General features: G+C 34.3%; 1 protein-coding gene and 1 long non-coding RNA gene across 2 annotated transcripts; both read left to right on the top strand.

The window, feature by feature from the left end:
- The first annotated feature begins 9242 nt into the window (after positions 1-9242).
- On the top strand, positions 9243-21413 carry LOC136042296 (uncharacterized). Its single transcript, XR_010621242.1, has 4 exons — positions 9243-9355; positions 16240-16459; positions 17786-18045; positions 19047-21413. It is a non-coding gene; the product is annotated as an uncharacterized LOC136042296 (long non-coding RNA).
- A 6718-nt stretch (positions 21414-28131) lies between these two features.
- LOC136042298 (uncharacterized) lies at positions 28132-114853 on the top strand. The gene is made up of 14 exons (XM_065727246.1): positions 28132-28147; positions 30716-31056; positions 33919-34123; positions 44894-45196; positions 46052-46354; positions 47376-47678; positions 58474-58649; positions 61063-61206; positions 75522-75830; positions 82555-83028; positions 84882-85349; positions 96706-96785; positions 102515-102660; positions 113348-114853. The coding sequence occupies exons 1-14, from the start codon at positions 28132-28134 to the stop codon at positions 114580-114582; spliced, it is 4503 nt and encodes a 1500-aa protein (XP_065583318.1). The 3' UTR covers positions 114583-114853.
- The last annotated feature ends 29326 nt before the right edge of the window (positions 114854-144179 follow it).

The following is a 144179-nucleotide window of genomic DNA, read 5'->3' as shown; positions in this document are numbered from 1 at the left end:
CAGATTTGGTGACCTCGGGGGGAGTTGGGGGGGGGCTAAAATCTTTACAACGCTTGGAGTGGAGGGATGGGGATGAAACTTGGTGGTAAGAATAATTGTAAGTCCTAGATACGTGATTGAAATAACCGGAATGGATCCGCTTTCTTTGGGAGAGTTGGGGGGAGGAGAGTTAATCCTGAAAAATTAAAAAATAAGGTATTTTTAACTTACGAAAGAGTGACCGGATCTTAATGAAATTTGATGTTTAGAAGGGTATCGTGTCTCAGACCTATCCTTTGAAATCCCGACTGGATCTGGTGAAGGGGAAGGTGGGGGGGCGGAACCTAAAATCTTGGAAAACGCTTAGAATGGAGGGATCGGGATGAAACTTGGTGGGAAAAATAAGAACAAGTCCCTGGACACGGGATTGACATAACTGGAACGGATGTGCTCTCTTTGAGGGAGTTGGTTGGGGGGGGGGTATTCTAAAAAATAGAAAAATGAGGTATTTTTGACTTACGAAAGAGTGATCGTATCTTAAATAAAATTTCATATTTAAAAGGACCTCGAAACTCAGATCTCTTATTTTTAAATCCCGACCGGATCCAGTGTCATTAGGGGGGGGGGGGGTGGAAATCTTGGAAAACGCTTAAAGCGGAGAGATCAGGATGGAGCTTGGTGGAAAGAATAAGCACAAGTCCAAGATAGGTGACTAACATAACCGGACCGGATCCGCTCTGTTTGGTGGAGTCGGGGGGGGGGGGGGTAATTCGGAAAAATTAGAAAAAATGAGGCATTTCTAGCTTACGAACGGTTGACCAGATTTTAATGAAATTTTATATCTAGAAGGATCTTGTGCTTTAAAATTGGCTTTATAAATCTCGACTAGATCCGGTGACATTGAAGGGAGATTAAGGGGGAAACCAAAATTTTTGGAAAAGGGGAAAATCGAGGTATCTCGATTTTGACGAATGAATAATCGGATATTAATGAAACTTGATATATAGAAGAATCTTATGTCTCGGATGCTCTATTTTCAATTCGAATCGGATCCGGGGACAAACAGGGTTGGAGGAAGAAACAGAAATCTTGGAAACTGGAAATCTTGGAAAACCCTGAAATTTGATGGGAAGAATAAGCACAAGTTATAGATACGAGGGTGACATAATGGGTACGGATCCGTTCTCTTTGAGGGAGGTGGGGGTTGTTAATTTGGAAAATCAGAAAAGTTGAGGTATTTTTAACTTAAGAACGGGTGACCAGATCTTAATGAAAATTGATATTTAGAAGGAACTCATGTCTCAGAGCTCATATTTCAAATCCCGGACCAGATGTTTTGACATTAGGGGAGTTGGAGCGGGAAACCGGAAATCTTGGAAAACGCTTATAAATGTTGTAGATATATGATTGACGTAATTGAACTGTATCCGCTCTCTTTGGTGGAGTTCGGTGGTGGGGTTCAGTGCTTTGGCGAGTTTGGTGCTGCTAGGCGTGCTAGAAAGATGAAAATTGGTAGGTGTGTCAGGGAGCTGCACAAATTGACTTGATAAAGTCGTTTTCCCCGATTCGACCATCTAGGGGGCTGGAGGGAAAGGAAAAATTAGAAAAATTTATGTATTTTTTATCTTACGAGTGGTTGATTGGATCTTAATGAATTTTGATATTTAGAAGAACTTCGTGACTCAGAGCTCTTATTCTAAATCCCAACCGGCATTAAGCCTCTGAGTTTCCTTTTAAAGCAATCTATTGATTCTTAGAATTTTGCTAGAGCTCTAGGCTCTTGGCTCTTTCGACCTCGTCACAAGTGCCATACGAGCTCTTAGCTCTAGTTTTTATAGGTCAGGTTTGTTTTTTGACGGATATCCTCAAAAGACGAGTAAATATCACTTTTAATCCTATGTCGTTTACATCGAATGTTAGCTATCTAATTCAGTTCCTATGGTGATGTTGTTTATCATCTTACTTATTGTTGTACACTATTCTGTTTGAACTTTAACCTTAGGCACTATGTGTGGGGTTTGGGCATATAGTTTTTACATGCATTGGTTTTGTAGGGCTTAATCAAAATGTGCTATCTGACAATATTTGGAAAACTTCAATTTATATTTCACTTCCTCAATTCTCATTCAAACTACCTTATTTGGCTCGTAACACATTTTAATTTTTCAATTTTCTAAAATTCTTTATTTCCTCTCTTCCCAGTCATAGAATTTGTTGTAAATTGGAGCTTTAAAAATTTTTAAAAGGAGCACATTTTTCCACTTTTCTCCTCTGAAGTCAGTTTCGTGTTTGTAGAAATTTTGTCTTTTAAACCCATGCAACCAATTTTTTTTTACTGATTTAATTTAAATGAAATTCCACTTTTTTTTACTGTATTTTAATGCTAGGAGCAGTGCTAGAATTGACAGTAATCGTATATAGATTGTATAACAAGGTTTGAAGATTCCTTATTCCTGATAAGGTATACGGTTATATGGTCTTATCGTTATATGGTATCAGAGGTGCCATCGGGGGGGGGGGGGGATTCAGGGATGGGCAAATGTCCACCCCCAGATTTTTCAGGGGGGGGGGGGCCAAGCTTTCACCACAAAGGGCCCTTTCCAGCCATAATTATCAATTATGTCCAAAATAATCCATTCTGTTCAAATGATTTGAACTAACTGCACGCCTGTTAGCCAAAGAGCGTAATTTCCTGACGACCCTTTGGGTAATTATACCATTTGCTATTAATCATTGTAAACTTTGAAAGTAGGTTAGATTCATAATAGAAGTCTCAAGTTCTGTCAATGCGTCATGCCCACCCCAAGATTTGCCCCAAATGGCACCTCTGTATGGTATACCAGAAAAATACATTAAAGTGATTTGTGCTATGCACGAGAATAATACTGCTGCGGTTAAGGTAGGAAATGAGGTTAGCAACTGGTTTTGTATTAAATCAGGAGTTAAGCAGGGTTGTGTTCTATCCCCCTTTATATGGATCATTTTGATGGACTTCGTCTTAAGGAGCACATGAAAGGCAATTGGAAACCACGAAATCAAATGGGGAGGAAAAACGCTCCTGGACTTAGATTATGCTGATGATTTAAGCATATTAGATCAAAGTTTGAGCAAAATGAATGAAGTTTTAGAGGTTTTGAGAGTTCAGGGTGCTAAAATAGGCTTGAAAATTAATGTTAAGAAGACTAAGTCACTAAGGCTTGGAATAAGTGAAGAGGAAAAGGTGACATTACGTAATGAAAAGATTGATCAGGGTGGGAGCTTCAGTAACCTTGGTAGTATTATTAGAAAAGATGGTGGGAACAGTGAAGATGTTAAAAGTAGAGTAGCTAAGGCTCAGGGTGTTTTTTCACAGTTAAAAAAGTTTGGAAGAATAGAGAGATAAGTCTGCAAACCGAGATTAGAATATTGGAAGCTACAGTGATGACAGTGGTCAAATATGGTTCTGAAGCATGGGCGCTCCGAAAAGCAGATGAAAATTTACTAGATGTTTTCCAGAGAAATTGCCTACAGATTGTTCTGGGTACCCGGCTGACTGACCATATTTCAAACAGTAGGCTACACGGAAAGCAGGTCGTCCTTGTCTGGGTCGGGAGGATGTCATAAAGTTTTAAAGGAAATGGGACCTTCCTAGGAGGGTGTAAAGAGGGAGGCTATAAATAGATTAGGTTGGAGGAGGAGCGTGCGTAGCTGTGTTGGCCTCGAGCGGCTTGGTGCTGCAGTGAGTTATTAGTAGTAGTAGTAGTAGTTATTCCTGATACCTAGTGTATTTTTGTCAGATATGCCAGTTTGCTTTATCTTAAGCAAGTGTGCCTGTATAGATTTTGGAGGTGGGAATTTCAACAGGTTTGTGATACATCAATCATCAATCAATAAAACCGCTTACCATAAAAATCTTCCTCCCCACTTATTATCTTATTTTAATTTTAATAATTCTGAAGGCCACTGTCTCCGTTCATCCAACCGTTCCTTCATTGTCCCCAGGTGTATCTCTAGTTCCGCCCAGCGATCCCCAATTTATAAATCTATAATTCAATGGAATTTAATACCCTCCAGTGTCGAGCTATTCACAAGTTTTCGGACGCTATATAACAATGTACTAAAATCTTGATATTATATTTCTCTAAATGTTTATTCAGTTTGCTTTAATTACCCTTGTTTTCTCTTTTCTTTTTTTTCTCTCTTCTTCATTTTCAATTTTTTCGCTTCTAGGATCTTTATTATTATTGTTGTTTTGTGTTTTTTTCTTTTAAATAAATTGAATTTAATTGAATCATTTATTAATACTATAACACTATTACAAATGTAAAAAAAATTATATATTTGGCCCAAGAAGCTTTGCTTGTTATGGGCCATACAACACAATAATAAAGTACTAAAAGAACCATAAATTATACCCTAAATGAAGATGTGGAAGAATAAACGCTAATATACAGTAAAAAAAACTGATAGTAATTATAAAGATAGAAACAAGTAGAAACCAAGACAGCAGAGAAACAGGAAAGACAAAGTTGACATTAGAACATGAGAAAAAATAAGACAAATAAACAAGGACATTAAAAATTAAGAAGATTCCTGAAAACAATTTTAGAAAGAACAAGAGAGGGAAATATCAGTTAGGAAAGAATTCCAAAAAGGAGAAATAATAGGAAAAGAGAAAACAGAAAAACAAGGTTGTTTTGTACAAATCTATTCAATATTCAAAGTGGTCGAAAAATTAACTTTAAATAGAATCGAGTCATAATTACGTATGAGCTTTCTTGAACAAAGATGTCGTTTAAACCCGAAGAAAATGAAACACTATTTGCTGACAATTTTCGGAGGTAACAATTGATAGTAGAAAGAAGGAAATAGAATAGTATTTTTATGACTTATTCTTTTTATTTTATAATTTTTACTAAAAAATTTTTAAATTTATATAGATATCAGTCAAAAGATATATTTTGACTGTTGCAATTTTATCGATATAACTATATAGTTATAACCAACACAGAATCGGGTCATAAAATTGCCTCTAAGTTAACGTGGTATTTCCATGATGGTAAGACAGCTAATCTAATTGGTTATGGTACTGGAAACTGAAGACTGGCAGGATCAATACTAGATACTAGTATAGGAGTGCTGTTCTTGCTGTTAAAAGTAGAGATCACCATTTACTAGCGTGTAGGACTAATTTAAAGCTGAAATTTTTGGAACAGTAACTACCTTACAGGAAGATATGGCGTTGATAGACTCTAGAGCGGTACTATGAGAAAAAATCTCCTGGAAGAGTTGAATCATAAACTGCAGAGGTTACAAATCAAAAATGTAGGAGATGGACTGAAAAATCTTTGAAAATAATTTATGAAGTTGCTGTTGGTGTCTCAGGGAAAAAAAAGTTAGGAACGCAGCTATAAATATCAGTAGAAACGCTTTATGTTTAATGGAGAGAAAAAAGGTCTTGTAGAAGAACTATCTGAGCGATAGATCATATGAAAATAAGAAGAATGTAGAGATAGCGGAGAAAGTATTAAAATATAAAAAGGAGATGTGAAATGGAGATCATGGATAACATTGATGAGGAATTTGAAGATGCAAATAAACGGCATTATAGTAAAATTTTATACTGGTATGCTAATAAATAGAGATTAAGTGGTCAAATGGCACAATTATTGATAAGGAAAGAGTTGAACAGAGATGGGGAGACAATGTTGAGAATGTGCTAAACGAGAATATAGCTACTGGAAAAGATATAGAGTAAAATGAAAAAGTCTGTACACATTATATGTAAAGGACCATTTATTGGCCCAAATTCAAGATCAAGGTCATTTTATGCCTACTTTCAAAGTAAAAGGGCAAATTTAGCACAGAGGAGGCTCTCTTCTACCATTCTCAGGTGAGCTTCATAAATTTTTGCAACTGTACTTCATCAGTGATAGCAATGCTGAATTGAATGCACGTTGCAGCATTTCTCCCGGCGTTGAAAGGACTATCGTTTTCCAGTTGCAACATCTTTTCCACAATAATAATAATTAAAATTTTTTGGAATGGAGCCTACGGCTATCTCTTTAATATTAAATTGATAAATCCAGCCACTAACAAAGAAATGGATAAGAAATGCAGCGCAATGAACTGTTATGGCTACAGAATAATGATTCGTCAGGATGAAGAGAATTATATTTTAAAATACCGTCAATTGTTTCACCAATACATCGTTGATATGTATGCAAAGATTGAATCAGAACGTTTGTTATTCATCCGTCTGAATCAGACCAAGCACCACTCTCAACAATACATTTATTTTTGAGATGCAGTTGTAAATGACGGTAATACCATTAACTTTGGAAGAGTAACGATTTTACCTTCGTCATATGCTGGCAGTCCGTGTCATATGCATGAGTATGCTCAAGATGCCATTGCGTATGTTCTTCTCTATGGTCGTCCAGATTTATTTATTATAATTACATTTAATCCATCTTGGAACGAGATACAGCAACTTTTACCACCTGGACAATCACCAGTTAATAGACATGACATTACGGCCGGTGTCATCTGGCAAAAGTTGAAATCACAGATAAATTTCAAAGTAAATTTTTAAGTGTTTGGGCCAGTGCGTTGCTGGTTTGTACTCAGTGGAATGGCAAAAGCGAGGGTGGCCACACGCACATATACTAATATGGTTATTTGATAAAATTTCTTCTAATGAAATTGACGATGTCATTTCCGCTGAAATACCTGATGTAGATGTAGATAGGGGCTTACATGACATTGTGGTAAAAAAAATATGATACATGGACCTTGCGATAAACTGAATGAAAATTCACCATGCATAGACAGAGGATGGTGCACGAAGTACTATCCTTGACTTTTAGTACCTAACACAATTACCGGCAATGATGGATACCCTTTATATAGAAGAAGGTCGACCAAAGATGGCAGAAAATGAGCAATCATAAAGTCACGTAACCGTTACATCAAAGTAGATAACCAGTGGGTCATTCAACATTCACCTTTATTATCGAAAAAATACAATCCGCACATAAACGTGGAATATTTTAATTCGGTAAAGGCAATCAAATACATATGTAAATACGTTAACAAAGGCAGCGACACGGCAATTTTTGGCCTGCACTCCGAAATCAGTGATATCGATGAAGTCGTACAATATCAGGCTGGGAGATACATAAGCAATAATAAAGCTGTGCGGCGAATTCCTTCATTTCAATACATCAACGAAGTCCAGCAGTTGTTCGCTTAGCGGTACATTACAGAATGGTCAACGTGTTTATTTTTCGGAATCCAACTTGCAACAAATAGCCCTGAATCCACCTGATACAACGTTAGCTGCTTTCTTCGTGTTATGCCAAAATGATTCTTTTGCAAAAAGAACTGCTGTATTCTGAAGTGCCTATGTATTACACATGGAATGCTAATAAGAAATCATTTGAAGGTCGAAAACGGGGTGAGTCAATTGACGGTCAACCTAACATCTTCAAAAACCTCGATAGGAAGAATCTACACCATTCACCCAAATCAAGATGAATGCTTCTTTCACCGCCTGCTATTGGTTAATTTGCCCGGCCCGACGTGCTTTGAGCATTTGAGAACTGTAAACAGAAATCACCTTGAAGCATAGGCTGTATATATCAATTGATTCCTGCTTCCTGATATATCATAGCTCGCTAAACTAAAATTCCTAAGTGCATGAATCATTCTTAACAAAGTCAAGCCTTATCAAGGTATGACAAAGAATCCCAGGGGTGATCGTATCGACCCAGTTGTCCTAGAATTTTACGAGAGGGCTCATTCGAATGGAAATGAAAAGTTCTAGTGCCCTTTTTAAGTGACCAAAAAAATTGGAGGGCACCTAGGCCCCCTCCCACGCTCATTTTTTCCCAAAGTCGTCGGATCAAAACTTTGAAATAGTCATTTTATTCAGCATAGTTGAAAAACCTTATAACTACGTCTTTGGGCACGACTTACTCCCCCACAGTCCCCGTGGGAGGGGCTGCAAGTTACAAACTTTGACCAGTGTTTGCATATAGTAATGGTTATTGGGAAGTGTACACATGTTTTCAGGGGGATTTTTTGGTTGAGAGGAGGGGGTTATGTTGGGGAAACTTTCCATGGATGAGTTTGTCATAGGGGAAGAGGATTTCCATGAAGGGGGCGTAGCATTTTCTAGCATTATTTAAAAAAACAATGAAACAATAAATATGAAAAAGTTTTTTCAGCTTTAAGTAAGCCGCAGCATTAAAACTTAAAACGAACAGAAAATATTACGCATATAAGGGGTTCACCTCCTCCTAATACCTCACTCTTTACGATAAAGTATTTTTAGTGTTTTTAACTACTTATTCTACGGCCTTTGTGATTCAGGGGTCATTCTTAAGGAATTAAGACAAAATTTAAGCTTTTGTGTAAAGTGCGAGGTACGGACAAGTGGGCAAACCCTCTCATATACGTAATAAAACATACGAATATAGAAGTTTGTTACGTAAGCTAGTTCGTAAATTAAGTATATCTTATAATAATGAAATCGTTCGTAAAAATACTAAAAGTTCTAGTTGCCTTTTTAAGCACCCAAGAAATTGGAGGGCAACTGGGCCTTCTCCCCCCTCCTTTTTTCTCGAAGTTGTTCGATCAAAGCTATGGGAAAGCCATTTAGCCAAATAAATAAATATGCAAATTTCGTTTTAATTATTCATCTGCGGAGAGCCGAAATCAAATCATAGATTAACTAAAAAACGTTCAGAAATTAAATAAAAAACAAATTTTATTTGACTGAAAGTAAGGAGTGATATTAAAACTTAAGACGACCAGAAATTACTTCGTATATGAAAGGGGCTACTCCCTCTTCAACGCTTTGCTCTTGACGCTAAAGTTTGATTCTTCCTCACAGCTCTGCTTTTTTTAAAAATAAAAAAAATTAGTATATAGAGCGGGGCGTTGAAGAAGGAGCTGCCCCTTTCATATACGAAGTAATTTCTGTTCGTTTTAAGTTTTAATGTCGCTCCTTACTTTCAGTTAAAAAAAATATTTTTTTTTATATATATATATATATATATATATATATATATATATATATATATATATATATATATATATATATATATATATATATATATATATATATATATATATATATATTTAAGTGCGATATCTAAAAAAGTATTAAACGCATTGTGACAGTATTGATAATTGTAGCCACTCTTAATAACGTGATTTCTATTTTTTACTACAGATAAAACTGTTTTTGTCTTTTTTGTTTATTCTTTGTCAGACCTTGATAAGGCGTGACTTTGTTAAGAATGATTAATGCATTTAGGAATTTTAGTTTAGCGAGCTATGGTATATCAGGAAGCTGGAATTGATTAATATATATAGCCTATGCTTCAAGGTGATTCCTCTTAACTATTTTTATAATTGGTGCAGTAATATTTTCTTTTAATTTGTTCGTAGTTCTAGCGATAAATTTTTTTTCTATTAGTCTTCATTATTATTAAATACTCAAGAGGATCGAGTCTTCTTTTTGGAGGCATCCTGCTTCAAGTATAATCTCTATTTTTATAATTTCTACTCTGTGAGAGACAGACAAGACTAATTCGTACCTCTAGACTATGGATGATTACGCGTAAATTCTTAAATTAAGAAATATTTCGAGATGTTCAATGCCGTGTAATGATCTGACTTGCTTATATTTTGTGTTTTGAGAAACTGGACTTTAAATATAAAAAATAAAACTAGTTTTTTTAACTGAAAGTAAGGAGCGACATTAAAACTTAAAACGAACAGAAATTACTCAATATATTAAATGGGTTGTCTCGTCCACAATCCCTCGCTCTTTACGCTAAAGTTTGACTCTGCCACAATTCTACTTTTGAAAACAATTAAAAACTTTAGCGTAAAGAGCGAGGGATTGCGGAGGGGACGACCAATTTCATATATGGAGTAATTTCTGTTCGTTTTAAGTTTTAACATCGTTCCTTACTTTCAGTTCAAAAAAAGCTAGGTTTTTTTTATTTAATTTCTGAACGTTTTTGAATTAATGCATGTTTGATTTTGGCTCTCCGCACTAAATTATTAAAATGAAATTAGTATATTAATTCTTTTTTTTTTGGTAAAATGACTTTCTCTTAGTTTTGATCAGACAATGTTGAGAAATAAGGGTGGGGGAAGGAGGCCTAGTTGCCCTCCAATTTTTCGGTTACTTACAAAGGCAACTAGAACTTTTAATTTTTAGCGAACGTTTTTATTAATAAAAAATATACGTAACTTAAGAATTAACTCACGTAACAAACTTTTATATTTTTAATATGTATACGAGGGGGTTTGTACCCTCGTTAATACCTCGCTCTTTACATTAAATCGTAAGTTTTGTCCCAATTCTTTAAGAATGACCCCTGAATCAGAAAGGCCGTAGAATAAATAGTTGAAATTACTAAAAATACCTTAGCATAAAGAGCGAGGTATTTATCTCCTTCTAAATACCTCGCTCCTTATGCTAAAGTACTTTTAGAACCCCTCGTATGCCTAATAATCTCTGTTCGTCTTAAGTTTCAATGCTACTCCTTACTTTCAATTTTAATACTTACTTTCAATATCCCACTTTACCTTTATTAAATAAAAAAAAAAACAAGTTTTTTTAACTGAAAGTAAGGAGCGACATTAAAACTTAAAACGACCAGAAATTACTTCGTATATGAAAGAGGCTGCTTCCTCATCCACGCCTCGCTCTTTACGCTAAAGTTTGACTCTTTCTCTCAATTCTTTTCTTTAAAACAGTAAACAGTAAGTTCTTTTCTTTAAAACAGTAAGAATAAATAGTTGAAATTGCTAAAAATACTTTAGCGTAAAGAGCGAGGTATTAGGAGGAGGTGAGCCCCTCAAATGGGTAATAATTTCTGTTTGTTTTAAGTTTTAATGCTGCTCCTTACTTCCAGCTGAAAGAACTTTTTCATATTTATTTTTTCATTGTTTATTTTTTAAATAATGCTAGTAAATCCTGCGCTCTCTTCATGGAGATTTTCTTCCCCCATGAAAAACTATCGATGGAAAGTTCCCCCAGCATATCCCCCTCTTCTCAACCCCTCCCCCAACCAAAAATATCCTCCTGAAAACGCCTGTACACTTCCCAATAACCATTACTATATGTAAGCACTGGTCAAAGTTTGTAACTTGTTGCCCCTCCCACGGAGACTGTGGGGGAGTAAGTCGTCCCCAAAGACATAGTTATAAGGTTTTTCGACTACGTTGAATAAAATGGCTATCTTAGAATTTTGATCTGTTGACTTTGGTAAAACAATTAGCGTGGGAGGGGGCCTAGGTGCCCTCCAATTGTTTTTGGAACTTAAAAAGGGCACTAGAACTTTTTATTTTCGTTAGAATGAGCCCTCTTGCAACATTCTAGGACAACTGGGTCGATACGATCACCCCTGGGAAAAAAAAACAAAAAAACAAAAAACGAATAAACACGCATGCGTGATCTGCCTTCTGGCAAAAAATACAAAATTCCACATTTCTGTAGATATGAGCTTGAAACTTCTACAGTAGGGTTCTCTGATACGCTGAATCTTATGGTGTGATTTTCGTCATTCTATGACTTCTAGGGGGCGTTTCCCCCTATTTTCTAAAATAACGCAAATTTTCTCAGGCTTGTAACTTTTGATGGGTAAAACTAAACTTGATGAAACTTATATATTTAAAATCAGCATTAAAATGCGATTCTTTTGATGTATGTATTGGTATCAAAATTCCATTTTTTAGAGTTTTGGTTACTATTGAGACGGGTCGCTCCTTACTACAGTTAGTTAACACGAACTGTTTGATAATGTTGTTTTATAATGTTCCCCTGTGTGATTTATATTTAAATTTATAATATTTCTTTTATAAACATTGAAACAATATGTCCTTTGTTAAAACTGATCATCTTACTCCTTAAAATCACCTTACTTCCTCCTTACTCCTTAAAATACACGTACTAAGTTGGAACTTGAAGCTCCATCTCAATACGTAACGATTGTCTGTTATAAAAGGGTTTGTGTACTGAAATACAAAAAAGTACCACGTCGATAGTTCTACCAATAGGTTGCATCGTTCTAAAACAAGTATTTGAAGCCCAAAAAATCAGCTTTGACGGTCTACAGTTTGAGGTGCTTCAAACTTGTTGAAGACACATAGTCATAAGAAGTATTATAAACCTTCGGACAGTATATGTTTTGACGTGAAGATGTTTTGTTGCTTTCCTTCCGCTCCCTATAAAAGGGTTTCGAAGAAGGGGACTCTTGTTATTTAGGTATACTGTTTTATTACCAAAGATTGCTGGTAATTATTATTGCCGCTTACCTGCCACGTATATTATCATTATTGGTAAATTATCACCACACTACCTTTGTTATACATAATTATCATTACCAGCTGCTTACCTGCAATGTATATTATCATTAATGGTATATTACCACTATATACCATTGTCTTACATGTTTATCATTGCGAGCTACTTATCTGACAGGTATATCATTAATGGTATTAAGTGAAAGAGGCAGCTACAGAAATTGTCGGAGTAAGGGACAAAAAACCCAATAGGTGGATTTCACAGAAGACAATAGAACTCTCTTTAAGGAAGAACCAAATGACCGATAGACACTCTAATTCTTTTGAAGCACTCCGCAAAGATTATCATAAATCTGCTAAGGCAGATAAACAATCAATTTATTCTATTGCAGCCTGTGAAATGGAAAAAGCTGTTTCTCACAATGATTCACGGAAACTCTACTAGCTCCTAGGTGAATCGAACGGGAACAAAAACCAAAGATCTACCCCCACGCTACTTAGTAAGGACAACAAGCTCCTCACGAGCAAAGAAGATGGTATCGAACCATAGTGTACTCACTTCGAGAAGCTCCTTCACCCACCAGAAAATGACCACAGCCAACCCACTCCATCCCAAAACAATTCTGAGTCACCAACCGTGTATGAAGATCACAATATCGTCCCTCCAAGCCGAGAAGAAATTATCTATGCCATAAAACTATTGAAAAATAATAAAAGTCCTGGCTTCGGCAAATTACCGGCTGAATTTCTCAAGGCCCTTCCAGACGTTCCTACCGATAAGATACACAACTTACTTACAGATGTCTAAGTTAATGAATACATTTCTGAAGATTTGAGGATCTCTGTAATAATTCTTTTATTTAAAAAAGGGGATCGAACCGATTCTACAAATTATAGAGGAATTTCCCTGATACCGATTTCTGCAAAAGTTTTTACAATAATAGTATTAAATAGGCTCAGAAATATGAGGAATGGTTGGAGGAGGCCAAATCAAGCAGGATTCAGACCTGGTACGGGATGCTGTGATCACGGTTTTAGCCTGAGACAGATCCTGGAACACCACCTTATAAACCAGCAGGAAACAATACAAGTTTTATCGACATTGTAACGGCATTTGACTCTTTGAAGAGTAACTCTTTCTGGGATATGATGAGGGATGATAGAGTACCGGAAAAAATTGTCCGTTTAATTAAGGCTTATTACGAGGGAACGAGGGCATTTGTAAGAGCAGACGATTAATATCTAATGGACTACCAAATGACAAAGGAGTGCGACAGGGTTGTGCCCTATCACCATTTTATTTAAATTTGTCTTCGACCAGATCCTGAAGATCCTTGACAAATATATAGGTGTGGCAATCAGTCCCACACTATCACTGACAGACCTTGATTACACCGATGATGTAGATATCTTGGCTAAGTCTGTAACCGAAACACAGCTCATGATAGATGACATTGCTGCTAGATCCCTTGCTAGCGGACTAAAGATAAGCCAATCGAAAACAAAGTCAATGCGCACCTCTGGCTAGATGAAACTTCCGATCACGTTAAATGGCGTCCCAATCGAGGAGGTCCAGAATGTCAAATATCTAGGCTCCCTAATAAATCCAAAGGGCAAAGCTCTAAAGGAAATACAAATCCCTATCTCTGCCGCCTAGGTAGTGTTCATTCAGTTTTGGAAGTGTCACTGGCTACGAAATAAAATCTCCCTTCGAACAAAGCATCGGATATATAAGCATTGGTCCTCTCTCCACTTCTTTATGGTTGCGAAATGTGGCCCCTCAGAACTGGAGAAGCTAATGACCTTAACGTCTTCCACCATACTGAAACTTTTTCAGTATGAAAACTTTTTCTCTTTTTTTTTTGTGTTTGTGCTGTTGCATTGGTGATTTCTCTTTTCATGATAATTATCATTGTAAACTGCCTACCTGCCATGTATGTTTTTCCTGTTTAAACGAGCAATAATTGTAAATTCATGTGTGTAGGCTAATGTTACTCAAAGAGCAGCATATCTTTTTTTTCTTTGTGGAAAAATATGCAATCCAGGATTTTCTGACAAAAAAAAAACGGTCTATATAGGTTAAGAGTCTGAGAAAATTCGTTAAAAGCCTTAATTCTTAAAAAATAAATCACAGTGACGTTATATATATGGAACACATTTCAAGAAAATAAATCGCATACCCCCTCCAACGCTGTGATCGTATCGCTTTTAGTATCAATGACGCATGCTACATCAAAAAAGGAACATAGCTAAACATAAAATACCAAGTGTAATGAAGTCTTTTTCCAAAACTTGTTTTAAGTAGTTCCATAGTAGTTCCATTGCTTAGAAGACAAAAAAAAAAAAAAAAAAATTAGACCATCTAATCTGACAAAACCAATCCGAGCAGCTAACTTAATGGGTATTGAAAAATATCTGAAGCAATGGTAAAAGAAAATGCAGAATAAAGAAACTTGTGGTTATAATACTTGGTACAATGAAAATTTAATGATCAAAATTACGCGCTGCTGCGAGAATTACAATTGACAGTGCTAGTCTGAACGTGTCAAAAATAAAAGTGACAAGTTCCACAAAGGAACATAGCTAAGCAAAAAATATAAAGTGTAATTATTCTATTTACAAAAGGCGTTTTGAGCAGTTTCATCATGCCCAGTAGTCAAATGACCAACTTAGACCATCATATTTGACAATATCAATCCGAGCAGCTAAGGTGAAAGCTATCAAAAAAATATCTGGAACAATGATAAACAAAATTAAGAAAAAATAAGTAAAAAAAAGAAGAACAACAGGAATGTCCGGTCCAAAGATAAATCACAGCCAGAGCTAAAACAATTCAAAAACAAAAGTGAAGAACAAACAAAAAGTATGAGGTTACAAGACATGCGAAAACAAGAATTAGAACAAGAAGAATTGTTTTTGGCAACTATCCCCGTGCCAGAAAAATGGTCTAAATGGTTATAAGGAACTTAAAGAAGAGAGTGCAGCTAGAAAACAAGTGACAACGAGTGTCAATATTTACAAACCTGCCGCTTAGCCGTGCTAGTTCCCGGTGGCATAGCCACTAAGCTCCTGGTACTATATACTATCTCCTGAAACGAGCCATTATTGTTATGTATTTTATGTATTTTTTCTCGAAAACAGCTCCATATTTTTTTGGGAAAATTGGCATCCAGGGATTTGATGGCCTAAGAAAACGATTTATATAAGAATGTTTACAGGAACTTAAACTTCCAGTATCCGTCGCTCGATAAGAACTCGAATTTTGAATCTGAAATTGCATTAGTCCTTTCGAAATTTCTGTGACATTTGTGTCCATAAGAAAATGGTTGGATTAAAAAAAAATGATTAATAATAAACGCTGAGCACACATCGCACTTATCTGAGGTAGCATTACTGTGCTGCCTATGATCCTTCGAATGGTTTTTTTCGAGACCTTATAAAAGTGATTTTTGCAATTATAAGTGTCTTAAAATGACTTTCTATGTTATGTTGGGAAGAGTGTGAATCTTAATAAAAATACCTCCCTTCTATATAATGATCTATATAGTTTAAGTCTAGTTTTGTATAGACCAGAAAAGTTTATATTTCTTGCATCTTCTATTGATTATATTCCTTCCTAAAAAAAATACAGCTTTCCTTTGCATTTTAATATATCCAGATTATTTATTGAATATATAAACCAACTATTAAATAATTAAATATGATGAATCATGTTCAGTCATAATTAAACAAATTATAAAAAGAAGGCTGATTTAACCTTTATGGGATCCATTTTCAATGGTCACCTGGTTTTGCAATTTAGTTCTGAACAGCAATTTGTCAAAACTACAGCATAAAACTAAAATATAATTTTCCTTTCCTGCAGATTAAAATCTTCCATGAGAATTGTTTTGACTAGTATTGAATTGGATTTTCACGAGTGCGAGTCAAAAAGACCATTTTGAATTTTAGGTTAGTAAATGCTGTATGTATATGGACAAGATTTTGGCTTAGTATAGTTAGCACTATGACAAGAGGATCTTCAAGAGGAGGGAGACCCAACCGAAATAAGAAAAAACCAGCAGAGAGTAAGCCATATCACGAACAACTAGAAAAAACATTAAAATCAACAGAATCTACTCTATCTGAGAAAACGAAGGGCGCACAAAAACCAGGAGCTAGCAAAATACAGGTATTTAATTACAAAAAATTGATTATTATATGCCGATATATGCCGACATCTTAGAGGTTGAATCAATCTAATAACCCATTTTAATGTTTCCAAATGTTCTAAAAAGTTGACAATACTGTTTAGATAATACTTCAGACTTTTGTCCTCGGAGATTCTCTGTATCTTTAAATAGAAAATCCGCATAAGAAAGACCTAGGAAACTAAAATTGGTATGAAATCATAATTTTGAGGTTAAAAATAATTAAAAATGACACAATTATCGTTTTGCCTATCTAATTGCAACGTTTTTTTTAAACACATTTAATATTATTTATATTTTACTAAAAGAATACCATTTGGAATATCAATTTCAACAAAACAAGCCTTGGTATTGATTTATATTGATAATATCAATTACAATTTTCTTATAATTTTTACAACAATAAAAAAAATAACACAGAATTAGAAAAAGAAGAAACAAAATGAAAAGAAAACACTTCAAGACAGTTTAGTCACGCAACTTAAACCTACCTACAAAACACAATTTATTTACAAAACAACCGAATTTAACAAAATAAACAAAGGATTTTTTCCTTTTTAAGGTTTTTATTGTATTTTTCTGTCAAAAGGTATTCGTACAAGACCTTAAATGGGTTATTGCTATTCTGATATTGATCAAAACCCATAGGAACCATATGAAATTTACGACGACACAACCAAAGTTTTAAAAGGTAATGACTGTCAAATTAATTAGTTGTTAACAGTGACCAGCCATTTATTTTGTATCAAGGATTTATTTAGGCTCTAGAGCACAGGAAAGCAGATTTTGTGTCCACATGTTTTTATTTTCTATTCGTCGAGACCTAACTCTATTCGGAACATAGCCAAAAACTCCCTAAAGTAATTTGAGAACAGAAGGAGACACAAGGCGTTTAACCAATTTATCCAAACAATCAATATTGTTTCAAATGTTCAGTTTAAATGAATGTAATAATAGTCTTAATTTTACTAAACAAAGTTCAGGAATGATTTTGACTAATGCAAACCCTTTTTATTCTTTTTTTGCTTAACTTGATGAAAGAAATAGATAAACATCTGTCAAATTTGGGATTGAACAATGTCCACTATCCACTACCTACCATTACATTAAGCCCACATTGTTATTCAGAGTTAAGTCTTGACACAGGCATTCCTCTTTTTCACAGATGAGGTGAGAGATATCATCCATAAAATTTTTGATATTTTTGTTTCAAGTCCACTTTTATAGTTTCACACTCGATGCTAGATATCTTACTTGTATGTAACTACGTTTAACTATGTAATTATGTTAACATCTGGCCTTTTCAGCTTGTTGATCCCAGTAATAAATCAGCAGACGCTTGTTTATCAGATCTGTACGACGCAGACTATGATGGTGACAAAGAAATTGAAAAGCAATTGAAGGATTTTCGAGCAATTGACCAATTCTTTGTCGAGCAATATTTGATAAAAAAAAACTGTTGAAGGTGATGTGCCTGGAGATAAAAGGAATGAAACTAATGCTTGGGATGCTGAGAACAGAAGGTCTCAAAGCAGAAGTGGAGGACCACCCAGATGTAGAGGGAGAGGTGTGTAATGACGATATTACATACCTTTGTTTAAGATGAGGTGGGAAATCAGTTCAGAAATAGCCTTGATTTAACCATATCCAATAGTTATTCCATTAAACTGGTAAATTTATTAAGAATAATTTACGCAATTGTATCATCCTTTTGGTGTGTTTTAGTAATTTTATATTTATTGTGTAACTTCCCCTTTTTTATTTAATATCTTGCTTGTTTTTAAACCTGTTCATTTTTTGTTTTCCTCTGTCGCTTTTGTGAAACTCTTTTTTACTTCCATTACTCATTTTCATTTCAGAGCACCCTTCCCCCCAAAGACATTACATAGGAATTTGGATATGGGCATTATATTCACCATAGTAGCCGCTATGAATTTGGTTGTAAGTTACGCGGTTTACCTCTGGTCACATCATATAGCAATTGTTATTGCGAATTATTCAGAATTTTTAGGGGGAGGGGGGAGGATTTTAGGCAGGGGGATTTTGCACTGGGAAAATTTTTCACACGAGGAAAGTTTCTGGGAAGAATGTTTTAGATAAAATTTTGCACAAGGGAGGAAAGAGATTTTTAGGTATGACTAGAAAAACCCGTCAGAAATTCAATAGAAAAATTACCTTTTTCAGTCATTAAATGGAGCAACATAAAAATTCAAATGATTGGAAATTATTCTATGTGTGAGGGGGGCCATCTCGTCCTCAAAACTCGCTCTTTACGATAAAATATCACCTTTTGTGGCAACATTCTAATAAAGACTAGTCAAACTTTAAGAACTTTAGACTGCATTGTAAAAAGTGAGGGTTGAAAACTGGTAGCATACAAAATCATTTCTGTTCACTTTATGTTTTAATGTTGCTCCTTTTTTGTAGTTGATTGTTTTTAATATTAGCAAGAACGACCCAAGTACCGTTATTAAATATAAATTCTTAATCGAGAAAATACTGCGTGTTGTTTGTTGAATTTTCCCTATCCTGCTAGTGTTGATGACTAATTAGTTTTAATATTTAAAGGTCGCGGAAGATTTGTTTCTTCAAATGGGTCAGAAAGAGTTAGAGATGGAAGAGGTCAAGGTATGGTTGGTGCTCGTAATGTTGGCTATCGGGGAAACATACCCACAGAAGTCACTGTTTTTGGCTCACCCATGGAAGCCCAGAGTGGAACACTTCAAGAAAAGTCAGATGAAGAAGTTAAAGTTGGCAAGTTCTGTTCCTCAAACGTATATACTACGATATATCAGTGGATTTAAAATCTTCGACTTTATGAAAAAATTCAATTTTTAGGATGCAAATGATCCCGCAATGTTCTGAAATTATTTCCATTGGAGTTAAAACATTCCGAAACTCTTTGGGTAAATAAATCTCGTAGAAAAAGGGTAATACGGAACTCGAAAATAGCGAAACCACGCTGTTAGATAAACACATAAAATTGATAATTTCGTAAATCAAAAAGAGTGTGTTTAGTCATATCTGGCTACGGGCTACATAAGTTTTCAAACAGTTCCTCGTAACGAACTGTAATTAAGGAGTGATGCGGCTCAATAGTAACCAAAACTTAAAGGAACAGAGTCTTGATAATAATAAATACATCAAAAGAGTCAAATTTTGATGCTTATTCAAAATATATAAAATTCATGAAGTTTAATTTTACCCTCAATAGTTATGAGCCTGAGAAAGTTTGCTTTGAAAAAGGGGGAAAACACCCTTAAGAAATCAAGTGATCTTAAGGCAAATCATACCAAAAGTTTCAAAATTTTGCAGAACCCTACTGTAAAGGTTTCAAGCTCCTATATACAATGAGGTAGAATTTTGATTTTTTTTTTCCAGAAGCATGATCACGGACTCGTGTGTATTTTTTTTTCAGGGGTAATCACATCGAGCCAGTGATCCTAGAAAATCGGATGAGGGCTCATTGGATCGGGAAATTAAATTTTAAGGTATTTTTAACTTACGAAGGAGTGACCAGATCTTTATGAAATTTCATATTTAGAAGGACCTTGTAACTCAGATCTCTTATTTTAAATCCTGACCGGATCCAGTGTCATTGGGAGGACTGGAAATCTTGGAAAACGCTTAGAGTTGAGAGATCAGGATGAAACTTGGTGGGCAGAATAAGCCCAAGTCCTAGATACATGATTTCCTTAACAAGGAAAAAAAAATCACAATCGGCTTTAGGCCCCGCTTGTAGTCATTAATAGTATACTACTATTTACAATAGGAGGAAATGTTCTGGGTAGAATGTTCTTGAAGAGATTGTACACAATGAGGGAGGAGATTTCCAGGTTTGATTTGGAAACCGTTTAGAAAATAGCTAAAGTGTTTTTTTTTCAGCTGAACGCTACTAGCAGCACTAAAACTTAAAACGAACAAAACTTGTTGCATATATGGTGGGTGCTACCACATCTCAAGCCCCATTATTTATGGTAAAGTTTTATTTTTAGTCACAATGCATTGAGACAGACAAGTCAAAAATAAGGGGCGTTTAATTTAAATAAAAAGTAGTTTTAAAGAGCTTTAAAACTGTAGCGTAAGAAGAGAGGGTTGTAAACAGGGTACTCTCCGTTGTATACAAAATAACTTGTTTTGACATTAAGTTTCACTTTCAGTCGAAAAAATGTATTTTGTTGAATTTTAGAAGGAACTAATCAAACAGCGTTATAGAATTTATACTTTAATCAACAGAATATTTTACGATGTTTAGAGATGTTTCAATATCGTGCTGCTGTTGGTGATGAATTTTTTATTTTTTAATTGATGGGTCGCGGAAGATTTTTATTAACAAATGGTTCAGAGAAGGGCAGAAGAGTAAGAGGTAGTGGTTGTGCTCGTAATAGTCACTTTGAACGTCGGATAAATATACCCAAAGACGCCACTGTGTTCAAAACGCCAAATGAAACTTGTGGTAGTTTACCTCAAAAAAATTCGAAAGAAGAATTTAAAGTTGGTGAGTTTTGTGACTCAAATGTATAAAATAGGATTCAACAGTGAATATGAAATTTAGACTTACAAGAAAGTTCAATTTCTGGGATACAGACAATCCCACCAATTTTAGAAGCTGGCTGTTTCTTGTGTGTGAGAAGCATTGAACTAATAAAAAGCATAATAAGCTTTTGAGTCACAACATTTTTTTACAAGTTCCAATTTCTAAGCATCTACGCTGGAGTGGTGATGGGGGTGGAAACAGCAGGTCTTCTTCAAAAATGGTTTTGATAGCAGATAAAAAAAACAGCGTTAAAGCTTAGATATCCAGAATTCATGACCTTAAAAGTGCTTCCTGTTATAACTTTTGAATGATGTGGAGAAAGGAATTGAACAGCTTTTTTCTTATTAAATTATTTTGTTCTTAAAGTTTGAATATAAAAATATATATTTATATATTTATATTTATAGAATATAAATAAAACACGATAGTAGTTTCAGTCAATTAATATTTTACTGTTATGTTTAGGTAACTCCATTATATTGAAGAAGTAGGTTCACCCTAGGTAGTAGAAGGGTTGAGGTGTATCCTCGTCAATTTTCAGGAGGTTTCTTTCTTTCCTTGAACATGGTACCTATATAGGCCTTTTTAGGGACGGAGGTAGTACTCGTTTAGCTATACTGGCAACTCTTCAGGGGGTCACTCCCTCCATGACGTACCTAACAATTGTTTTAAGGACCGCTATGTCTCATTTTCATTGTATCTATATGGTATACTGCGACATAGTATGGGCAATTCTTGACAGCATTTCCTCCGAGTAAAATTTTATAGGGCAAATCTTCTAGAATCAAAAACTTTTTTTCACCCCGTGTCGGGTGGATCCAAGGGAGGCCGCGGAGGGCCTTAGGCCCTCTAATATTTTTCTGACACCCTCATTCGCATTCCGTTCTTTTTTCTTTTTTACTCTTTTTTTAAGTATACTTGTCAATTTGATCAATTATTAGTAGGTGATTTACCCATTTAACAACAAAAAGCAAAAATCTTCTATGAATGTAAAGAGCAAAGTTAAAACTTAAAACGAACAAAAATTATTTATCTTCAGCCGGTTCAGTATTAATCTGCAAAATTGGCATAAAAACCTTTGATTACTGCAAAGGTTTTTCAACAGACAAAGAACTTTCCCCTATTTCACGGAAACCTGTTGAAAATAAAGTGGTATCTTCAAGACGTTTCATAAATGTGGTAACACAGTTATAGCTATTTGTCTATTCACAATGACATATTGAACTGTAGCCTTGTAGCTAAAAGTTCAAAATGGATAAAAAATGAAAAATCTGGACACGAGCATAGAGTGCATAAGAGACGAAAACTGACTGCTGAGCGTGCAAGGGGATTGAAGGCTTTTTCCGGATATTTTTGTGAAATATCCGAAAATACCCTGAAATCGAAAGGTAAGTTTTGAATAATAATAAACCTCCTCCACCCTCAAAAATCCTTAATTTTAGTTTTGTGACTAATTAAATAGTGAATGGCCCAATAGGGCTCTCGTATAAATCAATCTATCTATCGATATATATTAACTATATAGCTAATGTGGTTGAAATTAGATGAATGAAAGAATTTAAAGCAATTTAGGCAAGGAACAGATACATGGGGTTGTAGGGAGCGACCCTTCTCCTAAGACACTTCTGGCACGCTTTTAAAATTAACTTTTTAATTTGGTGCCCACCTCGAATCACATTAGCGTTCTTGGTTCAGCAGCCCCCTTACCCAAGATTTTGCTTTTGATCTGTTAAAGATTCAAACATGAAACTGCTCGCAAGATCAGTTTCATGTTATAAAATTATAAGATAAACCTCGTTTTCATGAAAAATTAATCATATAATTTAACTTGCTTGCTAGATATTCATCTTCAGGATTTGTTTTATTTTTTATTTTTTTGGAAGATTTGTTTTATTCTCTTTCTTGTGAGCCCGTCAATTGAGGGTATGGTGTCTGGACTTCAATTATGGGGATATGACAAGGCAATTTACAACATTGATTTATGTTAAGGAGTAATTTTTTTGGACTGCCCCTGTCAACTCCCCACTCAAAAAAATTCTTAATTTTAGTTTTGCGACTAATTAAATGGCGAATGGCCCAATAGGGCTTTCGTGTGATAAATCTGTCTATCTTTTTATTTTAACCATGTAGCTAATTTGGTTGAAATTAGGTGAAGAAAAGAGTTAAAAGTAATTTAGGCCAGGAACAGATCCATGGGATCGGGGGTGACCCTTCCCTCAAGATATTTATGGCACCAGTATTCTGTACTTTTTTTCTTTTTTTATAATAAACTTTTTAGTTTGCTGCACAACATTAGTCACATTGGCGCCTTTGGTCCATTGGCCCCCATACCCAAGAATTTGCTCTTGATCTGCTTGAGATTCAGACATGAAACTGCTCGCAGGATCAGTTTACGAATCATTTCGTCATAAAATTACAAGATAAACCTCATTTTCAGGAAAAACTATACCTACGTTACCCGGGCAACATGAAGTGTTGCGGCAACCTTTGTCCGGCTTCGCCGGCTAAAGTATTGCGAGAGCAACACTTTGGTTTTGTTTCTTCGCTATCGATCAGTAATCACATGATCAAAGGCTATTCCTCAGCGGTGATAGAACAACAACAAAATAGTATCGAAAGAAGGGACTAAATTGACTTTGCAGCCAGTTGAAATTTATCCGTTTCAATCGTAGACATCATGACCGATGAAAAAACGGGACAATATCTTATATAATCTAGTTGATATTATAAAGCTATCCCTAACTTTTCAGGTTCAAAATACCATAGATGACATTCTGTTAATTATTACGAAACTACCTCATTGTTTTACATTCTCGTTTGTGCTTGTTTCTTCACTATCGGTTAAATGATGAAGTTGTCAGGCTATCGAAGTTACTAAAACGGCATGTTCTAACAAGAACGCAATCAGTTATCACATGACCAAAGGCTTTTCCTCAGCGTTGAAAAAAACAACAACTACAAAATAATATCGAAAAAAGGGACTAAATTGACTTTGCAGCCAGTTGAGCTTTATCTTCATCAATCATAGACATCGTGACGGATGAAAACTTGGAACAATATCTTATATAATCTAGTTGGTATTATAAAGCTATCCGTAACTTTTGAGGATTAAAATACCATAGGAGACACTAATTATTACGAAGCTACCTTATTGTTATACGTTATCGTTTGTACCCGTTGCGTAAACACTTAATTCTGTCAGATTTAAAGAGATCGAACACAATATTCACCAATTCGCACAAATTTCTAGCTCAAAGTGAACAGATTCTTACTTACAAGTTCCTCTTCCGTGATAGACATCAAGCTCACCGGAAACAAATAAATGGGTACACCAACTAGCAAAAGCTGCAAACCCCTCATCGCTGAAGATGATTGTAGCCCAACAGCTGATTATTACTTATAATTCCCCTAAATGTCTTACCATTGGAACCAAATTGGTTTAACCATCAAATACACCGGAAACAAATAATAGGTACACCAACTAGCAAAAGTGACAAACCCATCATTGCCGAAGATGATTATGAGCTAACTGCCGTTTCTCGCCCAAAGTAAACCGATTCTTACTTATAAGTCCCTCTCCCGTGATAGGCATCAAATTCCCCGGAAACAAATAAATGGGTACACCAACTAGCATAGTTGCAAACCACTCATCGCTGAAGTTGACTGTAGCTTAACAGCAGATTATTACTTACAAGTCCCCTACATGTCTTACCGCTGGAACCAAATTGGTTTTACCATCAAATACACTGGAAACAAATAATAGATACATCAAATAGCAAAAGTTGCTAACCCCTCATTGCATATGGTGATTATTACCTAACAGCCAACTGTTGCTTACAAGTCCTCTATATGTCTCACAATTTGTATCGGCCTAGATTTTGTTTCAGTGTGTACCTTACTACTGAAGTTGGCAACCCCTTGAAACTTTCAAACTGAGAGCAAACTTTCAAACTTTACCTCATGAAGGAATTTTTGTACCAAGAAACGGATGTCATATACTTTCATCAGCTCATCAAGAGCTATTGATTGCCGTCAAAAAAAATTCTATCTGTCTTAGTTCAAAAGTTGATTATTTTTTTTTGCCGTAGGCCAACTTTCTAACGTCACCACTTAGAAAGGAGCAAAGGATAAGCTCCAAATTTCTTTAGTAATGAGAGAACTTTTGAAGTTTATTAGGCACATCTGATACCATTTCTCTACCGCAATCCCAAGTCCGAAAAACCGAATGATAAGCTCAGCTGAAATCACGAACAGAAATGGATAGAAACAATAGATGGTAGCACTTTCAGACCCGTGGGAAAATGCCACATTTTTGCTTCTGTAAATCTTTCTATTTATTATTCAAAGAAGATATATTGGCTGTGGGGCCGGGTAACTGCCGCATATATTTAACACTTATAGATTTTAGTCCATCTTCAATTTGAAAGCGGTGCCTGCCTGCTTGCCTGCTAGAACGGAGCTCTCCACTCGAAAGCAGAAACATGCTTTGATGAAACGATGGCTTAGCTGCACAACTTCAGATACTCCTCTCTGACATAGGCTATATAAATCCAATTCACTTTGCACACCATAGGCTCTGGCTCGTGGACAAGCAAAAACCATCCTTTTTGGCCCCAGGCAAGAGTTCTGCGGAGTTTTCCAAAATGTAATGCCATATTCATCAATCTGGCCTGAGGTCCACACTTTCCGTAAAAACCGAAAAATAACGGGACAAAACCAAAGTGTTGCTCTCGCAACACAATTATTCATATAATTAAACTTGAGTGCTAGATCTTCATCTTCAGATTGTGTTTTCTTTTATTGGCAGGCTTTTTTATTCTCTTTCTTAAGAACCCATTGATTTAGGATACGGTTTCTGGAAGTCATTGATAGGGGCATGATAAGAATGGATCACGGGAGGGAAGACACATTATAAAGGGGGTTTCGGGAAATGTTTTGGACATTTGAGTTTGCCGAGTAGGATTTGGGAGAGCTAATTCACATGCCCTATCTCATTGAGCTGCCTGACCGTAGTAAGATGCAGGGTAAAATACTATCTTCCTAGAACGAGTTCCGAGTGGAATATTGTCTATGTTATTCAAACAAAATGTGGAAGTCAGAAACTACCCAGACTGATAAGGTTGACGTAGGCTCTCTGATTCACAAATATCAATTATCTCAAACTCTATCGTCCCTGCAAGACAACTTGGAAAACTATTGAATTTTTTTATTGTCCTTGTCTCCCGCCCTTTCGTCACTGACTACCCCAATATTACCCCTATATTTTGTTTATTATTACCCCGAAATTATGGGGAATAAATAGATAATGACCATATCAACGTCTATCCTATCGTATATTATTTCCTCTATCGTAGCTACAGTTTCTTTGACAGAAACATATTTCCTGGGACCCATCTGTAAAACAGAAATGATCGCCTGCTACAAAGCATGTGGAAAATTTTAGGTATGCGAAACACCAAAATTTTCGGGTTGGGAACGCTTTTGGTTAACTGATACTGCATCCTTATTTTTATAGATATTTTAGTGCAATTGTTTCATAGATTCGAAGAGTGGTGATAATAGAACAACAAAATGCAAAAACAAGAGGTTTCAACCACTTGCCTTCCATGATATTCCATTAGAAACAGATAGCTTTCAAAAACTTTTTTTCCATATTTCAAAAAATCCAGAGAACCAAACTAAACCGAAGTCAAGTCCGAAAAAATTTGAAAATTTCTCTGATACTTATGACAATTTAAGGGACGCTTAGAATTTGCCCTAGTTGCTACCGTCTTAGTCATAAAAGTTTAAAGTAAGGCGTTCTCAGATGGGAACGCTGGACGCTACTGGGTTAAGTTAGAAACTATTAAAACATGTGTTTAAACAGTATTTTGACCGTGTATCGGCAAAAACCCCTAAATTGAGATAAGGCAGAACATCCAAGACCATCCATTTCATAAGTGAACAATATCATCATAAGAAAACGGTGTATCTCTACTTAGGGTCTATTCTGAGAATGTTTTTCACCGCTTAAAGGGAAATTAAAAAAAAAAGGACCTAACTGGTTCCATCGAGAGGAATCCTCAGAATTTATCATTTAGGACTTAATTGAGCGCAGGAGTTCAATATACTGATCAAACAGAATTAGTTAAGCCTTATGAATTCGCTTAGAAAAAATATAACTCAAAAAAGTAATTTTGCCTAGAAACTGTTGATTTACTGTCGACTAGTATTGAGAAAAATATCAATTATTTAATAACTCTAAAGAAAAAAAATAGTCCGGTCAACTCATTCAGAAAGTCTCAATGAAACCATAGTCATTTATTCATCAAAGAATCTGCTCGCGTCTGTTGTTAATACGCATTTTACTGCTATAAGAAAATATTGTTGGCTTTCAAAGAGGTTTTTTTGTCATTTTACATCAGGACCAACCAGATTCACACAAATGAACTGGTCTGACGAAAGTGTTATCTACACCCCTATCATTACGTTCGAATCATATTGGCACCCTTGGTCCAGTGCCCCCCCCCCAAGATTTTTCTTTAGATCCGCCCTGCCCGTGTCTTGTAAACTTACGCTCCATTCAAGCACATATGATATCTAACCTTTTATGCCATTAATATGAGATATATTTACCCTTTTTTTCGCGAACATAAAAATGTTTCTGACCTAATAAATCATTAATAGGAAAGGCGTATATCCCATTGTTTTTGCGAGCTAAGACTTTATGCAAATTGATTTGCCAGGAAGAACTTTATTTACATAAATCATGACCTTGTATTGGAACATATGCTAATTCTTTTGGCATTATATTTGGAGCATAGCTATTTCCTCACGCCCTTATGATAGACTAGAGCAGGATTCTGAACACATTTCATTGGAGCAAAAGAGATATCCGGACATTCCCCCTTCAATTAAATGTGTGATCAAAATTTGGTGAACATTATGATATTGTAAACCGATTGATAAGTAGCAGTCGGAGATATCATCGTAGTTATTATGTCTACAGATAGGGGCAATCATATTACTTGTAATGGGTACAGATAGAAACGACTATTAGAGTGTATTATGGATACAGATAGGAGTGATCATAGTACCTATAATAGCTAAGGATAGGAATGACCTTTGGAACGTATTATGGGTACAGATAGAGGTAACCATAGCACCTATAATGGTTACAGATAGGGGTGACCATAGTGCCTGTAGCAGCTACAGATAGGGGTGATGATATTACCTGTAATTGCTACAGACACTTTGACCAGTAGTATCTGCAGTGGCTACAGATAAGGATGGCTATAGTACCCATAAAGGTAAATAAGAGAGAACATCGGGACATATTACGGATGCAGATGGGCCAACCGTAGTACCTGTAATGGCTTCTATAAGATCAAAATATCCAAGTTCATTTTTAATGCAAAGGAGAAAAAATACTTTGTAGAGTGACTTGCGATTTTTAAGTTTATCCGGGGGTTAGCAGTTATAGTTCTTCAGTTTGACGTTTGCCCTATCAGTAACAGCCTAGGTAATGGAAATTAAGATATAAATTTACAAAACGGTTTAAAGTCGTATTTGGTTTCACTTTCGAATTATATTCTTAAGAAAAAAAAAGTTATGAGTAAGAATTGACCAGATAAAAAATAACAAAACATGGAGCAAAGGAAAATACATTACTTTGTGCTTCATTCAACAACAAGTGATGTCAATAAAGTAGTCTATCTACTGTGACTATCTGTGAGAAAAAAGAAAAAAATATTGGTGACTTATAATTACTGCAAGGAACCACAGGAAGGGACATTCTATCTCATATACAGAATCCTTTTTGGTCCTTTTTAAGTTTTAATTACCTTCCTTAATATTCTTTAAAAAAACTTTTTTATGGCGCTTGGTATTCACCAAGTGACATGTAGCGATCGCAAATTCTGTCGGTCTGTCTGTCTGTCCCAGTTTTGCTAGTTTAGGCACTTCCAGATAAGCTAAGACGATAAAACTGTGGAGACGTCTCAGGGACCAGACCAGATTAAATTAGAAATAGTCGTTTCCCTGATTCGACCATATAGGGTGGGGGGACAGACGGTTAATTTGGGAAAATAAGAAAAAATGATGTATTTTTAACTTACGAACAGGGGTGATTGGATCCTAATGGAATTTGATATTTAGAAGGATATCGTATCTCAGAGCTCTTATTTTAAATCCCGACCGGATCCGGTGACATTGGGGGGAGTTGGAGGGGAAATAAGCACATTGGGGGAGAGTGAGAATAAGCACAAGTTTTTGATACGTGATTGACATAATTGGAATGGATCCACTCTTTTGGGGGAGCTGGGGGGTATTTCCAGTGCTTTTGAGAGTTCGGTGCTTCTGGATGTGCTAGGACGATGAAAATTGGTAAGCGTGTCAATCTGCACAAATTGAATTGATAACAATTGTTTCCATGATTTGACCGGATCCAGGATGCTGTGTTATTGGGGGGAGCTGGGGAGGACCGGAAATATTGGAAAATGCTTAGAGCGGAGAGATCAGGATGAAACTTGGTCACAAGTCCTAGATACGTGATTGACATAACCAGACTGAATCTGCTCTCTTTTGGGGAGTTGGAGGGGTGTTATTTTTAACTTAAGAATTGGTGACCGGATTTTAATGAAATTTGATTTTATAGAAGGAACTTATGTCTCAGAACTCCTATTGTAAATCCCGTCAAGATCTGGTGAAATTTGGGGGGGGGGGGGTAGTTGGAGGAGGAAACCGGAAATCATGAAGAACGCTTAAAGAGGAGAGATCAGGATGAAACTTAGTGGGTAGAATAAGCAAACATCGTTGATACGTGATTGACATAACCAGACTGGATCTGCTCTCTTTGGGGGAGTTAGCGGTGGGGTCCGTGCTTTAGCAAGTTTGGTGCTTTTGGACGTGCTAGGACGATGAAAATTGGTTGGGGTGTCAGGGACCTGCAAAAATTTACTTGATAAAGTCGTTTTCCCCGATTTGCCCGTCTGGGGGGATGAAGGAAGAGGAAAAATTGGAAAAATGAGGTATTTTTAACTTACGAATGGGTGATCGGATCTCATTGAATTTTGATATTAAGAAGGACCTCCTGTCTCTGAGCTCTTATTTTAAATCCCGATTGGCATTAAGCCTCTGATTTTCCTTTTATATCAATCTATTGATTCTTAGAATTTTGCTAGAGCTCATGCCATATGAGCTCTTGGCTCTTGGCTTTTCCGGCCTCGTCACAAATGCCATATGAGCTCTTAGCTCTTGTTCTTTCATGAAATTTATGATCATTTTCAACTTACGCTTCAGAATTTCCAAGATTTAATGAGGCTACCACCGATACATACCAACAACTGTGTAATATCAAATGGTAATTATAAATAGTTGTAAATTTATTGGTAGGGATTTACATTGGTAATGTAAAAAATCACCTGAGAATCGGAACACTCCACTGGCATTTAATTTATTTCATGAAGTAGAGAGGGTCTACCTTACAACACAGGGGGGAAACCAAATCCTTTATTTTTGCCAGTAAGTATTAAGTTTGTTTTAGGCAGCGCAAAATAGGCAACAATTCAGAATAATTTGGAGAATAAGAATAACCAGCTTTCCAGAGTTCCCACAGAAAGTGGGAAAAGAAATCTTCTTCATCTCTGAAAGATATGACTTCAGAACACTCTGTGGTAATGATGAATAGCATTGTCATTTAATTTTTAACTTAATATTCAAGAAGCATCATTAATTCAATTATTTACTTACTGCTTAACTCTCTTTTCAGCTGACAAAGAAGTTTCGAATGCTGTCAAGCCTCTTGATGCCAAGGACACCTATCCTTCAACTACTGCTATTATAGATGCCAAAGGAGCCCGTGAAGTTGCAAATGCTGTTAATATCCTTAAGGAAGAAAAGAATGTTCAACCGATAGGACAAGAATTTGTGAAAGAACTGAAGACGGACGAAGGAAGTTTTGTTAACTATCATTGCAAGTTATGTGATTGTCGGATCACTGATCCTACTGCCAAGGATCAGCATATTAAAGGGCGTCGCCATCGCTTGGCTTACAACAAAAAGGTGAACACACCTCCTATCTATGCTGCGTTTTGAATTAAAAACACAGTAAGTGTGGAATGAAGGAATATGAGTGTCTATGAAATATTTTTGGGGTTGTAGTTTCAAATACCTTCCTTTTCTCTTATTTTGGTACGCTCGTAAGGATAATGTGACAATTGAAACATAATTACAAGTTAATTCTATTGATAACAAAATACGATTTGAATAAAAATAACAGTTATTCTGTATTCCTGATCCAAATTATTTTCTTGTTGGTAGTAGTGGTGGTGGTGGTTGTAGTATTAGTGGTAGCATGCCAATATTGCCTTTTGTATCATCTTCCTTAACATTTCCTAAAAGTTCCAAATTAATATACTCAGTCATTCCTGAATGACTGAATGACAACCTTGTGACAATCCATACACAAATGGCATGTTTCTATTGAGTTCAACACTCTCCTCAACATTTTCAGAATAGATCACCTGATTTTCCTTCATCCTTTTGGAAAATTAATTTTAAATATGTATACCTTTCGTAATTACAAGTGCTATAGGTAAATAATGAAAAAAGAACCTAACGTGTAGCCCTTGTCCTGAGGACTGCAGGGAGGTGGATATCCCCAATGACATCATTGCTGTTCTTTCCAATAATGCTTAAAAAATTGCTATGCTAAAATTTTGATCGTATGTGTTTTGGGAGATGAAACACATGGGAGGGGGGCTGGTTGCCCTCCATCCTTTTTTGACTCTTCTAAAGGGCACTAGAGCTTCTGATTTCCAATAAAATGACCCCCTTTTCATCCAGAAAACTCTTCCATAAGAAACAGTTATTTCTCAGGGCATAAGTTACGTCACTTGCTCCTAGGCCTTAAGGGGTTTTGTTCCCACTGAATGCATTTTTATTTGACATTTGGACAACTGTGAACAAAAAGACTGTCTCACCATTTCGATCGAATACAGTTCAGGAAAAGATCAGGTATCAAAGTATCAGGGGGGGGGGGGTGCTGTCTTCCATCCTATTTGATTCTTGAAATAGAGCTAGAACTTTATATTTCCGATTAAATCACACTCCTTCGAAATTCTTATAGCCAGTTCTTCCATCAGAACTTTTTATGCCCCAGAACACAATCCTTGGTTCTATACTCGGGGGAGCTGTGTCAACACCAAAGGCCTTGTTTTGTGATCTTCGGACTATTCTTTGAATAAATGACTAGCTCAAAATTTGTATTGGTTGGATCTGGAGAAAAAAGACATGAGCAGGGGGGGGGGGCGATCTGATCGCTTTGACTATTAAAAACAGCACTAAAGCTTCTGATTTCTTTTCAAATGAGCCCCTTCCAAAGTTTGTACTACCACCCTTTTCATAAAACCTTATATGCCTTCGGGGCATGACTTACAACCCTTGCTCTGAGAGCTGTATGGGGTTGATCATCCTTGAAGACCTAATTACTGGATTTTTCATCTATGCCTAAAAAATGGCTACCTTAAAATGTTGTTTGGATGTGTTTTGGGAAATGAGGCGTGGAGTGAGGGCTGGTTGTCCTCAAATCACTTTCGACCAGTAAAAAGGATAATAAAACTTTCCATTTCCGAGCTAATGAGTTCCTTTTGAAGCTTTTGCGACAACTTTTTCTATACTAGGTGCCCTGGTCTGATTAAAAAAAAAATAATAATAATAAATAAATATTGTGCCCTTATGGGTCTTTACTTTGGCAGTGCAATTGCAAACTTTATGATAGAGACTACAAAGTTTGTGTAAAGGCTTAAAAATTAGGAAACACTTTTGTTGTTGTCTATTTAAAGCCCCTAAAATTTAGATCAGCACGCTCTTAGGGACTGCGAACTCCACTTAAGTATTTTTACCATTAGTTTAAAGTCCCAAGGAAGAAAAAGTGAAGATTCTGAGAAAGCTAGCTGTAATTAAAATGAAAAAAAAAATTATGGAAAATAAGATGCCAATTAGACAAAAAAAATGGTCACTAACCGCGAAACCACTGGCTGTGCGTTGAGCTCCAACGCTAAGGATTTTCATTGTAATCCCCATACCTTTTCTTGGGGGAATGAAACTCTAAGGATTGCCAAAATTCTTACTTAGAAGGTCCCATAAAAATATGAAGTTAAGATGCATTAAGATAGATTAAGAAAATACTAATCATAGTACAAAAAAAACGATGTTTGGAGAAACAATAGTTACCTAATGAAAGCATTTTCCCAGGATCAAACTGTTTGTGTTTTAAACTAGAAGAGTTGGCAAGATGACGTAGAAAGTATTTAGAAGGTTGGTTTTTTGTCATTTTTGAAAGACCGCTTGAAACATGACACACTTATAAACCTTAAAAGATTGACGCTAATTGAGTTTGACAGACTTTAATTAGGTTTTATTAATTAAAATGCCCCTTGGAATTTTTTTTTATGAGATAATGGGCATTAGAGAGAAAAATGGCACGAATCTGCTATTATCCGATATACTGTGATGCAATATCCTCCCAAACAAAACTGGATAAAAATATGTACTATATAATGAGGAAGTGGGTATTGTCAATGAGTTTGTCCAGAAATGCTGTGTAGCGGCCCTTAGAAACAGCAAAAACAGACCCATATAAATATTAGAGAAATTAGTGCCATGAACGCGCCTAACATCAGGTTTGGAATTACAAAAATCCTAAAAAGTGACCCTTGATTATATACTTTTAGAGGATATATAAAAAATCCTTTTATCTCACATAACCAAAACGCTTTTGAAAATGTAATTATTGATTTTGGAGTTGCCATTTTTTCAACAAAACAATATATTATGAATTTTTCTTTGTTAATTGTACTAATAGCTAAATGTCACCGAAGCTAAGGCTGACTTCTATATATTTGTTGCTGTTTTTTTCTTTAGGTTTCTTCAGAGCATTTGGATGGACAGAAGCACAAGAACAACGAGGCATTAGCGAAAACTGACCGAATTGCTATTGCTGTACCAAAAAAAGCTGCACTTCTTCGCTGTGAGCTCTGCGATATTGCATGCTCTGGATCAAATGCATATGCTGCCCACATTGGAGGTGCTAAACATCAAAAAGCTGTTAAACATCATACAAGACTTGGTAAACCCATACCATCTAATGAGCTTTATTCATTTTTTTTTATCTTTTTACAATCCTCAAAACAAATAGGCCTACCTGTCAAATAGATCTTACTGAGATTAGATGGTCCAAGACATTTAGAATGACTTAAGCAAAGAAAAAAATTGAGTAACAAATCAAATCACTCAGGCAATCTGTATCATAGGCAGTGCATTAACGCTGCCTAAATAAAGAGCGATGTGGATACAATGGGTTAGTTATTTTTTTCTGACCATTATATTTCTAATAGAAAGAGTAACGGTCCAAAACAAGAGAATTTGATTTGAAATTGAAGGTTGTAGTGCCCTTTTTGAGAGTCAAAAGTGGCTGGAGGGCAATAAGCACCCACACCACACCCATCATTTTTCCAGACACAATCAATCAAAATCTTGAGATAAATATTTGTTCAGTAGTTGAATGTTCTAGTAAATATGTCTTTGGGGGTGACAGCCCCTCAAAAACATCCAGGATAAGAATCACAAGCTATAATAGTTGCCCAGTAATAACATATAAGATTGTTATGATAGAAGTGGTCGTATAAACTTTAGAGAGAGCTTATTTAGTTGGAAATTACAGTTTCTAGTGCACGTTTAAAGATTCAAAAGTGATTGGAGGGAAACTATCCCCCCTCCTTATACCCTCTTTTGCTTAAATGCATCCTATATAATTCTTTATTTAACTATTTTTTCAAAATTGTCCAAAGATCTTATAAAAATACCTTCAGAGTTGAAACAATTCTGCAGAGCCAGGTGGCAAGGGTTGTTAGTTATGCCCTGGGGGATACAAGGTTTTATTGATTGGATGATCGTATAACATTTAAAAGAGACTAATTTAATAGTAAATCTGAAATTTCTGGTTCCTTTTTAAGAGCCAAAAGTGATAGAAGGCAACTAGCCCCCACCCACGTGCACCCCTTTTTGTCAAATGGTATCTGATCAACACGGTGTAATAGCAAATTTGTTCAGAATATTCCAATGGTATACAAAAATGCCTCCATGGTTGACAAAACTCACCAGAGCCTTGGGGTAAGGGTTGTAAGTTATACCCTGAAGCTATTCAAGGTTGTTTTCTTTTTAATGGGTGGCCGTATAAACTTCGGCTGGGGCTCTTTTGATTGGAAGTTAGAAGTTATAGTGCCCTTTCAAAAAGTCAAAAGTGATTTCAGGGCAACATATCCCCTAGATCCATCAATCCCCCCCCCAAAAAAAAAATATCCAATCAAAATGTTGATACGTTTATTTTCTTCAGCATTGTTGAAAAATGTAGTTATTATGCCTTTGGGGATATCACCCCCCTCAAAACCCTCAAGGTAAAGGCTATAAGTTATGTAATTCATTCATTGTTTGAATACAATACATATTATTGAGAAACATAAAAATGTTACAATACAATAATGCCTCCAGGGTTGACAAAACTCACCAGAGCCCCGGGGCAAGGGTTGTAAGTTGTGCTCTGAAGGCGTTTAAGATTTTTGTGAAATAAGTGGCTGCATAAACTTCGATTGGGGGTCTTTTGATTGGAAATTGGAAGTTAGAGCGCCTTTTTGAAAAGTTAAAAGTGATTAGAGGGCAACAGATCCCCTACACCCATCATTTCCCAAAACAATTATCCAATCAAAATGATAATATATTTATTTTCTTCAGCGTTGTTTAAGGGTCCAGTAATTATGCCTTTGGGGATGTCACGCCCCCTCAAAACCCTCAGGTCCAAGACTGTAAGTTACGCAATTCATCCATTGTTCACAAATTAATATACATTATTGATATGGAAGCGACAATACAACGATGCCTCCAGGGCTGAGAAAAATCACCAAAGCCCTGGGGTAAGGGTAAATAAGTTATTCTCTGAAGGCATGTAAGAATTTTGTGAAATGAATGGTCTTACAAACTTTGGCAGGGGGTCTTTTGATTGTAAATTGTAAATTATAGCACCCTTCTGAAAAATTAAAAGTGATTGGAGGGCAAAAAATCCCATACACCCATCATTTTCCAAAACAAATATCCAATCAAAATGTTGATACATTAATTTTCTTCAGAATTGTTGAAAGGTCCAGCAGTTATACCTTTGGGGATGTCAGCCCCTTCAAAATCGTCAGATCAAAGGCTGTAAATTAAGCAATTGATCCATTGTTTATATATAATACATACTCCTGTGAAATGTTTGACCCTCACTTTCAAAAAAGGCAAAATATATTTAGGTGAACCTGTCAGAGAATGGTGAGGGGAATGTTGAACTAAGTCAAACCACGTCACATATCTACGAGTTGTCAAAAGGGTGTAAGTCAGACATGACCGGGTCAATTATAACTTTCAGGAAACAATAAGGGAGTAGATCAATTAATCAAAAAGGTAATATTCACAAGCTACTACTACAACTCTAACTACTATTGCAACTTCTTCTACCACTACTGCTACTACTACTACCACTAAAACTACTGTTTCTGTAGCGAGTACTACTAAAACACGTTACGTATATGTGAGTTGTCAAGAGAGTGTAAGTCAGACATGGCTGAGTATACTAATTTAAAACTTTCAGGAAATAATAAAAGAGTAGATCAATTGATCAAAAAGGTAATATTTACAAGCTATTACTACTGCTCAAACTACTATCGCAATTTCTTTTACCACTACTGCTGCTGCTACTACTACCACTAAAACTACTACTTGTGTAGCGGGTACTACTAACGCTGATGATATTGGAATGAAGATCTGAGGAATCGTTAGGGAGAAATTGTGCCAAATTAAAACGAACTCTGTGCATACTGACTTTCAATTTCAATCATACAGACTTCTGATTCAGCTGTTTCTGCAAAATGTTTGGAGCGATTTACAGTAACAAGATCAAACTTCTGGGGGATCATGAGTGGGATGTTCAGCTGATCGAAAGGCAATATGTACCAGTAACCACTATCACTAATAATGCTGCTTCTACTGTTGCTTCTAATGCTAATCCGACCCTATTAGTCCTACTACTGCTCCTACTATTACCACTACTACTATGATACTAGTACTATTAAGGCTACGCGTAGGGAGGTGATAACTTATCAGAATATTGAGAAGGAACTTGAACTAAATAAAAACACGCTATGTACTTGCAGATTGTCGAAAGAGAGTATCTAAAGAATTGATCTGGGTAACAAATTGTAGCTTAAAGGGTAGAGCAATTAACAAAATCGTAATATTTTCATACTACTAATAACCCTACTACCACAGTTACTACTACCTACTACTACTACTACTGCTACTGCTACTACTAAACTACTCCAACTACTAATTCAACTGTCACATCATATAAGGCTAAGAGCGCTAAGATTTAAAGGGCGTCAAAAAGGGTCAAAAGGGCATATGAGCAATATTTTTGGAACAGCAAACCGTATAAAGGCAAAACTTCTAAAGTAAAACCGTATTAAGGTATCATGAGGGGTTCATTCAACGGACCAGAAACATGTACATGCTACTACTGTTATTGATGGGACTGATATTTATGTTACTACAACTCCTAATACAGCACTATTGCTACTACTACTTCTCCTAAAAATACCAATCCTGCCATGAACCTAGCTGTATTAAGGCTACGTCTGTGAAGGTAAAAAATTAGAGAAAATATTGAGGGGAAATTTCAACTAAATCAAAATACACATGTGCATGCAGATTATTAAAAAAGAGTTTTTTAAAGAATGGATTTTGGTGCTAATTTTGAACTTAGAGAGAAGGCTCAAAAGGAAAGATAAATTGTCTTAAAAGACATTACGTGCACGCTACTACAAACACAACTACTATTACAACGTTTACTACTGCTACTATATCTATTTCTTTTGTAATTACTTGTACGACAAATAATAAGGTGATAATTTTCAGAAGTAAATGAGTATTCAAGCTATCAATAAAACATATCAGCAATTTTATTGCAACAGCTAATTGCATTAAGTTGAAACTTCCAGGACTTGCTGCTTGGTACGTTTAACTGAACAAAAGGCAATATATCAGTAATACAGCTGCTGCTAGTACTAGTGCTATTACTGTTAAAACAAATACTAATGACACTAACACTAATACTAGTACTGTGATTTCTCTTAAAACTATGCCTTAGAAAAACTTAATTACAACCCGCTGTTTGTTGGCAGATTGTCGAAAGGGCATACCAGCAATGTGTTAGGAACAGTTTAGTGTGTGAAATTGAAAGTTATAGGGCTTCTTGTGGGGGATGTTGGACTGCATCTCATTGGTAGCATCTTATTTTAATGCTTCTAGTACTACTACAACTACTACTTTTATCTGATTTTTGAAACATTTTTTAACAAAATGGCTATCTCGAAATTCTTATCGGATGGGTCTGGGAAAAAAGGGTGTGTTTGTTTGTTGGGAGGGGGGCTAGTTGCCTTAAAATGTTAAATGGTAAACTAGAACTTTCATTTCCTAATCATTTCAGCCCCCTCTAAAGCTTATACGATCATCCTTTCCACAAAAACAATAAATATTCCCAGGAGAGAAAGTATAACGCCTGCCCCAGGCCCTGGGTGGCTGTTTCGACCAAGGAGTTTTTGTTGTTTGATTTTTGAAATATTTTTAACAAAATGGCTATCTCAATATATTTTGTCAGAGGAATTTTGAGAAAAAAGAGCATGGAGGCTAGTTGTCCTGCCATCACACCTTACTCTCTAAAGGGGGACTAGAACGTCCGATTTCCAATCGAATGAGCCACCTTCAAACTTTATACGACACGCTCTTCCAAATGAAATAACTCTGGGAAAAAATAAATAATAAATGAATAAATAATGAAACATTAGAGCCTAATGGCCTTTACTATAGGCATCTTTACTATATAGTGTTTCCTTTGGTTGACGTGGGGCTACTCTTAAAAGTGGTGAAACTATATTTCCTATAGAACTCCTTTGGGCCAAATTTGTATTAACAAAAATAAATTTCCATGAAAGGTCTAGTCCTGGGTGGGATTCTGCATCCAATCCATAGGCAATTTGCGTTGGATTACTTTGTTCAACCTTTAAAATTTGATTTGTGAATCCTAGCAATTCCCGCAAGCGATTTGACAAATCAATAGACTGGGTACTCGCAAGTTAAGTAATTGTTACTTAATTATGATTTTTGCTGTTATTGAAACGAATATTTGAAAGAATTTTTCCCAACTCCTTAAACTCTAACAAACGTCCCTCCATTGTGCTGTAGTAGGCTACATAGTATTATTAATTAAAAATTAAACTCCATTTTTCCAAGGGGTTCTGTGGGATGAAAAAGGAGTGTTCCAGCATAATACAAGTCATTCCAATTTGTCATTTTCTATCTAGAATATCAAAGGAATTTGTAAAATGTATTTCAACAAGTCCGCATGTCCTGTTTGACACGTCCAACTGAATAGGAGGTGTCATTCTAGTGAAAAAACAACAGATGCTATTTTGATTAATATATACAGGATCATCAACATCCGAACTTACGTGGTAATAAAAGGAATTTTTATCACCTGACGTGACTTATTTGCTATATTCAAGGCTAATGGCTATTGTCATAACCAAAAAGCTTCACGTGATAGTGACGCTTTCCTTAATTATACATGTTTTTATAATCCTTTCAACAAGATACTTTTCCGGGCCCTTACTAGCTGAAGCTCCTACCAATGAAGCGACCCAGGAATGGATTCCCCCTTAATGTATTCAATTTCATATTAAAAGGGTCTAGTTTGCTGAAAATTACGAATCCCAAATAATTTACGAGAATAATTAAATTACCCTTTTTCAAATACTGCTTTAGTTCTATGAATGCAAACAAAACACCAAATTGAAAGTCGGTTTCAAGAACTGCCTCAAGTTCAACTTGGGACAGTTTGTCCTTTTGCATAAAGTCTATATTTCTGGAGTGTTATGCAGATCCAATGAGGGGAATTGTTCTAAGTTTGAACTAAAAACTCAAGCACAGGTATAAGCGAAAGGTATTAAATTGCGTACGATATTATTCTATTTTTAGTCTTAAAGTGTGAATAGCCTTTTCAGCAATGCTACGCTTCATGTGGAAATAGCTGTGATAATGAACGATCTTTATTGTTTCCAACACTTACTTTACTACAGGCTCTAAAATTTCGTTGCCGCTGTCTTTCTGTACTTCCTGAAAAGGTAAATATTAAAAGGGTTCATTCAAATGCTTTCCTTGACCTTAAAGGACTTCACTAGCTTTTTTAATTTAAAGGGAAACAATTTAAAAAATGTTTAAATATATCAATTACTATTAATAAGTGTTTGTAACATATATCAAATTTTACAAATTGTTTTTCTAGCACTAGAGTATCAGCTTGAGGTTTCTCCCTAGGGTTGGATATGTTGGGGGAACTTTTCTTGGAGGAATATCTCATGGGGGAAGAAAATTTTCATGAAGGGAGCGCAGAATTTCCTAGCATTATTTAAAAAAAAAACGATGAAAAAATAAATTTGAGAAAGTTTTTTCAACTGAAAGTATGGAGAAGCATTAAAACTTAAAACGAACAGAAATTATTACACATATGATGGGCTAACCTCCTCCTAATACGCCGCTCTTTACGGTAAAGCATTTTTATTAATTTCAACTATTTATCCTACGACTTTTGTGATTCATGGGTCATTCTTAAGAAATTGGGACAAAATTGAAGCTTTAGTGTAAAGAGCGAGATACTGACGAAGGGGTGAACCCCCTCATATACGTAATAAAAACATGAGAATACAGAAGTTTGTTACGTAAGCTAATTTGTAAGTTACTTATATCTTTTACAAATAAAAACATTCGTAAAAAATTAAAAGTTCTAGTTGCCTTTTTAAGTAACTAAAAAATCAGAGGGCAACTAAGACTCCTCCCCCACTTTTTTTTCTCTCAAAATCATTTGAGCAAAACTATGAGAAAGCCATTTAGCCAAAGAAAAATTATATGCAAATTTCGTTTTAATTATTCATCTGAAGAGAGCCAAAATCAAAGCATACATTGATTCAAAAACGTTCAGAAATTGAATAAAAAAAAACAATTTTTTTTACGGAATGTGTGGAGCGGTATTAAAACTTAAAACGAACAGAAATTACTTCGTATATGAAAAGGGCTGCTTCCTCATCAATGCCCCGCTCTTTACGCTAAAGTTTTTTACTGTTTTAAAAAGTAGAGTTAAGAGAAAGAGTCAAACTTTAGCGTAAAGAGTGGGGCGTTGATGAGGAAGCAGCCCATTTCATATACGAATTAGTTTCTGTTCGTTTTAAGCTGTAATACCGCTGCTTACTTTCCGTTAAAAATTTTTTTTTTTTTTATTTAATTACATAAAGGTACTACTTCTGGGTCATTATCCTGTTTTTGATCGTAATGAATGTGTCCAATTTATACAACATCTTCCTGTCCTTTCTATTAATAAAATAGAACAAATGTTTTGGATGAGAAAAGTCCTCTCCCCTGAAGGGAGGGAAGGGGAACCGGAGCACTTATAGGAGGAAGATTCGGCCATGCCATGGCTATTTTCTTATGAATAAATAAGTCTTTTGTGAAAGAATGTGATTTTAAAATAGTGACTATTGTAAAAAAAACAAACTATTTTATTTAGTATCATAAGTAGTGTATACAATTTTAACATAGTGTTGCCAAAAAAAAAATTATAGCGCTATTTTAATTGTATTGTTCTTCTCCACAAGGAAAAATATTTATTGAACCGTCAGATATATTTTAGAGTTACATTTTGAATTTCAGTTGAGAAATATGTATCAATTTAAATTCTATTTAGATAATTTCTTTGTAAAATATGGATATCTGGCAATACAGCACTTCTAACAAAAATAGTTTAAAATCGTAATAAAACGTTTTAGGAAAACCCACAAAAAATATACTATTGTTATAGCATATGGCAGGAGTCATTTGATAAGATAAAGGCTATCACACCAGACATGAAACTCATGCATGGACTGGATATGTCTGATGCAATTGAACCAAACTGTGGACCATGGTATCCAGTGATGCTACAATGGTTCATTCTGCACTCTCATTGTGAGAAAAGTTTTGTAATTCTCGTCTTTCAAAACCCGTTTCATCAGAGCAAATGTATTGAGTAACTTGCTTTTGTTTGCAACTCCCTTACATTTACTGGGTTTCAAACGATTGAAGTCTCCTCATAACCCAGTGCTCAAATATTTCTAATATCTGTATACATTTAGAGTACAAATAAAAATCTCTAGGATTAAATTCGACTGGATCTCCTTCAGAGCACATGGGAAGATTTGCGTGTAGTATCAAGTATTTTTGACACTAAATTACTATTTTACTCCTATAAGAAATAAAAAGCTTACATCATGACACTGAAGGAATGAAAACAGACAGTTATTTAACTTCCTAGGTAATTCAAAATCTGCTCTAGGGAAAGCCGTACTCAAGCATGTCCAATGGAAACATGCTTTCACCAATAGAACGCTTGGAGGAAAATTTCATTAAATATTTTAATGATGAAAATATTACCGATGATAAAAAACTGTTTAAGTTTCAAAATGCTCTTCGACAAGTGGACAGACATAATTCCTACTGCTTGAGACTGGTCAATGTAAGCGTCATTGACAAATGTAAAGCACCTCGAAATTTTCAAACTTCACCATCCCTAACAACAATATCAAAACAAGAAAATTTGATGTTGTCCAAGGTTTTGGGGATCTATTACTTCAATCAAACATTTAGCAGTGCAAAAGGCTTTTTAGCTATTTCATGGAAGACATAGGCGTTCAAATTGACGGTAAAAGCAATCATGCTATAGTTCAAGACGGCACTTACAATTTTGGTTGATTTAATATCAAATTTGTATAGTTGGATATAAATAGAAAAGCCTTGATATTAACTCACCACAATCACTATCAATCAATAGCAAGCAAAAGGGTAGTGGGAACTTCAGTGCGTATTAGCGTTCAGAACGTTGAAGTTTTGAAACGTGCTTATGATACTATTGCTGTACCGTAAATTTTATGTTTCCCTGGCATACTTACTTAAGTCATGGGACTTCAACAGGGATTGCGGGAAAGTATCTGCAGAATAAACCAAGTTTGACTCTACATCAAAATAAAAGCGTTCGTGGTAGTCATTATAAAATAAAAAGCTTTTTTCCCATAGCAAACAATGGAAGCAGATCTTTTTATTCTAGAATACAAGAATTTATATGACATAAAAGTTAAAACTCGTGATTTTCCAATCATTACCGAAGCATTGACAGAACCATTCAACCCCATTTAATATCCCTTTGCCACAACATCAGACAAATAATTTGCCAGTATGAATCCTTTAAATTATGTCATCAATAAAAAACTTCCTGTACGTAAGAATAGTGCCTTCCAATTTAACTATTCAAAAGAATAGAGTAAGTTTAACATAAACTCACCCATTGAGAATGAGAAAATTCATCTCAATGATAATCTGAGAAATAGTCTTGGTTTCAAACAAAATATAGTTGGTGGTAGAAGTGAAGGTGTAAGCAGTGGAACGGATTGGGTATTTTTCCAACAGTTTACACCCGGCTTCACCTTCTACAGTTGCAAATGTATTAAAACTTCATTTGTCAAGACCTTGAACAAAAGTGTTCAACACTTCTTACGTGTTCCTGAACAAAATTTCAATCAGAATGACATTAATGGCTGCAACATAAATCATGTCTAATATATACCCGTAGATAATTCATATTTTGAACTCTATCAGTTAACATTAAGAAAAGAAATATCTGATCCATTTGTAATAATGAATGAATTGGCTGTGACTATATGTCTTTTCAACCCATTTGGGATGGCTAATAGAAAAATTATATTTGTTTATCCTGATATTGACTGCTATGTTTCTGCTCTTAAGCCAAGTTCTGGCTGCCACAGATATCGCATCTTCTATACCGCACCACTAGGGCTCTGGCAAATTTTATAAGGAAAGTGTTTTGTAGCTTCTCAGATCTAGTGCACCATCCATTCATGAGCATTTAAAAACTCAACAAATTGGTAAAGGTTTAAAAAGGATCACCTGATGGATCATCCTATGAAAATTGAGTATTTCACAATTTGTTTAGACAAAATAATTGTCTACATAAATGAAACCATTATGAGCACAACAATCAAGAAAACAATCAAGGAAAGTTTTGATTTTATCTGATTTCATTTTTATTTACTTAAATCTATTTGTTCTATAATCAACAAATTTATAGGAAATTTTCTAAATGGTTGTGCTAAAGATTAGTCACAATTGTAGTTACATTTCCATTTTTAGTTTCATATAATTTTTGAAAAACTAAGGTTTTCTGCTTTTTACTAAAGTACTTTTTTCATGCTTTTCAACTAAAGTATTCTGAATCAGCAACGATCAACAGCAAGGATTTAATATGAACATAAAATGAAAATAAAATGATATAGTTTGATAAGTGAAAATAAAAAAAATACTCATGTAAATTAGGTCATCCCCTCTTGAGGGGATGACCTAATTTACATGTTCTAAGTAACGTCTATTACTTAGAAAAACATTTATTTAAGCCCTGGGAACTTTGAATGAAATATTTCATTGAATGCTAAATTTTCTTCGTTCTGTCTAAAAAAAAATTCCGAAAAAAGACTTTTTGAATACTTTGTTAAAATTATTTTATCTCTTGAGGAGCAATAGTGTAAAATTTAAATTTTCTATTGCCTGGTAAAGCATTTGCATCGGTAAGAGTCATGTTGTAATGGGATCAGAGCGTCCCAATTGATTCAGATCAGTTAAATGAAAGAAAAGGCTACAATGTGTTTTTCGTTTGCAGGTGCAACAAAAAAAGCAGCGAAGCATGATGTGGCATCCCAAGTTCTTCAAGCTTTTTATCCTAATGTTACAGCTACTGAAGATTCAAGTTCATCCAAGCAAGAGCCTGGAACTAATCAGGCTTTAGCTGACGAAATCTCAACAGTCCGTCCAGTCGTACCTCAACTACCAAAAGACTATGCATCCCCTGCTGATCGTCTCTATAGGCTTGACTCCACATTGGTATTCAAAGATGAAAAAAAGGATACACTTTATGGATTCAACTGTTCAGTCACAAAAGATGGAAAAACTTTCACTGGCAGAGGTTACTTTTTGAAATATAAAAAAAAAATACAATTTATTTACTCTACCCTAAATTCCATGTATTTGTCCGTGTCTGGCACAAATTCTATTCTAAGAAAGAATTCTAACTAAAAACATGGTTTCCAAACTTTGGCTGAGCATATGTTATTACACTGCAGCTGCAGCTTCAAATTTAATCTGAATCTTTCGAAGCCGTGGAGTGTCACATGTTTTTAGTTCAATTTTGACTGGTTTTGCTTTCCCTCCACTTTCTTGAATGTTGCTAACAAAACTCTGTAATTACATTTAAAGGGATGTCTAATTGAATATCCAATTCCAATTTTTCCCAATTGTTTAAGGTACGTAAGGTTTGTTTAAGTTTCCAACAATCGTTTTTTCCAACCAGCTCCAACAATCGGATTTCTTTTCCACCATTCTTATCACTTTGAAGACTGATATCAAGTTGTTTTTGTTTTTTCTTCATTATGTGGCTTTAAGAAGAAAATTTTGATTTCAGAAGTTCAAAATTTCCAGACTCACAATAGAGCTTATGAAAATAAGGTAATATATAGTCATGTTTATTACAAACACCACATTTTGAAAGCAGTCTATACAGTGTGAAATAAAAAAATAATAAAAATAAAAATCATACTTATTATGATTTTAAATATGTTTGTGACTACTACTACTACTACTAACTCACCGCAGCACCAAGCTACCGGAGGCAAACACAGATACACTCCTTCCCCATCTAAGTCTATTCACAGCCTTCTTTAAACCATTCCAGAAAGTTCCCATTTCCTTGAAATCTTTCTTTTGGTCTTTTGTCAAATCGGTTAAATAAAAGAAAAAGCTACAATGTGTTTTTCGTTTGCAGGTGTAACAAAAAAAGCAGCGAAGCATGATGTGGCATCCCAAGTTCTTCAAGCTTTTTATCCTAATGTTACAGCTACTGAAGATTCAAGTTCATCCAAGCAAGAGCCTGGAATTAATCAGGCTTTAGCTGACGAAATCTCAGCAGTCAGTCCAGTCGTACCTCAACTACCAAAAGACTCTGCATCCCCTGCTGATCGTCTCTATAGGCTTGACTCCACATTGGTATTCAAAGATGAAAAAAGGGATACACTGCATGGATTCAACATTTCAGTCACAAAAGATGGAAAAACTTTCACTGGCAGAGGTTACTTTTTGAAATATAAAAAAATACAATTTATTTACTCTACCCTAAATTCCATGTATTTGTCCGTGTCTGGCACAAATTCTATTCTAAGAAAGAATTCTAACTAAAAACATGGTTTCCAAACTTTGGCTGAGCATATGTTATTACACTGCAGCTGTAGCTTCAAACTTAATCGGAATGTTTTTCATTCAACTTTGACTGATTCTCCCCTCTCCCTACCTTTTAAAGATCAGTTGCTAACAAAACTCTATAATTACATTTAGAGGGATGTATCATTGAATACCCAACTCTAATTTTTCCCTGTTGTTTAAGGTACGTAAGGTTCGTTTAAGGTTTCACTTAACCAGCTCCAACAATCGAATGTCCTTTGGTTATCCGTGTCACTTTAAAGATTGATGTTAATTTTTTTTTTCTTCATTTTGTGGCTTTTACAAGAAAATTTTATTTCAGTAGTCCAACATTTTCACACTCACAATAGAGGGTTCATCAAAATAAAGAATATATTTAGTCATGTTTATTACAAATACTGCATTTTAAACACAATCCATACAGTGTAAAATATAAAAATAATTAAAACATAAAAACAAACTTATTATGATTTGAAGTGTCTTTTGTGACTACTACTACTACTAACATCTCAATGCATCGCCAAGCTACTACAGGCAAATGCAGAAACACACACTCCTCCCCATCCAAATTTCTTCAAAGCCTCCTTCTTTAAACCATCCAGGGAGTTCCCATGTCCTTTAAATCTTTTTTTTTACTTTCGTCATGTCGGCTAAATGAAAGAAAAGGCTTATTATGATTTTAAATGTGTTTGTGACTACTACTACTACTACTAACTCACCGCAGCACCAAGCTACCAGAGGCAAACACAGATACACTCCTTCCCCATCTAAGTCTATTCACAGCCTTCTTTAAACCATTCCAGAAAGTTCCCATTTCCTTGAAATCTTTCTTTTGGTCTTTTGTCAAATCGGTTAAATAAAAGAAAAAGCTACAATGTGTTTTTCGTTTGCAGGTGTAACAAAAAAAGCAGCGAAGCATGATGTGGCATCCCAAGTTCTTCAAGCTTTTTATCCTAATGTTACAGCTACTGAAGATTCAAGTTCATCCAAGCAAGAGCCTGGAACTACTCAGACCTTTGCTGACCAAATCTCAACGATTGACCCAGTTGTACCTGAACTAACAACAGACTCTTCCTCCCCTGCTGATCGTCTCTATAGGCTTGACTCCACATTGGTATTCAAAGATGAAAAATGGGATACACTTCATGGATTCAACATTTCAGTCACAAAAGATGGAAAAACTTTCACTGGCAGAGGTTACTTTTTGAAATATAGAAAATAATACAATTTATTTACTCTACCCTAAATTCCATGTATTTGTCCGTGTCTGGCACAAATTCTATTCTATTCTATTCCAACTGAATAGGAGGTGTCATTCTAGTGAAAAAACAACAGATGGTATTTTGATTAATATATACAGGATCATCAACATCCGAACTTAAGTGGTAATAAAAGGAATTTTTATCACCTGACGTGACTTATTTGCTATATTCAAGGCTAATGGCTATTGTTATAACCAAGAAGCTTCACGTGATAGTGACGCTTTCCTTAATTATACATGTTTTTATAATCCTTTCAACAAGATACTTTTCGGGCCCTTACTAGCTGAAGCTCCTACCAATGAAGCGACCCAGGACTGGATTCCCCCTTAATGTATTCAATTTCATATTAAAAGGGTCTAGTTGGCTGAAAATTACGAATCCCGAATAATTTACGAGAATAATTAAATTACCCTTTTTTAAATACTGCTTTAGTTCTATGAATGCAAACAAAACACCAAATTGAAAGTCGGTTTCAAGAACTGCCTCAAGTTCAACTTGGGGCAGTTTGTCCTTTTGAAAAATTCTATATTTCTGGAGTGTTATGCAGATCCAATGAGGGGAATTGTTCTAAGTTTGAACTAAAAACTCAAGCACAGGTATAAGCGAAAGGTATTAAATTGTGTACGATATTATTCTATTTTTAGTCTTAAAGTGTGAATAGCCTTTTCAGCAATGCTACGCTTCATGTGGAAATAGCTGTGATAATGAACGATCTTTATTGTTTCCAACACTTCCTTTACTACAGGCTCTAAAATTTCGTTGATGCTGTCTGTCTGTACTTCCTGAAAAGGTAAATATTAAAAGGGTTCATCCAAATGCTTTCCTTGACCTTAAAGGACTTCACTAGCTTTTTTAATTTAAAGGGAAACAATTTAAAAAATGTTTAAATATATCAATTACTATTAATAAGTGTTTGTAACATATATCAAATTTTACAAATTGTTTTTCTAGCACTAGAGTATCAGCTTGAGGTTTCTCCCTAGGGTAGTTTGAAATAGTGTTTCTGATAGGCTGAGGACATTTTCTACGAATTTTGGGCAATGAGTAACTTTCCTCTTTTTCTGAAACGTTCTTTTGGTCTTTTTAATGAAACGCCATTCTTCTTTGCAAGAATTAAATAAAAAGAAAGTTTTTTTTAACTGAAAGTAAGAAGTGACATTAAAACTTAAAACGAACAGAAATTACTTCGTATATGAAAGGGGCTGCTTCCTTATCAACGTCCTGCTCTTTACGCTAAAGTTTGGCTCTATCTCTCAACTGTACTTTTTAAAACAGTAAAAAAATTTAGCGTAAAGAGCAGGACGTTGATAATGAAACAGCCCCTTTCATATACGAAGTAATTTCTGTTTGTTTTTAGTTTTAATGTCGCTTCTTACTTTCAGCTAAAAAAACTTGTTTTTTTTTTAATTTAATTTATGAACGTTTTTGAATCAATGCATGTTTTGATTGTGGCTCTCCGCAGAGGAATAATTAAAACCAAATTTGCAGTATTTTTTTTTGTGGCTAAATGGTTTTCTCATAGTTTTGATCGAATGGTTTTGAGAAAAAAAGGAGTGGGGGAGGAAGCCTAGTTGCCCTCCGATTTTTTAACTTAAAAAGGAAACTATAACTTTTTTTTTGCGATTGTTTTTGTTAGTAAAAGATATACGTAACTTATAAATTAGGTTACGTATCGAACTTTTGTATTCTCATGTTTTTATTACAAATATGAGGGTGTTCACCCCCTCGTCAGTACCTCACTCTTTACACTAAAGCTTAAATTTTGTCCCAATTCATTAAGAATGACCCCTGAATCACAAAAGCCGTTGAATAAATAGTTGAAATTACTATAAATACTTTAGCGTAAAGAGCGAAGTATTAGGAGGAGGTGAGTCCCTCATATGGGTAATAATTTCTGTCCGTTTTAAGTTTTAATGCTGCTCCTTACTTCCAGTTGAAAAACTTTTTCATATTTATTTTTTCATTGTTTTTTTTTTAAATAATGCTAGAAAGTCCTGCGCTCCCTTCATGGAAAATTTCTTCCCCATGACAAATTCCTCGATGGAAAGTTCCCCGAACGTATCCCCCAACATATTTCCCTCTTCTCAACCCCTCCCCCCAAAACAAAAAATCCCCCTGAAAAATCCCTGTGTACACTTCCCAATAACCATTACTATAGGTAAGCACTGGTCAAAGTTTGTAACTTGTAGCCCCTCCCACGGGGACTGTGGGGGAGTAAGTGGTCCCCAAAGACATAGTTATAAGCTTTATCGACTACGCTGAATAAAATAGCTATCTCAGAATTTTGATCCGTTGACTTTGGGAAAATAATTAGCGTTGGAGGGGGCCTAGGTGCCCTCCAATTTTTTGGTCACTTAAAAAGGGCACTAGAACTTTTCATTTACGTTAGAATGAGCCCTCTCGCAACATTCTAGGGCCACTGGATCGATACGATCACCCCTGAGGAAAAAAACAACAAAAACAACAAACAAAAAAATAAACACGCATCCGTGATCTGCCTTCTGGCAAAAAATACAAAATTCCACATTTTGTAGATAGGAGCTTGAAACTTCTACAATAGGGTTCTCTGATACGCTGAATCTGATGGTGTGATTTTCGTTAAGATTCTATGACTTTTAGTGGGCGCTTCTCCATATTTTCTAAAATAAGGTAAATTTTCTCAGGCTCGTAAATTTTGATGGGTCAGACTTGATGAAACTTTTATATTTAAAATCAGCATGAAAATTCGATTCTTTTGATGTAGCTATTGGTATCAAAATTCTATTTTTTTTTTTTTAGTTTTGGTTACTATTGAGCCTGATCGCTCCTTACTACAGTTCGTTACCACGAACTGTTTGATACTAGGGATTGTTAATACCCTCAGAGTACCAAGATTTTAGTAAATTTGTTTTAATTTGTTGTGAGCCATGTTGCTATAAGTATATATAAATATATACATATATATATACATATACATATACATATAATATATTTATAATATATATATATATATATATATATATATATATATATATATATATATATATATATATATTATATATATATATATATATATATATATATATATATATATATATATACATATATATATACATATATATATATACATATATATATACATATATATATATATATATATATATATATATATATATATATATATATATATATATATATATATATATATATATATATATATATATATATATATATATATCAAACTCAAAGCTAGTTTATTCTAAATGAGGCAATTTATAGCGAATTGGTTCACAGTATAAACTGTTTTCCTGCTTGATGCTAAATTGCTTAAAAACTGATTCAATCTACATAAAAACTCCTTGAATTTCTATGACAGAATGTTTAGGATTATAAACCACGTCCTCTATTCGTATAATAGTTAAAGAGAGATTTTATAGTGGACTTTGAAAACTTTTTGCTCGAGGGAGAAATTATGGTTTAATCGTTAAGTTTACTTCTAAGAAGCTGGCTAACAGTTTTCTCTTTTAATTTTATTTGCTCTTTTAAATTACGTAATTTTAAGATTGCGTCTTGGAAAATAATTGATTTTTGATCATCTGGAATTTAAGAATCTTGAACAAATAAACTCAAGTAATTTTCAAATCTCTGCTTTGGGAAAAGAGGTCAAAAGAGGTCTTTTGAAGAGTCAAAAGTAATAAATTTATTAGCTTGTGATATACTACGAGAAACCGACGATATTTCCTATTAAACTTGCCATAATTGGCAATAATGTTGCAAATAATCCCCTGCTACTTTGAATAATCTTTGTGCGTTTCTCTTTCTGGAATTGCATTTTACCCAAAAGTAATATCCCCTCAATCTATTTAACAGTGCCCATATTCCACCATTCCTACAAAGCCCACATCCCAACATTCCAACGGTGCCCATATCCCACCATTCCGACGGCAAGCACCACGTGCTAACGTTCTGTAGCGGTATAGTTCTCCTGTAGGTTACGTAATAGGCTTTGTTTATTTATGTAAATCTATGTAGGTGGTTGTTACATAATAGGGATTTGTTTACTTATGCAAATGATTTCTTGGGTTGTTACGTATAAGGTTTTGATAGAGTGCGCTAGTCAAGATGCAAACGTTCTATCACAGTTTCTTTGATTGATTAGAAACCCACAAGGGCCAGGAGAAAACCTTCAGGGCCTACTAGCGGAGAACTTTCGAGACGCTGGACACTACCGAACAATTCCGACGGCCCCTAACAGCCAATTCAACCGGGCCCTAGTAACCTTTGCCACTGGAGAGGGGGTCCTAGCAGTCAATTCAAATGGGAGCCCTAGCAACCAAATCCAACGGGAACCCTAGCAACCAATTCGAACGGGGCTCTAGTAGTCAATTTTAACAGTGGTCCTAGCAACCAATCTCAACGGGTGCCCACTATTCAAGTGAAGGAGATACGTAATAGGGAATGTTTACTCATGTTGAGGGTGACGCGATCTTACGTGACTGAGTAGATTTATTGGGAATGACATAATTTTGCATGAGCTGTTTCTTCAGGGCCTTATGGGGAATACCCGCTTGTAACTGAGTGTGGCACAAACGTGTGTGTTGGATAGCAGCACACACGTCGATTTCACGTAAAGGCAGTGCATACGTGGGTGTTACTTAATGACGGCGCACACTTTGGATGGTACGTAATGGTGCTGTACACATTGGATGTTACGTAATGAATGCACACCTTGGATGTTACATAATACTTTAAGAGATTTTCTTCAGGATTTTTTTTAAGCCATTTTTTTAGATTTCATTTTTTTCAAGATCTTTTCCCCAGGGAACCTTTATAATCCAAAGATTTTTATCTGCATTAGGATTCGAAAGAGAGTTTCCTCAACCAAATGGAGCACTAAACAACAGGACCAAGACAGGCTTTATGAGATTATATTCGGGGAATACTTGCTCATGGGAATGTTTTGAAAAAATCAAGGGATTGCGTGTTTCCTATGTCTGCAATAATTGAAATGCCAGGGAGAAAATCTATTATTAGAAATTAACTACATTCGATATGTAACCGCTAGTTACAGTTTTATTAATTTTCTAACCTGACCTGGACAGCTTAAATTAGCTATAGAGTCAGTGTGATGTTGCATAGTATGGGCTTTACATATTTCATTGTCCAAATGATTACGTATTAAAGATTCATCCAGCAAGAAGAAATCTGAAAGACACAAACATTTCATTTTACAATTAGGTTTTATTAATAAGAAAATATTATAAAGTCATGATATCAACGGAAAAACAAAATGTGAAAAACTAATTCCAGGTTAAGGTGGGTTGTTATTAAAGGTAAGTTTATGCCATATTAATATATATTTCTGAGAGGTTTTAATGAAAATGTCTCATTTTTTTAGCCCAGGCAATGCGTATTCACCCTACCGTGACAATATGTGGTGGGCCCAATTTTTGCAAGTAATACCAGGAAAAGAGGGGGAGGAGGGTTGCTATTAAAGGTAAATTTAAGTCATAGTATGCGAAATTTCTGAGAGGTCGTAATGGAAATATAATAAATTGCTTTATTAAGTGCACCTACCTGTTACATTGAATTGATTTAAATCTTCGTATTTGAAAAATCACATTTAGAATATGTAATAAGTATTATGGATTATGCAACAGAACCTTCATTACTTACAAAAGTAGTAATAATAGAAATATCAACTTCACAATACGTTTTCTAGCTAGTAAATGAAAAACACAAACAAAGAAAGAAGAGAAATTATTTTGAATTCGGTTATTTCTGAGAGGTTTTAATGAACATGCCATGTTTCTTTGAGCCAAGACTATGCATATTCACGCTACCGTGACAGTAGCCTATATGGCTATTGGGGGAGAGGTGTTATTACATGTAAACACAAGTCATATTAAGAGATATTTCTTAGAGGTATAAAAATACCTTGTTTCAATTGTGTTATTAAGTGCACCTGCTTGTTACATTGTGTTAATTTAAATCTTGGTATTGACAAAACACATTTCGTATGAGCCGTAAGTATTACGCTGTAGTCAGCAGAAGCCTCATTACTTACTCTACTGTAATAAGAAAAATGTCAACTGCACAACACGTTTTGTTGCTAATAAATGAATACGCAAAAGAAGAAAAAAGAGACTCTATTTTGCGTTCAGTTAATTCTGAGAGGTTCTTATGAAAATGCTTCTTTTCTTTCAGTCAAAACTGTACATTCCTAATAGCGCAAGTTTGAATAATGTTCTTCTTCACATTTTGCATAATCCTGTTAAAGATAAATTTAATCCACGTTAACGGATATTATAAATAGCTTTTAACGAAAATGCCCCATTTCTTCGAATGAGTGTTAGATGTTATTCCCCCTCCGTCAAAAAATATCATTTTAAAACCTTCTAGCTTAATTTAAAGCTGTAAGACATGCTAGTTCAAGGTATTTCACGCCATTTTGGCAAACAATGAATGACATACAGCACCTTCTGGCACCCTAATTATTATAGATGCATTTTTTCAGATATTTTAATGATGAAAATGTGCTTTAAATGCAATGGTTCGTGTTTTAGCAATCCAACCCCAGTCATGACAACTCCATGGCGATTGACGCCACCTTGGAAGACTACGGATGGCAGACAACACCCTCTGGTGCACATTATCACACCTATGGGTTACTCAAACATTTTCTTACAAAAATATCTGTTTACACAAGAATTGGTCATTTAAACTTAATGAAATACCCCTAATAGTATTTCTTCTGATGACTTTTGGCAATTGAGCCTGGCGGGGCACAGCGTACCAGCCCGATGACACCCTCTGGACCAAATTATCACAATTAAGGGTTTGACAACCTTTTCGGCATAAAAATAAATTTATAAACTAAAAATGTTATAATTATAACCTTAATTTAATTTATAAACCTTTTCACTGTTAGATTGGGATGTTTCATGGCCATTCCCGGTCTGTGACAACCAATAGACGACCTACGGTACTCTCTGGGAAGCATTATTAAACCATTGGTATTTTTCGGGCATTTTCATGAAAGAACATCCGTTGACACTGGAATTGATCGTTTAAGCTTAATGAAAAATCCCTAATAGGATTTCTTCTTATGACTCCTGGTAATTGAGGCCAGTCCGGGAAAATATGCCAGCCTGTTGATACCCTCTGGCGCACACTATCACACTTGAGGGCTCTTCCATCTCTTTCCCCACTAAAATAACTTTCTAAACTAAAAAATGACCATTTTTTATTTGAACAGCGGAAAATTTCCATTTTATTGCTAGATTAGGATTATCTGTGATAATTCCAATAATTTGAAACTCAATGGCTTACACACAGCACCCTCTTGCAAGATTTATTACAAATATAGCATTTTAGGTTACTTCCTGCAAAAATATCCTTTTAGACTAGAATCGATCGATTAAACTTAATGAAAACTCCCAATAGTGTTTCTTCTGATGACTCCTGACGATTCTCAGCCTGTGACACTCAATGGATGACACACGGCACCTTCTGCAAATATTATCACACGTTATGTTTGACATCAAAATATAATCTGTGACATCTGAAGAAAAACATGTCTTTTATGTCTTTTATGATATTGATTCAAAAGATCTGTTTTTTATGATTGTACTCTACATGCCAATTTTTCAATAAAAATATTTTATTTTATAACTTTCTTATTTTTCAATTATTTTTATGGTCCGCTAACAACTCCAACGTTTTGAATACAATGTTTATTCAAAAAGTCAGAGAGGCAAGAAAAGGAATTTTCATAGACATAGGTACTGCTACTGTGTTCATAGAGTCTGAGAGCCTGAGAAGGGTTAGCAGAGTCTTTTTTTACACAGGTAAGAGAAAGATGAGCTGAAATTTTTAGAGGATGTGAATTTTAGAGAATATTTAGAGATATTTTTTAGAGAATGATATAAGATTGCTCAAAACATAGGAAAACAGTCCTTACAGAATTTTTAGAGATGTTTTCTTGGATAATTGTTAGAGATGTTTTCTTACAAAATGATATAAACTAGTTAAAAAAATAAGAAAATCTTCCTTCTTAGAGAATTTTTTGAAATGTTTTCTTAGAGAATGATATAAACGCGTTCAAAACGTAGAAAAACAGTCCTTAGAGAATTTTTAGAGATGTTTTCTTAGAGAATGTTATAAACGTATGTAAAACATAGGAAAACAGCCCTTCATACAGAATTTGCAAAGATGTTTTCTTAAAGAATGATATAAACTAGTTCAAAACATAAACTATATCAAACAGATGGAAAATGTTTCTTCTTAGAGAATTTTTAAAAATGTTTTCTTTGAGAATGATAAAACTAGTTCAGAATATTGGAAAATAGTCAATCTTGGAGTATTTTTAGACATGTTTTCCTAGAGAATGATATAAACTTATTCAAAATATAGAAAACTAGTTGTTCTTAGAGCATTTTGTTAAAAACATAGGAATATAGTCCTTCTTACAGAATTGTTAGAGATGTTTTTTTAAATGATATAAATTGTTCGACACATAGGAAAATAGTCCTTCTCAGAGACTTAGTTTTCATAGAGAATGATATAAACTTTTTCCAAAATAGAAAAATTTTCTTACTTAGATAATCTTTAGAGATGTCATCCTAGAGAATGATATAAACTTGTTCAAAACATAGAAAATATTCCTTCTTAGAATTTTTTTTAGAATATGCCACTGTTGAAATTGGTTACTAGGGTCCCGGTAAAAATTGGTTGCTAGGGCCACACCTTTCTTTAATTCACGCTTCTTATTACTTATAATGAATCCTATATCTTTTTTTATCTGTTTTGTTTTTCCATTTGTTGAGATTGAACTACTTGTTTCTGTGGTATTATGACTGCAGAATGTTTGTTTTATTAATAAGACTTTGTATTTCATTCTATAGATTTCTTGTTTCAGGTTGAATCTTCAGTACGTAATCACTTATACAATTGAATGTCTAAAGCCAATGATAAGTAACATCTCACTGATTCAATACCTAATTTAACCTGTATGAGTCAGGTTAGAAAACTAATAACACTGTAACAAGCAGTTGCACAGTAAATGTAACCAATTTCCATTAATTGATTTTCTCTTCCGCAAATCAATTATTGGAGACATATTGAACTCTTAATCCATAGTTTCATCGAAAGTTTGCCATTCGAAAGTATTCCTCACCAAATAATATCAGAAAGGCTTCCTTGTTCCACCTGTCTAGCACTCCATTCCGTTGAGGGTAAGTTTCTTTCGATCTCTGAAGGGGACAAACATCTTTAGATTATAAAGGTTCACTGAGAAAAAAGGAATGAAAAACGAACTGAAATTAAATAAAATCTAGAACAAAAAAAGACTTGAAAGAAAAAACGTATTGAAAAAAGATCTTACGTACATCTTACGTACATTACGTAAATCCCATGTTTGCACCGTCATTGCTTAACATCCCACGTTTGCACCGGCATTACGTATCATCCCGTGTTTACACTGTTATTACATGGCATCCCATGTTTGCACCACCATTACGTAAGATCCCAAGTGTGTGCTGCCATTACGTAACTCCCCAAGTGTGCACCACTATTACGTAATACCCACGTAACATCGAAATGTTTCCATTAGAATGTATTCTCCACCACAAGGATTTCTTGGTCCTTCTGTATAGTGCTTCAGTCCATTGAGGGTAAATTTCTTTCGGTCCCCAAAGGGTACAAAAACTTTTTGATTATTAAGGTTCCCTGAGAAAAAAGAAAAGAAAAACACATTGAAAGAAAATGAAATGAATTTGGTAATAGGTAAATACATTGAAAATGTTTATATTCCTTATGCATACCTTCAACATTAGATACTATACATACTTTTAGCAACTTTACCAACATACCAACAAAATTTAACTACATATCAACATTACATTACATTATATTACAATACATACCTTCAGCATTATCTATTTTGACAGTAAAACTTATAAAAACTGGACTTTCTAATAAAGTAACTAAACCAGAATATGTCCAATAAAGAAAAAGGAATACAAATTTATAATTTACCCTTGAAAATTAAATTGAAAATGGAGGATATACAAAGAGATGAAAAGCCGTGCTAGTTCATAAAACAAGATTGGGGAGGGGTCATTACGATTGCTGAATACGGTCGTCTTTAGCCTTTAAAAGCAAAACTATTGTTATTCTTGAAAATTGTGGTCTTTAGTCCATTGGCAAGAGGAAACAACTTTTTGAAAAATCAAATAGCTCAAAAAATTATGCTCAAACCGAATCAAAATTGTTCTATGATTGCTGGAAACTTGTATCCGTGAGTCTTTGGACTAAGGCACAATTCTAATTGAAAACATAGAAAAACAGTTGAATCCCTCTAAAAGTGTTATCTTAAGAAAAACTCTAACCATAAGCTCAACCATAAGTTAAATAACAATGAACATAAATTGAAATTAATTGCATAGTAATTAAAATATCAAAGCCTCAAGATATTTTTCCATTATTTTATTCAGATATTACACCACTATCTCTTTAGTTCTGCTTTTGCTTCGAGCATTTTCTCTACTGAAGAAACAAAAAGTATTCTACATAGTTTTGATAAGGGCAGATTTTTTATTACTTAATTTTAATTCTGTTTAATTGATTGGATTTTTACTGTATTCCATTAAATGTTGGAGTAGTTAATTTATAAATCCCCATATCCTCTTCTCGATTGGCACCCTTTTGCCTTTAAGTTTTCCATATATAAATTTTTGTTCTATTCTAGAGGATGAACGACAGTTGCGACCGACTACCTCATCATTCAAATTAGAAAAAGACTGTGTTGCGGTATCACTGTTTGAAGCTGCATTGAAAAATAATTTTTTTGTGAAGAAATACCCCACCATCAAAGGAATGAACAAGAACATATTTTTCTTAAGTCATGATGTATTTGAAAAAGAGGTACGAACTGTATGAAGTGTCCTAAGAAAAGATTGTGTAAGAATGGAAATATAGTCCAAAACTCCCAAATTTATAATTTTATTGACACTTTTTTCCCCATAAGGAGAAAAAATACTAAATTTGCTCGCCATCTAGGTAAAATTATAAGCATTATTTGACGAACCAAACATCCCTTCTTCAAGAATAATGTTATGACTCAAACCTTTTTGCCTCCTCTTCTTGACACGTTTCGGTGTGCCTTGCTTCTTGTTCGTCCACAGATAGATACCAAATCAGCTTAATGTTTGGCAGTCTTTAATCTTTTATTCATAAAATAACCCCTAACCATGTTAAAACTCTTCTTCGGTAAAAATAAAAATCGAAAACTTTTCTCTTTCAAAAAAAGTAAAGACCTATATCAAATGGAAGACCGGAAAAATTTTAAGGTATTTTAAGAGGGAATTAAGGTAGTACTTCATATTTAAAACAAGCACAAATAATTGTCGATGAACAAGTGAATTTCAAAACGAACAGAAAGTGCAACTAATTGTCCAGTCAAACTAAAACTTACGATAATTTTAAAAATTAATAAGTTGAAACTTTCACGGAATGCTGGAAGGACTTTAGAACATAATCAAAAGACATTACTTAAATTTTGGCAGTCAAAAAGGCGTATCCCCTTTCTATCCCCCTTTGTATCGGTCATTTTGATGGACTTTGTCTGGACCTAGATTGTGCTGATGTTTTAAGCATCCTAGATCAAAGTGTAAGACTATTGAATATTGGAAGGTACAATATTGGATTTCTAATATTAGAATATTGGAAGCTGTAGTGATGATAGTGGTCAAATATGGCTCTGAAACATGGACGCTCCGAAAAGCGGATGAAGATTTACTGAATGTTTTCCAGAGAAATTGCCTACGGATTGTTCTGGTTATACGGCTGACTGACCATATTTCAAATAGAAGGCTATACAAAAAATATGGTTCCATCCCGCTCTCCTGGGCTATAATGAAACAAAGCCTGAGATGCCTTGGGCCTTTTTCGACCCAATGTTTTTCCTTTTTCGGCCAACCGTCTAGGGCTAAATAGAAAGCAGGTCGTCCTTGTTTGTGGTGGCAGGATGCCATAAAGAAAGATTTAAAGGAAATTGGAGCTTCCTGGGTGGGCGCAAAGAGATAGGCTATGAATAGATTGGAATGGAGAAGTGTTTGTATCTGTGTTGGCCTCAGGCGGCTTGGTGCTGGGGTGGGTCATTAGTACTAGTAGTAGTAAAACACATCATTTGCATCTAGGTTGTCAAACCAGTATATTTGCAACATATGTTGAATATTTAACGGTAATAATTTGAAACTTCAAGCAAATGTTTTACTAAATCACAACACTCATTTTTGATCGAAGTATATTAGAGGGCTTTTCGACATTATATTCTGAATGGCTTAAGCTGAAGCTTTGGGGGACTTTTTAACTAAGTTCAAGGACACTATGTGTAGGCACCCTATCAAAGTGCTTATAAGTAATATCTCAGTAATAGCAACGATCATAAAGTCGGATCTTTAATACTATTCAAATTTACATAATATTACTTCTTCTACTACTATTGCTAATACTGAGGGTATTAGTTAACTTTTCAGGGAATGGTGAGGGCTCTGTTAAAATGAATCAAAAAATACTATTTACATTTAGGTTATAAAAAGTTTGTATTTGCAATACCTCAGCAACAGCCTAAGATTCAATAGTATTTTCTAAGGACCAGAACATAATATGTACTTTATTGAAAATAAAATACATTTAAAATGTTTTCTTTTTTTAATTCTTCGAGATCCAACAACGTTAAAACTTTCAAAAATGGATATCATTATGCATTTGAAACTATCAATCCACACATGTTCGTTTTTTCAATAATCTTGGTTATGATGGTGATCTACCCAAAAATTATTTTTCAAAATTATGCAAAATATAAACACACAAAAAAAAGGATTGTTTTCAGTAAAATACAAATTATGTTCTGGTCTTTAGAAGATACGAGAAATTTAGCCTACTTCATTATGTTTCAGCTTGTTTTGAGTTTGACTCAGTTATTATTGTGATTTCTGTTTATTTTCTAGTTCACTTGTTTATTGATGGTGATGTGTGGTAGTTAAACACTTGAAAATTATTATGACATTATTTTGCTTATCTTTGGTTTAACATAGCTCTATATTTTTCTCTGAAAAACTTTATCGGTGAAAAAAGCTTTTTTTAATTGATAGTAAAATAGATTGAAATTTTGGAATCCATTTATTGTTCCTGAAAAGAAACTTAAAAATTATGCATTAAATTAAATAAAAGAAACGTTGTAAACTGACTTACCACAGAAACAGGTAAAAAATTAATATTATATTATAAATGTAATATCATAAAAAATAATAATAATGTCAATATTTAACTTTAGGACGAGGAGCAGAAGTCTATGTTCAATCACCACGAAGCCGAGATAGCTTTGAACTTAGCAAAGTATCTTACAAAGCAGTACTATTCACAGAATCAAATCACCGTTTTAGCTACGTGCTACAGGCAACAACTTTATTTGCGGAAGGTAATATATTTAAAACCGTGCTTTCTCTTACCCCCACGCTCTACCTTCTCTAAAACTTTCATTTTGTTTTTATTTAAATATAATTTTTTTTCAGACACTAATTGCATTTAGTACACTTAAATGATGCTTCCTCTTAGGTCCAAGTCTCACACATTTATCCAAATTCCTGTTCACTCCTTGACCTGCTTTCGTAAGTTTTTTTTTCTGTATTAACTTTATTTCGAATAAGAACAATATATTTCAAATTTAACTAAAATTTATAAATACTAATTGTCACTCATCACAGGAAACAGATAGTATTTTGTGTAAGTTCTTGTCATTTTTTACAACTTTCCTATTGTATTTTCAGATAAGACCAAGCTAGTGAATGCTTGCGATATATCTGTGCAAGCACGTATCCTTGGGCTCTTTAAGGGAAACTATTGTTATGTATATCCGCAGTAATATAGCTAATCCGGACACCAAATTCAAAAGAGAGCTACACATACCCCCAAAACTCAAACCATTTATTTTTGTATCCAAAGTTCAAGCCTAAATAGTCTAACATAAGAAACTCAATTTGTAAAATAAGAAATTCACTAAACTCTAATAAGGTACCTTTAACTAGTTACCACCCCACAATATGCTTCAATGTGCAGATCAACTTTAATTCTTGCTCATCCAACCAAACGCGGTTTTTTTAGAGTTTCTTAGACATCAATACTATAATTTGATAGCTCTGGGACTTCTGCTTTCGAGAAACTCAATTCTTTTTTACATCCTGAAATTAGAAAAACTGAACAATTACGGGTTCTTCTAGCTCTTGACCTTCAACATTCAGGTATCTCCTCTTTTGTCGTGAGATTGCACTTCAAGCTCTCTTCATTTTACAATTCAATAATTGAGACTTTATTTGTTGCGTTCTCGTCTGATATTTCAGCTTCGCGTTTTCAGGCTTTAAATTCTCTAAATTTAATAAACAAAATCTATTAAAGTTCAAGAAAGTTGAACGTGTTCCTAATACTTTAAGACTTTTAGATCGTACAATTCCACCAGTCAAAGGAAAAATCTGTCAATAAAAGCATCTTGTTTCACAAGGTGCGAAAATTTTCCTGATAATAGATCATTAGAATTCAAGAGGGATTCAAAGAAAGTGGAGAAATCATTAAAATATGAACTAAGGAGGTGTGAAGTGGAAATCATGGATAAATTTGCCAAGGATCAGGAGGATGCATCTAGATGGCATATTAGTAAAATATTGGACTGGTATGCTAATAATTGTAGAAAGAGTGGTCAACCTTGTCTTGCCTAACTTAAAAATAGGATCAGGGCTACAGTTAGTGATAATGAGAATTTTAAAGAGATGCGCAGAACATTTTGAGAATATCCCAAATCGGGATAGATCTCTAAGAAAAAATACTGAGCAAAATGAGGAAGTATTTAACTCCTTGGATGTGAAGTAAGATATATTTCATGAGGAAGAATTAATGACTAGAACAGTTAAAAAATAATAGGGCCCCAAGTTCCGATTCAAAATAAGCTACTGAAGATTATGATTATTATTTTGGAAAAGGGGGAAGCACCCAACAGAAAACCCTAGTTAAACCCCTATATAAGAAAGGTGATAAGAGTGAGTGTGGTAATCATAGTAGGATTAGCCTGGTCTGTGTAGGTAGCAAATTTTTTAGTATGATGTTACTTTTCAAACTTGGAGATGCTGTAGACAAAGTTTTAAGAAAAGAACAGTGTGGTCCTAGGAAGGGTAGAGGATGATGTGTCGACTAAATTTTAACTCTTAGTATAATAATTGGGAAGTGCCTGAATCATCAAACACCTTTAGCCTTCAGTTTTATTGATTATAATCAGGCGTTTAATTCTGTTGATAGAACAAAGTTGGTTAAGGTCTTGTATTTATATGTCATACCAGGTAAGTGCATGAAAGTGATTAGTGTTACGTATAAGATAAACACTACTGCAGTTAAGGTAGGAATTGAGGTTGATAGCTGGTTTTATATTAAATCAATAAACAAGTCGGTTTGTGCTCTATACCCATTTATATGGATCGTTTTGATGGACTTTGTCCTAAGGAGCGCAGTAAAGACTATGGGAGAACACAACCTTTCCTGAACTTGGATTAATCTATGATTTAGGCACCCTATGTGAACATATGCATAAAAAGAATAAAGTTTTAGAGGTTTTGCAAGTTAAAGGTACGATAATAGGTTTGAGAATTAATTTTCGGAAAACTATGTCACTAAGGCTAGGAATAAGTGAAGATGAAAAGGTGACGTTGGGTACCGAAAAGATCTATCAATTGGACAGTTTTACTTACCTGGGTAGCATTATTACTTAAGACGGTGGAAGCAGTAAAGATTCTAAAAGTAAAATAGCTAAGGCTCAGAGTGGTTTTCACAGTAAAAAAAAAAGTTTCGAAGAATGAGAAGATATGTCTGCAAACCAAGATTAGAAAATTCAAAGTTACAGTGATGACAGAGGTCAAAAAAGGTTCTGAAGCATAGGTGTTATTTTTCTATATGTTTTCCAGAGAAATTGCCCACAGATTGTTCTGGGACCTGAACGTACAGATTGTTCTGAACGTATTTCGAACAGTGGGTTGTACGAAAAGTTTGGTTCAATCCCTCTTTTTATGGCTATCATGAGAGAAATGTTGAGATGGCTAAGACACGCTTGGTGGATGGAAGAAGAATGCGTGTCAGAGATTGTTCTTTTCGGCCAACCATCTAGGAGTAAAAGGAAAGCAGGTCGTTTGCTGTTGGCAGGGGAGAATTTCATAAAGTATGATTTATTGAAAATGGTAGCTTTCTGGGAGGTTGTAAAAAGGGATGCTTTGTATATATTAGAATGAAGGAGGAGCGTGCGTAGCTATACTAGCCTCATGCGGCTTGCAGTTTTGTTGAGTTATTAGAAGTAGTGGTTTTAGTAGTTCTTTCCTAACTCAACATTTTCAGACCCTATATTCTGCAATGTAATACTTCAACTGTTTCCCAATACTCATGATTGTATATCCTCAATACTCAAACTGTTTCCCAATTTTTGCATTTTTTAGACTTTAAAATTCTATGAGGACGCGACAAAGTTTCCATCTTTCAAGAAACCTATCAAATTTCACAACTTCACGTTTCTACGGATTTTAATTCCACTGTATGACAGTTAAAGGCATTAAAATTTTAAACAGTCTCGGTAAAATTTGCAAATTTAGTCCTCAAATTTTAAATCACTTCAATTTGAATAGTCAAAGCCTTCACATTTCAGATTAAAATTCTTACACCCTAGCAATTTCACATATATGACAGTCTGCTGATGTTTGCGGTACCTCTCTTTGACAAGTAACTTGGGGTTTAACTTAAACAGAGTTTAGAAAGTTCATGATTTATAAATGCTTTTAACAACGGCATAAATCTCATTTTGTACTCAAACTTTTGTATATTTCGTAGTAATTGTTGATATTTATTGAAAGTTGATTACATTTGAACGTTTATCAGTTACTTCACATTGTGAAAGATATTTGCATTTAATTCTGTTAGTTGATATTTTATTTTGATTACGGATTTTTTTTTTCTTATTTCTGAGCTACTTCATATGGAAGGGGTAATAATATAACCTTCAAAAGCGGCTCATTCGATCTTAAACGAACAGTTTTAGTGCTTTTTCAAGTGTAAATGTATATTACAGAGATTTGAGGTATCCAGCCCCCATCCCCAGCCCTTTCCTTCCTCCTCATTCCCCAAATAGATGTAATCAGGATTTCGGGAGACCTATTTTATTGAATATAAGCCAAAAAGGCTAAAGGCATTAAGGTAGAACTTCGAGAAAAGTAGAGAGAGATGCTGAGAACAATCACAATACACTATTTGCATTATGAGTGTTTACAGGATATTCGAGTTTGAGTTCATTTATTCACTAAATATCCGTGGATAACTTTCATGGTATATTGAGGGAGATGTTGAAAATCGATTGAAGAACTAGTGGTCTTAATTTTCCGCCCTTTTTAGATGTACCCTCTCGTCATCATTGGTCAAAATTCGGCAAATGGTGATTTTGTTTCAAAATAGTCAAAAGATCTAGTATCTATGCCTTCGTAAATTCGCTACCCCAGATAACAAGATCAAATAACAAAGACTCTACAGTTGCGAACATCTCCCAGGGCCTGGGGCTATATGTTGTACGTTGTACCTTAGTTTATAAGGGTTTTATGAAGCTGGAAATAAATAAGTCATTGTCTGAGTCAAAACTGTACCTGAAACCACACTAAAGAGGGTTGAGACTGATATTTGCACTTCTAAACCTGATGGTTAACGTGAAGCAATTAAGACTTTGCAGATAAATGTGTGGATGACAAGTCTCGAAGATGCATAAATTTTGAAGATGTGGAGATCTTCTCTTGGAAAATATGATTGTGTGCTGAGTTTGGGTCTTTATCACTCTTGTGTTCATTCATGAACAATAAAGCATGTTCTCCAGCAGTAACTATCTCGTTGTTTGTGCTTGCCTTCAGAAAAACTTGAGATCTTCTTCAAGACGCCTTGTTTTCCTTTTAAATTTCTATATTCTTTCCTTTCCCAACACCGTTTATATAGGTTTTGGTATCGCAGGCTAAGTAGTGACCGGCAGAAAAGTATGGATTTCTATTCCCAAGCAAGTTTAATTGTGTGTATATCTTACGCAACACTAAAGCGCCTTGTTTTGCTTCTGGAGAATAATATATTTTGTTTGAATCACAATTTGCTTGAAATAGTAAAATAAAGAGTAAGTCAGTATCATCACCAACTACTACCGTAGGAAGAACATTAAACTCCTAAACAGTATTTTAACGATATTCAAATCTGCTTCGCCTTTCCTTGAACAGTCTCGGTCCTCCTTTGTCATAATCTTTGACTCAGCATGAAGATGAACCTCACTTTATTGATTTTATTAGATATAAATTTCTCGTTGTAATTTAAAGATCGCAGTAAATAGCACCCCTCTACTATTAAATTTCAAATACCTACTTTATGTTTAGTCATTTATTGTAGGTCCTCCCTCATATCAATAGCTGTAGATTGTCAGTATCGACTTTTGATAAATACCAAGTACTTGTCGAGTGTCATTAAAATATACTTCCAATCTTCCACTGAAGTCTATGAAAAAGAGCTTCATCATCCAAAACGCTAAGGTAGTATCCTAGTAGTTCGTTTTTATTTGAGCACAGGTTATTACATCTGTATAGGATTCAAATAAATGTTTTGCAAGGTCCGACTTGCTTGGTCTCCAAATGTGCCCATCTTTGTCAAAGAGTAGTGAAGGAAACAGCACATAATCAGTTTGGACGCAGTCTCTTTCTGGTATAATTGAATGTTTTTGCAAAAAACAACAAGCTCTAGAAGATTAGGCTGGCATCCATGTGCTTGATGTTTGGTGAGCCAGCTCTCTTGGCTGTTGTGAGGGTTACTTATGATTTCTGTCTGAAAACATGATCTTTTACGTGACACAATCCTTAGTAATCCTTAGCAGAATATAACATAACCAAAAGAAGTCATCTAAAATTCTTTAATTCTGCCACCACCACTAAGCCCTCAAGATGTTTTAAATGCCTTAGTAAATTCCAGTTCTATAGCATGTCTGCTGACAACCTACTGTCTACTGCCTTTTTGAGTGCTCTATAGTTTGCAGACTATGGAACTGCAGAATTATGCCAACCATATCACGGTACTACATCTAAAGCTTGACTTATCTGTTTCCATTGAGTGCTCTGTTTCCATCGACTGCTCTGTTTCCATCGATCTTGACTGATACGTTTCCATTAAATGGAAATAAGTAATATTGGCTAGTGTAATTTCAAAAGTTAATAACTAATTACTGAGCTCAATTGATACTGAAAGAATATCAAGCCGGTGACAAATGTAAAATTTATTTGAGAGAATTCTCATGTTTATTTCCGTTTCTTTTTCATCACCGACAACTCTATAAAAGTTATTTCCTCCACCAAATTTTCATGATTTTTTTTGCCGCCTTTTCCCTCGTACCACGAGGGAAAGGTTGAAAAGCATGGCAACAAGACCTATTACTAACTTTGGCACTCAGAGAAAAGATATTATTTTTAATTCGTACGATTTCTATTTTTTAACGCTGACATAGGTGTCAGTTTTTGGTAGGTTCCAAGTACTTTCTTTCCCCTTTTCATTATCTAAGATTAAGAACACCCTAGAAAGAACCCTTTTATCACTCAAATAGGATTTGTCATTGCAATTTAGAGATACCCCCCCCCATTTTAAACACTAAATTAAAAATACCAAAAATACCCCTGTTATACTAGTGAAGGACCGCTTTCACATTCATTTCTGTAATTACGACCCCATAGGACATCTTTTCTATGCGTCATCGCATTGTGAACTCTTAGCCTTTTGCCTTTCCTTTCACATTTCAACTGTCAATTTGACCCATTCTGTCTAGGAGTAGCTATGCCCATTTTGGAAATGTAGATAACCGCGTTCTTTTTTTCAAATGGTATAAAAGTTTATTTTGTTACAATTCATTCGAGGTCAACCAATTTTTGTCGTATATTTATTTTACTACAGGACATTGTCCCAGATTTGATGAAAAGTGATTTATGTGTAAAAGAAAGACTTTTCTTCCCAAATTAGTTATCTATACACCTGAGAAGGTTCAAATTATTCTTGGAGAGATAACAGGGACTCTCACCATAATTCTGAACGAGATTTTTAATTATGTACGAAATTTGTATATAATGTAAGTATTACAGAGTCCTTGTATTTCATCTTAAACCAGTCACTGGAAGGACTTATTAAACCGGTGGAGCGTAAGGGTAATTTTGAGAGTTCTGCAGGTAAGACTTTTTGCTCCTATTATCCGGACTTTGCAATTTCAACAGCTTGATTCAGAAGATTGGAGCCCTCTTGGGGTATTTCAGTGCTTGTGAGTTCTCCATGATTCACAAAACCGTTTGTTGTTGTGAAAGTCGGCTAGACCAGTATATTTTCTGCTTCCACGCCGACTGATTATTGTGACCTGGTTTCTGACGAGAGATTTAGTAGGGCCTGTAGTGAAAGTTATTCATGACCCCTCTGACAAATAGCAGAGTATCATAATAGCCATTGATTTTAAATGCAACGTCGCTTAAATTTCTAACGCTCGGTCCTTCCTGCATCTACCTGCTCTACCTTAGTATCAAGCCACTGAAAATTACAAAATGTTATCTACATAAGCAACTCGGATTTCATCAGCTGTCTAGACTTTCTCTTTCATTATCATGGAACCAGACAATTAAGTTTGAGCCATGTGGTTACTGTTAAATGTACTTCTGTCCATTTGCCACTTACCTTTACATTCTAAATGGAACCCATCTTTATTATTAGTATTGTCAAAACAAAAAGGCGTTACAAATCTGATTGGGACAAAATTGACATCGCTGTTTATATTTGCACGATAGACGATATTCTTACTAAAATAAAAGAGCTGTTTCAGCTACTTCAAACAAACAGGGATTTTCATCAAAGTGAAAAACGATTCTTTCTGAAACTGCTTAGAGATTACCCATCCCTTGCACAGTGTGAGCCACCTCTACTTTGTATCTCTTTAGAATTACCTAGATAGTTCCTTGAACACCGATTTGGTAACTGCCAGTCATTTATCTAAAGTATAAAGCTATAAAAACTATAATATAAGTATAAAGCTATAAAGTATAAAACTTAATGTAACTAACAAATTTCTAATAAAGAGAAAGGGGACCCTATCCCTCGACGCCTAAACTTCTGAAGTAGTGTACAGAATATTCTACTACAGATTTTTCGCCACCTGTACCTCTTTTAAACAAAATTATTCGGCTCAATTAAATGAATATGTTTGTGTAGATTCTCGTGACCTGAAATAGGTGTTCGACAGGTGAACCAAAAAAAGGGTACCAAATTTTTACTTTTAGAGGTTATCTTCTTTCACTGGATAATTATCCGAATGAAACAAAGTAAAGCTTATGGTATGATAGAAGAGAGCTTTCACATTTCAAATTATGAGTATGAAAACACTGGTCTTATATTTGACCCTGAAATAAATGAGGTTAGTGTAGTATGACCTAAACTGTAGTACAACCGAACTGACCTACCAATGGGTACTAGCTTAAAACACGCCAGATCTTTTCTGTTTGAATCTTTGATTCAAACAGGACTATAAAGGAGGTACGAACTTCCTGTTTTGAGTAAAACTAGATATAAGCTGTCAATTCTAGGAGGGATATAAAATGTGTTTGCTGTAAACCAAATATTAACATTTGCCCCCTTTTGGGAGCAGTTCAGTCGAACTGGCAAAAGAGTTATCCCTCAACTTTATTTCGGTTCTACAAAGTTACCGTTAGATATCGTTAGATATATCTCTTTATTGGAATATTTTAGAAAACTTTTTCCCCAAATCAAGTTTAAAAAAAATTTAAGAGGTCCATTAATAAAAAATAAGCAGACCTAAAGTTAAATAAATCTTCCAAACGTTAAACTACTGCAAATCACTATAAATAAATAAATGAAACTCAAAAGGAAGTAAGGCTCCATGCCTTCTCAAAACCAGAACATTATTTTTGCTTTGCTGAAAAATTAATGGGCTCATAAGAATTTCAATTTGTTATTTTAATACATAAAAAATTGTTAAAAACCTTAAGGAATAAGTATCCATATATTTAAATTGAACTGAGAATCCGCAGCCATTTTTTTGCTTTTTTAGTAAGGTGGAAATTATGTTCTGGTCTTGAGAAGGCTTGCGGGGTTATCACCCCTACTGATGTTAATTTTTGCTCTTTTTGATTTTAACTTGACTATTTATTGCAATTCCTGTTCATTTTGAGAATTTATTTATAGATTGTGATTTGTGGTAATTTTAAGACTGGAAGAATATTTGACTTTATTTCTGCTCATTTTTAGCTTAATGGAGCTCTTTACTTTTATTGAAAAGCATACTTAGCCAATTGCATAACTATGGGGTTGATATGCCCAACATTCCTAAGGACATTGTTGCTGGACCGTTCGATTATGCTGAACAAAATGGCAGTTTCGGGATTTTTTACTAAATGTCGTTGAAAAATGAATGGGCTTGAGAGAAGTTCTGCTTATTCTTCGACCTCTTTTTACTCTTAGTGGCTCTGGAGCTTTTAGTTTTGAATGTAATTAGCTCCTTTACATGTTTCAATGATATTTTTAGTAGATTATAGAGTAGTTCTACCTATGATATTGCATATATAACCTTTTGAAAACGTGCATGCATAGACTTTTTACCTAAACTTCCCCAAAATTTTCACCTTAATAAAAATGAGCCACATCCGATCCGGAGTTTATACGACCATCAGTTCCATTAGAAATTTGTATGTCCAGGGTATAGCTTAAAACCCTTAACCCTGGGCTCTTGAGGGTTGTGTCCACCCTGAAACCATTACTGTGTGCTCTATAGATTATTGTGAAAAAATGGCTATCTTACAATTTTGATCAGATTTGTTTGAGGAAAAAAAAGTGACAGGGAAGGAGCCAGTTGCCCTCTATCAATTATGCCTCTTACAAAAACACCAGAACTATACATTTCTAATAAAATGAGCTTCCTCTAAAGTTCACACAACCATCTCTTTCATAAAACGCTTATATGCCCCTGGGGTATAACTTGTATTTTTAACTATTATGGTACGATAAAATAGAATATATTAGTAACCAAATTATGGAAGCCACAACGGAGATTTATAGAAATTAAGTCCCCTAGAATGGATTATATTCAATGGTTTCTAACCTAACTCAAACAAAATACAAACTAGAATATTTCACTAAAATACACCCACATTGTAGTGTATATACCCTCTTTCACGCTAAGCTGAAATAAACTACATAAAGAAACTGATTCTTTCAGACCAAGAACCTAAGTATGGTGGCCATAACAGATAACTACCTTGTTATATGATCTTGTGACAGCTTTTGATCAAATAGCTATCTCAAAATTTCCAACAGATGTATTTCAGGAAAATGGACCGTAAGGGGGTGGGGCTAGTTTCCCTCTGATCATCTTGACACTCAAAATGGGGAATATATTTTCTGATATCTTATCCAATGAGCCTTCTCCGAAGTTCACGCCCTCGCCCTTTCGGTTTAAACCTTTTTTTGCCCCGAGCATAAGTTACAGCCTTTGCCTTGAGGCTTTTGGAGGGTTTTCATCTTCAAATACACAATTGTTGGACCTTTTAACTACACTGAGCAAAATGCCTACCTCAAAATTTTTCTGGATGTGCTGGGGGATGATGGACGTTGGGGATCGATACCCCTCGATCCCTTTGACTCTTAAAAAGGGTACAAAAACTTCTTATTACCAATCCAATAAGCCTCCCCCGAAGCCTATACGACCACCCTTCTAGAAATACCTTATATGCCCCCAGGGCTTAACTCGCAACCACTGCTGTGATGGCTTTGGAGGGGGGGGGCGTATCCTAAAAGACATATTTTCAGGACCTTTTAACTATGCTGAACCAAATGGTTGGATCCAAACTTAAATTGGATGTGTTTGAGAAAATGATGGGTGGTGGAGGTGGGGGGGGGTTCCCATCGATCACTACGATTCTTAAAAAGGATGCTTGAATTTCTGATTGCCAGTCTAATAAGCCCTCTCCGTAGCATATACAACCCCATTTTCTATAAAGACCATATGTGCACCCAAGGCATATCTTACCACCCTTACCCTTTCGGCTCTCTGGGGGAGAGGTTTTGGTCATCCTCAAAGACATAATATCAAGACCTTTCAACTATGCTGAAAAAAATGATTATTTGAAAATTTTGAATGGATGTGTTTATGGTAACGATGGCCTAGGAAGGGGGGCTACCCTCCAAGAACTTTTGACTCTTAAAAAACGCGTTAAAACTTTTAATTACCAATCCAATGAGATTCTTCCGAAGCTTATATGACCGCCATTTTTATAAAAACCTTATATATCTTCAGGCCACAACTTAAAACCCTTGCCCTGAGGGTTGTGGGGGTGTCATCGTCAGAGACATAATTTGTGGACCTTTGAACTACGTTGAACAAGATGATTATCTCAAAATTTTGACTAGATGTGTTTGGTGAAATGATAAGAATTGAAGGATGGTCGGTTGCCCTCCAACTACTTTGGAATTATTAAAAAGAATACTAGCCCCCTCGATTTCAAATTAAATGGTGACTTTTGAAGTTTAACGACAACTTCTCTATACGAAAAGTCCAGGTCTAAAAAATAAAAAACAAGAAAATAGATAGATAAAACATTGTGCCCTCTTCGCTCTTTACTTAAGTAGTGCTATTGTGCTGCCTTTGAAAACAACTGAAGGCTCATGACTAGTTTTGGGGTAAACCATGCCCTTTGTTGTTATTGAAGGACTTTGTTTTGGCTAAAGATTACTCTAGAACATGAAAATTATTTAATGCATGATTAATTCTTTTCATATTGGCATGTTTTAGCCGAGTGGATTGGTGTGCTGGATTTAGGATTCTTTGTCCGAGAGAGCGAGGGTTCAAATCCTAGTATACCCAATTATTGTGTTTGAGACGGGGTCAGTGGTGTGACTCTGTAAGCTCAACCAGAGTCAATCCAGCTCTATTTGGGTACCTGGAGAAATCTGGGGAAGGCAAACATGAAGGGATTTCAAAAGCACGGGATGGCTGGCCCTCATCCCCTCCTTGCACTTTCTGGCTGAAGGGCCTTGAGACAGAGATCAGCACCACCAGTTTGGACCTTATGGGTCTAGTACGACATCCTTTAATTTTACCATTTGTAAATTGGCATGTTACCATAGCAATAAATTGGCAATATATTGCCAGATTTGTCAACATATTGCTTCCCCCACCGTGAATTAGCCTGATAGAACCTCAAAAGATTGACCCCAGCGTGAATTAGTATGAGAGGTTGACTCTAGTTCAGCATTGTGGAGGATATGGATAAGAGGAAAAATTTTCAATTAGTCAACCCGTAGTCAACCTGCGTGTGTTCCCCAGGGAGAACATCCAACAGGTGCGACTCTAGTTCGGCATTGTGGAGGGACATGCATGCATGGAGAGGTGTAACATAAATGGGAGACAGTAACAACGGCAATCAAAGGGGTAAAATTAACCTTGACTGGGCTACCCACTTAATTGGACAATCTGTCTTGGCTTTTTTCTACAATTGGCCATGACTTCGACTTTTCCCACAATTTTTTTCTTAATTTTTCCATTTTTGCGCTATTGAAACTTTATATAAGCAAAAAGTCTTGGAACATAAGCCATACGCCGTCTTAGATTTCCAGTAAGCTCTTGCGTACTCCAGAACAGCATTAGCTTTCTTTTTTTCTGCATACACGGTAGCTGAAGAAAATTACAGTTCTGTGAGACTGGTGAACTCTCATCATAAATGATGCAACATAAAAAACTCAAAGTGTCAATTGCTTTTTTCGTCTAAACTGAAATAAAGCACCAGCAAACTTTTGGCTATTTCAAAAATTGTGTCCGTTTTAGTGCCATATATTTTTGCAGCTCTACGTCTGGATATGTATTTAATATTTTGTTTTGACTTGTATTTTAAACGATAGAACGTTTTTAAACAACCACGTAATGTCGTTCAGCGATTTTCGACTAACGTTTTCACCAATTTAATTTGAACCATAGTGCTGCCAAGACAGTATGAAGAATTAACCAGGCATTTGGCAACGCCAGTGTTAATGAACACACTGTTTGACACTGATTTGTAAAACTTGTTTCTAGAGATTTTAATCTGGAAGATTCACCCCGAAGTGGTCAAGCTAGAGTAATTGCAGACAAAGATTTGAGGATTTTGGTTGAGAATTATTTATCACAAACAATGCGTGGGATGACTGGAATACAGCTCCAATTTTGTTTTTGATGGCTTTAAGTATCTTAAAAATGTCAAAAAGCTTCAGAAGTAGTGGCCCTATAAGAATTGTCAAAAGAAACAGGAAAACCGCTAAAGAACCAGGAAAACCGCTCCTCCGTCAATGTAAACCCACCAGTCCTTCTTAAAAATAAAAAAATCAATCGATATAACTTTCCTAACTGAAGCTTTAAGAAGTAGTTCTACATTTATCATCTTTTAGTATGGACAATCTTTCGGACACCACCAAAGAACATTACTGGCTCCAAAAATGGGAGGCTCAATACACAGTTTTGATGAATGAATCTTTTGGCTATCTCAAAATATTTTACCTAGAGCAACTTAATCCTCATTATGATGATATTTTACCGAAAAAGTGGCAGGAAATGCCACTTCGCTTTGGCAATATCTCTGACTGTTTAAGAAGGGCACTATAATTCTGTATTTTCTTTCAGTTGAGCCTAAACTTGATTTTCCAAAACAGCTGGTGCATGATCATTCCTGCGAGAAAAAGCATTTATTTGTGATCTGAATCCTCAATAAAATACTAATGTCTGTGGTTTACATAGATAGAACATTAAAATTTCCACAACAGGAGTTTTAATAGGTTAAATTTTACAATAAGAGTCTTGTCAATATTACTGGTAAGAAGCATGCAAATTTTCACTGGCTCGCAGCTGTCGTTGGGTAACTTCCAACTTGATAAATATTTGATTTTTGGAAGTTTCATCTAAAATTTGATTGTATGTATGTTCGTATCATAAATAAAACTTTAGTTCCTCTTTTGCTACACTTTGTGCTCAGAAGCAATTGGATTAGTATATCTAGTTCTGTATTTAATAGAATTACATTGTTCAATAAAAGAATAACTCTTCATTGGTTTAATGACTATGTAATGATATTATCAACAATTCTATTGTCTAATGCTTTTTTTAAATTGTCAAATTATTTGTAATAACTATCTTTTTTTATTTATGGTTGTCTTCCGTTTAGAAGCGAAAAGAATCCTTCAAAACCTAGAAAGAAATTAAGATAATATTGCTTGGCAATCACCAAGGAGATGAGAATGGTATGATTATTCGTTGCCTGGTTAGGTCAAACAAAGACTCGAATAAAGGTTTCTTATCGACAGTAACCGGTGTATATGTCCCCTTTTATCGATCTGTTAAAATTTATGAATTATAATCATAAAATGAAATATATAAAATTATCAACAAACAATGATATCAATATTATTACTTTGTAAAAAAAATACGTATCTGCTACCCTAGTTTTCAATTCTTTTGTATTTTTTGCTGCGATAGAAGAGCAAGAACTTGTAGATCATTGAAATAGCCTGCACTCTTTCGTCTTTACTTCAATACGCCTTAGCTCTTGATTTGTTACATTTTTATTTTGTACTCTTCATTTTTTTTGTACAGTCTAACTATTGTTTTATATATATTATTTTTAATATCTATGTTTTTTATAGCTGCAAAAGAAATCTTTTGAAAACTTGAGCAAAATAAGAATATCAGTGGTTGGCAATTATCTGGGGGAGAAGGACGACATCATTATTCTGTCCCTGGTTGGGTCAAATAAAGACTCCAATTTAGATTTTTTATCAACAGTAAACAGTTATGTAAAGAGCGTATGTTCTGGCCTATCTCATGCCAAACATGGACTGTATATGATTGGTAATATAGAGTGCTTGAAGTCACAATCCGAGCTATGGAATAGAATTTACACCACTTTAAATGACATGAAAAAAATTGGGAATCAACTGGACCTGGTTTGTCAGGTAATTGGATTCACTTTGTAGAACCTCAAAATCGAAAAAAATTCATATTTTCTTCCTCTTGTATAACAAAAGTGTTCGAAGACAAGGAGATTGAGGTAATGAGTTTTAGTTATTTACAAGGTCAGAGATGATGAAGTGTTTAATATGTATACTTTAGATTGCGTTTGAGCATTCCAACACTGTCTATCTGACAAGCCGAATTACTTATCCCTTGCATTTCACGAGATGTGAATGACGTCAGAGGCTAGTAGGATTAATACTTAAAACGGTCTGAATAAATTGTAGGATAGTTGCCACCTGCTAACCCTGGAAAATGCAGGATAACAAAGAGTAATTTTGTGCTCGCAGGATACGAGCACAAAATTCAATCTTTTCAAAAATTAACTTAAAAAAACATGTTTTTTTAACGGAAAGTAAGGAGCGGCATTAAAACTTAAAACGAACAGAAATTACTTCGTATATGAAAGGGGCTGCTTTCTCATGAACGCCCTGCTCTTTACGCTAAAGTTTCAGTCTTTCTCTTAACTCTGCTTATTAAAACAGGAAAACACTTTTCGATACAATCACTGGGTCGATACATTCACCCTTGGAAAAAAAAAAGTAAATTAAAATAAACACACATCCGTGATCTGCCTTCTGGCAAACAATTCTATGACTTTTAATGGTTGTTTCTCCCTATTTTCTAAAATGAGGCAAATTTTCTCAGGCTCGTAACTTTTGATGGGTAAGAATAAACTTGATAAAACTTATATATGTAAAATCAGCATTAAAATGCGATTCTTTTGATGTAGCTATAGGTATAAAAATTCCATTTTTTTGTTTTGGTTACTATTGAGCCGGGTCGCTCCTTACTACAGTTCGTTACCACGAACTGTTTGATATAAAAATTATGTGAATTTTTACGCAGAGAAAAACAAAAAAAGAGTAATTTTGGAGTTTTGCATATCTTCAGGGGATTTTAAGTAAGCAGTGCTTACAGTTGAGTATTGGTGATTAGTGTTGCTATTCACTTAGGTGCCAAGAGGATTTCAGTTGACAGGTTGCCACATAAGTGTTTGTTGTAATCTTTTACGGACTACGTCCAGGAAAGTTAATATTAAGCGGAAAAGTCAGATATGAATGCTTGAACGCATTTTTCATCCAATTTTCTTTATGCGCACTTAAAGCCAGTTTAACAAGATTTGTGCCCATTCGTATCCCACCATACTAGTCAGAAGCTTTCTTTTCAAGCCATTTTTTCTTGATATTCACATTTGTACAAACACCACACAAATCCTAACAGTCAAAAGCCTTTTATACCACTATGCAAATGAAAAGGCTGATTAGATTGTTTTCAAACATTTTTCTTTATATTCGTATTTGTGCATACCCCACACCAAATCACAGTAGTAATATCTCTTTAAATTACCATACTCTTCAGAAACTTTCTTTTTTCTATTTTTAAACCATATTTTTGTTTTATTGATTCCTAAGCCGTAGATTATTGAAACCCCATATTATTTTCTTATCATCATAAATTAGAAAACCTTAGATAATTTTACCACAAATTTCGATTTTTTGCTTGCAAATTTAGATTATCGAGATATTCATACAATCTTATACATTCTCATTTTCACTGTTTTTGCAACTAAGAACTTTTTAAAACATTTATTTTTAACTGTTTTACTTTTCGCATCGCCAAATTTCAAAGAAATATCTTTTAGTCACTTCCAGATTTGGTATTTGCAAATACCCCACATGCAAATCTTTTGAAAGCTCAATAGCGAAATTAAACCTTCTGAGCTTATTAAAGGAAAACTCTAGAAAGGAATAACAGGTCTAAAAGAAAGGAAGTCTTCTTATTGGTCACTATTCTGCTCCTTTTCCACTCCGTCAAATACAAACGAGGGAATATTTGAAAATTTATAGTTTATATCTAGGAGTGCACATTCACAACACTAAGATTAGGTAAGGCATATAAGGTATCTGGGATGTCCCACAAACTTACAAGGAATGATAAATCCTAAAAAGCCAGTTTGCCAATTGAATTTACAAATGGATGGCTAGGTTTTTACGCAAGCACAAGATGCCACACCCAAAATAATTGAAAAGTTGCTAGAATTATCAAAAGCAGATGGCATTATCATTGCATTTGACTCCATACTAATTCAAACCAGAAAAAATTCAAACTTTAGTAAAAGAAGATAGCTCTGAATTAACTAATAATTGAAAAATATTTATTCAGCTTTTTCGTAAATCGAATAATTAGAGAAAAGTGGACCTAGTGAAGGCAAAAGGGTTTAAACCAAGTGAAAGCAAATTTTTGGCTAAAATATTTTTATCGACTCTTATTTTTCCCGACATATGATATTTCATAGAAATATAATTTCTCGAATTTCATATTTATCCTGACACAGAATAACTCATACAGTTGAAAACCCATATATATGTGAGATATGCGGTAAGTGGTTCTTTTTTAATATTAAATAAAAAAAACTAATTTTTTTTAGCTGAAAGTAAGGAGCGACATTAAAACTTAAAACGAACAGAAATTACTCCGTATATGAAATGGGTTGTCCCCTCCGCAATCCCTCGCTCTTTACGCTAAAGCTTTTAATTGTTTTAAAAAGTAGAATTGTGGCAAAGAGTCAAACTTCAGCGTAAAGAGCGAGGGATTGCGGAGGGGACAACCCATTTCATATACGGAGTAATTTCTGTTCGTTTTAAGTTTTAATGTCGCTCCTTACTTTCAGCTAAAAAAATTAGTTTTTTTTATTTAATTTCTGAACGTTTTTGAATTAATGCATGTTTGGTTTTGGCTCTCCGCACATAAATTATTAAAATGAAACTTGTATATTAATTCTTTTTTTGGCTAAATGGCTTTCTCTTAGTTTTGATCAGACGATTTTGAGAAACAAGGGGTGGAGAAGGAGGCCTAGTTGCCCTCCAATTTTTCGGTCACTTAAAATGGCAACTAGAACTTTTAATTTTTAATGAACGTTTTTATTAGTAAGAAATACACGTAGCTTAAGAATTAACTTACATAACAAACTTTCATAACCTTATATTTTTATTATGTATACGAGGGGGTTTTTACCCTCGTTAATACCTCGCTCTTTACACTAAATCGTAAGTTTTGTCCCAATTCTTTAAGAATGACCCCTGAATCAGAAAGGCCGTAGAATAAATAGTTGAAATTACTAAAAATACTTTAGCATAAAGAGCAAGGTATTTATCTCCTCCTAAATACCTCGCTCTTTATACTAAAGTATTTTTAGAACCCCTCATATGCGTAATTATCTCTGTTCGTTTTAGGTTTCAATGCTACTTCTTCCTTTCATTTGAAAAAACGTTTTCATGTTTATTTTTCATTGTTTTCTTATAGTAGTGCTAGAGAACCCTGCGCCCTTTTCATTGAATTTTTCTTCCCTCATGACAGATTCCTCCAAGGAAAGATCCTCCAACATAGCCCCCTCTCCTCAGCCCCACCCCCAAACAAAATAAAATCCCCCTGAAAACGTCTGTACACTTCCCAATAACCATTACTATATGTAAACACTGGTCAAAGTTTGTAACTTGCAGCCCCTCCCCCAGGGATTGTGGGGGAGTAAGTCATCCCCAAAGACATAGTTATTATGGTTTTCGACTATGCTGAACAAAATGGCTATCTCAAAATTTTGATCCGTTGACTTTGGGAAAAAAATGAGCGTGGGAGGGGGCCTAGATGCCCTCCAATTTTTTTGGTCACTTAAAAAGGGCACTAGAACTTTTCATTTCCGTTAGAATGAGCCCTCTTGCGACATTCTAGGACCACTTGGTCGATACGATGACCCCTGGGGAAAAGAAAAAAAAAAAAACAAAAAAAAAAAACAAACAAATAAACACGCACCCGTGATTTGTCTTCTGGCAAAAAATACAAAATTCCACATTTTTGTAGATAGGAGCTTGAAACTTCTATAGTAGGGTTCTCTGATACGCTGAATCTGATGGTGTCATTTTCGTTAAGATCCTACGACTTTTAGGGGGTGTTTCTCCCTATTTTCTTAAATAAGGCAAATTTTCTCAGGCTCGTAACTTTTGATGGGTAAGATTAAACTTGATTAAACTTATATATTTAAAATCAGCATTAAAATGCGATTCTTTTGATGTAGCTATTGATATCAAAATTCAATTTTTTAGAGTTTTGGTTACTATTGAGCCGGGTCGCTCCTTACTACAGTTCGTTACCACGAACTGTTTGATAAATCTGTACAAATGCTACAAGTATGTTGAGAACCACTTGAAGAATCATTTTCACTTTATAGCTAATTAAAAGAAGTGTTCGGCACGTCCTTTGGTTGACGCGATGATCGTGCATTGACGTGAATGTGCAGATTTTTTTTTTTTTTTTTTTACATGAGGATAAAAATATGTATACAATTACAATTTGTGGCTGAATGATGCGATTTTCTTTTATTATATAATTTATAAATTATTTAAATTCAAATTATATAACTGTATAGTATGCAGTATATAAATTTGGTTGTCTTCAAGATAGAGGTACCAAGAAATGTTGTATCAATCGGTGTATCCTACCTTTTATAAGTAAATTAAATAAAAAAAACTAATTTTTTTAGCTGAAAGTAAGGAGCGACATTAAAACTTAAAACGAACAGAAATTACTCCGTATATGAAATGGGTTGTCCCCTCCGCAATCCCTCGCTCTTTACGCTAAAGCTTTTAATTGTTTTAAAAAGTAGAATTGTGGCAAAGAGTCAAACTTCAGCGTAAAGAGCGAAGGATTGCGGAGGGGACAACCCATTTCATATACGGAGTAATTTCTGTTCGTTTTAAGTTTTAATGTCGCTCCTTACTTTCAGCTAAAAAAATTAGTTTTTTTTATTTAATTTCTGAACGTTTTTGAATTAATGCATGTTTGGTTTTGGCTCTCCGCACATAAATTATTAAAATGAAACTTGTATATTAATTCTTTTTTTGGCTAAATGGCTTTCTCTTAGTTTTGATCAGACGATTTTGAGAAACAAGGGGTGGAGAAGGAGGCCTAGTTGCCCTCCAATTTTTCGGTCACTTAAAATGGCAACTAGAACTTTTAATTTTTAATGAACGTTTTTATTAGTAAGAAATACACGTAGCTTAAGAATTAACTTACATAACAAACTTTCATAACCTTATATTTTTATTATGTATACGAGGGGGTTTTTACCCTCGTTAATACCTCGCTCTTTACACTAAATCGTAAGTTTTGTCCCAATTCTTTAAGAATGACCCCTGAATCAGAAAGGCCGTAGAATAAATAGTTGAAATTACTAAAAATACTTTAGCATAAAGAGCAAGGTATTTATCTCCTCCTAAATACCTCGCTCTTTATACTAAAGTATTTTTAGAACCCCTCATATGCGTAATTATCTCTGTTCGTCTTAGGTTTCAATGCTACTTCTTCCTTTCATTTGAAAAAACGTTTTCATGTTTATTTTTCATTGTTTTCTTATAGTAGTGCTAGAGAACCCTGCGCCCTTTTCATTGAATTTTTCTTCCCTCATGACAGATTCCTCCAAGGAAAGATCCTCCAACATAGCCCCCTCTCCTCAGCCCCACCCCCAAACAAAATAAAATCCCCCTGAAAACGTCTGTACACTTCCCAATAACCATTACTATATGTAAACACTGGTCAAAGTTTGTAACTTGCAGCCCCTCCCCCAGGGATTGTGGGGGAGTAAGTCATCCCCAAAGACATAGTTATTATGGTTTTCGACTATGCTGAACAAAATGGCTATCTCAAAATTTTGATCCGTTGACTTTGGGAAAAAAATGAGCGTGGGAGGGGGCCTAGATGCCCTCCAATTTTTTTGGTCACTTAAAAAGGGCACTAGAACTTTTCATTTCCGTTAGAATGAGCCCTCTTGCGACATTCTAGGACCACATGGTCGATACGATGACCCCTGGGGAAAAGAAAAAAAAAAAAAAAAAAAAAAAAACAAACAAATAAACACGCACCCGTGATTTGTCTTCTGGCAAAAAATACAAAATTCCACATTTTTGTAGATAGGAGCTTGAAACTTCTATAGTAGGGTTTTCTGATACGCTGAATCTGATGGTGTCATTTTCGTTAAGATCCTACGACTTTTAGGGGGTGTTTCTCCCTATTTTCTTAAATAAGGCAAATTTTCTCAGGCTCGTAACTTTTGATGGGTAAGATTAAACTTGATTAAACTTATATATTTAAAATCAGCATTAAAATGCGATTCTTTTGATGTAGCTATTGATATCAAAATTCAATTTTTTAGAGTTTTGGTTACTATTGAGCCGGGTCGCTCCTTACTACAGTTCGTTACCACGAACTGTTTGATATTTTTCATTTGTCAAACCATTTACTGGTTCATTTAGGAGAAAAAACCATAATTTCGATTATGTGATTCATCTTTCACTCCTAGTTGCCACTTATCTTAACATTTGAGAGTTCACTAGCATAGCATAATATATACTACACAATTATCCTCGAAAATTTAAATTATCCAACCAATTGAGACTTAATACGAAAGAAAATCCTTTTACCTACAAAATACCTGCGACAAAATTTTTTTCAACCTTTACAAGTCTTTAGGGCTTAACTCTAAAAAATTTATTAAAACCAAAATATATAAAAAGGAAAATACATTTTCATTAGCATCTTAAATTTCATAAATATTAAGATTCCGTAGAATTTCCTATAAAACAGTCGGTTACTGTTCCTTAAATATTTTTGCAGGTTCATGATACAGTAACTCAAGTAAGAAATGCCAGTGATTTTGCTGCTGTTACTGATGGAGGTTGTATGCAAAAATGTTACGCAATTTTGAACTGTGGTCATTTATGCCAAAGAATCTGTCATTTTGACGACCGAGATCACCTTCAATATCAATGCAACAAAACTTGTGACCGATATATCTGCTCTGAAAAGCATCGATGTCCTAGGAAATGTTTCGAAGAATGTGAAAAATGCACAATTAAAATTGAGAAAACTTTACCCTGTGGCCACACAGCCACGCTACCCTGCTTTGTTGATAGTTTAGACTACAAGTGCTATGTTATGGTTGAAGAAGTTTTGCCAGATTGTGGTCATCTTATACAACTTCATTGCCAATACAGAAAACTGTGTGCCAATTTTTCTACCTTTTGCAGTAAACAATGCAATATTTTATTACCCTGTGGTCACCAATGTACCAGAAAATGCCACGTAAATGTATGTATTTCATTCTGTAAATTCATTGTGATGACCTTTCAATTCTTATTGAACATAACAATGACTTGGCTTAAGGGATGCAAAATTAATTTTGACCAACAAAAAGGAAAGAATTGATGTAATAACCGGAAAAAATAATACTACTTGTTTTTAAATTGTCTTAAACTACAAAAGAAACTTCCTAAAGCCTTAGCTATTATGATTGTTCCATCTAAACTAATCTTAGTGCAAATATTACGATTGTAAGACCAACACTTTTGACGGTAGTCAGGCATGAATCTGGACCATGGATGGTTTAAATTATCTGTTAATAGCTGAAGATGAAGATATGATGCTTTTCCGATAAACTGATGAATATATTACGAACTTAGTTTATTGACCATAAATACAAATCAAACAGACTTGATGAATATTTTACTTAATTTAACTACAGCCTAAATGTAACTTTAAGAAACATCATAGTTATTTCCACTATGTGGGGCCCCACTGATAGAAAGCTTAACGTTGTTAAGAAACATTTTATGAATAACGGATTATAGGTTTTTAAGAAAATCATGTTCTTAAGCTATTCATAAGGGAGTAAACATGAAATAGTACATAAGATTATTGAATAACGGATTATGGGTTTTTAAGAAAATCATGTTCTTAAGCTATTCATAAGGGAGTAAACATGAAATAGTACATAAGATTAAAGGTCATGGAAAAGATTAAATACGGTAAAAAAAATAAGTTATATCTGCAAAAGGCGAAAAGTTTGCAGTATTCAAACACTGAATAACCTTGTGGTTATTCAAAAACTGGTCCCTGTCTTAAATCGAAGTTGTTTAATTATTTAAGAATTTTTACCGTTTGATATTTTATAAACATTTCGTATAATGTTTGAATTTGAAGGTTTTTCGTTACTACATTCCCGAACATATTAAGCTATTATTTCCGAACACAGTATTTTCTCAGTTACATTCTTGAACATATTAAGCTCTTATTCAAAATTTAAACTATAATAACGCTGTGTAGTTTCTATTTATCTTTCAAGCTATTATTTTCTATTGTTATTTTGATGGATCCGAGAAATTCTATATATTGCTGACAGTTAAAACTTTCAACTGCAGTTGGTTTTGCCTTGAAGCAAATGATTTCATTCTTTCTATATTTTTCGATTACAAAATTTTTAATTCACTGTGTATTTTATATATTCTTTTATATCGTCAGTTTACATTTTTAGTACTATCCCAAGTATAATTTGAGAAAAATTATAGTCCTTTGAACGCATAAGAATTTGTTTCAATGCCGATGAAGCCTTAGTTCCTGAACATTGTCTTTACTAATGCTTCCTATTTATTTTTTTATTTGGCATATTGGGTTAATTCATCTTCTTAGATATTTGCTTCGTTTCAGAAGTTTTGTCTTTTATATTATTTTAATTTTTGGGTTGGATAATACATAGATCAAGACTTAAAGGCCTGACCCCTGATACTTTATGATTTTGATGATTTTATCACAATTAATCGTCATTTTGATATTTTTAGAGTTTTTTCTTCTTTTTATTACTGTTTGACGAAATTACCCATCTGACTCGGCCCCCCCCCCCCCCGTGGTCCACAAAGATAATCTCTTCACAAAATAATTCAAGATTACTAAATGGCTATGATTTCCAGGTAAGAGATATCTGGGTTCTTCGAGGGATATAATACGGGTTCCTACATTTTGCATTTTTCAAAACAGAATTTTTTCTCTATAGAAAAATTGTTTCTCTAGGTATTCCTGGAAACAAGGGTGAATAGAATAATTTAACATTTCTATTTCCGTTGGATATTTCTTGTTTCTTTTTTAATTTTTTTTATTTAAATTCTTAGGACGATCCTGAACATAAGAAATACGTCTGCAAAAAGAAATGTGAAAAGAAAAACAAAGGATGCAAAGGAGATCATCAATGTCGCCGATTATGCTCTGAAGATTGTATGAAGTGTGAGGTCGCCATCAAAGCTGCATTACCTTGCGGACATGAGACTAGAATAGAATGTGGGGCAGATATTCAAAAGCACATCTGTACTGTTGAAGTTAAGCAGGTTTTCCCAAAATGCCAGCATACCATCACTACCTCTTGTTTTGCTCAAAGAGATTCCAAGATCCACTTCGTCACGGCTATATTACCCTGTGGGCATGAGGCTAGACTAGAATGTGGGGCAGATATTCAAAAGTACATATGCACCGTTGAGTGTAAGCAGGTTTTACCAGAATGTCAGCATACCATCACTAAGCCATGTTATAGAGTTCAAGAATATGTTGACTTGAGTAAATCCTTCGATGATTCTAAAAATCAGGTAATATTTCTTAAAGAGAAAAATAAAGAGCTAAGCAAAAATAAACATTCAGGTTAAATATCACTTTGAACAGAACGATCTGTTTTCTAATTTTTGGAGGATATTGTAATGTCTTATCAAATTAGTGTGGAAAACATGGTCACTTATTTATGCCGTAGCCTATTCCTGAATTTCCGATATATGCTATTGAAAATATTTTTGAAATTTAATACAAACACAATAAATAGATCGATAAAATAAGGAAAACTAAAAGTAAAACAATCAAATCTTGATTAATTATTGAAAATTTCCCCTTATCACTAAAGTATATTTTACTAATACTTTAACCCCCTCATACCCTTTCATTATAACTTCTACTAGCCTAACTGACATTCGTAATTTCACTGTCCTTTCAACAAATTTCTAACACCGTATGTACACCGCGTATAAAAACAGTCTGTTGTCCACATTTATTTTATATTATTAATCAGGATCTCTAAGCAAAAAATTAGTCTACCATTCCAGCCAAGATTCTGAAAAGAACTAATTCGTGATAACCAACTCCAAGTAAAGAGCGACAAACCTCAGTACTAACCAAAACGTTAAAATGGAATTTTGATATTAACATATACATATATATATATATATATATATATATATATACATATATATATATATGCCCTAGAAGTCCTCGTGTTTAGGTCTGATTTCTCCCTATTTTTCTCCTTAGAAAAAAGGATATTTTGCCCTAGATTTCCACAGAATTTACATGGGATCTTTTTACTTCAGATAATGATAACATATAACATCTTTTACACTAACGAGAATACATACAAAAGTTCAAACTGAGATCTTTTTACTTCAGATAATGATAACATCTTTCCGCTACATAAAAAAGTTCAAACAAGTGTCATCTCCAGCACTTCATCGCACGTAGCGTTTGCCTTCGTCTTGAAGCCTTCGGTATACAGCTTTCGGTATACTGACAGTTGATGAAGTTTTATCTTCGTTTTTCAACCAGTAATTGACTCGGATCAGTGAGACTAGGGTGACATTTTCGAGACTATTTCTCATGTCTGTTTTGATCAATTTCAGGAGGCTAAACAAACGTTCAGCTGGAACGTTGCTAAAAGGTAACGAGAATATCAGCGAAATGCACTTCTGTAGTTCCGGGTACTTGATTTCGCCACTGCGAGTCTTCAGACCAACTATTTTCTTCCAGTATTGTTCAACTGACAGGTCTTCAACTTGGGCATCTCCCAAATGAAGCTCAGTGACATCAGTCATTGCCTGTGACCTCCATTCTACGTCCGTTTTCTGGAGGGAACACTTTTCTTTTAGAACAGGAAATCTTTTCTTTTAGAACAGGAAATATTCACAAATAGTGGCCTTAGAGATCTTGGGTTCAAATTTCTTGCATTCCTTGGTTCAACTAAAGCCAAAATGTCATAAATTTCGTCTTCAAACTTGAACCAGTCTTTGATCTGCTTGATCAGGACTATATAGTAGTTTTTACACGACTGGTAAAAGAGATCAATGTTATCACTTGGCTCTTGAGCATCCTCGAGTTCTTGCATGGAATCGGTTGCAGCTATTCCCACATATGTCTGGTTTAAAGGCAGGTACTCACTTGAAAGGTAAGGATCCAGTTCAGTAAACGAACCAACACTGCGAATATAGTCCAGTTTCATGAAGTTAGACACAGCATCATTCATAAGTTTGCTGACACTAAGCTTCAGGGAGTGAAGAAGTGGGAGTTTGGATTGAAAAACTGTATTGAATTCGTTGGAGAGGCCAAGAGAGTAGTCCATGAATTCAAGGTATGCCTTTGTCAACTTGCTTTGTAATGTCGACAAGATAAGGTCATTTGTTGCAGTTGGGTCTTCAAACGTTGTTTCTACGAAATACTGAATAAGAGCAACCCGTTGCTCAATAAGCCTCTTCACACAGGCTTGAAGGGATAACCAACGGGTATGTCCCGGAGCAAGAATTTGGTGTGCTTCGCATCGGAAGAACTCCCGAAATTCGGTGAACTTCTCTCGCCTGGAAGCGCGTCTGGAAAAGTGGGCATAGATATTTCGCGCCAAGTCTTCGAGTGTCTTGGGAAGTGACAAGCATGCATATGACGAGCATAAGTGAATAAGATGACATGAGCATTTCACATTCAAGATGTGTGGCACCATGGCTTTCATAAGGGTTGAAGCAGTTCTGTTGGCTCCAAACATGACGTTAGTTGTATCTGCACAAAATCCAACAATATTTTGCCAGGGAATCGAGTTTTCTTCAATGACTTGCTTGTTGCGGTTACTCAGGCCCTCAGCCGATCCATCACTACACTTAACCATATCCAATACTTCAACATGAAGTTTTAGATCTTTCTCGCTAAAAAATACAACCATGATAGCTAGATGTTTATCAATAGTACGATCAGCAGTTTCGTCAATTATCACAGAGAAAAAAGTGGTTTTGAGCAACTTGACTAACTGGATCTGTAGCACCAACGAAAAATTCTGTCGCAAAATATTTGTAGCTTTCTGTTTACCCAATGTGACCCCTGCCAGGACCTGGTCTTTGGGAAATAATTTTCTGAGGAGAGGAATCAAGCTGTCTGCAAGACGTAATGGCAGATTATGTTCTGCCAAAAATATGCAGATGCGCTGTTCAATTTCTTTGGAATGACTGCCTACAGTCAGAAGTTTTTCACTGCTGCCAGACTTCGTCTCGATTTCACTGCTTGCTTTTATATGCTGCTTGGTCAGGGCATGCTTCGTCAACTCTGATTTCCCACAATACACATATTTCAAACAGAACTTACAGTATGGTACATAAGTCTTTTTCTTTGACTTGTTTGACACTCTTTTCTCTATCCAATTTTTACACATTGGTAACTGAAGCCACTTGTCAACAAACTTTTGCTCGTATGTTTTCTTTTGGGAATTCTGCCCTGAACCCTGCTTTTTTTGGAGGAGTCACCAGGAGGTGAACTTCAGGAACATCATCATCTTCGTCATCCAGTCGTCTTTCGGGACTAGATACAATTTGAAGATTATCTTCCTCTGAGTCAGTACACTGGCTTTCAGACGAACTTTACATGTCAATGATCTCTAGAAAAAGAGCTTTATTAGTGATCAAAACTATTCTATTTCTATAATTACTTGTACAAGGGTACACAATAACTAGATCATGCCAAACTATGCTCATGGGCATTAAGGTGCATATCCTCAATTAACTTAAATTACCTCATGTATAATTTAAGGTTGCAGTATGGAGCACGGATGGACCGAAAATTTGCAATGGTGGCATTGCACTAGTTTGCAAAAATCAAAACGAAGTATGCCTAGTTTGATAAATGATAATTAATTATTTATTATGTTGTTTGCTGGTTGGTTTAGAAAATGGTTAACCTTTACTACTGCACGCCAGCAAAAACGTAGGTTTTTCCATTAGTGCAGTAGATGTAAATAGTAAAGAGTTAAACTGTCTTTATTAATAAAGTAACTTTCAAAGTAAAGTATCTTCAGATTTGGAACATCACTTTAAATGGAAAAAGAAATTTGTGACCCACTTCCTCACTAGAAGAGCTTTGCTGTGATGTCTTCTAACCTAGGAGGGACCAACCCAAGCAAAAACAACACAAAATAAGTTTCTCTGTAAACCTAGCTTAACAAAATACTTTACTTTGCTACTTTCACATTCCTACAGTCCAAGGCAAAACAGTAGATTTTACATGATTCCAAATGGCAAGTGGCAGGCAAGTGGACATGAACAAAAGACTAGGCTAAATATTATTGTGTGAATCATCAGATTAAAAATAAGGGTACTCACAGCTAGTTTTAACAGAATGCAGGGTCCTTTATAGACAGTATGGATGGCAACTTTTCTGCAAAAAAGCCACAGTTTGCACCAACACCAGGATCTGTCCCTAAATTTTGACACAGAAGCCACAGTCTGCACATGTTGTACAGGAGGGTGACCTTAGGTCAGTGTCTTTCAGGACCGTACCTGGTAGAAATAAGTCTTTCAACTTCCGTAAATGTCTTGTATACTTTCTTCTATGATCAGATTGTAGCTGGAGCCTTGTTTTTTAGCTAAGCAATGGAGAGTGCCATTTTGTGTCAGGATGAAACATCAACGCCTGCCAATTATCAAGTCAAAAACTGTTCTTTCATGGTTTAAATCTTATTTTCTTACTTCATAATTAAATTTAAGCCCTTCTGACCTGTTTAAAATTGATGTAGTCACAAAATCAATTAAAATATTCATTTTTTAAGTAGCAGAATTGCTTTTTCTTTTTTACTCCTAAAGAGGTCAGATATGCTTTAACTGGACTGTACAATCATAGAAGGGAATGTATAAAACTGAAAAAAAATTTTAGAATTGAAAAATTATAGTTTCTGACCTTTCACCCATCGACCTAAGGTCACCTCCATGGGCAGCTGGTGCTGCCCAGGCTCCCGGCTAAGGCAGCTGGTACTTTATTTGGATAGTCCCCTGTGGACTTGCAGATAGATGACCACGGGAAAAAGAGGTCACCAGCAGATTGAAAGAATCCCTAATGCTAAGTGCATAGGTCGCATGCTTCTATTCTACAATTGCTGCCTAACCAATACTCTTGATGTTGGGCAGTTTACACCCAATCAAAGGCATTGCTTAAAAATAAACTAAATACTAGGCTACCTAAACTAAATTACTAAATACCTAATGAATGAAAATCCAAGGGATAAAAGTCGTCCCTTCCTAATGAATGTCATTCCACGCTTTAGCTTTTTTTTGAAATTTCGCGTTGATCTTTGCAATATAATCCAGTGTTGCGACATAAGTATTTTCAAGAAGACTGAGCATAATCTGCAATCTATAAGAATTTGTCAGCCTTCGTTTGAAAAATTCGAATTTTCCCTGAAGATCCCTAAAAACCCTAACTTTACCCCAGATTTCCCTAAATCCCTAGATTCAAAATAAGTGTCCCTAAAAGAAGTGATTTTCCCCTAAAATAGGGTAATCTCCCTAGAAGTGGAAGCCCTGATATGTATATATATATATATATATATATATATATATATATATATATATATATATATATATATATATATATATATATATATATATATATATATATATATATATATATATATATATATATATATATATATATATATATATATATATATGTATATATATATATATATATATATATATATATATATATATATATATATATATATATATATATATATATATCAAAAGAATTGGCTTATTATAATGATTAATCACAAATCTTTTTCCGCAAAATAAGTCTTTCAAAGAAAAGTAAAGTACTCCGTTGAACCAAAAATTGAGCAAAATTAGAACGAAATTATATACGAAGCATAAAAATACCACAAATCAGCATCAATAAATAAATGAAACCAAAAACCAACAGAAATTATAATAAATAACTGAGCCACGCTCAAAATTAGCAGAAATTAACATGAGTAGAGCTCACAACCCCTGTGCCTTCTCAAGGCCAGAACATAATTTGTACTTAACTGAAAAAAATAATTTACATGTTTTTACTTTTATAGCTTCAAAAATTATGAATATTTTTATTGGAATAAATGTGAGCATATCTATATTAAACTGACCATGTATATTCATTTTGTTTTGGTAAAGTGCAAATTATGTTCTGGCCTTGAAAAGGCATTGGGGTTATGAGGCCTACTCATTTTATTTCTGCTCAATTGAATTTGACTCGGCTATTTGAAATAATTTATGTTTGTTTTGGGTTTCATTTATTTATTGATGCTGATTTATGGTAGTTTTACGCTTGTTAGATTTTTTTATTCTATTTTGGTTATTTTGGTTTAATGGAATTCTTTATTTTTCTTTGATAAACTTATTTTGTTGAATTTTTTTAGATTAATTTCTGTTCATTCTATTTTTACATAGTCTGTTTCAGGGGAAAAATTATTTAGATCTTTTCGGTTTTTTCTTTAAGAATTTATAGTTTGGTCTGCTATTTGTTTGCTAGAGAACCTTTTTCACCAATTTTAACAACATACATCCTTTTGAAAATCTTGCAACAAATAATAGTGTTTAATTAAGTTGTATACCTTCTCTAGTGAACCTGAAAAATAAACTTGTACCATTCCCAAAAAAAATCTATCTATGCTCTTGGGCAACCTGGATACAATTACGCACTTTAGTTTTAGTTAAATTTTATGAGAAGAACTAGTAATAAAAGTAGCCTCAAAGTTTCGAACTTAATACCCTCAGTTTTTGTTGAGTCCTGATATGTCTTATTGGCAACCAGCATAAACACAGTGCATTTTAATATAAACTTAAAGCAAAATATAGTTTTTAAGCATAATGGGCCAATTTTGTAACTGTGTGTGTGTGTGGGGGGGGGGGGCGACCTACGCCATAGCCTTAGAGAAATGGTTACTAGACTGTTCTGTAATACTGAGCTAAATGGCTGTCATAAAATTTTGATTGGAAGTGTTTGGAAAATCTGACTTCCAAATTATAAGGAAGGCTGATTGTCATTTAATAATTTTTGAATCTTAAATGGGGCACTAGAAATTATAATTTCCAATCAAACTAACTCTTGTAAAATGTGAGTGATATTTCTAGATAAGACAGAGAAGCACTGCCTATTATATTGCTTATTTAACCTATTAATACCTGGATGCATATTTTTTATTTTTTTTTTTTTTAGTTAAAACTCCTACTAAACGTTCCCTAACGGTTTCAACTTAATAGCATTAGTTTCATTACAGTATTTGTAGAAGTAGTACTAAAAGTATACACATAATGTCTACCGGCTAATTCAAAATCCACCACAACTTACCCTGAAAGTTCTAATTGAATAATTTAAGCCATTAATATGTTATTGCTTTGTCATCCTTTTGACTTTCTACATAATCACATTTCGTTTTGATTTAAATTGACATCCGCCGAAATATTCCTTTAAAGCTTTACCTTAATATCCTTAGCTTTTGTAGTAGCAATAGTTGTAGTAACAGTAGTAACATTAGATGCAGTATGCACATAGCACCTTTTCGTGTGTTGAACATCCCTTTCAACATACAGTGAAAGTTTCAGCTTAATACCCTCAATCGTTCCTGAAGCATTGTTGATACGTCCTCTTGACAACCTATGTAGGCATAGTGTGTCTCTATTTAGCTTAATACAGCTTCAGCATTACCAAAAATTTTAGCCCTAATACCTTTAACTTTAGAAGCAGTAGCAGTAGTAGCACTAGTAGTTATAGTTGTAGCAATAGTAGTAGTAGCATTAGAAATAAAAGTAATAGGCTCAGTTTTATTACCAGTAGTATTCCAAAAAGCTTCATATGCACCCTGGAAATAACTTACAGTCCTTTCTCTAGGGCTCTAGGGGGTTCTGTCAACCATGGAGGCATTGTTATGCATTCTTTGGACTATTTTGAACAAATGAGCTATTTCACAGTTTTAATCAGATATTATGGTGAAAATAGGGGTGGTTGAAGGGGGCTAGCTTTCTCGATCACATTTGCCTCTTAAAAATTTAATTTTATTTGTGTTGGGTTTCATTTATTCTTTAATAGTAATTCCTGGTCGTTTCGATTTTGAATTATTATAGTGTTTTGTTTCTTGTAGTTTTAAGCTTAATATGGCCTTTACTTTACTTTGAAAAACTTTTCTTCGGTTTTGTTTTAATTAACTACAATAAACACCAGAAAGTTTGGGCACCTTTTGAAGGTGCACCATTGGGCACCTTTGCTGAAATTATCTACCTTTTTCGAAGAAAAATCCTGCTAGACAATTTGATCCCTGCTGAAAATTTCCCTCTGACAATTCCCTCATGAAATTCTCTCCATATGTAAATTTGGGTGTCCAGAGATAAATAAAGACAATTGAAAAGAATTTTGTGCATGAATTCAGAATAGTCTTCACAGAGCCTTTCCTCCCCACTGGAAATTCTCCCCTAGGAAATTCCTCTCCCATCAGTGAATTCCATTGCAAAAAATGTCCGTATGCTGCCCAATAATAAATATCATCAGTAAACAATGGAAAAATTGCAAAGCTTACAGCCCTTTCTCTTTTGGTTCAGGGTGGTCATGTTATATGCAGAGTTGTAGTTGTTGGACCTTTCAATTATGATGAACCTAATGGCAATCTCAAAATTTCACAAGGATGTGTTTTGGGAAAAAGGCACCACGGGAAGGGGGCTTGCTGCCCTCCATTCTGTTTGTTACTTAATAGTGCAATTAAAATTAAATTGTTTCTTCAAATGAGCTATCTCTCGGTGTTCTAGGACCCTTGGCTCAATACGATCATCCTTGGGGAAAACAAAAAGACAACAAACAGCATGCACTCTTCATCTTGGTTGGACAAAAACTGCACAATTCTAATTTTTTATAAGTGATAACTTCAAATCTTCACAGCATGAATGTTGTGTAGTTAGGGAGGGGGCAGATACCACAAAGGATGCATTTTAACACATAACAATCCTAACTGTCACTGGACCCCCAGATAAATACAGAATTAGTTCTAACGAAGAGGGAAGGATGCAGGAATTAATGCCTCTTGGTTTCCAAAAATATATCTGGTCTACGTTGTTATTATGAAAGTAAAGAGTAACTTTAAGCCCAAAAATGAGCAGAGTTCATTTTGAATAGGTGGGGAAATTTTGCATCCTCATCCATGTTCCTCTCGCGGTCGTAGAAACTTCAAAGAATGGTCATTCAAGCAAAAACTATCTTTTCTAGTCCTGGTTTTTAAAGTCGAAAGTGATTGGAGACCAGCCAGCCCCTTTCATAGAACAGTGTTAATATCTACCCTTTGAGGTATATCCTTTGTATTTCCTCTATGGCTGCTCATTTTTGTGCGTTTGCTAGTTTTAATAGTCAAAAGAAACTGGAGGGCAAGCAGTTCTCATCCCTTGTCACTTCTTGCTAACCTACCCCAAAAGATATTCGACCAAATTTTGAGACTACCATTTTGCTAATCAAAGTTCAAAGGTCCATTAGCTATACATTTGCTTATGATATAACCCCCTATAGCGCCTGAGGTAAGGGCTGTAAGTGTAACAATTTGTAAATTATTGCATATGGGTAAGTTATTTGGCAGGGGTGGGCATTTTTCATCCTGGTATTCCTAAAAGGCTGTGGACATTAAGACTTTGCTTTCAGGGAATACCAAGTTAAACCAAAACCTACTAAGTGAATACAAGCTATCACAAGGACGTTTCTAAGGAATGGCTTAGGGTAATAAGTTAAAAATTTTAGGAAATCATGAACTAACCTAAAGGCTCTAGGTTAATACTTCTGCTAAAAAAAATTATTACTATCATTTCTACTACACCAATTGCTACTAATGCTGCTACTACTAGTACTACTACTATTGATACTACAATTGCTACCATCTTGATACTATTTCCAATGCTAAGAATTAAATTGAAACTTATAGAGTATGTTATGGGGGACACCAAAAGACATTTTGAGCACACTACTACTATTACCTCTTCTTCGGCTACTGCTACTAAGACTATTACTGATACTGCTGCTGCTATAAATACTTGGGCCAAGGGTATTGAAGCAAAACTTCAGGCATATTAATGGATGCACAATTAAATAATTAACACAATATGTGCACGCAACGATTTTATTTTCACGCATGAATATTTCAAAACTAAGTGATTTCACACTATAGGACGCTATGAAACCAGAGGCTGAAGCGGAAAAAAAAAACTGAAATTAGGTTAACCTTCGAATGAGATAACATCTATATTTAAGAGTATTTATCGGATTCAAAATTGACGAACAATAATTCTTAATTCAAAAGTGAATATAATGAATAAAACCATCTTAACGGATGACATGAGAGCAATCATCAACTACGTGAAGGAAATTATCGCTCCTGTGAAAACCTTAGCAAATCCTGAAATATTGCAAATACATCGTTTTCACAACCTAGATAGACATAGTGTCTTTTGATTAACTTAATATCCTGTCGACCTGTCTTTAAAGTTTCAAGAAGATCCCTAGAAGTTCGGATATGTCCTTTTGACAATCTTAGACGCAAATTGGGTCGTCAAATTTATTTGAGCGTTCCAACCAATATATTATGGAATTTCCAACGAAATACCTTTGTTCTTTCCCAGAACGTTGGATAAAAGTCATTTTCACAACCTGGATGCTATAATGTTTTATGAATTATTTTAGAAAATTCAGCTTATCTATTTTCTTGATCAGAAATAGATCTTGCTTATAGTTTATTCCATGAATAGATATTTTCTTATTTAAATATATACTTCTCAAATAAGGGAGTGTAATAAAATCATCTCATCAATTAGAGAGATGTGTATTTAATTCCATAAGCGTTTGATATTTGTATCAAAATGTATTTAGCTATTAGTTTTTTCACCAAAATTCTCAAATAGTGCTGTAATTGCTTTAAAATTCCAATTAATAGCCAAGAAAACGTTCGAGAATGGGGAGCAGTACAGAGGACATGGTGTATATATTAAGGTGGAGGGATCAAAAGAGTAGGAAAATAGTAATTAAATGAGCATAATAATTCCGTAGGATCAACTGAGGAGGAGGAATAATTCTTCCATGAATCTTATGATAATATATCTAGGTTTTTTGTTTGACAGTAGGGAGATCCAATCTGGAATTGGCTAGAAAAAGTTTAAACTAACACATCCGGCTTGTAATATGTCTATTTTAACAATTATTCTCAAAAACTAAGTTTATTGTCTTACGAAGATTAATTATGTTATCACAACACTAAAAGTGATAGGTACTGTATGGTGGGAGTTTGTAGATGAGTTTTACAGTTTAGTTTAACTTGAGACTGATCTGATGGGTTCTGAATGTTGAGTGGGGAATCTTTTACATAAAAACTTTAGTCTGGAAGGGTCCTGGCCTCTGAGATACCTAGTACGTATACTAAAATAGCTCAGTTTCAATGTTTCGAATCATTTGAACATTCATTCAGATTGTTTGTTAGCATGGTCCCATCCTTTTTATGTAGGTTCATGTCGTAACACTGGCCTCTAGATGGCGATGTTACAGTCTTTTTACTTATGAAGCGTGCACTAAAACCTTAGATTCCTGTTCAACTTTAAATAGGTTTCCAGACGTTAGGACTGAAGGATAAGCTATTTATCTCTCTCTACGCTGGATCCCCAGCATGAGCAATAAGTAAAGAAATTCAGGTGCTACTATTGTACTACCGTTTCAATCAGTATCTCTACTGTCTTTTTGATATAATTCAATATTTTCCGAAACAATATCAACAATAAACTCCTAAATAATTTAAAATTAAAGAGACATAAGTAAACCTTCAAAACATCTATTTATAAATTAAGGAAAGGGTTTATTCGTAGCACTAAGATCGTTTTCCTATCCTAGACTATGCCTGAATCCTCCTGGTTATCCCGGCTATGGTCCAGATCCTCAGCAAAGCAAACTAAGGACACGTCAAGTGTGAGGTATAAGCAATGTCTTTTTATTCGTTTTTAGTTTACAGGTATTTGCGTAGTACTTTTTCTGAAATTCCAATTCAACAATAGTTTCACCTGAGAGTTAAAAAGATGAAATAGTATAAGAAAAAATAATTATGAAATTAATATTCTATGTATCACTGGTGATTAAAAAAATGCATAAATTAATGAACGCAGCTAAAGTCTTATTCCCAAGAAATTACTAACTGAAAAATAATTTAAAATAAAATAGAAATAACATCGGTTAAACATATTTTCAAATAGAACAAATAGTACTACCATCTACCTTGATATTACTGGATAGCATATTGTATCTTTAAATTACACTTTGTGTGTTTGCTTACGCATTGAATACAAATACTAGAGGCAACAAAACTGCTTTAAAATGTTTCAAAGATTAACTTAAATCACTGGCACCGCTTTCAGTACAGAGAAACCTGACAGAACAAAAATCAAACAAGCTAAACGTGTAAAATATGTAATTAAAAATATCTTTAATCCATAGGGTAGCCGTCTGTCTTTTTTGTGGGGGTTTCGGGGATTTTATTTTCTTTCTTTAATTCCTTTGGGTTTCTTAAAGTCCGAGCCTCTTAAAAATTGTATTTTTTCATTTTTTTATATTTTTTTTCTCTTGTGTTGAGTCTCTGAAAGGTGTAAATGTATTATGTTGAATTTTGTAAACGTATTTATTTGCTATTTGTTTCTCCCCTGTTTTTATTTGCCAAAGAGCCTTACGGGGGAGTCTATGTTGACGTGTTTTGATGTGAAATTATTGATTGACTGATTTAATCAACAAATTGGTTGATCAATGATTGATTGATTGCTACAAATAGACTGATTGAATAACCACAGGTAGACTGATTGGTAAAAATAATTTGAAATTATCCCCTTGCAACTTATGGATTTTATAGGTCCTAACCTTTGATCTGAGTTAAGGAGGATCAACAATTGATTTTTGTTAGAAATTGGTAGTATCTCCTCTATTCGTTTAAGCGGGGCCCTATCCCATCATTCTGAGTGGTGCCCTGTCCCTTTCGCTTAAGTAATGCAATATCCCGTGCTATTGGAGCTGCTAGTCCCTCACATCAAGCCAAAAACTTCTATAAGATTTAAAGTTTTTCTGGAAACAACATATTCTCGGTGAAACCATTCAATCTGTACCAGCACACCCATAGAATTATCTCAATTTCCGGCTGATAAGAAAAATTTTTGGAGCATTATTATCTGAGTTTCATTTGTCTAGTATGTTGTTCCATAATAGAAGTGAGTTTGAAGTGACATGATGTCTAATTAACAAAGTTGTGATATGGATATTAATGTACAATTGGATGAGATTTTTTCTCTAAAGATTGGAGCCGATTGTCGATTATTCAAAACTTGATTGTAACTACAGCCAGGTATCAAGCAGGGTAACAGCAAGGTATCATTATTCCATTACCAGGCTTGCGCATGACCACGGCCCCCACCAGGGCACTGAGTCCCCCTCCAGGGCCACACGTCCACTTCCAACGCCCCAATGACCCTCCCTCCAACTTTTTGCTTCCTCAACCATTTTGTCAATGTCTTAAAATCGTATTAAAGTAAATACAGAAATATATTCTAAGACAATTAGTGTATTGTTTCTGGGAAGCTAACCAATTGATGTTAAGTGTCGAAATATCGTAAAAGTTGATTGCGCAATCGATTTTCTCAATCGGAGTTGGACTTTTGGTAAATGCTACCGGTAGTTTGTTTCCAGACAATTTTTTTTGACATCATTCCAAGAATAATCAAACAAGTTTCCAAGAATTTCAAGTATGATGCATTAAATGATACTGCTTAATCATTCGTGTTGTCGTTGAAACAATACAACGAATACAAGCGGGCTCATTCATGATTTCCGAGAGTTTTTTTGCATGTTTCCAAGAATTTTGAGAATGATCTTATCTGGCATTCCGTAATCATTCATATTCTCGAAAAAAACAAAAAATGAATAACAGCGAGTCCAATCCTGATTTCTGAGAATTCCCTGGCATGTATCCGAAAATTTCAAGAAGGATACGTTATCTGGTTTTGTGTAATCATTCATGTTGTAGGTGAAGCAATACAACAAGTTCTGCGACAGGCCTCATATCTGGTTTTTTTAGATAACAACTGAGCCAACAACATTTTTAGCTCTATGAATCGAGCGCGAGACCTATTATTTCCTATGGTAAAAGAATGATAGGTTACTCGACTGAGCTAACATGTCATTGATGGGGTTAATTTATTAGAAATACATTCTAGGAAATGAATGTATTGTTTCTGGGAGGCTGGCACACTGGTGTTAAGCATAACTACATCTTAAAAACTCCTTTCCACAATCGATTTATTATTTGGATATTTCCAGGCACCTTTTGCGGCATCATTCCATGGATATGCATAACAAAGAGATTTAAGGTACTTTCTGGACAGACGTATTCTTTTGATGATTAATGACACTTATTTCGATTCTCAAAATTGCAATGACTACAACCGGACGGATACTATTTTTCTAATATAATGTTCCTTATCACTAATTATTGAGCTTGGATATTGATTATTGATTATCAATTATTGATAATTGATCAATGGTCATTGATTTTCAACTATCGATTATTGATTATTTATTACAGTATTACTAATGATCAATAATTGATTATCGATTATGTAGTTGATTTTTTATTTATTTTTATTATTTTTCGGAATTTAAATTTTTTTGGGACAATTTCATCGCAATGGATTTTTCTTTGCACTTAGATTTGTCTTGGAACATATAATTTTTTTGGACTTTGGGCTTATTTTTGGGCCTAGAATTTTTTTTTAACTTTAATGTTGAACCATGAAATGCACCTTTTAGAACCTAGAATTTTCTTGGACTTAGAATTTTATGAAACTAGATTTTTTTGGAACTTTTGATTTTTTTGAGTCTTCAAATTCTTTAAACTTAGATGATGTTACATGCTAGAAAGAAGCATGAATTATGGAATACACCCTGAGTACCCAAAAATTAATAGAAAAAAGCATTTAAGCATAGAACAGACTCAGCTACTTGGTTAGTTCAAAGTCTTAATTGGTGACTGAGCATCAAAAAATAATAAAACAAAAAACGCTTTTGCATAGAAGAAACTCAGCTACTTGGTAAGTTTCAATCTTCTAATTAGTGACTGAGCATCAAATATTAATGAAAAAGCACTCTTACGTACAACAAACTCAACTACTTAGTAAATTCCACGCCTTTTAACTGGTGACTGAAAATCAAAAATTAATCAAAAACACTTTTGCATAGAACAAACTAAGGTACTTGGTAAATTCCAAGTCCTTTAGTTTGTAACAGAGTATCAAAAATTAAAAAAAAAGTACTTCGGCATAGAAAAAACTTAACTACTTAGTAAATTCCTAGTCAATTTAACAGTGACTGAGCATCAAAGTTAATAAAAAAAGACCTTTGCATAGAATAAACACAGCTACTTAGTAAATTCCATACTTATAATTGGTGACTGAGTATCAAAAAACAATAAAAAGCCCTTTTGCATAAAATAAACTCGCTACTTGGTAAATCCAAGTCATTTAATTGGTGACTGAGCATTAAAAATTAATAAAAAAGCCCTTTTGCATACACCAAAATCAGCCAATTGGTAAATTCCAAGTCTTTTAATTAGTTACTGAGTATCAAAAAATAATAATATAAACACTTTTAAATAGAACAAGCTCTGCTACTTGTTAAATTCCAAGTGATTTAATGGGTGACTGAGTATCAAAAATAATATAAAAAGCACTTTTGCATGGAAAAAACTAGAATTTAAAGTCCGACTTAAGATGATATTACAGACTAGAAAGGAGCTTCAATCGAGGAATGTACCCTGAGAATAAAAATTCAACAGAAAAAGCACTTATTTCATAGAACAAATTCAAATTGTTTTAATTGTTGAGGGAATCGAAAATTCATAAAAAATCAATTTTTCGTAGAACAAATTCAACCCCTTGGTAAATTCCAAATCTTTTAATTGATAACTGAGTATCAAAAATTAAAAACAGCACAATTGCATATAATAAACTCAGCTACTTGGTAAATCCAAGTATAAATATTGGTGACTGATTATCATGAATTAATAGAAAAGCCCTTTTGCGTAGCACAAACTCAACTACTTGGTACATTCTAAGTATTTCAATTGATCATCGACTATCAAAAAGTAACAAACAAACATTTTTGCATAGAACAAACTGGACTACTTGGTAAATCCCATTTCTTTTAATTGGTGACTGAGTATCAAACATTAATAAAATAGTACTTTTGCTTAGAACAAACTGAGCTAATCGGTAAATTCCAACTCTTTTAAATGGTGTCTGAGTATCAAAAATTTTAAAAAAGCCCTTTCACTTAAAAAAAAGTCAGCTTCTTAGTATTTTCATAGGTGACTGAGTATCATAAATTAATAAAAAAAAAGTACATTTGCATAGGAAAAAATCGGTTACTTGGTAAATTCCAACTCTTTTATTTGGTGACTGACTATCGAACACTAATAAAAAAGCACTTTTGCTTAGAACAAACTTAGCTAGTTTGTAAATTCCAACTCTTTTAATTTGTGTCTGAGTATAAAAATTGATAAAAAATTAGCACATTTACTTAGAACAAACTCAGCTGCTTGGTAAGTTCCAAGTCTTTTAGTTGGTGTCTGAGTATCGAAAACTAATAAAAAAAAACTTTTTCATAGAACAATATCAGCTACTTGGTAAATTCCAAGTCTTTTTGCTCGCAAGGAGGCTTCAGGATCTCTGAGTCTGTTTAGTATGGTTAAGGACACGTGGAGGGAGGAAGTTTATTTTATGTTGGGGTTGAAAGGGCAAGAAATAAAAAGGATTCTGAACTTAAGGGGAGGTTTGATTAATATTGGGGAAAGAGAGATGGAATATAAGGGGTCATGGTGCTAGCCCTGTCTCTTATCCAATATGTGGGGAAGATTCTTCTCTCTGTGAGTAAGTGATTATTTAATTTTTTTGCTCTTCTCTGAGTAAGTGACTCGTTTATTTTCCCCCTTTTTTACAGGCCAAAGAACCTTTGGGGGAATAGTAAAAAATGTAATATTGTATGTGTGTTTCGTGATGAATAAATCTTATCTTATGATGAGTATATTTTTAATATTTGGGGATTTGTAAGTTAGTAACTTACAAATCCCCAAATACAAACTAATACAAACTACAAACTAATACAAATACAAACTAAGTTTACTAAGTTAGGTCTAATATAAGCAACCCCTGGAAAGGGCACATATCAAGCTTATCAGATACCCTGGTAAGCAATTTAAAGTGTTTTCCTCTTGACAGTGTTTGCCGACAGAACAAAGTTTGAGAATTTAGAGTTTTCTGCTTGCTGTTCTGCGAACTCTTAAGTAAGTAAGTAAATATTGCAATCTCCAGATTTTGGGTGTTAAGTAATTGGCTTTCCAGAATTCGTTACAGATGAATAAATTAAAGCATGGTTAATCATTTGCCAAAATTAAACCGATTACACTTAATCATGGAAGTATGGTAAAGTGTCTTCTTCTTTTGTCTTTGACCGTATGACAATGCATGAACAACTTTCATAAGCGATTCCAAATTGTCGAGCTTAATTTATTTTTAATATTTTTTTTTACTATTTTATTTAAATTAATGAAAAGTCGTTTTCAGATTTGTACCTTCTCCTTTATCGGCTAATAATCTTTCATTTTATTTTGAAGTGCCAAGCTAATTTGCGTAGAACCATGTAGGAAGAAAGTTAAGTGTGGCCATTACTGCCCAAATTTGTGTGGTGACCCTTGCATAATGCCATCTGACTGCCTTATATGCTACAAAATCAAAGAAGAAAAGGATAAATCAGAAAAAGGTAATGTAGCAATATTTGATTTTTCTTATTTAGTTGTTTCACTTCGAAAAATTACAATAATATTTCCAGAATTTTAATCTAAATAAAAATAAAATTGGAAAACGATTTTCCTGTGAAACTAAGTTTAAAAGTAAAGTTGTTCTTATCAGAAAAGTATTACACTTTTGATGTTTTTTATACCGAAAACATAAAAAGGGAAGGAGACAAAAGTCTTCGCCAATAACTCCCCTTCATGGCGGGTGACCTTCGGTAACCTTGCAAAACAGTCAGATTACCTAACGTACCGAATTTAGGATTTAAAACAAATTGTTTTTATTGTAGAAGGTATGGTGTTGTCGGAAATTTCTAGAGACCTGCCTTGTTTAAGGTGCGATAATTGAGGTGTTTCTGCCATAGGTGGACCAACATTGTGACATGTTTGCAGTGTCAGCAGTAGTAAAACAGAAAAAAAGAAGGAAATTTCTTTATTAAAATGTTTTTGCAAAAGCTGAAAAAGTTTTAATCCGTAATTATGAAGATGTGTCATCTAAGTCAGTGTGTCTCCAAAGAAAATCATCAAAAACGTACTTAAAATTTTGTGCTGTATTATTTTATTTATTTCTATTGTTTAGCTGATGCAGGTGATTTTTCTTTCATTTTTAAGGTTTGCTAAGCGGTATTTCCCTTGCAGCCCTTGGTAGACTCGACCTATATTTTTGTGGTTTGTTTATTGATTTTTTTTCATGATCACAAAAAGTTTTCATGCCGTGCTTTTCCAAAATCTGGTTTCACACTATCGTTCAAGTGATTGTTATATATATATTTTTTTCTTGATTTCTTTTTCTAGCTTTCTGTTCTTCTTGGCCTCTGCCTCTCTCTCCTTCTTTTATTGCTCTCTCTCTTTTTTACTTTCAGTCTATTTACTCCATCGTTTCTTTTTGTCAATTAGACAAAGGTATGTTGAGATAGATGTAGGTAGCTAGATCGACCTAGCTAAGTAAACTTAGTTAAGTAGGTAAAATTGTGAATATCTGAGCTTTACTTTTTCTTGCTTCAGTTAATTTATTCTTTCAACTCTTCTTCACTCTTTTCTTTTTTTACTCTTTTAATTTTTTGTTCGATGAATTTTGAATATTTCCATTTTTGGTTCCGTAGGTACTCTGTTTTATTATTTGTTCAAGTTTGTTCGTGATTTTTTAAATTGTGCTTGCCATTTTTTTTTTTTTTTTTATATTGCTCGTGGGTTTGGGATCTTTCAGGTTTTCTAAGAAATTATAAATTGTATATATTTAAGATGGAAAAATGTTCTTGTTCTGTTTTTACTTGAAGTTTCTTCAAGTAAATTTGTGTTTCTCAGAACCTTGTTTTCGTAATTTTGTCTTTATTAAGTTTTTTCTGTCGTGTCTCTGACTTTTTAAAAGTTCTTTTCACGTGTTTTTTTTTAAGGTTTAGTTTGTGTCTTTGGAGCTTGTTCGAGTCTTCTCTCGTTTTTCTGGTGTATATGCTGAATTTTTCGCTGCTGAGTTTGCTTTATTGAAATGTGTGGGTTACATTTCAAAATTTTCTGGGGGATTTTCTTTGAGAAGCGCAGGCTTCATACCTTTTTAAAATAATTTAAAATTTATACCTTTTTTAAAATACTTTTTTAACATACTTTAAAAATACCTTCTTAAAATACTTTGTAAAAGTTCTTTTCATGTGTTTTTTTTTCTGAAGGTTTAGTTTGTGTCTTTGGAGCTTGTTTGAGTCTCACTCAATTCAAATTTCACGATTTTCTGGGGATTTTCTTTGAGAAGTGCAGGCTTCATGCTATGTGGTTTTCTTTTTCTCTTGCTAAGTTTCCTGTACTGATCTGAGAGGCTTTATTAATGCTTGAAAACCCTTCACAATTATTCTCGGTCAACCGGCTCAAATGCTTTTCTAAAGCCAATGAATAGTAGATACAGCTAGTTCTACTAATTTGATTACCCAATAAGCATTCGCAATAAGAAAATCAAATCAGAGCATGATCAAACGTTTTTAAAACCATTTTGCCCTTCTTGCATATACTTATATAGTGGATGTCGTAACCGGTACAATATAGTTGAAGCCAATAGGTTGCATGGCACTGGCTTAAGAGTTACACCTTTTCAGCTAATGCAAAGTATAGTATTTCCATTCTGGAAAGTTTTTCCAATATTCTCTTGGTCTATTCACGTGGAGCCATCCATACTCTATATCTGGTTTATATATAGATATCCGGATATTCTATATCTGGTATTGGTCATATTCTATATCTTAGGGAAAAGGCTGATTACACAGACACATAATTTCATACTGAATACTTAAGCATTTCTGCAGTGATTTCATCTATACATCTAGAGTTCTTCTATATTTTAGCTATTTTGCTACACATATGGTCTCGGTAGTGTCCGACGAGTACTTATATATATTAAGCCGCAAATAGAGAATATAAGGTACATTTTCTTGGTCAATAGATCTCGACCTATTTGACAGCCATAGGCAGCGCAATAGCGCTGCCTAAGTAAAGAGCGATGTGGGCACATTGTATTGTTTATTTATTTTTTTGCTTTGTTTTATACCAGGACACTTGATATCAAAGGAGTTGTCATGTGAACTTCAAAAAGGGCTCATTTAATCGGAAATAGGAAGGGCTTGTTTCTTTGTTAGTAGTCAAAAGTGATTGAAGGGCAACTAACCCCCCTCCCAAGCCCACCATTACCCCAAACACATCCAATAAAAAATTTTTTATAGCCAATTTGTTCAACGTAGTCGAAAGGTCTGCAAAATTATGTATTTGAGGATGACAGCCCCCCTGCAGCCCTCAGGAGAAGGGTTGTAAGTTATGCCCTGGGGGCATGTAAGGTTTATATAGAAAGGGTGATCGTATAAACTTTGGAGCGAGCTTATTGGATTGATGATCAGAAGTTTTAGTGCATTTTATTAGATTCAGAGAGATGGCAGGGAGGATATCCTTCCTCACACCTCGTATTTTCCTGAAATGCGGCTGATAGAAATTTTGAGATGGCCATTTTTGGTCGTAGAAGCTTCGAAAAAGGCTCATTCGATTGGAAATCGGAAGGGTTAGTGCCCTTTTTACTATTTGAAAATGATTGAAGGGCAACTAACCCCCATACCCATTATTATCCTAAACACATCCAATCAAAGTTTTGAGATAGCCATTTTGCTCAACGTAAATGAAAGGTCTGGAAATTATGTTTTTGAGGATGATAACCCCTCCACCTCCCCCAGAGCCTTCAAGGCAAGGGTTGTACGCTATTCCCTGGGGGCAAATAAGGTAAATATAGAAAGGGCGATCATATGCACTTCGAGGGAGGGGGGTGGGAGGGCTCATTGGACTGGTAATTAGAAATTATAGTGTCCATTTTAAAACTCAGGGTGATTGGGAGGTGGATACCCCTCCCCCCTCCACGCCTCTTTTTTTCGCGAAATGAGTCCGATAGAAATTTTGGGATGGCCATTTGTTGTGGTAGAAACTTCGGAAACAGCTCCTTTGATTAGAAATTGAACGGGCTAGTGCCCTTCTTAATAATCAAAAATGATTGGAGGGCAACTATCCCCTCCTCCCACATCCACCATTACCCCAAACATATCCAATCCAAATTTTAAGCTAGGCATTTTGTTCAACGTAATTGAAAGGTCCAGAAATTATGACTTTGAGAATGACAATCCACCCTCCCCCCCCCCAGAGTCCTTAGGGCGAAGGTTTTAAGTTATGCCCTGGGGGCATATAAGGTTTATATAGAAAGGATAATCGTATACACTTCAGAAAATACTACATATAAATAATACTACTACTGTGACTACTATTAAAACTACGCCTAAGGGCAGGAAGGTGACATTTTCAAGAAATTTAGAGGGGAAGACTAATTGAATGAGAGCACACTCTCTGTATGAAGGTTGTCAGAAGGATGTAACAGCAATATCTTAGAAACAGTTTGGTGCGTGAAGTTGAAACTAACAGGGCTTGTTGTGAGGGATATCGAACATCCTAATGCTGCTGCTTCTACTCATACTACTCCGGATGTTGCTAGCTGCTACTGCTACTAAATCTTAGGCTACTAAAATTGGTACTACAGCTACTATTCATACTATTGCTATTAAAACTAAGGCTATGAAGGTGAAAAATGTAGGATATATAGAATTTGTATGGAACTAAATCGAAACGCACTATGCTCACTTAGGCTGTCAAGCAGACTTATCAAAAATGCTTCAGAAGTGATTCATGGTATTTATTAAGCTGCAACTTTCAGCATGTGTTGAAGGAGTTATCAAGGAAACCAAAGGTGCTATGTGCATACTGCTACTAATGCTGCATCAACTATTGTTACTGCACAAACTAAGGGTTGCAATGTGAAGCTTTTAAGGAATATTTGGGCGGATTTTGAACTAAATAAAAATAAACTATGAGCATGTGGACTTTCAAAAAGGCGACAAAGCAATATCTGAAGAACAACTTTTATTAGTAATATAGACCTTTAAGGGTAAGCTGTGGTGGATTTTGAACTAGCCAGAAGGCACTCTATATACACTTTTATTACTACCACCGCTGTCAATGTAACTAATGACGATTAAGGTATTAATATGAAACTTTTAGGGAATGCTTAGGAGTTTCAATTAAAAGAAAACACTGTATGCATGCAGGTTTTCAGAACGGCATATAAGCAATATCATAGGCAGCACCACTTTATAATAGCTAGAAATATCATTGAAACTTTTAAAGGGACTAATTCAATTCAATATTAAAAGTTCTGGTGCCAGTTTTAAGAGTAAAAGGAAATTGGAGGATAAACAGCTCTTCTCTCAAGCCCATTCATTTTTCAAACGCATCCAGTCAAAATTTTGAGGCAGCCATTTTGTTCACCATAGTAGAACGGTCCAGCAACTCTGTTTTTAGGTATATAAGGCATGTCAACCCTCCTCCCACAATTATGCAATTAGCCCATTATACTTTAAAACTAAAAGTTGCTTGAAATAAATTTAAAGGCATTGTATTTATGGTTGCCAATAAGAAACCTCAGCAATATATTGACAACGACTGAGGGTGTTAAGTTGAAACATTTGGGGATATCATTATTACTACTTCTGCTCTTACTACTTAAAAAAATTAAAAGAGTGTAAGTGTATCCAGATTGTCAAATATCTTAGACAGAATCTTTTGAGGATGATTTTAAGTTTTATTTCTTAGGTCAACTTCAGAAGCTATTAAATTTATTTAAAAAATACTGTTTGTGTCAGGATTAAAAATTGTTGTACAAGTTTCTCCAACATATAATGGCAACCTATACTGTGGATTCTTATAGAAAAAAGGTGAAAAGATATAAAATATTATTTTTTACATGAAAAAGGCAAGCTCAATAAAAAACGAACAGAAATTAATTAAAAGAACATTTTCCGAAAAACAAGTTTTTCAAAGAAAAGTAAAGATCTTCATCAAGTTAAGAATGAAAAAAAATAAAGTCAAATAATCTTCGAATCATAAAACTACCACACATCACTATCAATAAATAAATGAATTTCAAAACGAACAGAAATTACAATAAATAGCCGAAACAAACTAAAACGAGCAAAAATTAACATGATTAGGGCTGATAACCCCAATACCTTCTCAAGACCAGAATACAATTTGCGCTATACAGAAAACAAAGTACGATTGAAATATTTTCACTTCCCTTACTTTCATAAATAAAAAATTCATAAAAAATAAATTTAAAAAAAACAATTGGCTTGACGGTTAGTTAAAATTTTCAGAAAACCAAGCTAAATGTGAAATTTGAAATTTGGGGAGAAATATATATTGAAGTTAATAAAAGGTAGTCATTCAAATATTATTAGAGCACTGAAAAAGGTATAGGGGTATTCTAAAATTTTTAAAAATGAGGACAGAGATAGGTTAAGAAGTATATACAAATTTCAGAAAATATGGTAAAATCCAAGTTTAGGAGCACCGTTTGAAAAATTGGCTTGACATCAATAAAAAGGAAGTTTTTTTTCAATATTAGTTAAGGACGTCAGAAGGTACAGAGTCTAACGTAATTTTCAAAGAATAAGGAAAACGTTAAAGCTATGAATGTAATTTGGGGGAAAATAGGGTTAATATTAATAGATAGGAAGTGTTTTGATTATTATTGAGGGACAAAGGAAGGTATGGGTTTGTATCTAAATTTCAGAAAATGTGAAAAAGATCAGAGTTAGGAGACTAATTTATGTAAATTAGGGTTGAAATTCATAACGACATAAAATCATAAAGACATAAAATTTACAAAAAAAAAATACAAAACAAAAGGTTTTAAACATTATTGAGGGACGGTGGAAGCCATAGGGAACCACTTCAAACTTCAATGTATATGTTCTTAAATTTAGGGAATTAATTACAAAAGAATAAAAATATTTTAATTTGTGGGCATGGGGCTTTCTAGGGCGGGGCCATCAAAATTGATGCTAAAATCAGGATATTCATTTTATATTTGTATGAAACTTGCATCCATTTGCACTATTGAACTCAAATGTAATGTGAAATATAGGCGAAAAATGCTATATAGACGAAACGCCTGCCATAGGGCCAAAAAATTATATATATATAAAACCTTTTCTGAATCTCTTCAAACTTCAAACAATATAAAGTAGGCTTAGAGGAATAATTTGAAAAGAAATAAAAAATGATTACAGTTGGTGATTATTGGGTTTCTCGAAGGTGGACTGGTTTATCGATTCGGTTCATCTTGTATTTTAGAACTCTAAATAGCAACCTTTGTTTATTCATTACGCAGACTGTAAAACCTAGTTCATATAAAGTAAAGTTTGGTGATAAAATGACAGAAGTACTAGCACCAATTATTGAACAGTTGGTGGTAAACAAACTGAAGGTAAGAAGCGCCACAACTCAATAGTAACCGAATCTCTAAAAAATGGAATTCTAATATAAATAGATAAACCAAAGAATTTGGCTTCTTATTCCACATATATAAGACTCATTAGGTTTAGTGTTAACCGTCAAAAGCTACGAGCCTGAGAAAATGTATCTGATTTCCAAAAAAGGGAGGGAACACCCACTAAAAGCCAAGAAATCTTATTGAAAATCACACCATCACGTTCAGCGTATCCGAGAACTCTATTGTAGAAGTTCAAAACTCCCTTCTGCAAAAATGTGGAATTTCACGGATGATCACAAAAGATCACGAATGGGTATTTTTTTTCCAGGGGTGATTGCATCAAACCAATAGTCCTAGAGTACTGACAAAGAACTCATTCAAACGGAAATTATAAGTTCTAGTGTCCTTTTTAAGTGACCAAAGAGAATGGAGGGTAACTAGCCCTTCTCCCATCCCCCTTTTTCCTCAAAGTTATCTGATCCAAATTTTCAAAATTTTAAGATAGCCATTTTGTTTAGCATATTTGGAAAGCCTAGTAGCTATGCCTTTGCGGATAGCATAATCCTCCACAGCCCATGAGGAAAGGTCTGTAAGTAATGAAATTTACCCATTTTTATGTAAAGTATTTTTTTATTGAGAAGTATACAGACATTTTTTTTCAAAGGGAGGGGATATTTCTGCTTTGGAAATTTTCCATGGTAAGAATAATCAGTAGGGTGGGAATTTATTTGGAGGTAGGGGGTGAAATTTTCAGGGAAAATTTTACACTGGTTGAATGTGCCAGGAATGTCTGTGCGAAATTTTTTTTATTCGTCTTACATTCTCTTTGCCGACTCGAATTCACATGCGGGAATATTAAAGATAAATGTCCGGAGAAAATTCTTACCGAGTTTTAACTGTCTTTCCGTAGGTGGTTGAAGATTTTCCCCTGGAGAAATTCTTCTTGTGGTAGAATTTCCACAGAATAAATTTTCTAGAGGAAATTTTCTGCAGAAGCAACCTCTTGCTAGGGACTGGATATCGGGGAGGGGGGTTTAAATGTGAGAAAATTTGTCCTCAAAGGAGGGATCCGATATAAAATCTTTAATTATGTGCTTCCACCTTCATTGGAAATTTGTTTTACATTTGGACAAGATTAAAGACTTTGGATGAACTTTGTCAATGAACTCTTTCTGAGAATAATCTAGTGAAAAATCTAGAAGTTCATTATTTTGTGAATGACCCGAAAGGTTATTTAATTTGTTGTGCATAAATATGCTAGTTTGAATTTTATTATTCTAAAATCAAACAGTTTATGGTAATAAACTATAAGTAAGAAGTGACCCAGCTCAATAGTAACTGAAACTCTAAAAAGCGGAATTTTGATACAAATAAATACACTAGAAGAATTGGATTTCTATGCTGATTGAAAATATTTAACTTTCATCAAATTTAGTCCTACCCATCCAAAATTACGAGCCTGAGAAAATTTCCCTTATTTTCGAAACAAAAGAGGAAATATCCCCTAAAAGTCACAGAATCTTGATGAAAATCATACTCCCAGATTCAGTGTATCAGAGAATCCCACTGTAGAGGTTTCAAGCTCCATCTGCACAAAAGGGGAATTTTGTATTTTTTGCCAGAAGAAAGATCAAAGATGCGTGTTTATTTGTTTTTATTTCCCAGGGGTGATCGTATCGACTCAGTGGTCCTAGAATGTCACAAGAGTGCTCGTTCGAACGTAAATTAAAGGTTCTATTAACCTTTTAATAGAGGAGGAATAATAGGAGGGGGCAACTAGGCCCCCTCCTATGCTCATTTTTTCCCAAAGTCACTGGATCAAAATTTTGAGATAGCCATTTTGTTCAGCATAGTCGAAAAAATCTAATAAACATGTTTTTGAAGAGGACTTAATCGCCCATATTATCCGGGGGGAGGGCCGGAAGTTAGGAATTTGCCCATTGTTTACATATAGTATTGATTATTGGGAAGTATAGATAAAATTTCAAGGGAAATTTTCGAGTGAGGGGTCGGGGAGAGGGTTAGCTGGGAAGATCTTTCCATGGAGGAATTTTTCATGGAGGAAGATAATTTCCATGAGGGGGGCGCTGGATTTCAAAGTATTATTAAAAAAAACTATCAGAAATTAAATTTAAAAAAACAAGTTTTTTCAACTGAAAGTAAGGAGCAACATTAAAACTAAAAACCAACAGAAATTATTACGTGTACGAGAGGGTTCGCCCCCTCGTTAATATCTTGCTCTGTTCACTAAAGTATTTTTAGTAATTTTAAAAGAGCTATTTATTATAATCAAACGGCTTTTGGGATTCAGGGGGCATTCTTAAAGCATTGGAACGAAATTCGAACTTTAGCGTAAAGAGCGAGGTATTGACGAGGGGGCAAACCCTTTCATATTACGTATATGAGGAAGTTTCTTCCCCTCGTCAGTACCCCGCTCTTTGCATTAAAGTTAAAATTTTGTTAAATAATGACCGATATAAACAATAATTTGTTTGTATTATTTTTCTGCCAATCTTTGCATTTAATATAATATTAAGCACCTTCTTAACCATGAATTATATGTGATAATAAACCAAAGATATTGTATATTTTCGGCTTGTGGTTGTTATTAAATAATAATAATAAAAAAAAAACAAAAAAAACACATTTTTCCCAATTGAAGTAAGGAACAATATTAAAATTTAAAACGGACAGAAATTACTGCGTATAGGAGGAGATTGCCCCCTTTGAAATACCTCACTCTTTACGCTAATGTTTTACTTTTTGTTCCAAAACGAAAGTAAAACAGTTCAAAATAGGGATGATACCTTTTTATTGACAGTGAATAGATATAAAATTATTTAACTGGATATTTCGAACACATATACAGTGTTCATCATCAGCAGTAAAACTTCTTGATGACAAAACTTGATGTACAAAAATAGGATTCTATAAGGAATCTCGCTGTATTACACCTTTTTCTTTCCGGTCCCTGAAAAGAAAACTTATGTTTCCACTGTTTAAGCTAAAATCTATAGCTGCCTTTTTCTCTTTTCACTTTTTTAAATTTGAATCTATTTCTGAATAGGGGTTGAGTTTTTTTTTTTAACAGTAGAAACAGACAGAATAGAAATTTTATTGCAAATTATGATTTATCTGAAGCTCCACTCGTTGTGTCCTTAAGAGTAGAAACACATATAATTCCATAAAAAATTTGCCAAGTTTCAATTAATATTTAAATAATAGTTAAATATATAAGATAATTATAATTAAATGAATAATATTTAAGTAATAATATTCAAATACTGTAACGTAACAATATTGCAAAACAATCAAGCATTAAAATGTTTATACTTTGTAAGCACTCACAGTTCTCTACTTTTTGGTCATGATAATGTGTTAGTATGAATATCAAGTTTGAGTAAAAATTAGCTTGTAAAGCTTAGATATTTTTATTGTCTTAGTTGAGATCCTAGCTATTCCTTTGGTATTGAAAAATAGTCCTCTAGCAATCATGCAAAATGCTAGTTAAATATTTACTGAATTTATCATACTAATAAGTCCTTAGGAAAATAAAGACAGGGTATATAAATACTAGACATCTCATTTTGTGTATTTTGTTCTTGAAGAGTAATATAATGTGTTTTTTTGTTAAATAAAAATTTATTTGAATTGGTTAGCTTGTCATTTTACTGGTAATTTCAAAAAACGGCACAAAGCTGTAAAAATGCATTGCAATTCCAGGAATTGTTAGTCGCAAACTTTGGACATAAATAAACATAAGAAAAAGCAACTGAACAAATAAATACGTTTATATATGCATGTTTTCTTTTCAGAAACACGAAAACGTCAGTTAGAAACGTACCAAGAAATTGCCCAGCAAAAGGCACTTGAGTATAGAAATGAGACAACAAGGTTTAAAGTATCCGGTTTGGATCCCTCGTCCTCCGTCTTTGTAGATGTTAGAGACAAAGTTCTTAAGTACATCCAACCTGCTCATAGCTGGTACCCGGAGGTTACATCAGTCCAAGAGGTTTTTAACGCGAATTTACTCGAAGCTTTTTACTTATGTCAAACCAATTTATTTGAACCTTCAACTTCACGTGAGAAGTTTCACGGTACAAACACCGAAGCTTGTGAGAATATTATTACTAATGGCTTCCGACTACCGCGCAATGATGGCCAACAAAGAATGTTTGGCTGTGGTATTTACTTTGCCACTGATTCCAGCAAGAGTGCGCAACAAATCTATACAAAAGGGTCGAATATACTTATATTATGCGACGTTCTACTTGGAAAAGAAATGAAGGTTTCCACTCCTCAATATACAATGACTTATAATACTATTAGAAGCTTAGGTTATGACTCATTGTTCGCTCCTCGTGACACAAAAAGTGCTGGTGGAGTTTTATTTGATGAATTCGTCATCTACGACCCACGTCAAGCATATCCTAGATATATTATCAATTTCAAAGCTACTCAAATGGGAGTCCCTGTTGGAAGTATACTATCAGCCAAGTTTCAGAAACATGAAATTTACCCAAGTAGATACTTTAATCCATCAAATGAGCTGGACTATCACTTTCGTGTAGCTGAGGCACAGTTTCGACGTTTGTGTCAAAATAGAGATGTGATAAAAGTAACTTATGTGAGAAACCCAGCATTAGAATCACAATTTTTGGAAACTTCAAAACAGTTTGCTGCGAAATATGGAGCTGGTGCAAAACAAGCCAATCCAATATTGGCATTTCATGGTACTCCAATTGAAAAAAATATTGAGTCAATCCTCAAGAATAATTTTCAACGCTCTTACATAAAGCGAACAGCTTATGGCCATGGACATTATTTTTCAGAATTCCCTGAAACAGCTTTAGAATATGCTGGTAGTGTGAAAGCTCTGATACTCTGTAAAATATTAGCAGGGAGATCACAGGATGTTACTGGCAACACCCTTCTAACGAATGGATACGACTCACTCCGTGTTAAAAAGGATGCCTTTGGAAGAGGAACAATGATTATTATTGACAACGAAAAGCAGATATTACCTCAATATGTAGTTCACATAAATTAAATGCTGTGATAAGAAAAATGTGTGCAAAAAACACGAAACGAAAAGTAATTTAAAGCAGAATAAAAATGGATTAATCACCTGGAACTGCTGTTTTGTTTTTTTGAGATGACACATTAACTTATATATTTTTAATCTAATTTTGGTAGTTATTTTGGAAGTGTTTAGGTCAAAATTCCATCAATTTTAAATGATATCCTTATCTTTGGTTTTGTCGTACTATTTCCATTGTCCTGTCTGCAACTAAACATACTAATAAAATATATTATACTAATACTCGTCTCATTATAATTTTATAGAACTATCGTCTAAATACTTTTTTGTCGACTGTCATAGATTGCAATTTGAAAGTCACAAGAGGACTGAAAACCTTACATTCTAGTTTAATTATAAAATCTGTGCCGTTTTCTTCTTTGCTTTTTGTTTCTCAAAATTAAAAAAGAAGGAAAAACTGGTTTAAATCAACAGATCCTAATTTAACCTTGCCTTTTTAACCAAGGTACGTTTATATAGTTTAAGCTAGTTTCTAATCAGAGTCGATTTCTGCTTTAACAATCTGATTCCTGTGATTCGAGGGAACAGAATGTTTTCAAATGGTTAATCTTGTTTACTTCTGTTTTTGAAAGGACGGCAAAATTCTGTTTAAGTCACGTCATGCTCTCCGGTTAAAGCAATGATAAATGTGCTATAACTATTTCTTTTTTTCGATAGGTTCCCAAAGATTTTTTCGACAAATTTCCTAAAAGACTAGTGAATATCACTTTCAATCATATATCGTTTACCTCAGACATAAGCTATCTCTTCCAGTGGCTAAGGTGATGTTGCATGATCATCTAAGCCTCATAGATATGAACAGTTCGGTCATAGCTTGAACTTTACTCAAAATGTTTTTGATATTTTCGTCGACTGGAACAAAGAAGTGACGAACATCGCACTATTTTCTTCTTTAGTTTGACTGATTTGATGTGGAATTTGAGCATAGAGTCTTTACGTATATTATTTATGCATCACTAACTGATCTGGCGCTATCTGAAAATATTTCGGAAACATCAATTTTATATATCACTTCTTCAAGCGCAGCTCCTATCAATTTGTTCAATCGTTCTTCAATTAATTTATATGGCTCCTTACATATTATAACATATCGATTTTCCAGAATTCACATTTTCCTCTATTCCCAGTCACATAGCGTGATATAAATTGGAGCTTTTAAGTTCATTTTTCTTCTATATCTTTAAATCCCTTGAAAGCCTTCATACAGGCCTAGATATCATTGCTTCAAGCGCAGCCACTCGTATCAACTTGGTCAATCCCTATTTGGCTCCAAACACAGGTTAGCCTGTTTGGCTCCAAACACATTTTAATATTTACCTTTTTCGAGAATTCAGGATTTCCTCTTTTTCCCAGCAACAAAACCTGTTCTAAGTTTTACCTTCTGAGTTCAATTTTCTTATATATTTCGGAAGCCCTTGAAAGTTTCAAAGGAAATTACATTTTCAAATAACTGATTTTTAGTCGGTGCCATAAAATTAAATAAATATTTCTGATTTTTTCTTTCACATCCTGCCTTTTCAACCCAAGAAGCTGATCTGGTTCACTAATTAAACGTATCTGAAATGCAACTGCTTTCTTATTGTATTTGATGTTACGGAAAATGCTATAAAAGTCAACAAACATAAAAAAATTTCTATTCTATGGTTTAAAGGATTCATTTTGAATAAAGCATCTTAGTCGAGAAAGTCAGCTTCTCTTATTCTAGGCAAGTGTGGTGGCATTGATTTTCTTCAAGGGCGAGGAGGGGGTTGGTGGGGATTTTAAAACATTTGAAAAATTCTATTTTCCCAATCTATAAATTTTCTAATATAAGAAATGTTAAAAGTCACCTGATAGTCATATGAGGATTTATCTGTGGACCTACCTGTTTTTTGGCAAGAAAAAGAATTAGCACCTTTAAAAATGCTTTCATAATACTTGACTACCCAATTTTTTATTTTGTGAGTATATTGGAACATTGATAATATATTTGAATAAGATGGCCTCTTTAGTCTCTGGTCATTCAAAGCTTGATTTATATGACATGGGCGCTGGCAGGGGAATGCCGTTCCTGGAAATTTGGGACTATAAAGTAATTATAAGGAAACCAAAAGAAAGAGAGCAGAAGAGGCAAAAACCCTGGGAAAAATGTGTGTTGTCCCATTGTTGGTAGCCTGCCAATAGATTTTGACTCTTAATAAGGAAAATATAGGTTCTAATTTGTGACTTAGTGACCGCTTTCCAATTTACCACAAACAATTTTCTATATGATTTGGTTGAAGCAAAAAAATAAATAAACAAAATATCAAATTCTTCAGAGTAATGAAAGGTAAATAAATAACAATCCTTGGTAATAACAAAAATATATTAGCCTAACAGTTGCTATCATTAAACCAAAGAATCAGCTTTTTATAGCGATTCTAAATATGTATTTGTTTATTAGTAATTATTGCAGTTAATAATACACAAGAAAGTTCGTACAATTATTGAAAACAACCTGGGTAATTTTGGTAAAGATATGCCGTCGACTTTTTCTTGCATTGCAAGAGTACCCATGAGCTGATTATAAGAAGCCACTATAATCAGAAATGTTTCCCCTGAACGGAATGCTGTGAATTTGTGTATTTTCCCTCTGAGTGTATAAATTTTCTATCTTTTTATGGCCCTTGATATTAACCAAGTGACATATAGCAATCGCAAATTCTGTTGGTCTGTTAGTCTGTCGGTCTGTCGGTCGGTCCCGGTTTTGCTACTTTAGGCACTTCCAGGTAAGCTAGGACGATGAAATTTTGCAAGCGTATTAAATTAGAAATAGTCGTTTTCCCGATTTGACCATCTGGAGGGGGGAGAGTGGGGGCATGTTAATTCGGAAAAAAATAGAAAAAATGAAGTATTTTTAACTTATGAGCGGGTGATGGGATCTTAATGAAATTTGATGTTTGGAATGATATTGTGTCTCAGAGCTCTTATTATAAACTCTGACCGGATCTGATCACACTGGGGGGAGTTGGAGGGGGGAAACCTAAAATCTTGGAAACACTTAGAGTGGAGGGATCGGGATGAAACTTGATGGGAAAAATAAGCACAAGTCCCAGATACATGATTGACAAAATTGGAATAGATCTGCTCCCTTTGGGGTAGTTGGGGGAGGGGTAATTCTGAAAAAATAAGAAAAAATGAGGTATTTTTAACTTGCGAACGGGTGATCGGATCTCAATGAAATTTATTGTTTAGAAGGATATCGTGTCTTAGAGCTCTCATTTTAAATCCCGACCGGATCTGGTGACATTGGGGGGGGGGGAGTTGGGATGGGGAAACCTAAAAATTGGAAAAAACTCAGAGTGGAGGGATCGGGATGAGGCTTAGTGGGAAAAATAAACACAAGTCCTAGATACATGACTGACATTAACGAAAGGGATCCGATCTCTTTGGGGTAGTTGGAGGGGTATTTCTGAAAAATTAGAAAAAATGAGGTATTTTTAACTTATGAACGGGTGATCGGATCTCAATGAAATTTGATATTTAGAAGGATATCGTGTCTCAGAGCTCTTATTTTGAACCCGACCGAATCTGGTGACATTTAAGGGGGGGGGGGGGGTTCGGGAGGGGGAAACCTAAAACTTGGAAAACACTTAGAGTGGAGGGATCGGGATGAAACTTGGTTGGGAAAATAAGCACAAGTCCTAGATACATGATTGACATAACCGGAACGGATCTGCTCTCTTTGGGGTAGTTGGGGGAGGGGCTAATTCTGAAAAATTAGAAAATATGAGGTATTTTTAACTTACGAACGGGTGATCGGATCTCAATGAAATTTGATATTTAGAAGGCTATTATGTCTTAAAGCTCTTATTTTAAATCCTGACCGGATCTGGTTACATTGGGGGAGGTTTGGGGTGGGGGAACCTAAAATCATGGAAAACGCTTAAATTAGAGGGATCGGGATGAAACTTGGTGGGAAAAATAAGCAGAAGTTTTACATACGTGATTTACATAATTGGAACGGATCCGCTCTATTGGGGGGAGGGGGTTAATCCTGAAAAATAAGAAAAAATTACGTATTTTTAACTTACGAAGGAGTGATCGGATCTTCATGAAACTTCATATTTAGAATGACCTCGTAACTCAGATCTCTTATTCTAAGTCTCAACCTGATCAAGCGTAATTGAGGGGGGGCAGTTGGGGGGACCAGAAATCTTAGAAAATACTTAAAGCGGTGAGATCAGGATGAAACTGGATGGGAAGAATAGATACCTATCTAAGATACGTGACTGACATAACCGGACCGGATCTGCTCTCTTTGGTGGAATTTTTTTTTTGGGGGGGGGGGTAATTTTGAAAATTGAGGTATTTGTTACTTACGAAAGGGTGACCAGATCTTAATGAAATTTGATATTTAGAAGGATCATGTGCTTTAAAGTTCTAATTTTAAATTCCGACCAGATCCTGTGACATTGGGGAGTTGGAGGGGAAACCCGAATTCTTGGAAAACGTGAAAATTGGGTTATTTTTATCTTACGAATAGATGATCGGATCTTAATGAAATTTGATTTTTAGAAGGAATTCATGTCTCAGAGCTCTTATTTCAAATCCCGACCAGATCTTTTGCCATGGGGGGGGGAGTTGGAGGGGGAAATCCTGGAAAAACACTTGGATTGGAGGAATCGGGATGAAGCTTGGTGGATAGAATAAACAAATGTCCTTGATACGTGATTGACAGAATCGTACTGGGTTTGCTCTCTTTGGGGGAGTTGGGGTGAGGGGTTCAGTGATTTGGTGAGTTTGGTGCTTCTGGACGTGCTATGACGATTAAAATTGTTAGGCGTGTCAGGGAGCTGCACAATTTGACTTGATAAAGTCGTTTTCCCAGATTCGACCATCTGGGGGGCTAAAGGGAGAGGAAAAATTAGAAAAAATTAGGTATTTATAACTTACGAGCTGGTGATAAATCTTAATGAATTTTGATATTTAGAAGGACATCGTGACTCAGAGCTCTTATTTTAAATCCTGACCGGAATTAAGCCTCTTATTTTCCTTTTTAAATCAATCTATTGATTCATAGAATTTTGTTAGAAGTCATACCATATGATCTCTTGGCTCTTAGCTCTTCTCGCCTCGTCACAAGTGCCATATGAGCTCTTAGCTCTTGTTTTCTGGAGTGACTGTATACATCTAGTTGTCACTTTGAAAAAGATGTAATTTTTTATAGTTATGAAGTATAAAATTGTCAATATTCTGATTTTTGGTATTCAAAATTAAATTATATTGAATAAAATTTTTTTAATGTGTTTCAGGAGTAGTTTTTAAAGAATTCGGACAAAATTTAGACTTTAACGTAAAGAGTATGGTGTTGAGGATAGGGCCCTCATATTTGTAGTGATTTCTGTCCGCTTAAGTTTTAATGTTACTCCTTACTTTCAGTTGTAATGAAAAAAAAATTGATTTAATTTCTAATCGTTTTTTAAATATCGTCGGGATATCTGGCTCAACCTCCGTGAAAAATTCCCCTCTTCCACAGAAATACTCTCTGGACAATTCGATCCTGGTGAAAATTTATCTCGGAAAATTACCCTTTACATATCCAAGCGTAAAATTGAATCAGTAAAGGGAAACCCGAGTTACTCATCCAAGAGGAGTTTATCAAATACCTTGCGACTGTGGAAATTGCTATTTTGGCAGGACTCATTAGAATCTAGAAAAACGGCTACACCAGCATAAAGAAGACATAGACAAGGCATTAATCTCAAATAGTTCTAATAACTCCTTTGATTCTGTTTTAAGTTGGCTGTTTTAAGGGATTTAGTCTTCCCTTTCAAACGGTACTTTTTGAAAAATCTTCACTCATTAGCAATGATTTAGGAATAAACCAGGTGGTTTAGGATTCAATCGAAATTAGTCTATTTGTGTCATCTTTGTGCTCAAATTTAATTTTAAAAATGATCTAACAAAATATTTTAATAAACCAATTTATAATAGTATAGAACCAGTTACAAAAAGTCCTTTGAGAAAGGCTGCCAAAAAAGCAAGATTAGCTTTGAAAACTTTCATTTAATCATTTTGTTCTGTTTTGTTTGAATGAATTATGTATTGATGGTTTTATGGACCATCCTTCTTTTACTTGTACTACTAAACGTAAAAAACGATCGAGAGGACATAGGAAAAATAATAGAAAAAATGAATTAGATGTACATATGCTTTCTATAGATCTATGCCAGCTACTTGAATCTAGGGGTATGATTTCTGTAATAAAATGTCTAAATAATTTATCCAAGAGGAATTTAATCAAACTTTTCTGGATTGGTAAGAATAATACCGCTCTTGATTATAATTTTAAAGTAATATGTGATACAATTTGCATTCTAACTAAAACGAAATTTATTTCAAAAGAGAAAAAGTTCGATAAGATTAGTAATAAGGATAACAGATTATATTTACCTATTAATTTTACTTGTAAGCAGATTGAAGATATTAATTTACCAGAAATTTTAAATCAGCGGCATGTGAAACAGGCCCTTCCTAGTAATTTGAATTATAATGATAGTCCAGTTTTAACTTATAAATTTTCAAAAACTATTGGGCAAATTATTTTTAATTATAATTTAATACTAAAAAGATTAGATAGTGATATAAATTGAAAACCGGTTTGTAATTGTAAGCAACTTTGCCCATTTGTAAATCCTACTTACAAACATGTTATAACAGGGGACTTGTCAATAATAAAGCAAGATGATCTTCAAATTATAATGAATAAAGGGGCTAATTTCCGTCTTTCTCATCATCTGAAACCATCGAGTGTTCTTGATGGCTTGGAAAATGATTTTGATTTATTTATTGATAAGTAGTGTAAGAAAGAGAATAAAAATAAAGAGAGTTTTCAAAGTTGGAAGAATTTAATTATTAGTAGAATAAGAAATAAAATATATTCTAACTTAAAAAATAGTAACACTATATCATTATTTTATAATGCAAAGATTAAACAAGCAATTGCTAATCTAAAGAATGAATTTGTATTTGTGCCAGTGGATAAAGCTAATAATAATTTTGCCATAATTTGTCAGAAGTTGTATTGTGATATCTTAAAAAGGGAGTTATGCACAACTAATGTTTACGAAAAGGTAAATATAGAGGATGAGAATTTAATTAAAAAGACTGAAGAAAAATTTAAAAAAAAATTAATATTAAATTAAATGACAATAATAAAAAGTTCCCTTTCCTATATTGGACTGTAAAATATCATAAGAATCCCCCTAAACCACGGTTTATTGTTGGAGCAGCAAAATGTCCAATCCGCATTGCTGCTACTGACCTCTCTTTAATTTTAAAGGAAATTGTAAATAAACTTAAAACCTATTGTTCTGGTATTAAAAAATTTTCGAATTTTAATCCATATTGGAGTGTTAATAATTCACTGCAGGTGATAGATTCTTTAACAATGGTTTCTGCTAAAAGAATTGAGTCTTTCGATTTTGCGACAATGTATACTAATTTATCACTTAATGTAGTGTTTGATAATTTAAAAACTGTTATCAAGAAATCTTTCCTCTTATCTAGTAAAAGGTTCTTAAAAATAGACACTTATAATAAAAAAGCTATATGGACAAATTGCTTTAATACTACAGTTAACTTGAGATGTTACTGCTTGGATATGATTTTTGAGTTATTAGAATTTGTTTTATACAATACTTATATAAGATTTGGTGGTGATTTGTACAAGCAAATTTCGGGAATTCCCATGGGGGGGAATGCAAGCCCATTTATAGCTGACTTGTTTTTAAGTCAACTAGAATATAAATATATGATGGATAAGAATAATCCAATTCATTTAAAACATGTTTTGTCAAATAATGTAAGATATTTAGATGATAGTTTGGTCTTAAATTGTAAGGATTTCATTGATATTTCTAAAAATATATATCCATTAGAGCTTATTCTTGAACCTAGTCATGGCGCTGGTCATGAAGATCATTTCTTAGATTTAAATATTAATATTTGTGATAATAATAAATTAAGTTTTAAAATGTATAATAAAACGGATGATTTTGATTTTGAAGTTATTAGTTTCCCATTGCCTGAAAGTAATATACACTCAAGTATCACATATTCAGCGTTTTTCTCACAGTTACTTCGTTATGCAAGGATTTCTAGTAATTATATTGATTTTAAAAATAGATGTAAAATCTTAAGCCAAAAATTGGTATCAAGAGGTTTTTCTGCAAATAAATTAACTTGGCAATTTAAAAAATTTTGTTTTCATTATAACGAACTTTTAAATAAATATCAAAAGAATTATCTAGAAATACTTAAAGAAATTTTCAACTAATTCCGTAGGTTCGAGAAATGTTGTTGCAGCGCCATTTATTTTGAATTGTGTTTCTAATTGAGCGGATTTTTTTTTAAATTAGCCACATGGTAAAGATGAATTCTATAACTGTTTAGTTCATTCAGGTTTTTTGCAATGTGTTAATATTTGTGATTTGGTAAAATTTATTATATTTAGTTTACCTATTGTTGCTAAAAAGAGGGATATATTAACAGGATAAGCTTGTTTTGGTGTTACTTGGTTGTTTTATTCTGTGGTAGCCACAACACTTGGCTGGGTAGAAAATTTAAAGTGGCGAAACCTTATATAAGCCAGTGTATTCTCCTGATGAGCCCTTGTGTTGGGTTGTTGCCTCTGAATTATTTGTCTTTATTATTTTTTCTATTGTTGGGTAAATGACGACTTATACTTATTGACGACATGACTGCCTGTCCATGGATTATTCTTTATGGAAGATTGTGTATGGCTATGCTATTTGACTTATGTGATTGTATGGATGAGTAGGGTTAAAGCCTCATTCCAGTGCTGGTCTATATTAATCACTAATTTAGGAAAACAGTCTTCCTTTTCTCCTTCTGTCTCTTTTTTTTTTTTTTTTTTTTTTTTTTTTTTTTTTTTTTTTTTGTGTTTGTGCTGTTGCATTGGTGATTTCTCTTTTCATGATATATATATATATATATATATATATATATATATATATATATATATATATATATATATATATATATATATATATATATATTTTCTGGTGTTGTGCTGAGACGGTCCGTATTAGACATAGGGCCGAAATATCCACTGAATTGAATTCAATTGTCTTGGGAAAAAAATTCTATTGTTTCTACTTTGTGTTAGTTTGCTAAGTAGTTTGTCCATTAAAATGTTCTTATTTAGGAATCTACCCTATCCCTCCCTAAACAACAACTCATCCCTCCCCTCATTATAGCTGATACGCAATTACACATCACTAAACGTAGCCGAATTTCATTACAAATAAAGCGAATCAACTTAGTTGAATCCTGTACTGCCACTGTGTGACACTACTTCTTTTGCAACTGGGAAGCCTAAAATACAGGTATTGGTACTAATAAATCAATTAGCTTCTTAAAACTTTAAATTGATTTTAAATTCATCTTTTTTAGGGTAAATTCCTAGTTTTGTGCCCTAAAATGGCAGAAAACAAGACTTTCCCCTGACCTAATCTTTATGGTCACTTGAAAAAGAGCTTTAAATTTACGTTTGAATGAGCTCCCTCCCAATTATCTTAGACCTTAAGTTTGATACAATTTACCCCTGGGTAAAAAGCAAAACAAATGAACACGCAACGACGATGTTTCTTCTGAAAAATAATGTTAAACACCACATTTTGAAGATTGGAGCTTGAAACCTCTACGGTAGGCTTCTCTGATATAATATATCTAATAAATGGATTTTTCAATAAGATTGCTTGCTTTTGGGGGGCGTTTGCCCTTTTTACAAAAATCAGGCAAATTTTCTCAATTTTTTTATTCTGGGTGGGCAATAATAAACTGAAAGAACTTTATATATTTAGAATTGGCACAAAAAAAAACATTAATGCCAGATTCGCTGCAGGCATGATGATTTTTGAGTAGCTCTACTCTTTCTGTGAATTAAATATATAAAAAACTAGTTTTTTAACTGAAAGTAAGGAGCGACATTAAAACTTAAAGCGAACGGAAATTACTCCGTATATAGGTAGGTAGGTAGGTAGGTAAGTATGTTTAATTTTTATTCACAATACAAACTTAAATAAAAATGACAACACTAATAAATTATTGCAGAAAAAAGAAAGTCCTAAGGGCTTGTGCTGGAAATTCATATTATTTATTTATATCATATAAATAAATATCTAAACATCACATGATTATCCACCTAACCTATCTTATATATAAAAACAACAACACATACACATGAACAAAATCCTATAAAATAATCCTATTAAATATTATTCACCGGTTTCAGCCCCCACCCCAAGAAACTGCGAAAATTGACATCAAAAACCTCCCGCCCTTCAAAATCTATTAGTTAAATAAAACGTTTTCAAATTATTTTTAAACCCATATAAAGTGAGAGACTCCCTGATGACAGCAGGCAGACTATTCCAAACAGAAGGCCCCAGATTATTAACCACAATATGATCTGACTGTTTTTCTTTTTTCATGGCTTAAAAGTTGTGTATCATAATTATGGTGCTCCTGATTCATGGAAAAATAATCATGAAAATACTCAAGGCATTTAGGGCATATATGTTTCATGTTCTGGAACACAAAAAATGATGCCTGGTAGTCACGAATCTGACCAACATCTAAAACATCACACCGGGAAAAGCTAGCAATAGTTTTTGATTCAACCTGTTCTTTTATGTCCGCAATCAATCAAATGCTTTTATTTTGCAAAATCTGGATCCTTTAATCCGTATATGAAAGGGGCTGTTTCCTCCTCAACGCCCCGCTAATTACGCTAAAGTTTGACTCTTTCTTTCAACTCTACTTATTAAAACATAAACACACTTTAACGTAAAGAGCGGGGCATTGAGGAGGGAACAGCCCTTTCATATACGTAGTAATTTCTGTTCGTTTCAAGTTTTAATGTCGCTCCTTACTTTCAGTTAAAAAAAAACTAGTTTTCTATATTTAATTTCTGAACGTTTTTGAATTAATGCATGTTTTGATTTTGGCTCTCCGCACATGAATAATTAAAACGAAATTTGCACAATAATTTGTTTTTTGGCTAAATGGCTTTCTCATAGTTATGATCGGACGATTTTGATAAGAAGGAGCGGGGGAGTAGGCCTAGTTACATTCCAATTTTTTTGTTACTTAGAAAACAACTAGAACTTTTAGTTTTACGATCGTATTTATTAATAAAAATTTACGTCACTTACGAAAATAACTTACATAACGAACTTCAAATGCGTAAGTTTTTCGTTTTTATCACATGTTTGAGGGGGGTTCGCCCTCTCGTCAATGCCTCGCTCTTTACACTAAAGCTTAAATTTTGTCTCAATTCCTTAAGAATGATCCCTGAATCACAAAGGCCGTAGTTTCAATTGATAGAATTACTTTAGCATTAAGATCAAGGTACTAGGAGGAGGTGAACCCATCATATGCGTAATAATCTCTATTCGTTTTAATGCTGCTCCATAATTTCAGTTGAAAAAACTTTTTCATATTATTTTTTCTATTGCTCTTTAAAAAAATGCTAAAAAATCCTTTGCACCTTCATGGAAATTCTCTTCCTCCACTAAAAATTCCTTCATGAAAATTTCCCTCCACATAGCCCCCTCCCCTCAACCCCATCCCCCGAACAAAAAGTCCCCCTGAAAGTGTCTGTACACTTCCCAATAACCGTTACTATGTATAAACATTGGTCAAAGTTTGTAACTCGTAGCCCCTCCCACGGAGACTGTGGGGGAGTAAGTCGTACCCAAAGACATAGGTTTCTGGTTTTTTGACTATGCTGAACAAAATGGCTATCTCAGAATTTGGATCCAGTGACTTTGAGAAAACATGATCGTGGGAGGGGGCCTAGGTGCCCTCCAATTTTTTGGTCACTTAAATAGGGCACTAGAACTTTTTATTTCCGTTAGAATTTGCCTCTCGCGATATTTTAGGACCACTGGGTCGATATGATACCCCTGGGGAAAAAAAAACAAACAAATAAACACGCATCCGTGATCTGCCTTCTGGCAAAAAATACAAAATTCCACATTTTTGTATATACGACCTTAAAACTTCTACATTAGGGATTCTCTGTTACGCCCAATCTGATTGTGTGATTTTCGTTAAAATTCTATGACTTTTAAGGGGTGTTTCCCCTATTTTCTAAAATTAGGCAAATTTTCTCAGGCTCCTAACTTTTGATTCGTAAGATTAAACTTGATGAAGCTTATATATTTCAAATCAACATTAAAATGCGGTTCTTTTGATGTAACTATAGGTATCAAAATTCCGTTTTTTTTTAGTTTCGGTTACTATTGAGCGGGGTCACTCCTTACTACAGTTCGCCACCACGAACTATTCGACTATTCAAAGGCGTAGGAAATAGCATAAAGACAAGTCTTAATGTGTTAAAATCTACGGAAGCAATAAATATTTTAGTAATTTTAGTTTGATTTTGATGTTCTTTTAAGATTAAATGCATAATAATTAAATATCTTATTAATTATATAAATTGATCCCTTTGCCAGGAATCCTTGTTGTTTAAAATTTACTATATTTTCTTTCATTTTGCATGTAACTTAATTGTTCTTTTAATTTGAGAGTTTTTTTTCTAAAATTACTTAAAAATAAACTTATTCCTGCGAAACATATTCTGAAATATTCCCTGTCATCCGGTCACCACTGCTATTTTGATGTCCGCCCCCCTGAAATTTTTTCTGCCGGTGCCCTTGGTATTTGATCAGAATTTGTTATATGAGATTTGTTATATGGGTCTAATTTGGTCAATTCTGCTTCTGTTAAATTTACATTCTTTTATTTGCATCAAATTCGAGTCCAAGCAATTATATTATGAGGGATCACATTTAGGAAGAGAGTAGGGTTAAAAAGGCCATTGAGGTGCTAGCAGATGTTTATGCGATTGACTATTCGAAGGTTTAAAATCATATAAATTAAAAGGCGATACTATTTGATTCATTAACTTAGTATAAAATTTTAGTAGATAAAGTGCTTAATTACCTAAATAACCTAACTACCTAACCTAACTACCTAGCTAGCCTAACTACCTAATTAACTTACTTGCTTAACTAATGTAACTACCTTACTAACTTACTTATATATTTTACTAACTTAGCTTCCTTACTAACTTAACTACCTAACTAACATAACTACCTAATTACTTAACTAAATTAACTACCTAAATAAATTAATTAGCTAACTAACTTAACTTCCTTACTAACTTAACTACCTAACTAACCTGTATAACTAACTACTTAACTAAGTTAACCACTTAACTAACCTGACAACCTAATTAACTAACCAACTAACTAACTTAACTTCCTCACTAACTTAACAATATAACTACTTAACTAATTTAACTACCTAACTAACTTATCTATTTTACTAACTTAACTAACTAACTTAACTAACTAACTCACTTAACTTCTTTACTAGCTTAACTACCTAATTCGACTACCTAACTACCTTTACTACCTAATAACTAACTACCTTATCACTTAACTGATTAAACTACCTAGCTAACTTAGCAAACTTAACTAACTACCTAACTAACTTAACTATCTAACTAACCGAACTATCGAACTAACTCACTTGACTATATGATTAAATACCCCGGGGACTGGTAAAAAAGGTAAAGGATACGGCATTAGACTTTACAGTCCGTACCAGCGGTGCTGATCTCCGTTTCTTGGCCCTTCAGCCAGGAAGTGCAATGGGGGGTTGGGGCCAGCCATCCTGTGCTTTCGCACACCCTTCCTGTTTACCTTCCCCAGATTTCGCCAGGTACCCATTTAGAGCTGGGTCGACTCTGGCTAAGCTTACAGAGTCACGCCACTGACCCCCGTCCCAAACTGAAGAATTGGGTACACCGGGACTCGAACCCGCGTCCTCTCAGACAAGGGATCCCGAATCCAGCGCACCAACCCACTCGCCCAGGGCGGCTTTTGGCCAGGGGCGCACCAAACCCCGGGGACTGGGTTTACTTTATTCTTCAAAACTTTTCTTTTAGTATCATTAGGGTCTAGAGCTTTTTTATTTTGTTTTTCTAAGAACATTCGATGTTTGTTTGTCCTTAAAGTATACCGAGTTTCTGTTTATTTTATTTTTTTATTATTGAATTTTTGTTTATTATTGAAGGTAATAAAAGTGAACTTGAACTATCATATACAAGTAATACAATTTGAATATTACAAGAAATATGGATATACTCCTAGCCAATTGTTCATTAGTCGATAGTTCAATCGTTAGTTGGGTTAGATGTGATAGATTAGATGGACATTTGTATCTAATGCCGAACCAGGCTGCTTCGTCGTAGACATTCTTAAAGAAAGACAATATCTCTTGATAAATCAAAAAGAGTGTACCAATTCTTTGAAAATCTCAATTACAGATCAAATATGTAGACTTATCAATTTGAATGGTGATAATTCAGATTATAGTTTTATTATTTTTATTAGTTTTAACTCATTCATTCTCTTATAAATGACTGTTTAAAATGTTTAATAGTTTTTTACCACAATTAATGTTTATTAATAAAAATACAATTGATATGCAAAAAGAAAATTCGGTAGGGGTATTGTTAGTTTCTTTAAGAATATAGCTAACTTGGAATTGTGAAGACTTACCTAAAAAATGTTGAAGATGGAGCTTTATCAGCGTATACTAATATGATTAAACCTTTACTAGAGTTAGTAAAAAAAATAGAGGTCTGTAATATGGGAAAAGATTCATCGATTTAAATAGAAAATATTTAGACGATGTATTTAAAAATAAAAAATTAATGAGAGAAGCAATTGGAAATAATAAAAGGTATATGGAAAGAGGAGGTTGAGATCTCTTAAATCCACTGATTACAGGAAGGGTTTACAAATTTTGAAATAAAATATTATTTAGTAAACTTCTTCTCAATACAAATTGAGGCTAGTGAAGTTGTTGCTCCTTATTGGTAAATATTTGAAAAGCCTATTGTTGATGATTCAACAGCAAAATATGAATTACAGAAAGTAGCGAAACAAATATTATTGTTTCAGAATTATCCAATTTTAACTGTATAACAAAAGTTATAAAATCTTGAACCCTTCCTGGTGATAGCTATGTTCGTGCAAATAACAAGAGATGATGGGCTGAATGTGAGTGTTGAAGATATGGTTACTTTAACAAATAATGTGTTTAATTTGTATAGAAATGCTGAATATATCACTAAGGTAAAGCAAATGAATCTATTGACTATGTTAGTACATCAACAACTGTTAAAATCTGTTAGAATTTTCTGATGATTATTCAAGAGGTGCAGCCACAAATATGTCTTGGTATAAAGAAAGATTGCAAACAATTGGTTCATTTACGCAAGGAAGTGAGTTCGTAAGTACTTTTAAAGCTGCTGGAAAAGTAGGTAAAGACCCAACAAATTAAATTGAAGAAAAATAATGAATGTAACAACGGTCAGTAAAAAAGATATAATAAAACAAAAAAAGTCATATAGTTAGCATGTACTTAGCATTATAAAGCTTATTTAGCCTTTTTCAAGACATTGACTGTGTATTTCGAGGTGTCACAGCCAATTGCGTTGAAAAGGAATAGTAACAACAATATTATTATAAAAAAGGGTTCTCACAATTTTAAAGTAAATATAATGTATTTATCGTCGATCCTACCGACATTAAATACTAGTTTATTCATTAAAAATGAGTTAGAGGGTAAATTAGTTGAAAAGATTTCCTTTGAATTAAGATGATATATATATATATATATATATATATATATATATTATATATATATATATATATATTATATATATATATATATATATATATATGTATGTAATATATATATATATCCCCGTACTATATATACATATATATATATATATCCCCGTACTATATATATATATATATATATATATATATATATATATATATATATATATATATATATATATATATATATATATAAATGAGTTAGAATATATATATAAATGAGTTATATATAAATGAGTTTATATATAAAAATGAGTTAGAGGGTAAATTAGTTGAAAAGATTTCCTTTGAATTAAGATGATATATATATATATATATATATATATATATATATATATATATATATATATATATAAATATATATATATATATATATATATATATATATATATATATATACATATATATATATATGTATGTATATATATATATATCCCCGTACTATATATACATATATATATATATCCCCGTACTATATATATATATATATATATATATATATATATATATATATATATATATATATATATATATATATATATATATATATATATATATATATATATATATATATATATATATATATATAAAGAAAAGGGAAATCATCAATGCAACAGCACAAACACATTAAAAAAAAAGGAAAAAAAGAAAGGAGATAGAAGGAGAAAGGGAAAACTGTTTTCCTAAATTAGTGCCTAATATAGACCAGCACTTGAATGAGGCCTTAACCCTACTCATCCATACAACCACATAGGTCAAATAGCATAGCCATACACAATCAACCATAAAGAATAATCCATGGACAGGCAGTCATGTCGTCAATAAGTATAAGTCGTCATTTACCAAACAATAAAAACAATAAAGACAAGTAATTCAGAGGCAACAACCCAACACAAGGGCTCATCAGGAGAATCCACTTTCCTATAGGGTTTCGGCACTTTAAATTCTCTACCTATATATATATATATATATATATATATATATATATATATATATATATATATATATATATATATATATATATATATATATATATATATATATATATATATATAAAAGATAATTAAATACTTAATCACAATACTTAAATCACGAAGCCATTTGGAATGGAATGAAAAGTGTTTTTCACAATATTTTATGACCAAGAGCGCTTTGATCCAAATTTGCTTTGAATACGAAAACATTCTGTTAGATGTTTTAATAGGATAATGGTCAACAAATTGATTGCAATAGCCCACTAACTATATTTCTTAGCATTGGAAAATGCTTTTGGTGAAAGACCCGTAAAGCATTAATGGAAAGAATGGGGGGAGGGGGAATGGAAAATGGACTTCCCACCTACATACAGGTTATTTTATGTCCATTTTATGCTGACACCTCGGTTTTGCTTTCAATTGATTTTTTCAATTTAATTTATTTTAAGACAAGTCGTATTGTGCTAAATGATTTTCACTCTGTAAGTTATCAGTATAGATAAGAAAAGTATTGTCTTCTCCATCACATTTCTCTTTTTTCATTATCAGTGGTAAACAAACTGACCAATAACGGAGTAAAAAGCTGATTAGCGTTAACTAGCCATTATATTGTAAGTATATTAAAACCGCTTATTTATTACTTTTTCAAATGTACGAAACAGTCGAGGCTCATTTAAGAGCACTGTAAGAAGTTTTCTGAACATTTTCAAATGCTGTTTTGAACTTTCTGTTTTTATATAATGATTGTTTTAATTTTTACGCGATAATTTTATGTTTTCTTATGTATACTGATAAAGAGCATTTAAATGAAAATTCAGTTTGGTCCAAGGAAAGTTTTATTTCAATGTGATCTCTACAAAGCTCCAGAAATTTTCTTTTTATGATAACATTCCGAAAGTATTGTTGGGCCTTTAGCACCCGGATCAACATTTTTGCCACTTAATCGGAATAGAAGCTTGCTGATTCTAGTACTCTGGGGAACTCAATAATAACACTTTTGTATTATAACCGTTTTAACAAGTAGTCATACGGCCACTACCCTTTACGTACTTTATGTACCCAGGCGCTTTCATGCCATTCAAATTACCTCATCGATACGTTCGAATTTCTTGGGAACAAAAAAGGTCCAGCCCAGGTACGAAAATAACTGGAGACTGTATTTATGCCCTCGCTATCAGAAATGCTTCATATACGGCACTAGCAAAACTTAGGTGTCAAAAATGGAGGGTTGTGGAAAGCGGCATTCTTGATTGTGTACAGAATATTCTGTTTTCATTTTAAGTTCTAATATCTCTTTGTTTTTCTTTTCAAAAAAAACAACATATTAATTGAAATTTTCTGATAGCAAATTATGTTCTTCTGAAGCATCTCCACTTTGTCAGTTATTACCATAGATAGGAAAAGAGTTGAATTCTTTATTGGTGGTTTTTTCCTATCTTTTTCTATAATCAGTACTTTACTAGGAGAAAAATATCGGAGTATGAACCTCTTCATTTTTAACTAGCCCTACTACTGTAAATTTAGTTTAACATCTAATCCATTTACTTTTGAAATGAATGAAACCGTCGAGACTTAATTAGAAGGAGTTGAAAAGATGTCATCTTGAAATTTTCTAAATAATTTTGATTGCTTGAAGAAACTTTTTATGTAAATGTTGGGCCTTGTAAGTATCCTGGGGAAAGGTCTTTAAATGAAATGCAGATAAAGGTTAAAAAGTTATCGCGTAATCTTACACGAGGCTCCAGAACTTTCCTTGCTATGATACCATGCTAGAAGTATTGCTTGATTCTCGGCTTCCAGGTCAGGTGAAGGTCAGGTCAGGTTTTTGCCATGTTAAATAGGGGTTGAAGCTGGTTGATGCCGCTAGCTTGGGAAACTCAATAATTATATTTTTCTGGCAAAAATGATTTTAGCAAGTAGTTATACAACATTTACTTTTCATTTCTGCAAGTGCTGCTATGCCATTACATTACTTTATTGACAATTTCTGTGAAAAATATCTAACATAAACATCCTCAACCTTTTTTAGCCCCCTGGTTTCAGAGCCAGTTTTGACCAATGCAACTATCCTTATATAACCCCAATTCAGCCGGCTTGGCCGATTCAGGACTTCTCCTCTAATTGCATCGTAACAGTATTTTTGGTTTTGGTATGCTTTCCCATTTATCAAAATCCTCAGCAGTATTGGGAAGGGGTGGTCGGAAAAGTTTTATTGGCGGTGGTTGAGGGGTCGTCCCCTTGGGTGAGAGGCACTGATTAAAAGGCTATTTTGAGCAGTTTGACTGGGGACATACGTGTCCTAACCATCAAAGCTGTTATAGTTGGATTATTTACATTTTGTTTAAGGGTAATCAAACAGTTCAAGGTAACGAACTGTAGTAAGGAGCGACCCGGCTCAATAGTAAACAAAACTCTAAAAAACGGAATTTTGATGCTAAAAGATACATAAAAAAATCGGATTTTCATGCCGATTTTAAATATATAAGTTTCATCAAATTTAGTCTTTGTTATCAAAAGTTACGAGCCTAAGAAAATTTGCCTCATTTTGGAAAATAGGCGTAAATACCCCTAAAAGTCATAGAATCTTAACGAAAATCACACCATCGCATTCAGCGTATCAGAGAACCCTATTACAAAAATTTCAAGCTCCTATCTACAAAAATGTGTAATTTGGTATTTTTTTTTTGCCAGAATCACGGATCACGGGTGCGTGTTTATTTGTTTTCTTTTTTTTTCAGGGGTCATCGTATCGACCAAGGGGTCCTAAAATTTTGCAAGAGGCCTCATTCTAACGGAAATAAAAATTTCTAGTGCCCTTTTTAAGTGACCAAAAAAATTGGAGGGCACATAGGCCCCCTCCCACACTCATTTTTTCCCAAAGTCAACGGATAAAAATTTTGAAGATAGCCATTTTGTTCCGCATAGTCGAAAACAATAATAACCATGTCTTTGGGGATGACTTACTCCCCCACAGTCCATGGGGGAGGGGCTGCAAGTTACAAACTTTGACCAGTGTTTACATACAGTAATGGTTATTGGGAAGCGTACAGACGTTTTCAGTGGGATTTTGTTGGTTTGGGGGTGGGATTTAGGGGAGTGGGCTATGTGGGAGGATCTTTCCTTGGAGGAATATGTCGTGGGGGAAGAGAAATTCAATGAAAAGGGCGCGGTATTTTCTAGCATTACTATAAAAAAAATGAAAAAATAAACATGAAAAAGTTTTTTCAATTGAAAGTAAGGAGTAGCGTTAAAACTTAAAACGAACAGAGATTATTACGCATATGAGGGGCTCTAAAATACTTTAGCATAAAGAGTGAGGTATCTAGGAGAAGATAAATACCTCACTCTTTATGCTAAAGTATTTTTAATAATTTAAACTATTTATTCTACAGCCTTTCTGATTCATGGGTTTTTCTTAAAGAATTGGGACAAAACTTAAGATCTAGTGTAAAGAGAGAGGTATTAACGAGGGGAGAAACCCCCTCATATCTATATATATAAAAATAAGTTGTCTGTCTGTCTGTGGATCAGGTGACGTCATGTTTCTGTGTCGGCTGACGTCATGAAATTAGTTGTCAGGTGACGTCATGTTTCTGTGTCGGCTGACGTCATGAAATTAGTTGTCGTCATTTTTGCTTTGACGGTGACGTCATTCAAGATATTTAAGACATATGTTCACGTAGAAATCTATTAATGTTTAAGTTTACAATGACTGATGAACTTACCATGGCAAAAGCCGATGAAGATGCTCAAAGAGTCTATGCTAAAAACCTTGCTGCTGATAGAGAAAGTCAGAAAAGAAAGCGTGCCGAGGAACTACCAGAGCAACGCGAAAGCAGACTTGCTGCTAAAAGAGAAAGTGAAAAAAGAAGGCGTGCCGAGGAATCAAAAGAACAGCAGGGAAACAGGCTTGAGGCTGATAGAGAAAGAAAGAACAGAAAGCGTGCCGAGGAATCAAAAGAACAGCAAGGAAACAGGCTTGAGGCTGATAGAGAAAGAAAGAACAGAAAGCGTGCCGAGGAACTACCAGCGTTGGCAATTGCGTCGTCCGGAATAGCCGCAACATTGCTGCCTGGTGGAAGAACTGCTCATTCCGCTTTGAAATTGCCTCTGAACTTGCATTCTACAGAAACTCCCACGTGCAATATTTCCAAATCATCTGGGATGGGTAAAGTATTGCAGCAATGCAAACTTATTATTTGGGATGAGTGCACAATGGCACACAAAAAATCGCTCGAGGCTCTGGATCAATGCTTGAAAGATTTGCGAGGGAAGTCGAAACCCTTTGGCAGCACCTTAATATTGCTTGCGGGAGATTTCAGGCAAACATTACCTATAATACCTAGATCAACTCCTGCAGACGAAATGAATGCTTGCCTGAAAAATTCTAATTTATGGGCACACGTAAAAACATTAAAATTAACTACAAATATGCGTGTCCGATTGCAAAACGATGACTCTGGTCAAACATTTTCAGATCAATTGCTGGCAATGGGAAACAGAAAGCTCCCAGTAGACTCAATTTCAGGACGTATACAACTACCTGCTGATTTCTGTAATTTAGTGACGTCCAAAAATGAATTGATTGAAAAAGTATTTCCGAATATTCTAAAAAATTATAAAAATAATAAATGGCTAAGTGAAAGAGCGATTCTCGCACCAAAAAATATAGACGTCCACGAAATCAACAATATTGTTTTGACCAAGATTCGAGACCAGGCAGTCCTTTACAAGTCAGTCGACACAGTTTTGGAACCAAATGAAGCGGTTAATTATCCATCTGAATTTTTAAATTCCATAGATCTTTCAGGGTTTCCACCACACGTGCTACAACTAAAAATAGGCGTACCAATAATACTTTTAAGAAATATAAACCCACCAAAGCTTTGCAATGGCACTCGACTTGCCGCAAAAAAAAACATGGAAAACCTAATAGAGGCCACAATCTTGACAGGGCCTTTTGAGGGTGAGGCTGTTCTTATTCCTCGCATTCCCATGATTCCAACGGATCTGCCTTTTCAATTTAAAAGATTGCAATTCCCAATTCGATTAGCATTTGCAATCACCATTAACAAAGCTCAAGGTCAATCATTAGAAAAATGTGGTATAGATCTTAATACTGATTGTTTTTCCCATGGACAATTGTACGTTGCATGTTCGAGGGTCGGTAAACCTGACAATCTATTTATATGCAGCGACAATTGGAGAGCGAAGAATGTTGTATATTCGCAAGTTTTACGCAGTTAATTTGTATTTTGGAACCAAATGAAGCGGTTAATTATCCATCTGAATTTTTAAATTCCATAGATCCTTCAGGGTTCCCACCACACGTGCTACAACTAAAAATAGGCGTACCAATAATATTTTTAAGAAATATCAACCCACCAAAGCTTTGCAATGGCACGCGACTTGCCGTAAAAAAAACAATGGAAAACCTAATAGAGGCCACAATCTTGACAGGGCCTTGACAGGGCCTTATGAGGGTGAGGCTGTTCTTATTCTTCGCATTCCCATGATTCCAACGGATCTGCTTTTTCAATTTAAAAGATTGCAATTCCCAATTCGATTAGCATTTGCAACCACCATCAACAAAGCTCAAGGGCAATCACTAGAAAAATGCGGTATAGATCTTAATACAGATTGCTTTACCAATGTACAATTGTATGTTGCATCTTTGAGGGTCAGTAAACCTGGCAATCTATTTATACGCACAGACAATGGGACAGCGAAGACTGTTGTATATTCACAAGTTTTACGTAGTTAATTTGTATTGTGTCTATCTATCTATCTATCTATATAAAAACGAGTTGTGTGTATGCATGTTTGTTCGTTTGTAAAAAGAGCGTTTGCATATGACGTCATTATTAGTACATACGGCTTTGTATATGGACAGACAATGGGAAAGCCAAGAGTGTTGTATATTCGCAATTTTTACGTAGTTTGAAACACATATATAAATCTATCTATATTCATAGGTGGGACACAGGGACACAACTACAATGGCGCGTAACTAATATGGCGCGTAACGACTTACGCGCGCGGGGGGGCTTGGGGGTTTGCGAAGCGCCCCACCAACTAGGTGTTGGGGGTGCCACCCCAACAGCTAGTACATAATAAAAATATAAGAATATAAAAGTTCGTTAGGTAAGTTAATTCTTAAGTTACGTGTATTTTTTACTAATAAAAACGTTCGTTAAAAATTAAAAGTTCTAGTTGCCTTTTTAAAAAACTGAAATTTTTAGGGCAACAGGGCTCCTTCCCCGCCCCTTATTTTTCAAAATCGTCTGATCAAGACTAAGAGAAAGCCATTTAGCCAAAAAAAGAATTAATCTGCAAATTTCATTTTAATAATTTATGTGCGGAGAGCCAAAATCAAACATGCATTAATTCAAAAGCGTTCAGAAATTAAATAAAAAGACTAGTTTTTTAAAGTGAAAATAAGGAGCGACATTGAAACTTAAAACGAACAGAAATTAATCCGTATATGAAATGGGTTGTCCTCTCCACAATCCCTCGCTCTTTACGCTAAAGTTTGACTCTTTGCCACAGTTCTGTGGCAAAGAGCGAGGGATTGCGGAGGGGACAACCCATTTCACATACGGAGTAATTTCTGTTCGTTTTACGTTTTAATGTCGCTCCTTATTTTCAGTTTAAAAAACTAGTTTTTTTTATTTAATTCGAGCAAGGAAGTAGCCGTTTGTTTTTTATTCAGTCATGATAACTGATGCCAGTGATATTTCGTAGCGGTTTAGTATCGATTGCTGCCAGTTGGTACTTGTGATCGGCTTTTGGAGTAAAATAAAACAGGTTAAAAATACAAAAGGGAAAAAAAAAATAAAAAATCCAACCAACACATACAATCGCCACTTCACAACTAAACCTCGGAAGTTTGAAAATGTTACAACTCAAGAAAGTAGTTATATGATTTTTAGCAAACGGCTAGATAGAGGCTTGTTATTCGTGAGATTTTTTTTTGCTTCCTATTGCCCAGTGCTTTTTTTGTTAAATCTTAAGTTTTGTTTAGTAGCCGTTTGTTTTATATTTAGTCATGGTAAGTGATGCCAGTGAGCTTTTGTAGCGATTTAGTATCGATTGCTGCCATTTGGTACTTGTAATCGGCTTTTGGAGTAAAAAAAAGGCTAAAAATACAAAAGGAAAAAAAAACATCAAAAATAGTAAAATCGAATTTTACTTTTTGAGGTGTAACGAAACCGTTCAGCCATGTTCTACTATAGTTAGAAGCTATAGTAAATCTTAATAGAAATAGTAAGGTACTTTTTTTTATAGTTAAAGCCTGAAAGGCTCTTAAAAGCCTTTCAGCATTCAACTTTATCTTTATTTACTCCTTGGTTAAGTAACTTAGTCTTCTTAACATTAAGTTTCAAATGAACTCTTGTACCCCTGAAATCTGGAAGTCTCCAAAAATGGGTTGTATCATCTTTTCTAATTGACAAAATATTGTTAGGAAACTGGGCTTGTAATAGTAGAAATAGTTTATCCCCCCTTCCACCAACAATAAAAGAATATCCATTTGGAAAGCATCTGATTCTTCATAAAAGTAAAAAAGGCATTAAACATAGTTTTTAGTGTTTCCACTCTCATATAGAAACTATCGTTTGTACCTTGCCAAATTTTGAATTAATGTATCCGACTTGCAATAGTAAAACTGCAGTAAAAATTTTTTTTTTATCGTAGACGATAATTCAAGTGTCGAAATATCTTTAAGTTCTAGTGTCAGTTCCTTATCTATACATATAATGATTAAGATTTTTTTCATGTATTTAAGCCTTAAAAATTTGTGGCCTACTAATGTTCAAAGTAGAAGTTAAATTGATATAATTTTAAGTCTTTCACCGTGGACAATCCATTATTGATTTAAGAGTTAAAATAACTGGAGGTAGGCACTTAAGCATATTTCTGTCAAGAAAGAAGGATTACATGTTTGGGTTATGGCACAAATCTGTCAAAACCCTAAAACAGTCTAATTTCATGAAAAATTTGATGATAGTCATAAGAAATAGGGACAATTAGAGAAGAATATGGGACAATATGAATCCTATAATCCCACCCACTTTTTGCTTTGGAAGAGTTTGGTTAGAAAAAAATAATCAATACTATTTTTCCGAAATCACACCTTTTTGGAACTCAAATCGCTCTCAGACTCCTTTTGTGTAGCAGCCTTTTGCGTATATGCATCACATGTGATCGAATCTAAAGAAGTTCTTTAGTTGCAGTTTAGCCGTGGAATGAGAAAGGATTGATTGTAAAATTAGACTATTCTTTTACGATAAGCATTATATAAAATAATTTAGTTTAAGCAGAGTAAGAATTAACAGGAAGGAAAACATAGCGGAATTAGTAGTGGCTGCCTTCTTAGTCAAGGAAAAATACAGTTTTGACCCAACATTTAAGCAACAGAAATGTTCTTGGAGCCAAAATATTCAGAAGAATTTGCTTAACAACATATATCTAAAATCAGCCGTGCAGAAATAACCCCTTTTTTCCGGTTAAAAAGGTGAGAATCTCGAATTCAAATTTATGAAATATTTTCTGGATTAAAAGTCGTTTCCTATTGAAAGGTCGTAACATATAAATGAATAAATAAATCTTAAAACGAGTATAACTTAAACTGAATATGCAAATCAAAATAAAAACGAACGAAAATCTTTTACTATTAAAGAATAAATAAAGCCAAAAAAAAACAGAAATCAAATAAACAATCATAGAAAACAAACATACTGCATCATTAGCACTCTTTACGAAAAGCTACCGTATATGTGTCTTGAAGAGTCTTGGAAAGAACTAATAAAATTAGACTGAATACTTGATATATATTGATATTATTTGATGGAAGATCATAAGTTCAAGATTTTATTTTATTTAAATTTTATTTATTGTAATATGATGCATTTTCAGGAAAGCGCCAATATCGCAGTAACCTTTATACTTTTACTGTTAGGGAAGGAGGCTGTAGCCAAACTTTTCTTTGTAGTGAGTTTGGTTGGTTTTAAGCTTGATTTTCATATACAATTTAATTTTTAATCGTTTTTAGATTTATTCGTTCGTTTATATTAGTACCAGTTGTAAGTTTGTTTGCTATGATTGTTTGTTATATTTCTATTCTTTTTGGATTTTATTTATTCTTTAATGGTAAAAGATTTTTTTTCTTTCTAAGCTTAATTTGCATATTCAGTTTAAGTTTTACTTATTTTAATATTTATTTATTCTTTTATATGGTACATGCTGTATGTTTGTTTGCTGTGACTGTATATATCATTTCTGTTACTTTTGGGTTTCATTTATTCTTTAACAGTAATCTCTGGTTGTTTTAAGTTTTGAATTATTATAGATTTTTATTTTTGTTGATATTAAGGTTAATACTGTATTTAGTTTTCTTTGAAAATCTTCTTTTCGGAAGGTTTTAACTTAATAGTTTTTGATTGTCGAAGTTTCAAGTTTTTCAAAATTCCTTATTTCAATATCAACATCAAGGTTTCACCAAAGTATCAAAACTAGAATCAAAGTAATCAAAGTATCAAATTAAAGGAAGTACTAAAGTAAATAAAGTATCAAAGTATCAAATTGAAGAAAGTATTAAAGTAAATAAAGTATCAAAGTAATCAAAGTATCAAAGTAAACAGTGTGTCAAAGTAACAATAAGCAACTTGCACAACCTACAGCCCTTGATCCGTATTTCAAAGATGCCCGGTAAATCGATATATCCAAGTATCAAAATAATCGAAGTATCAAATTAACAATAAACTAATTGCATAGCCTAACGCCCCTGCAACTGGGGGGGGGGTCAATCCCAAAAGCATAGTTATTTGGCCTTTGGCCTACTTTGAAAAAATGGCTATCTCAAGATTTTGACTAGACACCTTTGAGGAAAAGGAGCTGGGGGACTGGTTGTGCTTTGATCACGTTTGATTGTTAAAAAAACAACAACAAAGAGTTTCAATTTCCAATCGAATGAGTCCCCTTCCAAGTTAATACGACAATCTCTTCCACAGAAATCTTCAACGGGAAGTTTGCATAACTTATAACCCTTGCACGGTTGGCTTTGGGGCTTCTTTTAACCCCTAGGTTATAATTATTGGAATTTCCGACTATTGTGAACAATATAGATTTTTCAAAATTTTTACAAGATAAATTTGGGCTCTATCACTTTCGACACTTAAAAAGGGCAAAAGAAATTTCAATTTCCATTCGAATGTACCACTCCAAAATTTATACGACTACGCCTTCCATAAAAACTTTATATATTAATGATTTGCAATTAGCATACTTTATAGCCTTTTCCTCGAGGGCTGGAGGGTGGACTTCAAACCTGAAACCATAGTTATTTTACATTTGGAATGTTTGAAAGAATGGCTTTCTCAAAATTTGCATCCGATACATTTTGAAAAAAGAGTGCACGGGGGGGGGGACTTATTGCCCTCTAATCACTTTTTACCCTTAAAAAAGAACTATAACTTTCAATTGTCAATCAAAGAAGCTTCCCCCAAAGTTTAAATGTCCACCACTTCCATAAGAACTTTATGCGCTCCTAAGGTTTAACTTTCACCCTTTGCACAGGGCTCTGGGGATTTTGTCCACCTTGAAGACATTGTTATATGATTTTTGGACTATTTGAACAAAACTGCTATCCCAAAATTTAAGTCGAGTGGATTTGGGGGGGAAGGCCATGGGGATGGAGCTATATGCCATTTGATCACTTTTGACCCTTTAAAGGGATATGGAAAATCTAATTTCTAATCAAATGAGCCTCTTCCAAAGCTTATGCTGCCACCTTTTCCATAAGAACCTTATATGTCCCCAGGGTTCAATTTACAAACCTTGTCCCTAAGCTCTGGGGGTTGAATCAGCCCTGAAGGCATAATTGTATAATCTTTGGACTATTTTGAGTACAATGGCTATGTCACATTTTTGATCGGATATATTTGGCTAAAGAAGGGCTTGGGAGAATATTGCCCTCTGATCATTTCAGGTTCTTAAAATGGGGATCTTTAATTTCCAATTTTCAATCAAATGAACATCCTCCAAAGTTTATATTACCATCCCCTTCCATAAAATCTTATATTTACCTCTGGAATAAATTACAAGCCAAGATCTGGGGCTTTGTGGGGCTGTGTCAACCCTAAAGACATTGTTTCATATAATACATAGACCACTTTGAAAAAAATGGCTATCTACAAATTTCAATCAAATTCATTTGGAAAAAAGGCCTGAGGGGAGCTAGTTGTTCTCAGATCACATTTTTCTCCTAAAATGGAATTAGAACTTCTGATTTCAAATCAAATGAGTGCCCTCCAAAGATTATACGACCACCCCTTCCGTATAAATCTTAAATGCACCCGAGACATAGCTTACAGCACTTTTCCCGGGGCTCTGAGGGTTGTGTCAACACCGAAGTTTTTGTTATCTAAACTTAGGACTATTATGAACAAAATGTATGTCTCAAAATTTTGATAGGATGAGTTTGGGAAAAAGATGGTGTGGGGGGCGTTTACCCTCCGGTCCCTTTTGAATCTTAAACAAAGACCAAGAACATTTAATTTCTAATCGAACGAGTGCCCTCCGAAGTTTATCTGGCCTCCCTTTCCATAAAAACCTTATATACTCCCAGACCAAAACGTACAAACCTTGCCCCGGGGTCTGTGGGGTTTTTTTCCCCAGACTTTTCATTGTCTAATCCTTGAGCTAGTTGGAGCGAAATTGCTATCTCAAGACTTTTATCAGATACATTTGGGGAAAAGCTGGCCCAGGGGGTCTAGTTACCCTCTGATCACTTTGAACTCTTACAAATGGAACTAGAATTTTCAATTTCCAATCAAATACGCCTGCAGGAAGTGTACACGACCTCTTTTCCCATGAAAACTTTCTATACACCCGGAAAATAGCTTTCAACACATACCCCTAGGCTCTGCTGGGTCGTTTCGAACACAGAGTTTTTGTTTTCTGATCTTTGAACTACTTTTGAACAAATTGGCTATCTCAAAATGTTGAATAGATACATTTAGGAAATATAGGACCTGGAGGATATCCTTTCCATAAGAACCTTACATCTCCCCAGGGCATAACTTAAATACTTGTTCCCAGATTCTAGGGGGAGGGGTTTACCTTGCAGTTTTTGTTATCTGATCCTTGATCTGAACCATTTTGAACAAAATGGCTATCTTAAACTTTTGATCGAATGCATTTGGGGAAAAAAGCGCGCGAGACAAGTTAAGCTACCCTGTGATCAAGCTTCTATCTTAAAAAGGGCACTAGAACTTTCAATGTCCAATCAAATTAGCCCTTTTCGAAATTTGTAAGACCACCCCTTCCATAAACATCTTTTGTGCCCCTGGGGCATTATTATCAACACGTGCCCCCAGGACCTAGGGGGCTTATTCACTTTGTTTTTTATTTTGAAAGAATCATAAATTCGTTTTAATTGAAAGGCTATTGAATCAAGACAAATTTTGGCTGAATCACATTGGTTATCGAAATCATAAAGGTCCTGAGAAACGTTGAGGCAGCTTGTTCCTTGGTACTATTAAATAAAAAAAATAAGTTTTTTCAACTGAAAGTAAGGACCAACATTAGAACTGAAAACGAACAAAAATTGTTACGTATACGAGGGAGCTTGCCGTCTCTTCAACACCTTGCTCTTCACCTTGAAGTTTTCCGCACTTTAAAAAAAAGTTACTTATTGTTCTTATTAAACGACCTTGTGTTTCAGAAGTCATTATGAAAGAGTTGAGCCAAATTTGAGCTTTAGCGTAAAGAGCGGGGATATTGAGGAGGGGCCAACCCCCCTCATAAACGTAATAATTTC

This window comes from Artemia franciscana, unplaced genomic scaffold, assembly GCF_032884065.1.
Source record: "Artemia franciscana unplaced genomic scaffold, ASM3288406v1 Scaffold_1033, whole genome shotgun sequence".
Classification (NCBI taxonomy): Eukaryota; Metazoa; Arthropoda; class Branchiopoda; order Anostraca; family Artemiidae; genus Artemia; species Artemia franciscana.
Note: the sequence above shows the minus strand (reverse complement) of the source record. Positions and strands in the feature narration are given on the sequence as shown.

Coding starts and splice junctions, on each gene's coding strand:
- LOC136042298 (XM_065727246.1), top strand. Junction 34,124..44,893: donor TAAACATCATACAAGACTTG/GTAAACCCATAC, acceptor TTTCGTTTGCAG/GTGCAACAAAAAAAGCAGCG. Junction 102,661..113,347: donor AAAGGATAAATCAGAAAAAG/GTAATGTAGCAA, acceptor TTTTCTTTTCAG/AAACACGAAAACGTCAGTTA.